We start from the raw sequence: 144,179 nt of genomic DNA, 5'->3' as shown, positions 1-144,179 counted from the left end.
GACGTGTTGACGTTTTGAAGACCATGACACAAGATTATCACCAAGGTAAACACAAAATCCAGATGTGGACCGACGAGTCGTAGGACAGCCATCCCAGTCAGCATCAGTATAAGACACCAAACGATCAATATGGGACGGACGAATAAAGAGACCGTGATCAATGGTACCGTGTAGATAACGCATAATGCGTTTAAGAGCAAGCATGTGAGGTTCACGAGGATCATGCATAAAAAGGCATATCTGCTGAATAGCGTAGGCAATATCGGGACGAGTAAATGTCATATATTGAAGAGCCCCTGCTAAGCTACGATACAAGGTAGGATCAGAAAGCGGATTACCAAAGGAAGAAAGCTTTGGTTTGGTGTCCGTCGGAGTGCTACAAGGATTGCAGGAGGTCATGTCAGCACGATAAAGGATCTCCTTGGCAAACAAAGTTTGTGAAAGAAACAAACCCTGAGCAGAACGAGTAGCACTAATACCAAGAAAAAAAGACAAGGAACCTAAGTCTGTCATAGCAAACTCAGTTGAGAGACGAGAGATCACTTGCGTGATCAGAGACGTGCTGGAGGCAGTGAGAACGATGTCATCAACGTATAAAAGAAGATAGATAGTGTAAGAACCTTGATGAAAGGTGAAGAGAGAGTTATCAGAGCGACTGCTTCGGAAACCGATGGTGGAGATGAAAGAGGCAAAGCGTTGGTACCAGGCACGAGGTGCCTGTTTGAGACCGTAGAGGGCTTTGCGGAGGCGCCACACATAATCCGGATGATTGGGGTGCACATAACCGGGAGGTTGTTTCATGTAAACCTCTTCAGTTAGATCACCATGTAAAAAAGCATTTTTGACGTCAAGTTGATGAATGGGCTAGTTGCGCGAGATGGAAATGCTAAGAACAATGCGAATAGTTGCAGGTTTTACAACTGGACTAAAGGTGTCATCAAAGTCAAGACCAGGTTGTTGGGAGAAACCTTGCGCAACTAAACGACTTTTGTAACGATCAAGTTTGCCAGAAGAATCAAACTTGTGACGATATAGCCAACGGCAACCAACGATGTTGCCATTAGGTGGTTTTGGAACAAGATCCCACATGTGATTATGGTTAAGGGCAGACATTTTGTTGTCCATGGAAGACTTCCAGTTAACATCACACATGGCTTGAGCAGTGGATCGAGGTATAGGAGAGACATCAGTCATGACAGATAGATTGAGAATGCGGCGAGGTCTGAGAGAACTAGTTTGAGAATGGGTGGTCATTGGGTGAGTATTAGAACTGGATGGAGGGTTGGAAGCCGAAGCACCATAGAAAGGTGGAGTTGGTTGAGAATGGATAGATTCATGCATGTTAGTGGAAGAGGATCCGGATGGAGAAAGATCAGAAGTAGTGGTAGTGGTGGTAGGAGGTATGATCATAGGAGTAACTCCGTCTTCAGAGAGAAAGGAATTATATTCGGACGAAGACGGGGAGGGATGAAAATCAGAGTAAGGAAAGTGATTTTCATCGAATATGACATGTCAAGAGATAATGACACGTTGGGTGATGGGGTCAAGACAACGGTATCCTTTGTGATCTGGAGAGGGTCCGAGATACACACATGCAGTAAAACGGGGAGAGAGCTTGTGAGGAGCAGTAGAAGATGTATTAGGGTAGAAAAGACACCCAAAGACACGAAGATGGTCATATGGGGGAAAGAAACCAAACAAAACTTCAAAAGGTGTTTTGAAAGATAGAGTGGTGGTAGGAAGGAGATTTAGAGTGTGAACTGCAGTGAGAAGAGCTTCAGTCCAAAATTTTATGGAGAGAGAAGCTTGAAAAAGAGAAGTGCGAATGATATTATTAATCGTGCGAATGGAGCGCTCCGCTTTTCCATGTTGTTGAGATGTATAAGTACATGAGAAACGAATGGTTATACCATGAGTTATAAGATAGGAAAGGAGAGCATGGCTATTAAACTCACGTCTGTTGTCACATTGAAACGATTTAATATCAGTTTTGAATTGATTTTTAACATACATTCGAAAATTACAAAAGACAGAATACACTTCAGATTTTGCACGTAAAGGAAACACCCACAAAAAATGAGAAAAATCATCAAGAAATAATATATAATACTTGAATCCACTTAAACTAGTAACAGGTCATGTCCATAAGTCGGAATGAACAAGTTCAAAAACACTAGAAGTTTTAGACGTAGAAGTAGAAAAAGATAAGCGACAATGTTTTCCAATTTGGCAAACATGACAAATTGGAATTTTAGTAGTTGTACTAGAAATAAAATTACGAGACTGTAAAAAATTAAGAATAAAAGTGTCAGGATGTCCTAAACGACGATGCCAAGTGGGGAGAGAGACGGTTGTAAGAGCTTTCACGACGATGGAGGAATCATTAAATGGAAGAGTCGGATATAGATCGCCAACACTATCACATCATTGAATAAGAGCACCTGAATTAAGATCCTTTATAGAAAAGCCAAACGGATCAAATGTGAGTGAGACAAAATTATCAGTACTGAATTTACGAACAGAAATTAAGTTTTTATTAATGTGAAGAGACACGTGGCAGGAGAAAAGAAACCGGGCTGCATCGAAGTTGGGCCAGCAGTGGGTGGACTGAAAGAGTAATGGGGCTGCAACTGGGTCATTCCTGGAAGTTGTTGGCTGCCGAGTGATGCTGGAAATTGTTGCTGAGCATGAAAAAAATTTGTATTGCTAGGATTTGTCTCCAAGATACCAGCAAATTGAGTTTGTTGCCTCACTTGAGCACCTGCAAAATTGTTAGTACCACTTGACATACTAGAATGACTCCCCCCTTTAGAAGTACCCCGATTAGTATTACGGTTTTTATTCCATTTATTTTTTGATTTTCTGGATTGAGAAGACACCGAATATAGAGCCGAAGTGACGGAGTTGGAAGAGTCAAGCATAGCATCCGTATTTTCTTCTCGTGTCTCATGGAGTAAGAGCATGTTTTTGGCTTCTAAAAAGGTAGGAAATGGCTTGGTATTTGTAATTACATCAAAAATACTGTGGTAGGATGCGGGAAGTTGCCTTAAGATTTGCATTACAAGCTCGATTTCGGTAATGGGGGATTCCACTTCGGCAAGAGCATCCGCAAGATTTTTCAATGTATGGCAAAACTCGGTGATGGTGGAAGCGCCTTTCTTGGTGTTTCGAATTTGATCTTGAAGTTGAAGCATATGCGACATCTTATTATTTAAAAAAAAAAATCTGCAATTTTTTCCCACATGTCTTTAGCCGTACAATTGTCACTTGAAATTATTTGAAATAGATTGGGATCACACGTTGAGTACATCCATGACTTCACCCGCGAATCAAGAGCTTCCCAATCTTCGTCTTCTGCACCATTTGGCTTGGATTTGCCAGTAATATGGCCACTAACTTTGGCACCTTTACAAATATCAAGAAAAATGTGACGCCATAGTTTGTATTTCGACCCATCAACTGACAACTTGAAGCTAAACTGATTGTAAATGTTAGTGATTGCATAGAAAGTTGATTGGCAGTCGGAATGGTAGAAGATGATCCAGCGGGTATGGTACTCATAGATCTAGAAAACAAAAGAAACAAATGAAATAAAAGAGAACGTAACAGTAATCAAGATACGTACCTTAGGCAGGAGTATTATAGTCTGACAAGCAGGTAAACAATCTTGATGTTGAAGTCGTGAGAGGAACAGCGGAAGGAGAGCAAAACACGGGCTGATCTTACTTCTCCAAGATGAAGATTTGGTAACAAGTGACAGCAACAGGTTGATAGTAAGGTAGCATGTGGTGCTCAACAGTAACAGTAGGAGACAAACAATCACGATGAGGCAATATCAAGAAGTCACTATGTAATAGATGGCAGAGACAGAAAAAAAAAATATACATAAAGGACCCTATACTATACAAATATAATAATTAACACCATCAAATGTAATGTTTTCAAAAATCCTTCACAAATCCATTGGAAATCCATCACAAATTCGTCGGCAATCCATCACAAAGTCTGATAATTGTAAATTTAGTGTAAATTCGTCGGTTTAGTGACGATTTGTGACGGTAACTTTCTTCGGAAACGATTTTTTTCTAGATCCGCCACTCTCCCTCCCTCCCCTTCCTTTGTACCTTGATCCGCCTCTGATTTTGAAGTATTTAAAACTTAACCGATCATTAGGTTAGTTGATAGTTGTCCATATATAACTTTTTGTTTGGCTTGTAGTCGCATGGATCGTGACACAAATTTATACATAAAGTTAGCTAATCATTGTTATTCAAATTGCTCGTGTAAGGTTAGCATATGAATTATGTGAGAAGTTACTATAGTTTTATTACATACACATGCATGCACTCTATATAGCAACCAACTATTATTTCCTTGCCAATTTGGATAACAAACAATTTTTTAAATTAAGTTTCGTAACGACATTATATAGAAGGGTAACTTATCGGCTTTAATGACAGATTTAACGATAAAAGTTGTGGTTGCCCGGGTTAACAAAATAGATAGTTATACTTACTTTATATTTATCGTGTTAGATGTTCAAGATTTATACTTCTAAAACTTAATGTTATATTTACTATTTTACCAAAAGAGGTTAAATTCATTTATTTAAAGATAGGGAGATTACTTACATTGGAACAAATTCATTTAACTGAACTTTCTATATATTGAAATTAATAAATACAACCATTAAATTGTTTAGATGAAAAGGGCAAAAGCGTAGGTCATAGTTGGCTGTAAAGTTGTACTCCACAATGAGATGTTTATATAAACAAGTTACGTAAGCATCATAGGTGATGGTCTTTTCTTTTATAATACTAAAATGAATGCTATACAAGAATATCTTTTTATAGAACCATTTACATACATTATTGAATGTCCGGACCTTGAAATTTTGTTAATTAATAAAAATAATGTTTTATAGATGAACTATATTATCGAATCATCGAGATGCACAAATATTAATATTTAAATACATTGGCCAAATATATATATATATATATATATATATATATATATATATATATATATATATATATATATATATATATATATGAAAAGTTCAATAGGAAACCATAATTATTGGTTCTTCAAGGAACCAAATTTTTTTTTTCAATTTCTACAGCTTATTCTTTATCGAAAAAAAAAATCTAAAAATATCTAAATTCATATATTAACATTGTGAATGTGAAAAATATTTTTCGGATTCACCGTGTGAATCCGGACTCACATTGTGAATTTTCAAAGATTCACATTGTGAATTTGACGTAAAAAAAAATTCGAATTTGATATCATTGGAAAAGGATAAAAAGTTATAAATTTCTGTATTTTTAGTTTTTTTTTTTTTGATAAAAAATAAGTTCTAAAAGTTGAAAAAAAGATTGGTTCCTTGGTTGAGGTTCAATAGAGAACCATAATTAACCAATGAACTAATCTTTTTTTCAACTTTTAGAACTTATTTTTTATCAAAAAAAAAAACTAAAAATACAGAAATTTATAACTTTTTATCTTTTTTCCAATGATATCAAATTCGATTTTTTTTACGTCAAATTCACAATGTGAATCCGGATTCACACGGTGAATCCAAAAAATATTTTTCACATTCACAATGTTAATATATGAATTTAAATATTTTTAGATTTTTTTTTCGATAAAGAATAAGCTCTAGAAATTGAAAAAAAGATTTGGTTCCTTGAAGAACCAATAATTATGGTTTTCTATTAAACTTTTCCCTATATATATATATATATATATATATATATATATATATATATATATATATATATATATATATATATATATATATATATATATATATATATATATATATATATATAGGCTTAAATTATTCTATTCTAACTAATTATTGTGTGGATATCGTATGCTATGAGAATTACTAAGAGAATAAGTTGTTTAGCAATGCGAATACGTTCAATCTTACATAACGATTGTCATTAACACACATTCTCACTAATTAAATCATCTATAAGGTTATTATATACTTATTATTATTATTCTCATTTCTGTCATAATGTTTGTCAGAATGTTTATTGGGTCGTATTCTGTCAGAATGAAAATGAGTGAAAAACGATGTGTGAGAACAAAAATAAATAATAATTAGCGAGAATGCATGAAAATGACGATATTTTTGTAAGGTTGAACGTATTCGCATTGCTAAACAACTTATTCTCTTAGTAATTCTCATAGCATACGCTATCCGCACAATAATTAGTTTGTATACTTGAACCTATATATATATATATATATATATATATATATATATATATATATATATATATATATATATATAACGTGAAATATTGTACAATCAATAAAATTGTATCATTCATGTTCGGACTGCATCTTCCTCAACTAAGTTAGACTTTTAATCGGTGATGGACATTGATTATCATAACAAATTTAAATACTAGAAAAATGGACTATTTCTGAAGGACAAACCCGCAATATTTCATCGAAATGGTGCACGAGTGATTTTTTGTGACATACCTCCAACGCAGTAACAGATCATCGATGGATCATTCCGTCAGACTTACATACGAATTTACAACGGACAATAATGATCTCAACCCCATCAAGAGCACACCAAAACAAATGAAAAGTAATTTAATTTTCAGTGAACAAGAGAACGACTAACAAAATAAAACACAACTCACCAGAACCAACTAGTGTTATACCCGTCCGGTGGACAGGTTGACCGATGTAAAAACATTGATCGCTTTTACTTTTTTTTTAATTATAGAATCATACTTTCATTTGTTCCCATTAAAGCATTGTACTATGATAAATCTACCTGATTATAGTTATATCATTCATGTAAAATCGTTGTACACACAATGTAGGGAGCAATGTACATTCGTTTCGTTGATTTGTTTATTATAGTTGTAGCCCGTGGGTAGGACATGGCCATGCTTCATTAATATGTATATTTTAAACAAATAAAAAGGTATCAATGTTTCCAGGAAAAGCATGTTTTGCCTTGCAAAATATGTACACTAAATTTATTACAACTTATTTACTCTATTAAATATGAGAGTAATACAAACTACCATAGTTAACAATATCTGGTTCCGGTTCCAACAATCCAATACTCACCACTACATTTTTCCTATAGAAAAGAATAGCAAAAAACATCAATCCTCGACATCAACATTCCTGAATGAAATAAATAAACATGTTAACCTACTAATAACAATTGTTCGATCATCGTTCTTTCCAAATTTTTAGTATCGTTTTCACTTCATTCCTGATCCAACATGATTTTCGTTATTGCATATTCATTCCAGCACCAACCTATGAAAAATAATATCAAAATAAGTGCAAATTGTTGTTTAACTCATATCCAAATGAGTACAAGTAATAACGATATACTTTTTTCGTAATGACAATAAACTTATATTTTTACCATAAATGGAAATATCTAGCAACAATGAAACTTGTAAAAAACTGGAAAGTACATTGTTATTTCTTGCAAATAGCCTTTGAGTGGGCTATTGTAAGAAATAGCAATGAATTTTGCAATTTTTCCTTATTATGGCATTGTACATTAACAATAAAAACTAAAAACTATGGTAACCCTAGTTTTACTAACCACAAAACCAAAGGTTACATGTTTTTATTCATATTGCTCCACTTGTGATAAAAATCCTCTATTATAAGTTGCAATAGTATTCATTTAGTTTTTTAGCAAACTAAAATCAGAAAAAAAAATTACAAGCCTTCTAAATTATGTCCCTGTTTTCTCATGCATTTTAAATTATTTGAATAAAAAATACAAGAAAAAAATGGAAAATTGAAAAATTATAAATGAGAGATTATAAGTTCTAGAACCTTTAATGATGTTAGGCATGTAACCAGTTCTTGATCTGGCCCGAACCTGAAAAATCGACCACAAATAGCATAAATAAAGGAACGGAAACCATATTGGAATGAAGAAACCAGTTTCGATACCACTTGTAGGCCAGTTAAATCGGTTATTGGACCGAAATTACTAAATATATCGGAAAAACCGATAAGACTGGGAACCGAGGCTATTTTTGGCAAAAAAAATATATGAAAATAGGGGTTGTTTTTAAGAGTAATTAAATGCAAGGGCTATAATTAGAACTTAAGTTAGTGGGTAATGGAAAATCTTCAGTGCATTGCACCTCCTTTGGCCAACCATAAACAATAATTGATGAAGAGAACACAATCTGAAATATTTTTGAAGAGTTTAACAAAATTGGGTATTTGTTTGGATAAAATATGAATAAAATGTTTAAAAGATTATACCTTTTTGCATCCATGGACATTCATGACTTCTAACAGAGTTAATACATCAATGGCTTTTGAACACTTTCTCCTACAACCTTTAGTCCAACAAAATGTATAATTGCATCAAATATCTGTTCACGACCATTCATGACAACTTATCATTAGTTAAACACGAAAGGGTAGAAAGAAAATGTATACATTTACAATGGTGAGCATTTGATGGCAAATCTTTGACCTTTCCAAACTAAGGAATCTCTTCTTCATCTCAATCAACCAAATCCTCAAGCTCAATTGATGGTGTCAAATGTAATTAATTTTCCTTTTATACTTGTATCCATAGGTTGTATAACACCAGTAGTATTTGGTTGTACAAAGTATTTCTAGGATGAAATAGCTTTGAAAAAAGATTAAGTCATGTCCTATTTATATGTAGAAAAAGGACAAACACCTTAAGATTATTATTGTCACATCACAGCCACCACATGAACAAATGATTTCATACAAATGTTGTAGTGTGTTTGTTAATAATTCACATGACCTTATTGGATTTTCCTTGATGTTTTCTCCTATGAACACCAATGTTGTTGGTAGGATAGTCAGCTGTGGCATACAATGGATTTGCTTAGTGAAGCTTGATGCGGATATATATATATATATATATATATATATATATATATATATATATATATATATATATATATAATGTTCTTGTGGATTAATGGGAGAACTTCGAATTTTCTAAAAAATATCTTATATGCCCTAATGATTTGGGCACCATAATGACTTAAAACGAATCTCAAACAATAAAAGAAGTGATGAGTGTACATGAGAAGATCAACTACAAGGGAAACTTGATTCGAGAAACATAGAAGATTCTTGGGGATGATGAAAGGGAATCTTGATCCTTCAAAGAGAGAGTGGACCACTTTACCCCTGTAATTGGCATGAACTATTAAACCTTGTCATGGTGGCCTCTACCCAATTTGTAAACAATAAAACATTCAATAAATTTATTAGGCAGTGAAAACATATACGTGCAACTCCAAGTAGGAACCTAAAGAGAGGCAAATTAGAGATTGGATGAACAAATTGGAGGATGTGAAGAAATCATAAATAAACTACCACACCCCAAACTGGATGGTGGAAACGTTCGGGGGTGGAACGATGATCGTAGGATCACAATAATTGAATACATTGAAGCATAAGTACATAAACAACCATCATATATATGATTATATCAATTACATGACCCAAATGTTACTTAGTATCAAAATACATTGCAAGGTTCGCATATTATAACTTATAAAAATGTGACTTGTCATGCAATTATTATCCAAAAATCGAGTGTATAAGTAAATAACCATACTTATAAATGTAGCATATAGGTAAATAACCATACTTATAATGTTGTGTATAATTAAATAACCATACTTATAAATGTTGTGTATAAGTAAATAACCATACTTATAAATGTTGTGTATAAGTAAATAACCATACTTATAAATTTTGTGTATAAGTAAATAACCATACTTATATTGTATCTTACACTAGAATTTACTATTCGATGTTATAGTGAGCCCCTATAATAGAGCTATCGACTGTAATGTTGCCCGCCACGACGCTTCTTCGGACACCGTGAAATGTTAAGACAATTGTAACCCCAGACCTACCGGTCTAGCTGTAGCTAGCAGCTTAGGTGGGGGATTGTCAATCCCATATAGATCTATACACAATTCCCCATCTCATTTAAGATTTAATGATTATAAAGCCGAGACTTAGCGTAATGGTTGAAGAAATGTATCACATAACCCCTCGAAAGTATGCAATTTTAGTTGTAAATGATATCAGAGCTTTTCCATGTTTAATGTATTGTCCAAATTTGTGTTGGTTACCCAGTGTGTAATAGTATTACCCAATGGATAATGGTATTATCCAAGGGGTAATGGTTTTATCCAATGTGTAAACACAAAATTTTAATCTTTCAAAACAAGACTTTTAGTAAAAATGTTGGTTTGCGGTTATCCAATGTGTAATAATATTATCCAATGGATAAAGATATTATCCATCATACAATAGATCCAATATTAGAAACTTGTGCATATGAAAGAATGAAACTTGTGTGCTTTCTTCGAAAACATGAATATATGTATATATTTTCATAAATAGAAAATAAACATGCATGATATAGTATTACCGAAAGGTTAAAAGTTTTGTGCATAGTATATTAGATCTAGGACCATTGTGTAAAGTTATTTTCTAAAATGTATTTTGTTTGCATGGCATGTAACCTCCCCTGAAAGTCTAAAATGAGTGAAAACTAGTAGAAAAGGGGGTATGAACTCACCTTTTGTGCTTTCCCCTAGAATATTACAAGAAATGGTGAGAAAGATGAGGTAGGAATCAAGCTTTGGAAGACAACACCTTCTTGAACTTCAAGATCTTGTCTAGGGTTTTTGATTCAAGATTATGAGTAAAATGACCAAAAGATGATGTTAGATGGTGGTAAATCTCAAAAATTAGGAGGAAAACACTTACCAAAAGACTTGAAAAAACACTTGGAATGTTTTAAGGGGAAAATACAACCCTTGTGCCACGTTTTGTGAACATCTCAACGGTTAAAGCACGCAACGAAAGTGAGTTCATGGCCCCACATTTCAACTTTTAATGTTTTAAGGGGAAAATACGTGCAAAATATTTGTTATTATTTTTTATATACGTTTTAATTTACTATCTAAATGTTTATATATATATATATATATATATATATATATATATATATATATATATGTGTGTGTGTGTGTGTGAGTGTGTGTGTTTCCTAAAAACTAGTTATTTAAAATAATATTATACTTGTTTTTCCAAACCATATACTTATATTTGACATTTATTAGTTAAATAAATATTATATATTTATAGAAAATCGTTATATTTATATAGTTTATAATATGATAAATAGTTGTTATATTATTATAAATAGTAATTGTACATCTATTTAGATTTGTACATATATTTGGAAATATGGGTTTTACGTTGGTTAAAATCTTAATTTGTTGGGATTACAGTTCTTACGCTGCCCGATTATCATTAGAACTATATGCACACGCAAAATTTGTGTCTACTAACTTAAGGTTTTAGACACACACACACACACACACTCACTCACTGTTGGAACTGCTAAAACTCGGAAAGTCTACATGAGATATTAAATTCATCAAACTAAGAAAAAAACTTAGTAAATACCAATCTGTCACACCCCCAAACCGGAACGGCGGAAACGTTCGGGGGCGAAGGACGTCATGTACAGTATCATAACAATAGTATAATAGTAATCAAAGCAACAACAACCATTGTATTAATAATATAGTATTTGCATTATATTCGAATCATTGTATATTTGACTCCAAAACTATGCAACAAAAACTAAGACGTGACGCTACTATGCTCCGTCTTCTCGAAACCTGTGTGTATACCTGTCTACTGGTTTCCTGAGAATACAAGTGGTTTTGAAAGAGTATCAACATTTAAGTTGGTGAGTTCATAAGTTTATTTTTGTGATGGAAAGCTTGTCATTGTTCTTTGAAAACGTTAGTACGTTCTTCTAGAAAATCCAATATTTTCTTAGTAAATGAAATGTAAGTAATGTGACATATACCAGTTCCTTCTATGATTACTTAGTGTATACAAGTTATATATAATTCAGATCGAACAGACAGTCGAATGTATGGATGTGTCCTAATCCCACAACCAAACAAGGAACAGGAAATAAAGAGGAAGTCACACATTCCACTGCCTATTGGATATTATTTATATATAATCCTGATGTATAAACTAAGGAATCATAGAATTAGCAATAAGGGTCCTTTATGTCTTACTAGTTTGTAAATGAATAGTGAACCTTTTGTATGTATGTTCCTGGATTCACCAGTTGTACTGTAAGTCTTGTATTGTAGTTTTATTATTAAATAAAACTATGAGAAGTTGTTTATGTATTCATACACAAATCGTATTGTTAATACCAAATTGTGAGTTATCATAACCATGCTTGTTGACCTAGGATGACCTGATACGACGTTCTTTAGGTGTCGAAATCGTTATGACATTTGTCACCCTAGAACTTCCGTTCCAACTGTAGCTAACAGTCAGGGCACGAGATTGCCAATGTCGTATAGATCTATACACAAATTCACGCTCTCCCTCCAAGAGACTATGGTTATAAAATCATGGCTTTTGTTGGTACTTAGATAAGTACTTGAAGGTATGTCTCAAAAAGCTATATTGACGGTTACGTGTAGAATAATGAAAAGCCATTTTGTAATAATAAATTGTATGTATTATCCTTTTCATAGTGAAAACCTAGTGTATGTTCCATAAACTATACCTATTATAGTTTATATGTTTGTTCTTGTATTGTTATCTGACTTAGTAAAATAGTATGTAAGTTTCCTAAACTATACATACTATAGTTTATATGTATGTTATGTATGTAATGAAAACCTTCGTAATATAACATTTTGTATAAACAGTAGTGAAATATTTGAGAAAGATACCATTTTGCTCAACATGTTACAAAAGGATTAAAGTTTTATATAAATAAGTTTTATACTCATATATATATATATATATATATATATATATATATATATATATATATATATATATATATATAATTTAGATTGAAAAGGCAGTCGGACAAGTGATTCTTCCTTAAGCCCACAACCAAATAAGGAACATGAGTTAAGGCGGAAACACCAGTCCTTAGCCTGTTAAATCTTAATTATATATATATATATATATATATATATATATATATATATATATATATATATATATATATATAGTGAAAAACAAAAGTTGAAATAATTGAAGTAGTTTGAAATAGTTTAAAACAGTTTGAATTAGTTGAAAGAGCTTGAAATAATTTGAAACCGTTTGAAATCACTTAAATGTTAACACAAGATTCCTTGTGTTTTACTTGTATTCCCTCCCCCCCCCCCCTCCTAAAAACATTGAAAAATAGTGAAAACGTAGGGGTATGAACTCACCTCAAATGTGTGTTCTTGTTTGTATAGCGTAGCGATAGCAAAAATCCTCGGGTTAGGACACGTGTGAATAGGCGTGTCCTAATAATATTTATACACGATATCGTATTTAAATTAGCGTAATAATAATTTAAAGTGTTAGACAACACTAAATTATGTAAGAAATACTTACAAGAAGTCTTTGGAATTAACTTGATATATTTGATTTCCTGGGAAAACTTGAAGATGTTCTTAAGGAAACTTGAAGATTTGAAGATGATTTGGGTAATTGCTTTGAAAATATGAAGAATTGAATATGGGTTTTGAGAGCAAATGTACAAAACTTAGAAGGGAAGAATTGAAATTGTGATGGTTGATTTCGGTTGGACATATAAATATGGGGGAATTGTGACGTGATATTTACATAGGGAAGTGTATTCTATCACATTGGGAAGGTGAATAACAAATCAAGTGGCATAAATATCTAGATATTTAGGAGGATTTCGGCCAAAAAAAAAGTGATTTCGGTCCTACAAGGCCGAAAACCCCTTGATTTCGGTCCTAAATTGATTCCTAATTGAGATTTTGGTCAAGTCATTTCACAAAGAAGTGATTTCGGTTCTTGGCTTTCATAAAGCATGTGATTTCGGCCACCACTTCCATAAAGGAAGTGATTTCAGTTTTGGTATGGGATTAGATTCCCAAAACCGAAAACCATATATATATATATATATATATATATATATATATATATATATATATATATATATTATGAATTATCATGATTTACTTTAAGAGTTTGACTTTTATTTGAACAAGTGTGACTTTTATTGAATTTTATTGACCCGAAATAACTGGTTGTTACATTATCCCCCGTTAGAGGGAATTTCGTCTCGAAATTATTTCTAAAGTGGTACTCATGAACTAGGGAAAATATGCGGGTACTTTTGTTTCATCTGATCTTCCCATACCCAAGTGAATTCAGGTCCTCGCTTGGCGTTCCAGCGGATCTTCACTATTTCGTCTTCTATTTTGCTCGGTAGGGAGTGTGTGGGTTTGGTTTACTTGTCTACGTTCACTTGAATGGTAGCATGTCCACTTGTAGTCTTGGGCAGCTTTGTCCTGAATTTCATGGTAGGAATCATAATTGGTTCATCTATCATTACCTCTTGTATACAAGTCGTATATAATTAAGATTGAAAAGACAGTCGGATGGGTGACTCTGCCCCAAGTCCACAACCAGACAAGGAACAGGAGGTAGGGCGGAATCGCACATCCTAAGTCCATAGAATCTTAATTATATATCACCCTCTCGTATACACCTAGTAGTGATAGGTTAGCCGCATGGGTCTTTAGTCTCTATGCTTGAACTTGACTTGTTGTACGAGTGGTATTCCCGGGAGGTCTGCTGGGAATACTTTGGGAAGGTTACGGACTTCCGGAACATCCTTGATGTTTTTCGCTACAAGCTTCTTGTCTACGGAGTGGGTTAGGAAGGCGTGGTACCACTCGCATGGGTACTTCTGACTTTTGAAGCGGGAGACGATACGGAGGTTTGTGTCGGGTTTGTCGTTATAGATTGAAACGATTTCGTTAGTCGGTCGGTTAAGGCGAAAGGTCTTTTCGTAGCACATGAAATTGGTATGGTGAGGACCAAGCCAATCCATGTCAAATGATGACGTCAAAACTTCTTATGGTAACAAGTGTTAAGTCGATTTGGAAGGAGGATTGTTTAGAGCGATGGTGTATTCTATGTATATGTCTTTAATGCTTTCCGTTTTATCCTTGTTATTACTACTATGAACATTTTTGTACCGCATTTAACGAGTACAGGCAGTAAGAGTGCTCCGATAAATAGTGATGAAATCTCGTAGTATGATCCCTACCAAGTCCCTCTATAATCGTTTAGTGTATACAAGTCATTTATAATTAAGATTGAGAAGACAGTCGACTGAGTGACTCTGCCCTAAGTCAACAACCAAACAAGGAACAGGAAATAAGGCGGAATCACTCATTCTAAGCTTGTAGACTCTTAATTATATATGACCCTAGTGTTTACACAAAGCCATCATAGCTCACCTGCAAGGATCCTTAGTTTTTATATGAATGATGCGATTTATTCGGATGAGGGAGCAATTTATGATTATGATTTAATTGTCACCAGTTTTAATAAAAATTTAAGCTTTAAATATTTTTATTTGGAAGCGTACCGTTATTCACAGGTGGTTCCGGGAGAGTCTCTCCTGCGGTGATCATCAGTACCCTTCCATCTCCACCAGCATTCCTTGCTATCATACAATCTCTCTTGAAGTGTCCCGTTTCACCACACCCTTAACAAGCCTGGCTTACTCCGATGCCTGGGACCTGGGAGATTGGTTGTGCCGGTGCCCTACAGAAACAGGCAGTGTGCCCCTTCCTGTTTCAATTTTTGCAATGCATCTCCCGACAAACTCCGGTGTGATGGAAGTTACACTTGTTACACTTCGGAAGGGTTCCAACATATCGACTAAAAGGTGCTGGAGCGGCAGGTGTTGTGGCAGCATGAACAACAACAATCTGATGTCTCTTCGAGGGCTCTTGTGTTGGCTATCCCTTTTTCTTGCTCCAAGACTTTCGCTTATAGTCACCCCCCTTTGGTTGGCTTAGGAACGGGGGCCATCACGCCTTGGCGGACTCCATGGTCGATGAGTCTCTGGGCCAAGCGTTTGGCACTATTGAAAGTAATAGGATTCGAATCCAATACATTCCCTTGAATCTTAGGGGATAGTCCCTAGATGTATCTCTCTATCTTTTTACTCTCCGTTCCAAACCCTAAATAACTAAACTAAATATTTAACACACCCCCGTAGTTTGAACTGGGGAATCTCTAATGTTTTAACTATTTCTAAAATCAAGAAATAACTGAGTGAGTAAACCCTTTGTGAATATATATGCATACTGATGAGCCGACGGGACATGTAAAACACGCACATAACCAATCGCAACACGTTCCCTAACAAAATGTAAATCAATTTCCACATGTTTGGTTCGTTGGTGTTGTACCAGGTTAGACGCTAGGTATGTGGCACTGACATTATCACAAAAAACAATAGTGGCACAAGAAAGAGAACAGGATAACTCAAGGAGAAGATTACAAAGCCAAGCAGACTCAGCAACAACATTGGCTACCCCCTGATACTCGGCTTCGGCACTAGAGCGTGAAACGACATGTTGTCGTTTAGAAGACCAAGAAACAAGGTTATCTTCAAGATAAACACAAAAACTCGAGGTAGACCACCAAGTAGTAGGACAGCCTGCTCAATCAGTATCCGAATAGGAGACCAAACGGTAAACAGAAGACGGACGGATAATAAGACCGTGAGTCAAAGTACCCTGAAGGTAATGAAGAATAAGCTTGATAGCATGAAAGTGTGGTACACGCGGGTCATGCATAAAAAGACAGACATGGTGCACAACATACGCAATATCAGGACGAGTGAAAGTCGAGTACTGTAGGGCTCCAGCAAGACTACGATAGAGTGTGGGATCAGAGATCAGATCACCACCAACCGCCAACTTGCTTTTGCTGTCAGCGGGTGTGCTGCAGGTATTGCACCCATTCATATCAGCACGAGCAATGATCTCTTGAGCAAAGGAAGATTGAGATAAGAAAAGTCCAGAAGAGGTACGAGTGGCAGCAATGCCAAGAAAGAATGAGAGAGATCCGAGGTCATACATGGTAAATTCAGAAGAAAGCTGATAAATAACCTTGGAGATGAGAATAGTGGAGGAAGCGGTGAGAATGATGTCATCAACATAGAGAAGAAGATAGACAGTTTCAGAGCTACGATGATAGGTGAAAAGCGAGGAATCAGATTTACTATTGCAGAAACCAAGCGTGGAGAGATAAACATCAAACCGTTGATACCAAGCACGTGGGGCTTGTTTCAGCCCATAAAGTGCTTTGTGTAGGCGACATACATGATCAGGAAATTCAGTGTTTACATAGCCAGGAGGCTGACGCATGTAAACAGTCTCAGCTAAGTCACCATGGAGAAAGGCGTTCTTGACATCAAGCTGATGAATGGGCCAATTGCGGGAAATAGAGATGTTGAGAACAGTACGGATGGTGGCTGGTTTAACAACATGATTGAACGTGTCATCAAAATCCAAGCCAGGCTGCTGAGAGAAACCTTGAGCAACAAGTCGACCCTTGTAACGATCCAAACGACTGTGACTGTCAAATTTGTGACGATAAAGCCAACGACAACCAACAATATTAGCCGAGGAGGGTTTTGGAACAAGATCCCATGTATGATTAGAGAGAAGAGCAGACATTTCAGAATCCATGACAGCACGCCAGTGAGGATCACACATAGCCTGAGCTGTGGAGCGAGGAATGGGAGAGATGTCGGTCACGACCGATTGGTTAAGAATTTGTTTAGGGCAGAGGGATCCAATGCGAGATCTAGTGACCATAAGGTGACTAGGTGGAGGTGGGGGAGGAGGGGACTGTGTGGTAGATGAAGTAGGAGAGTCGTTAGTAGAGTGAGAAGAGGCTCTATTGGGAGAAGGAGGTGAGGTAGACACCGATTGGGTAGCAGGAGCTGGAGTAGGAGTTGGGATGGTAGATAGGAGAGATGGAGAATCATCATGATCAAAAGAGGCATATTCAGTAGGAGAAGAAGTAAGATGAAAGTCAGGATAAGGAAAATGAGATTCATCAAAGATGACATGACGATATAAAATGACTCTTCGAGTGATGAGATCTAAGCAACGATATCCTCTATGATCATCGCAAGGGCCAAGATAGACACAAGCAGATGAGCGAGGTGCTAGTTTGTGAGGAGTGGTGGAAGAAGTTTTTGGGTAACATAGACACCGAAATACACGAAGGTGAGAATAAGAAGGAGAGAACCCGAACAAAACTTCAAATGGAGTTTTGTACTGGAGAGTGGAGGTTGGTAGGAGGTTAAAGGTATGAGTGGCCGAAAGAAGAGCTTCAACCCAAAACTGGAGAGGAAGAGAAGCTTGAAACAATGAGGTGCGAACCATGGTATTGATAGTGCGAATGGTTCGCTCGGCTTTACCTTTTTTGTGAGGTGTAAGGACAAGAGAAGCGAATTTTTATACCATGATTTTTAAAGAAATCAAGAAGTGGTTGATTATTGAATTCACGCCCATTATCACACTGAAAAAGTTGTACATCAGTTTTGAACTGATTTAGAACATAAGCACGAAAGTTTTTAAAAACAGAAAAAACATTAGATTTTACACGTAGAGGAAAAACCCAAAGAAAGTGAGAGAAATCATCTAAAAAAAGAACATAATATTTGTCACACCCCCAAACCAGAACATCGGAAACGTTCGGGGGCGGAGGACGTCATGTTCAGTATCATAACAATGCACAATAGTAAAACAAGCAACAACATCATCCATTGAATTAATAATATAGTTAATACAAGTGTGTTCTGAATGTATTTGTAAGACACCAAAAATATATATATCAAAATAAAAGACGAGTCTTGAACACGCTCCGTCTTCTCAAAACCTGGTCCAGTGTACCTGTCTACTGGTGACCTGAGAATACAAGTTATTTTGAAAGAGTAGATCAGCATTAAAGCTAGTGAGTTCATAAGTATTTTAGTGTCAAAGGTTTGTATAAGTTTGAAGAAAATGTTTGTAATTGTTTGATGTAAAGTTTGTATACTTCCTAGAAAATCCTATATTTTCTACTAAAATGGAGAGTAGTCTCCTACCAAGACCCGACTGTTCTGTATGTTTGTTCTTTTGTAAAAGTGCGTGTTTTCCCAAGTATATGACTATTATTACCAGAAAATAGTTTACATTACCTTTTATGTGAGAAGATCACTATATGAATGTAATGGGAAAATGACAGTGTACAGTAACGTTGTAATAATTAACTACTGAAGCACTAACTATCTTAAAACCAATTTGTTTAATTAAGGTCAAAATGTGATGTGGTTATAACCATACTGATTGACGAGTGTTTAACACGACGAATTGCTGGCGTCGAAACTAATCTGACATTTGTCACCCCTTAGCCTGCCGGCCAAACTGTAGCGAACAGTCGGGATGCAGGATTGTCAGTCCCGTATAGATCTATACACACAATGCCCGCTCTCCCTCCAGGAGACTCTGGTTACAAAACGCGACCTAACAAGTATATTGTTAAGCCGTGAAGTAGTGGTTTCATATTAAAGTTATCTTGTTCTTGTAAAAGGATATATGTTCCTTTCTGTTCTTGTTATTGTATCTTCCTTTCTGTTCTTGTTATTGTATATTCCTTTCTGTTCTAGTTATTGTATGTTCCAATCTGTTCTAGTTATTGTATATTCCTTTCTGTTCTAGTTATTATATGTTCCTTTCTGTTCTAGTTATGGTATGTTTGAACTGACTCATGTATGAATTGATTCATGTATGAACTGACTCTTGTAAGTGTAACGCCCGTGTTTCTGGGCTAGGCATTAATGATCATGTGATAGTCTAGGTTGACCTTTGTAACCTATTTTGAAATAATAGAAGTGTATTATTTGAGTATTGTGTGTTTTGTGCTTAATTGTGTGTATTAAATGAATTAAGAATAAAAATAAGCGTGAAAATGAAATGTTAGATAAACCCAATATTGATACACGAAAACGTAGTGGTCGTGACGAGGTTTCCGAATATATAAAGAATGCCGAAATCCGAGTTATAACGAAGAAGTTATGATCTGTCGAAGTTTCGCGACAGAACCGGCACGACGCTGAATGACATAAAATACGAATTTAAAATAGAGCGAGATTTAGCCTTAGTGATCTAACGAAAGTATTAGAATACGTTAAACCGCGAGCGTGCATAAAAAGAACGTCTAAATCTGACTTCGTATGAGGAAGTTATGATTTTTCGAAGTTTCGACTTAGCGGTATGCAGCCCGAATACTTGAAATAGAGATCGAGTGATATTTAGCCAAAACTTTCTAAATGAGAATTGAAGATCTCATTGATGGTAGTCCATCGATAAAAAGACAGACGAAAACGGAGTTCAGATGAAGGAGTTATGAATTTCGAACGGAGTTTTCCTGTCCCGGCCTACTAAAAATAATATATTAATAATATATTAAAATTAAATTCAAAATTAGCCTACAGAGTCTAAACGAGAGTTGTAGAGCATAATCTCACCTACGCGTGGATATAAAGAACGTCGAAAACGGAGCTCGAATGCGAAAGTTATGAATTTCTGAAGTTCGGGGTGGGAACCCCGATACTGTGTCAGAGTTCACGACGTGAATACAGTGTTCACGACGTGAACTCAGTGATTTGACCTTTCAGAGCCTGTCAGACGCAACATGTGATGACGCATGCAGTGACGACTAAGTACACGAAGTGAGAACTTAAAATTCACGACGTGAGAACTGAAAAATGGCCCTATAAATAGAATTCAAGGGGCAGCCGAGTTTGGTTGCTCTATCCCTTCTCTCTCACTCCCGATACCCTCTCGAAGCCCTATTTTAACCCCCCAAAGCCCTGATGTCATCCCGAGACCCGAAGCGAGTCCCGAAGCCCGAATATCCCGAGAAGTGCAATTCCCGAGCCGAAGCTCTGCCAGCGAGAAGCCAATTTTTGTGAAGATCTTCCAGATCTACCGAAGAATACTACTTCTACAAGCCGTAGTGCTGTCCGATCATCTTCTGATCAAGTGAGTGTGTAGTTACTTTCTTCTAACACATAATTTGAAGTATTTGATACGAAATACGTGTTATGTGTATATGTTTATATGTGTGAATGTATATTCACTTTCTTCTATCTCATAGATATGATTTATTCACTATGAAATACGTGTTATGTGTATGTGTCTCATCTGTTGTTTGGAATATGTATTGAATGAGAATGCTATACAGGTTTTAAACTATGTATAAAAATATATATTTTTATCTACTAATATGTTGGGTCGAACATGAGTAGATAGTTGATGTGTGATAAACAGATGAGAGGCCTCGATGTTGTTGTTGATCTAGTCATCTAGCGGAGTATGGATGACGACCACAGACTCTTTCTAGACAGTCCAGTGGAACGCTAGCAGGCTCATAACCTGTAGGTGTTGTGAACGATGTGTTCACCGGTGTACTCTATCCCCCTCATGGTTGCCTTTAGGACATCTATTGTTGAGGAAACCCCTTGCAGTAATGTCCGTCCCGATGAAAAATCCTAGATTAGGTCCCTTGAAATAGATGTTGTTTTAGGGACGTAAAGTGAGGATAACGGGAATGGGTAATCGGGTTATTGTTGGTTGGTGAAATTAAATATAATTATTTATTGTGGGTTGAAAACCCTATATGCTCACCAGGCTCCCAAGCCTGACCCACTCAGTTTTGTTGTATTACAGGTAGTGGCGCGAGAGCATAAGTTGGATGACTTATCAAGATCTTTTGATATTAGACCAGTTGTTATATGTAACTATTGTATGGTCTATCTTTTGTTGTTTATGCTTTTGGTCTGTTTATCGGAACATGACATCCCGAATATTGTTATATAACGAAAATGCATCTCTTGATGAAATGCTTTGATAAACTTTATTTTATCATATTTTGTTTTGGGAACAAATTCCGCAACTATTTTAAATCAATGGATTTACTCTGAAACTATTTTAAAAGCACAAATGAAACCGGTCTTTTCTGGCCGTGATTTTGGGGATGTCACAGTTGGTATCAGAGCATTAGTTTAAGCGAACTAGGAATTTGTAGGATTTCTAGACTTAAACTTAGAATGCTAAGTGAAGATTGTGAGATGTGTGTCTGTTATATTTTGGACACGAGCACTAGTTTATTTTAGGAAAATTACCTAAAATGCTTTTATGTGCTAAATGTTATATGTTTGCCATATATGATATTATTTGTTCGGATCTATGGTCTGTTGCCGACCGGATCTGGAAACCTTATGTGTTTAGGATTCTAAGCGTATGATTACGGTATTAGAACTAGCATGTAAACGTTTCTGAGTGATAAGGATGATTTGAACGTCTATCGAAATAGAGATCTAAATTCACCTAATTTGGTGTATGGATCGAAATGGAAAACACACTAAGTGGATTGGGAAACGACAACCCGCAGTCTGAGCCACAAATGATTGTGAGTGCACTAGAACTAATAGGTGCACCTAAGCCAATCACGATGGCGAGAGTATACGCAATGGTGCGAATGATGTTGGATCATCAGATGGAAGAAACAAGGCGTTTACTTCAACAAAGTAAGGACGAACTTACTGTGCCAGTACGCCAGACACCTACTCTTGAGATAGCTATCGGGGTTGCTAAGTCAGTACAAGAAGTGATCAACGGTAGTATCGCCAACAAGGTTGAAGTTGGCAAGAAGAGGAAATTTGAGGGGTCTTCAAGGTCTGACAATAACAACATGTTCTCAAAGATTGGAGGAGTAGGTGAAGCAACATGGTGTGACAAGTATGGAAGAATACACAACGGGAGATGCCCTAAGGAAGTGACCTGCTTCAAATGCGGAAAGACTGGTCACTATGCCCACGAATGCCCAACCGAGGAAGAAGTTTGCTTTAAGTGTAGTAAAGAGGGACACTTCAAGCAAGAATGCCCTATGAGAGTTACAAAGCCAAGTGTACCGCTAAAGAACTATGAGAGATGCGACAAAGATGTGACTTGTTACAAATGTGGAAAGACAGGGCATTACGCCAACAAGTGTGTATCCAAAAAGAGGGTGTGCTATGAATGCCGAGGAGAAGGGCATTTATCTAGGGACTGCCCGAAGAAGAATGAGGGAGCAAAACCAAATGCATTGCCACAGCCAAAGGCAGAAGCATTTTAAATGATCCTTGACGAAGCAGATGACAAAGCGATGAATCAAGGATGAAGACTTTGTATCAAGGTATAGCTAGTATCAGGAAGTGTAGCCTATTAGAGGCATAGTATAGGGTGAACTTGAACTTTTGTGTAATAGTTTCAAGAATTAATATAAACCCTGGTTTTGTTATCTGATGTGTTGAATGACACCTATCGAAGGATATCGTAAGAGTGGTATCTTGCCTTTAGAATATGTCTGATAAAATAATGGAACGTTTAGAGGAGTACGATACGTCTGAAGTACACCTGCGATTGGCAGGATGATGGAACGATTGGTGTAATTCTTGAAGTTGTCCCATCGTCTGGAATTTCCATCACCAACCGAGTTGAAGTAGAATTGATGATTGAAGATACGCATGGAAGAAGTCCTAGTAGAGTCTAGGAGAATTTTTATGATTAATTGGACACATTCGTATGTGTTAAATTGTTTTGTGATTTTAGGACTTGGGGACTGCGAGACAATACTTGGGACGAGTATGAGTAGGTGTGAATAGTAGTAGAGATCTATACTACTGGAAGCACAGGACTCATGCTTGGATCAGGGAAAGTCACAAGGTTACCAAGAAGCTAGTGATTGGTCTCGTTTTATTCAAGTATGTCGTTACCATTGTTTCGGTAATGACTAAGAAGATGATTGATATTCTGACCCTAACAGTCATATCAAATTGAGTCCGACTACGATGAGTTTGTTACGTGGTTCATAGAACCAAGTTCGAGGTAGCATCTGACTCAAGTCAGAAGATTGAAATCAATGCGATCGATAGCATCACGCTCGTTGTTAAGGAAGCTTGTAGCTAGAAATGCTACATACAAAAATATGATTAAATCACATTAGAATATGAGGGAAGGTATATTCCATTCTGGAATTTGACTCTAAGAGACTTGAGTCTAAACGTTGCTTCATACGATGAGAGGTCGTTAGAACATGACCCATCGATCTGTTGCAATAGATAAAGGAAAGTACTTATCCTAAGAAGAAGAAGGAGAAGCTGTATGCTAAGTTCTCCAAATGTGATTTTTGGATTCGAGAAGTCCAATTCTTGGGTCACGTGGTCAACCAAGAAGGGATAATGGTTGATCCAGCAAAGATTGAAGCTGTAATGAAGTGGGAACAACCGAAAAGTCCCACGGAGATTCGAAGCTTTTTGGGATTAGCCGGATATTACCAAAGGTTTATCAAAGGCTTTTCTTCGATCTCTACTCCACTAACAGCTTTGACCCATAAAGGAGCGACTTATGCTTGGAGTGATAAGCACAAAGAAGCATTCGGGTTGCTAAAGAAGAAGCTATGTGAAGAACTGATTCTTTCTCTACCCGATGGAGTTGAAGACTTCGCTGTCTATAGCGATGCGTCTGGTGTTGGGTTGGGTTGTGTTTTGACCCAAAGAGATAAGGTGGTCGCGTATGCATCTCGACAGCTGAAAGAGCATGAAAAGAACTACCCCACTCATGATTTGGAGTTGGCAGCGGTAGTTTTCGCTCTGAAAATATGGAGGCATTACCTTTATGGCACGAAGTGCAAACTTTTCACTGATCATAAGAGTCTCCAATATCTCTTTAATCAGAAAGAATTGAATATGAGGCAACGACGCTGGCTAGAACTACTCAAGGACTACGACTGTGAGATACTTTACCACCCTGGTAAAGCAAATGTTGTCGCTTATGCTCTCAGTCGGAAAGTCAATCTTGAAAGGAAAAGGCCAAGAGCGTTGACAATAGAAGTTGTCTCGACCATTGTGGAAAGTATAAAGAAAGCTCAAGAAGAAGCTTCTGAGAAGAATGACCGAAAGGAAGAACGTTTGGGCAAAACGTTGGTGTTCGGTATAAACAGTCATGGACTGAAGGTGTTCCAAGATCGGATTTGGATACCTAAGACAGGAGGAGTCAGAGATCTTCTGATGGAAGAAGCTCAAAAAACCATGTACTCGATTCATCCCGATAGCACTAAAATGTATAGGGACCTGAAACCCTATTACTGGTGGCCGACGATGAAGCTCGACATTGCGAAGTATGTGGCCGAGTGTGTGACCTGTGCAAGAGTTAAGGCACAACATCAGAAACCGTACGGGAGTTTAGAACCTTTGCCTGTGCCTATGGGTAAACAGGAGGACATTGCTATGGATTTTGTCACTAAACTGCCCAGAACAAAGAACGGTCACGACATGATTTGGGTAGTCGTTGATCGCTTCACTAAGAGTGTGCATTTCATAGCGGCCAATGAGAAATGGTCTATGGACAAGCTTGTGAATTCTTACGTGAAGGAAATTGTGAGGCTTCACGGTGTTCCGTTAACGATTGTGTCAGATCGTGACAGCCGTTTCACCTCGCGATTTTGGAGAAGTCTACAAGAGGAATTGGGTACCAAGTTGTGTTTGAGTACAGCTTACCATCCACAGACTGATGGTCAGAGCGAACGGACGATACAAACACTTGAAGATATGCTGAGAGCATGTACCCTGGAATTCCAAGGTAACTGGGATGAACATTTACCTTTGGTAGAATTTTCCTACAATAATAGTTTCCACTCGAGCATTAAGATGACACCTTATCAAGCTATGTACGGACAAAAATGTCGTACGCCGTCTTGTTGGCTTGAGGCTGGGGAAAAGCAGTTTATGGGACCGGAGATAGTCCATCAAACTGCTGAAAAGTTGAAAATAATTAGGGAGAGAATGTTAGCAGCTCAGGATCGTCAAAAGAGCTATGCTGACAAAAAGCGAAGATGGCCCTATAAATAGAATTCAAGGGGCAGCCGAGTTTGGTTGCTCTATCCCTTCTCTCTCACTCCCGATACCCTCTCTAACCCCTATTTTAACCCCCCGAAGCCCCGGCATCATCCCGAGACCCGAAGCGAGTCCCGAAGCCCGAAGATCCCGAGAAGTGCAATTCCCGAGCCGAAGCTCTGCCAGCGAGAAGCCAGTTTTTGTGAAGATCTTCCAGATCTACCGAAGAATACTACTTCTACAAGCCGTAGTGCTGTCCGATCATCTTCTGATCAAGTGAGTGTGTAGTTATTTTCTTTTAACACATAATTTGAAGTATTTGATACGAAATACATGTTATGTGTATATGTTTATATGTGTGAATGTATATTCACTTTCTTCTATCTCATAGATATGATTTATTCTCTATGAAATACGTGTTATGTGTATGTGTCTCATCTATTGTTTGGAATATGTATTGAATGAGAATGCTATACAGGTTTTAAACTATGTATAAAAATATATATTTTTATCTACTAATATGTTGGGTAGAACATGGGTAGATAGTTGATGTGTGATAAACAGATGAGAGGTCTCGATGTTGTTGTTGATCTAGTCATCTAGCGGAGTATGGATGACGACCACAGACTCTTTCTAGACAGTCCAGTGGAACGCTAGCAGGCTTATAACCTGTTGGTGTTGTGAACGATGTGTTCACCGGTGTACTCTATCCCCCTCATGGTTGCCTTTAGGACATCTATTGTTGAGGAAACCCCTTGCAGTAATGTCCGTCCCGATGAAAAATCCTAGATTAGGTCCCTTGAGATAGATGTTGTTTTAGGGACGTAAAGTGAGGATAACGGGAATGGGTAATCAGGTTATTGTTGGTTGGTGAAATTAAATATAATTATTTATTGTGGGTTGAAAACCCTATATGCTCACCAGGCTCCCAAGCCTGACCCACTCAGTTTTGTTGTATTACAGGTAGTGGCGCGAGAGCATAAGTTGGATGACTTATCAAGATCTTTTGATATTAGACCAGTTGTTATATGTAACTGTTGTATGGTCTATCTTTTGTTGTTTATGCTTTTTGTCTGTTTATCGGAACATGACATCCCGAATATTGTTATATAACGAAAATGCATCTCTTGATGAAATGCTTTGATAAACTTTATTTTATCATATTTTGTTTTGGGAACAAATTCCGCAACTCTTTTAAATCAATGGATTTACTCTGAAACTATTTTAAAAGCATAAATGAAACCGGTCTTTTCTGACCGTGATTTTGGGGATGTCACAGTAAGTTTCATTGTTCTAGAATTAGTAAGTAGTAATCCTCTAAACTATACCTATTATAGTTTACTAGTAATGTTGTTTGAATGACTGATCATGTTTATACACCTTTGCTACCCAAAGGTATTGAACTGATGAAAGAACTTTTATATCTACATACATATACATAATATATATCTAAGATTCAAACGACACTCGGACAAACAACCGATACCCTACGTCCACAACCAAACAAGGAACAGGAAATAAAGCGAGTTATCAGTCATAAGCCCTTTCAACCTTATTTATATAACTATATCTATATAGACATGATTTTGACAATATATAAGTTTAAAAGAGTTTGATAAAGAGTTTAGCATATAAAAAAGTTTTAACCATTTGAATGGTTATTGATGACTTGATGTCAGTTTATAAAATGTTTTGAAATAGTTTGTTTGATAACACAGTTTTGAAGTATAAGAAATCCACTTGTTTGATAGTTATTAATCACATGTGATTGATACAATAACTATAATGTTTTCTACTTGTATTCCCCCCATAAAAGCATTTAAAATCATTTAAAAGATAAGTTTAGGGGTATGAACTCACTTGGTAAGAGTGACGGTTTGATGAAGACGATGTTTAACTCGGGCAGCACTTCGACTAAAAAGAAGCAAGTTTCTCGGGAACTTCGGGACTTCGGGCTTTCGTCAGGGCTTGGACACGTAACCGGGGCATCGAGGTAGTCTCGGGATGCTTAACACAGATTAAAAGTAGGAGAGAGGGGATAGAAATAAGCAGCCAATACCGAAGCCCTCAGTTTCTATTTATAGGGTGGATTTTTGGAGTTCACGTCGTGAACTTTGGGTGGTTCACGTCCTGAACTTTGATCTTATCCCTTCTATAGACTCGATGTCTGATATCTCGTCTCTGGCACACATCAGTCACTAGCTCACGTCGTGAGCTTCTAGCTCACGTCGTGAGTTTCCTGACAGTGTTAGGTTTCGTGTCCCGAACTTCAGAAATTCATATCTCTCGCATACGAGTTCCAATTTTGACGTTCTTTATATCCACGCGTAGGTGAGATTATGCTCTACAACTTTCTTTTAGACTCCGTTGCCTAATTTTGACTTTATTTTTAATATTATATTTTTAACAAGCCGAGACTGGAAAAGTCCGTTAAAAAGCCATAACTTCTTCATCCGACGTCCGTTTTCGTCTATCTTTTTTACCATTGCACTACTATTGTCGAGATCTTCGATTCTCGTTTAGGTTGTGTTGGCTAAAAGTCGCTCGATCTCTATTTTGAGTTTTTAGTTGTCTACTTCTATATCCGAAACTTAGAAAAATCATAACTTTCTCATACGAAGTCAGATTTGGACGTTCTTTTTATGTACGTTTACGGTTTAATGATATCTACGACTTTCATTTAGATACCTAAGGCTAAAAAGTATTTTATTGAAATTTCGCGTTTTGCGCTTCACAGTGTTTTACCGGTTTTGTTGCGGATCTTTAATTGGTCATAATTTCTTCGTTATAACTCGGATTTTAGTGTTCTTTATGTTTTTGAAAGCCTTGTTACCATATCTATCACTTAGTACATTCCAATTGAGATTTTTGAACATTTCATTTTTGACGCTATTCTTATTATCTCAAAAACAATAGGTTACAATACTTGACTTTAGATCATTATATTGACTTGAAAAATATCGGGTTGTTACAATATTTAAATGCACTAATGCTCGAAATTGGAGAAGTCCAAAGATCAGAATGTATAAGTTCAAACACACGAGACGTGGTAGTGCATGAAGATGTAAAAGGCAAACGACAATGTTGTCCGAACTGACAAGCATGACATAACAAAGACTCTTTATTTGAACATGAAATAAAATGACGAGTCTTAAGAAACTGAAAAATAGATGAGCCGGGATGTCCAAGACGTCGGTGCCACGTATCGTAAGAAACAACAACATGAGCAGACTCAGAGGAGGGCTTGATAGGCGAAGGAAGAACATGATACAGGTCATGGTGGTCACTGTTGCATCTTTGGATGGTTGTATCTGTTTTAAGATCCTTCACAGTGAAACCAAACGGATCAAACTCGACAGCAACAGAACTATCAGTAGTGAAACGACGAAAAGAGATGAGATTTTTAGCGATTTTATTGCACTCATGAAGTGCAAGTGTTCTTCCCTCAATTTATTCCAATTGTTGGTGGTGTTGTGTGATTCCATTTGAGGTGCAACACTTGGGGCACTAAGTTATTAAAGGTCCAAGGCTTCCAACTACAAGAAAAGGTATGTTATCTAACTTGTTTTATTACCCATATATAAACTTTTGTATGCTAGTTAGGGTAATACCTTGGAAAGCTCAAACTTTTGTATGCTAGTTAGGGTAATACCTTGGAAACTTTCGTTTGTGGTAGTGTCGAGTATTTGCCAAATAAGGAAAGATTCTCATCACCCAAGTTTCAATTGGACAGAAACTTGGAATCATGCAAGTTGTATTGTATGATGAATGAGAATTTTCATCTTTGGTAAATTAAGACTAATTCCTTGTTCACATGTCTATGTGAGTCAAGTGAAGGACTAGGGGATCGGGTACACTGGGTGTGCGCTGGTCAAGATCCACCACAAAGATCAATAAGACTATTCGTCATGATTTACTAAAGTTAAGTAAACATGGTTATGGTTACAAGTTTAAGTATAATTCTGAAACATTGGAAAAGGTTTAATGTATGGCAGAACGAATGAGGAGAATAAAATTAGGCAGAAGGATAAAAGTTTCTCCAATCTGAAAAGATGGGAGAGTACTTTAGTATCGTGTTTTATGATCATCTTAATGTTTATGGAAAACCAATATCACAATTGAACCTCTAAAGACATCTTAGTGCATTTGTATGGCTAAGAAGAGGAATCGTGAATTATTGAAATAGTTTAAATCAAGAAGATGAATCATACTTCGTTCCCAAAACAAGTCTTAGAGTCATACTCCAAGATTGTAACCTTGAGTGACATGATCTTAAGAAAGGTTTAAAACACTTATCGAATGTAGAGTAAAAGCTTTCTACTCTTGTATATTTGAAATTGGTAAGTTTTGATGTTTTGGATAAAACAAAGACCAACTAAGGCCAATTGTGTGAAGTGTTTGTCTTGATTAGAATCTGCACTAACTCTTGAATATTTGTTTGTCAAGTAATGTTCCTTGACAAAGTGAATCATATATGTAAAGAGGTCAGTGGGAGTCTTAAAGATCTTGACAAGTTTCAAGAACTAATCAAGAATAAACCTAATGTTAAACACTAGCACGCGACTTGAGGTTTGTGACCTATCGTGTTGACATATTCTTGTTTCTGTGCCCATTCCAGTTAAAGTTGACTATGCATATGAGTTCTTAGAGTTCTCAATTGGTTGCATAACAACCTAGAAGCAATGGTAGGCTCTTGTGCTACCAAGTGGCAAGAAATTAAGATTGAACAAGTTCAGTCCATATGAGTTTGGATTTGTCACTAACCATGTCTTGTGATTATGGTCATGACAAATTCACATGGATAGGAACACATATACCATAAAATCTAAGTGTCATAAGGTTTTTCTCCGCTTCATGAAAATGATTGTGAGGAAACGCTTTCACTAAGTAGATTTTAAGGAGATAGAATTGTGATATTTGCATTCTCAAATTCAATTATGATTACGGCATCCCTCTTCATAATTCGAATTGTGAGAAATGCAAAAAGGGTCTAAACATTTGGAGCTTATTGTCGTAAGTTCTGAATAGTTTAGACACACATGTGAGCTATCTAAGGAAAGGTGTATGAGTTTGAGAAGCCTAGATAAAGTCTTATCGAAGCATCTCATATCAGAAATCTGAACTTTGGTAATGAGAGTCAATAAGTATTGATTTCTAGAAGTCCAGCTGATTTCTGAATACATGTCAAAGGTAATGGGAGCATAAGTGTTATGCTAATAAAGATAATAATTATTATGCTAGTGGGAGCATAATTATTATGGAAAATGTTGCAAGTTGGCAATGTTAATTATAGAAAACAAAAGTTTTTGAAAAATTGTTTTGCTATAATTAAGGGAGAGGAAATTATACTTCATTTCAAATCTAAAAGCTTAGATTATGAGATTTTAATCAAATTTAGTCAAATATATATATATATATATATATATATATATATATATGTGTGTGTGTGTGTTATGTTGGAATGGTTCAACATAAAGAAATTCTAAATATGGAAATGTTAATTGCGTTCTCAAAATTTGATTATGATTACGACATCCATCTTCATAATCAAAATTATGAGAACATGGTGAATAGAAATATTGTAGCAAAAGACTGATCAAGTATCATGTCTGTATGTTAGACATTATGAATCGTGTCCCATATGCTTCGGATATAGGATCAATTGCATATGCTATAATATTCTCGTGTTCTAATTTTCCAAATACCTAGGGCATTTAGAAGGAAAAGTATAGAACCAGATTTGACTAAAGTGGTTAAACAACTGTTAAGGACAATCTAAGGTTCGCGAAAGATTGGTCGCTTAAGGATAGTTGGAAGTATAATAATGGAAGAACCATATTGACATTATTATGAATAGAAAAGAGTTTATTAATAATGAATTGTCGTATGGAAAATACGGAATGTTTCCATATTGGGAGTTGAAGAATAGATGGAAAAGTTAGAAACTTTTATGCAAGAAGGATGTTCAAAGGAATGTACTTTAAATTTGAGACTTCATTTCCACGGAATTGTCTTGTAACAATCTCCAAATGAATATTTTGTAATATCATTGGTCAAGTCTCTGTGACTTTTGGTACCTAAACATTACAAAAGAATCATTGCATGATAGTTTATAATCTAACACTTCCTAGAAGTGACAAGAATTTGGAATTCTTACACTTGCAATAAGGATTTGGAATTTTGAAATGAGCATCATTGAAATGTTTTTCAATTGATCTATTTCACAAATTAATGACCATAGACAAACATAGTGTGCATGCTTGGTGCATGGCATAACTATTTTTTAGACAAACATAGTGTGCATGCTTGGAGCATGGCATAACTATTGTTTTAATTCAAGTATTAAGTTGATTATTCGAAACATCATACAATGAAAATGAGTAATCAATATGACTTAAAAGTTTTTGGGCCATATAGGATTAGTATTATTCTTGTGTTTCAATTCGCATGTTTTGACTTCCCGAATACCTAGGTTATTCAAACCACCCACAGTCAATCATACTTTGGAAGTAGGTATTGAGGCAAGACTGTCATGAATGGGTCTGTAGTTTGTCTAGGACAAAGTGGCTGCAGTGTTCATGAGTACTCCTGGAATAAGATTCGAGTTTTGGATTCGACTCACGCTCATTTAAATCACTTCATGGATTTTATCACGACTGATCATGAGACGATAATATCTTATATTCTTGAAACGGAGACATGTGAGTTGTAGTTACGAGTCGGTTACACATTGACATATGTAAACACACCAGTAACTTGGATGATATAAAACATATCGTTGTATGTAATTCGATGAGTAAGTACAAGCGAGCATTTGGGTCGAAGTTTATCCGTTCCTTTTACCCCATGTGGATAAAAGCGATATATGTGGGCCCCTCGATGATTTAGTGATGACATCAGGCATGGACTGATTTGATTCGTTTAATTAGTCAGTCGTCATAAATCGGAAATCGGAAAACAACAGATGGACAGAGGGAATGATTATAATCCATGTCTCAGTCCATATGATATCTAGAATGGAGGAATATATGATCCCTTATCTAATGGACATGTTATTGACTAGATCAGAGTTCGACAGCGGCTTTTAAGAGCTACGATTGCTAGTCGGGTTGAAGTCATGCTTGCAATAATAGTTATTATACTTATCTAAGTGGGAGACTGTTGGATTAGGTGTCTAAGCCCATAACTATTATTGGTATGTACTTGACCCGAGAGTAGCATGGTCCATTTGGGTTGCATGGCATCGGAACAATTTGGATAGACTTTTGTGAGAAGAGGATATTTATGATTTATTAATATATTATAAGTTCTAATATATTAATATGAAATCATATTATTTAATTAGTATTGATCAATAATTAATTTGGAATTAATTTTGTGATCAAAAGAGACTAATTAAATAAATGGGGATTGATTTGGTAAATCATTCATTCTTATAAAGTGGGCTTATGATCCATAGTTCTTCATGTTGGGCTAAACCCATGTGGTGACCCATGGATACTCCATGGAAGTTAAAACCCATGGATCATGAGGAATGTGGAAAGTCATGAGTTACATGGTGTAACCCTAATGTGCACACTATATAAGAAGCCTCATAGCTCATGAAATGTTACCTATAGTCTTGGCAAGGAGGGCTAGCTGATTTCATGAAGTGCAAGTGTTCTTCTCTCAAGTTATTCCAATTGTTGGTGGTGTTGTGTGATTCCATTTGAGGTGCAACACTTGGGGCACTAAGTTCTTAAAGGTCCAAGGCTTCAAACTACAAGAAAATGTATGTTATCTAACTTGTTTTATTACCCATGTATAAACTTTTGTATGCTGGTTAGGGTAATACCTTGGATAGTTCAAGCTTGCATGTATAATAGAGAAAACATAGATCCAAGGTATTTAGGGTTGCATGTACACCTTAGGAGTGTTAGAATGCTCAAAACCTAACAAAAACGTCCATTATTTTTACCCATATTAAACTTATTTTTCGATTTCCCACTGGTGGTTGCAGATGAGTACAAGGCAGCGGACGATGTAAGTGTAGAATCACCAGTTGGATCAATTGCTTCTTCACGAGATTCATACAGGAGGAGCATGTTTTTGGCCTCGAGGAATGAGGGAAACGACTTAGTGTTTGTAATCACATCAACAATGCTATGATAGAATGGCGGAAGCTGGCGGAGAATTTACATAACAAGCTCAATTTCATCAATTTTGGAATCACAATCAGCTAGTGCTTCAGCCAAGTTCTTCAAAGTGTGGCAAAATTCTGTGATTGATGAAGACCCTTTCTTGGTATTTCGAAATTGCTCTTGAAGTTGGAGCATATGGGACATCTTGTTATTGAGGAAGAATTCAGTGAGCTTATCCCAAAGGTCTTTGGCTGTGCAGTCATCACTAGAAATAATCTGCAAAAGATTAGCATCACAGGTAGTATAAAACCAAGATTTGATCCGAGAATCAATGGCCTCCCAATCTTCATCATCATCACCTTTTAGGAGGGATTTTCCAGTAATATGACTATGCACCTTAGCTCCTTTGCACATGTCTATGAAAATACGCTTCCACAGTTTGTATTTGGACCCATCAACCAATAGTTTAAAGCTAAACTGGTTGTAGACATTAGTTAGTGCAAAGACAAGTTATGTAGCAGTAGGAGAGGTGGTGGAGCTCGATGTGGGTACAGTGGACATGGCAGGTAAAGGAAATCGAGAAACTAAATCTAACAAGAATAGTAAATAATAAACATAAAGCTAAACTAAAGGAATAAAGAAGTTTAAATGTACCAGTAGTTTAACTCAATAGAGATTAGCAGAACACGGGTAGTGAACCAGGAAGTGATATGCGATTAGTGAAGATTGCTTGGAAGGGGTTGTGATCGAGATGACACAGAAGGCAGCAGGAAATCACAGGGGAGAAAAAAAACACACGGGCAATGGCTTCAATCGACAATGGCAGACAATGAAGAACTGGAGGCAGCGCCAGAAAAAAAAACACGTCTGATGCTTGTACGATTGATTCAGAAGGCAATCATAGGAAGGCTCGATAACATGTTGAATGATGTGAAAACCTGTCAATTAGGGTTGCGTGTATTGAATACATATATGTAGAATACATATTACACAAAGGGACCCTATACTATGAGAGAATATAAAAAGAAATAACTAAACTAAATACTTAACACTTTTTAATTAAATGTTGTGTTTTTTATTAATTTAAAAATTATAAATTATAAAAATGAATTAAATTTATTTAAAAAAATAAAAAAACAAATAGTGAGTAAAGCTTCTCACCCATTTCTTGGGTTTAGGTGAGGGAAATGAAAGTGATGGAAATAGTGTTGTGGCCCACAAAAAGTAAGAGAAGTTTCCCACCCACACCCTCCGGTCTAATGAGGAACCATTTATTACTTTTATATGAGTTTTTAACTAAAACATGGCAATTAGAAAAAGAATTTACCAAACAATGATAGTTTCAAATTTATTTACTAAATAATGGTAAAAACTAAAAAGATGGTGGGTCCCGTATTTTCATAATAAATAAAATGATTAGAATAATTTGATCCACCACCACAGGCTGGGTATTTTTTTCCCCTCTTCTTCAGTTCTTATTCGCTGGAAATGATGAACACTCCGAAAAAATTCAATGGCTTGAAACAAACGCGGGATTAGGGAGCTTCAATGGACTTATGTGGAACAAATTAGTTTCAGCGTATTCGTTGGAAAGGGTAACAACTTTTTTTTCACGGGAAAAATTGAACAACTTCGAAAGTTTCATCCCGAATTTTGCTTCACGGCCTGTTGCAATAGATGCTTTTCTTTCATCTTATTTTTTATCTCTTTTTTCCTCCGTGTTATAGTTCTCCTCTCCATTTCATCTTCCTTTCCTCTGCAACCTTGCAATTACGTTGGCATTTGTTCATTGAACAACTCTCATCCACTTCTATCTTTTCCGCTGAATGGAGTGGCTAAAAGACTCCCGGTTTCCATGGTTTCTCTCATGTGATCTTCTTCTTTATCGGTGTCCGTCGGGCTTTCTTCCACTGATTTTAGTCATGCTAATGTTTGTTGTCGAGTTTACGTTCCGTGTTGTTCTTTTGTGTTACAAGGGCATATGTATTTATATTTTGTAGTTTGAACCCCAATAGAAACAAAGAAGAGCTTACGTATATAAGCATACACCGAACACCCTAAAAATAACTTTAACTAAATTGAATTTGTTTTTAGGACTTCCAGAGTAGGTTTGCTTTATCATACTTCTCTTTTATTTTGATTTTTGTTTACAGTTTTAGGTTTATTTTTTGATTTTCCTAAAGTCGTATGTTTTAATTTGTAGAAGAATTGTTGCAGTAAAAATGAATTGGTTGGTAGGGGAGAATGGTGATGGCCAGAAACATTGATGTGATGCAGTGACGGTGATAAAATTTAAAATTAATTAGAAATCTCTAAAAAGAAATAACAAAACCGATAATATACTAATTCATTATCTTTTGGTAATTAATTTTTAAAGTACCATGATGTAGTAAATATTTTTCAAAAATACAACACCTCGGTACAAAACTCCTTTTATATATAGGAAAATATACAATCGATATTTATCTCTATCGATCAAAACTTAATTAATAGGATAACATTAAGTTCATGTCCTTTTCTAATAATTTCATTCAAAATTACCATAATAAAGTAATATGTGAATCCCGTTATATCATAAACCATTTATTCAATTTTAATATAAAAAAATCAATTAATCATCCTTCCTAATAATCAACCGATGTTTCGTTTTTCTTTTTTTTTCTTTAAGAAATTAAAGAAATTAATTTTCAAGATTTGAATGATTTTGTAATTTGGAAACAAATCGTTAAGGATTTTATTCCTCAATCTCATCCTTTTAGAAATTACATAAATGGATTTTATTCTTCAATCTCATCCTTTTACAAATTATAAATGCCATCCTCATCCTAAAAAGGAAATCTAACATTTCTCATTTTCCTTTATAATTAATGTCTCATATTACTTAAAAAAATCACAAATTATTTAAAACAACCAAAGTGACATAACAATCACATAACTTGTTACTTAATAATTTTCTGAAAATAATTGATTAATAATTATGATTTTTAAGTATCAAAATTTGTTTAATTTTATAACCGTGATTCCCACACGGTTTATAACCCAGTTTACTTTAATATTTATGTATTAGCCGGGGAAAAAACAATCTCGGAAGATGGAAAGCAATGTTCGTTACCATTTAAGTTACTTCCGCCGGATGTGGTGAGCAATTCATGTATCACTTGAACTTGATACAGACAGGAATAGACTCCCTCGTTACAAGTAACAAAAGTGAACGAAAAGCAAAAGCAAAACACGGTGTTCAACAGATACTTTAGAGGTACATCCGTTTCACTATAAAGAGAATTAGCCTACAAAACTAATACAGTAATAGGTATCCACCAAAACGAAAATTCTACTTTTGAAATGTTTAACTAATTAAACCATGTTTGTATCCATACAGCCTCATTTAAATTCATATAAGTTAACAACTATAAATACAATATTATGATCCAAGAATTTATTTATCGAAATGGAGAAAATGCAACATGCCTTTTTAACAATATTTCAACTAAAATGCTCATTTTCCAAAATCTTCATTTTGTAATTAAAAGGAATGTATTTGTCGTTCAATTTGGTGTCTTCATAAAAGGTCCCTTGATACTTGATGATGGTGCAAATAGCGGTAGAGCGACTCGACCTTCATCAATGGGTATATCTGCGCTTGGTTCTGGTGTTGGTGCAACCACAGGTGGAGGAGAAGCCACCGATGGTTTTTGAGGATTTGGGACCCAATAACGGAAACAATACAGTTTAAGTTGTATGGGAAAATACGGATTGAAAGGAAATAATGCTGGCCAACACCCAGCATTCATGCGTTCCCCAGCTCTGCAACAAGTTGGTCCAATGCCGGTATCAATTCTGAAATTTTGTGCAGCCCGTAAAAATTCAGTATAACATGCCTCAAGATCATATAACGCTGCCCAACACTGTAGGTACGAGGCCTTTGAAGGTTTGGGAGGATGAAGGTATGATGCCTTTGAAGGTTTGGGAGGATGAATGGATGTTGATCTCCGGGCTAGCCCTTGTGAGATAATAGATGCCAAGCAAAATGAAAGGAATATAACGCTATAGTTCATAGCCATGGTGTCTTGAGTGTTTGACTATGTAATGGTTGATTTATAGATGAACTTTAAGTAATTAATTTGTTTGAAAACATTGTAGTTGACTTCTTGTTAAAAAGAAATAATTGTTGTAAACCATTAGTTGACTTCTTTTTAAAAAGAAATACTGTAATGTTTTAGACCATATAGTTATGCGTACCTTTATTCTTGCCTTTCTATATTTTATTTTAAATCGTGGGTTACTACGCAATATAATATTTTCTTATATATTCTAAACATTAATGGTCAAAAAAGTTGATAGGAATTAGGAAGTGTTGAATGAAATAAATGCATGCATTTACTGTTAGATAGGGGATCAATACCATTAAACATATTAAATAAATTGTGTAGTTGGAAAAGGACAAAAGTGAGTCAATTGTAGGAATAAAAACATTTACAACATTAAGAAACAAAAAATGATAATTTATAAGTTTTCTTGGAGAGTTATGTTCATGAATAGAAACCTCATTTTACAACCAACAAAAAGTGAAAGCAGTTCAAAGTGCAAATGAAAGCAAAACATAGTGTTTAAAACACAATTTGAGATATGAATCAGTTTTATTATTCCGTAATTAGCCTCTCAAACTTATAGTAATGCTTCATTACGATGGACGATCTGGATATGTACGACTAAAAAATATATTCTTAAATACCTATCATATAATATAATGATGACCAACGATTCATATCGATGTCTTGTCCTCTTGAAATTTATTGTGAAATTTAGGCTTTCTTTGTGAGGTTTTAGAGCCATAAGGGTTTTAAGTGAAATGAATTATCTTTATGTGGTTTTATCAAAATTTACGGAGGTTCTCGAAGTTAAATTTTGTCCCCGTGGTTTACAATTTTAATGTGTTTTCTTTAATGTCTATAGAAAATGACGAGTTAAATTATAATTTTTTGGTTTCTATAGTTTATTGTTTTTTATACGGTCCAAAAAGCTTCACAATTGTATCATCTGGTCCAAAACAAGTTTTTTTTTTGATCTCCAGGACGATGAGAATGTTTAATGCTTCACAAAAAAACGATTATTTTGCATCCAAATCTCCTCAGTTCTTTCTCATCGTGATATTAGGATCAGGGCCCCGATTACCACCAAACACCATTCTCTTTTTAGATAGATAAAAGTTTCAGAATGTGGAAACAAAGTATAGGAATTCCATAGAATAAACACCAAACACATATAATCGTTGTTGAAAGTCTCGCTACCTTCGAACTCTTACACATCAAAACCAAACTTGTAATTGACTTTGATGTTTATTAATCAACCAACTGATATTGACCGACAACCTATATATATTGCTCAAATTGAAAAATAAGGAAGAAATGAGGTTCACGGTTACGAGGGTGGTGGTTTGAATGAGATGACATTTCTTTTTCTCGATAATAATCTCATTCGTAGAGTGAAATCCCTAGAAAAAGAAATACAGTATCATCTTTGTAAAGAAGAAATAGATTGAATTTGAGAATACCTTATTGATTGATACTATATAAGGAGACATATATATATATATATATATATATATATATATATATATATATATATATAAGAGAGAGAGAGAGAGAGAGAGAGAGAGAGAGAGAGAGAAAAGGGGGAGGGAGAGAGAAAGGGAGAGGTAGGAACCCTAGATATAGGAAATCTCACGAACCCATGGGCTAACTCGGGAAGCTAATAAGTACAATATTTATATTCTAATACTTCCCTTCAAGTTGGAGCATAATCATACCCACCATTTTACAAATAGCATAGATCCAAGAACCATGTAAAGCCTTGATGAAGACATCAACTAGTTTTGGCTTTCTATTCGAACATAGGGAGTAGGATGGTTCCATCTTCTAGATTTTGAAGAATAAAATGGCAATCTTCGATATGTTAAGTCCTTTCATAAGACATGGGATTGTTTGCAATATAGATAGCCTCTTTATTGCCACATACATGATCATTGGTTTAGACTAAGCAAACCTAATTTCACCCAAGATATTATATACCCATATTAGCTTGCATGAGGTCCGAGCCAAACGCCTTATATTTATATTCAAAAGTTGACCAAGAAACAACATTCAGTTTCTTACTTTTCCATGAAACTATATTCCCTACGACAAACCTAAAATACCATGTAGCATATTGCACGTTTGTAGAGTCATTATTGTATTCGACATCTATAAACCCTTCGATGACATGATTATCTTGTTTCTCATATAGGATTCCATGACTAGGATAACCCTTTAGGTACTTCGGAATATGACTAACATCCTAATTTGAGGTTTATTGAAATGACACAAACTGACTTGCAACACTTACCGAGAAAGCAACACGTGGGTATACCAAAATGTATTTTAAAGGACTTGAGTTGTTTGTTTCAAAGTAATATGCAAGATACGAGTGACCTTAATTCCTAATATGTATTTTAAATGACCTAACTCTTTTTGTTTGACATCGAGATGCACTAAAACATTTAACATCTTGATCCCAATTCAAATCACTCCCGGTAAAAATAATATCATCAACATACACCACTATTAGAATTTATTAAGAAGAAAATGAAGTAAATAACACAAAGTGAAAATAAGAGCTTCTCTATAAGCTAAACTCTATTACCATGATATTTAATAGTTTAAACCAAGCACGGGGTGGGGGATCCATTTAATCCATAGAATGAGTTACGTTATTTAAAAACGCTACCATACTCCCAGAGCAACAAATGTTTGTTCTGTATAAACTTCCTCATGTAAATCATCATGCCAAATAAGTAGCACCTAGTGAAATGAAATAGGTAGATGGAGGTAGGGGTGTTCAAAACCAGACATCCAAAAATTCGAATATCCGAATTTCGGATAGCAAATTTTTATATTCGGATATTCGTAAAGTCTTATATTTTTTGTCAACTTAAATAAGCAATCGCAAATATGAAGCTACGTTGACCAAAAAACTATGTTCATCGTTTTATTATATTCAAAACAATAAGAAAACCAAATGATCCAGGATTAATTGATGTTTTCATCTAAATTCATGGTATTTTGAGGTAGATATCTTATTTTCACAGTTGGTATGAAATAATATATATGTGTAAATTATGTTATGATATATATATGTATATATATATATATATATATATATATATATATATATATATAGAGAGAGAGAGAGAGAGGGAGAGAGTGAGAGAGAGAAAGAGAGAGAGTGAGAGGTTCTGTTGATATATATATATATATATATATATATATATATATATATATATATATATATATATATATACACACACACACTAGGTTATAACTCGTGTACCACATGGGTGATAATTTAAAATAACATTAATAATAACGAAAATATAATGATTAACTATAAATTTGCTACACTTCTTTATAAGTCTAAATTATCAATTTATAAAGAATTACTTATATAAGTTTTTCTAAGTTAAGTGCTAGCTTTAGTTAACGGTGTATTTCAAGATATGTGTGGACAATAAAGTCTATAAAAACTTTTATACTTTGCTTTTCATTCCATTAGAAATCTACCACATAATCATTCCATTAGAAATCTACAACATCACCAAAATCCATATTAAAAATACACTAAAAGCCACCTAAACACTCATAAATAGCTTGTTATTTTCAATTACACACTAAAAAAATTAATTTTTGTCCAGTTGGATACAACTAAAATGAGAAATAGGTACAAAACTTATATTAAAAACTTCAAGTCATTTACATCAAGTCCGCAAAGGAAAAAAAGATAGCTCCTTGTTAGGGAAAAAAAGATACTTCAGGCCATTTTGTTGTTATTTAATGTAATTTTTAATTTAAATTAAAAAAAACATAAACTATACATACATATTACTTGTGATGGATGTGGAAAGCTAGGTCGGTAACATGTGATTCTAAGAGGTATAAAGTTTAACACATGACATGATTTTTTCAAAAATTCGATACGTTTTTGAAAACTAATAAAATGATAAAATTTCACAAAGAAGTTAAAAATCTAAGAGGCCTAAATTTTATGTATAAATAATAGACATAAATGAAAATCAATAAGTAGTAAGCACCATCAAAATCAATAGTCCTAGTGATTGAAACAAATTTTAAGATTTTGTTTCTATGTATTTTATCTCAATACTGATGTTGTTGGAATTATTCTAAAGAGAAGATGATGGTAGATTCTTGTGTGGAAATTAAAATACAGTCTCATTTTAGGAACTGATTTGGACGACTTTGCCCTTGATAATGCAACCCATGTTCATCAATGTTGATTTTGGGTTTTTTTGATGAAAGACATGACTTTGGAGTGGAAATTGAATTTGTATTTTCAGTTTTTTTCTTATGTTGGTTGATTTTGCCCTTGCCATGTACATCAATGGGCAAAAATGAATCAACTGTCCTAAATGCCTATCAGGTTATAAGGTAGCATTTGGCACACCCACTTTCCGATTACAACTCCTCTTTCCCGTCAACACCTACATCAAATTGTTTATAAGCCACAAAAATTACAACAAAATCGAATAAAACATGAGCAAATGAGTGGTTTACTTTAAATAAACATGTAGTACACCATAGTTTTATGAGATTTCTGGGAAAATTCAACATATAAACATGTTTTAACTAACTAAACACACCAAATAATCAGACCTGAGGTAAATTGGGACAAAAAATAGGATGTTATAATTAACACAAAATCAAACGTTTTCGAAATAAAGGTCATAAAAAGGGACATCTGCAAACCTGTTGTAAAGGAGGGACATATAAGCAAGATGTTGTAAGGTTTACATCAAGTTATTATTCACTTTTGACCTCATCTGATGGGTTATTTAACTCATTCTTTTTCACTTTTTGGACAATCACCACTAGTTCATCATATTTCATGATACTTTTTACCTACTCATAGGATGTAATAACAAATAAAAAATGGAAGAGGGTAGTTATAACAAACAAAATTTGAAAGTATGTTTCCATTTATTGCATTTAGCCCAAATTTAAAAGGGTTAAATACAAGAAATAAAAAAAATACCTTAAGTGATTTAGATATCCTATCAAGGTCAGACATAAGTACTTCCATGAACTTTTTTGGATTGGACAGATTACTCATACAAAAAGCCACTAAAGAAAAAACAAAAAACAAAAAACAATTAAATTAATACGACGTGATTAAGCCATGATAAAACAATTTTCATTAGCTCTAATTCTTTTACAATGAAGATGCTGGTAGATAGAGCCTGCTAAATTCATAATGCTTTTTGAGAGACCAATATTATCCTTGATCTGTTGCAGATGTAAGTCAGATGGATACATGTACAAAGTTTAAGTTTGAAAAGGGCAAACTATAAAATATTGTTGCACGATTGTTTTTGAAAAAATATTAGACTATGGTAGAATGTGTAAAATAATATCATAACACAATCATTTATCTAGAAATTTGAAGTTAGGGAAATTATAAAATACGACCGCTTATTTAGGGAAATAAATAATACCTTAATACGGTGGCATATATATGTATATATGGACATAAAAACCATGTAAAATAAGAAAAATATTATTTTATATTTTAGGGTTCACAAATGCACCTTCCACACACAACCCAAGTCCGGAAACAACACTCGTGGATGCTCCAAGCCCCTTTCTTGGACACATTATTATCTGCAATGACAAATTGTTGTTACCAAGTGACATTATTATACCTTAACTTGGATTTATCAGCAAAGCCACTCGGCTAACTTCCTACAGTTTTCATTATAGCAACCTATAACTTGCAAAAAAAAAAAACTGATTAGTCTCCAAAGTGTGGTGCAATTAGCTTATACTGACCTTTGTACTTCGAAGACCATTATAAAATGTACATCAGGAGATTATTCAATGTTAAACATAATACATATATACATATTTCATGAGAGGTAAAGAAAGATGAATGTACAGATGTTTCTTTAGACAGACATGTAAAAACAGAAACTTGGAAAAACCTTATAACCCCTAGCGTAGCCTCCCCCTAAATTGCTTCATACTGGTGGGTATATGGCTTGGACGGTTCAATCTCTCACTTGAAAAAAAACATATCAAACATGGAATCAAGATTTAAGAAGTTAAAAAAAACAATCTTTGAGTTTTGAAGTCAAACAATCTGTACCAAAGATCTAGGGTTTCTAAATCTAGCACCAATAGTGCAATGGTGGTTGTTGTTAAGGGCGCTGACAGTGAGACTGTGGTGTCTCTAGATGGCGGCAATTGGTGGTGAGTTCATGGTGGTCGTGGTGAAGGATAGTGGTGGTGGATGAGATTAGCGCTTTTCTTAGAGACAGAGAGAAGGAGAGTTGTAGACGGTCAATCTATAAGCCATTGGAGGGCTGGAAAATAAAGGACAGATTTAAAGTGTCGTCGTTGGATCTTTAAACCGATCACAGGGCTGGGAAGGTGGCCGAATAATTGACTGTAATTGGCGTACGGAGGCAGACCATCGAGGGGCCAAAAACATGGAACCCTTGCATATAGGTATAGGCATATGAGAATCAATATGAGAGATAAATTATTCAGCAGGATTTTATGAAGAAGGGGAATTTGAACTGAAAATATTAAATCCCAAAATTCAGGGGATCTATAAGGAAATGGGGGAATAAGTCGTGTAATCATGCTACAATCACGGATATGCAAAATCAATTTCAAAGTTGAGGGATGGATCTGGGTGAAATAATAGGCAGGAAAATAAGTGATAAGATACCTTATAGAGTGACACGTGTCAATTGGCTTGTGTATAAGATGGACACGTGGCGTTTAAGAGAGGTTTTTATTAAGTATGGATATATATATATATATATATATATATATATATATATATATATATATACATATATATATATATATAGGGAGAGAGTGAGAGAGAGAGAGAGAGGTAGGTTCCGTTGAGATTAAAAATAAAACAGAGATCTTGAGATTCAACCTCAGCCATATATTTCACATCTGTTGTTCTAACCCTCTGGCGCACCGGTGCGACATGTCTGTTATAATCATAAATGATTATATAGTGTCGCCCATTCCTTTCTCCTCCACCACCACAATCGCCACCGGCACCACCACTACCACCACCTCTGACATCAGCTGACCCCATCACTGTCACCTCCGTCGCTTATATCACCGACACCTCTGTCACCACCTCTTCTGTCACCAACTGTCATAATCATTTATGATTACTCAGTCTGTGAACAGACATATATGTATAATCATTTATGATTAGGCATATATGTATAAGCATGCATAATCATATAGATTATACATTTCTGTCATATAATCATTTATGATTAGGCATACCCTGTTGTTGCCGATACACTGGAACGTTAGAGCTGCAAATGAAAAATATGTGGTTGAGATTGAAATCTAAAGATCTCTATTTTTTTTAATCTGAAGTGAACCGTCACACACACACACACATATATATATATATATATATATATATATATATATATATATACACACACACTAGGTGTGAGACCTGTGTACTACACGGGTTGATTAAAATAAAAGTTAAATATTAAAACATCAACAGTGGATTTTTAACTCAAGATTAATGATACAATCATCATGTCATACTATAAAATATAAATTTGAATATAAAAACATTATACTCATACATAGTAATACCAATATTTTATTTAAAATATTTCTAATGAAATAATTTAGTTTGCTAATAACTTCTATTATTTTATTATTCTCAAAAAGATGTTTAAACAAATTTTATTTGGAAAATAAGAAAACAAAAACAAAAAATCTAAGAAAAAAAAAGTATGTTAGTAGCAAAAATTTTCATATATAGATACACCGGAAAGTTTTTGAAAAAATGGAATATATGTGAATTTAAATGCGAAATAGTAGCATAATATTAGGTAAATAATATCAAATAAAAAAATAAACGGAAAATTGATTTAAATGGGCTTAAATGTAGGAATTGAAATTTAGAAGGAATGTGTATTCTTAAATCCTCATAAATACATAATTTGGTAGCATTTTTAAATAAAGTTGATAAATACAAGAAAATGACATGTGAATTTTAATAAATTCAAAAACACCATAAAATGCCAAGTGTCATAATTCATGACAAAGTGACATATGACCAAAAAAATTATTTATTTATTTGAGGGGATATATATATATATATATATATATATATATATATATATATATATATAGGTTTGCTAAATAGACACCCTAATTTAATTTTAAGATATTTTTATTGGTTGATATTGGATTGTTTTCCAAAAAAGCTGATTATAAGTAGTTAATTATAGGTTGACTTTTTATAAAGTGGTCAACGGGGTGTCTAAAGGGGTGTCTTATTAGACTATAAATAAGCATTTATAGTTTATAATTCTATGAAACTATATTTGTCATTTTATAAACATCAACTCTATATAAATATTATAAAGGAGATCATCCAAATCAATGTAATTCAAGATAGACAATTAGTTTGAATCATATTCATTTGAAACTACCAAGACTTTTCAACTTATCATATTTAATTGCTTGGTTAATTGAAAAGTTTTGTCTATATAAGAACATTATTTTCATGTTTTTATTATTAATATTTTCCTCTATTCTTTTTTCGTTATTGTTATCAAGAATGCATGAAATTAAAATGAATTTTATATAGACAAACATGTTCAATAAAAAATATATCACTAGAAGAGATAAGGAGAATAAGAAAGTAAAGTGTGTGTAGGTGTATTCTATTATATATACATCGAGCCAAGATCTCAAGATTGTTGGTCAAGAAAAAGATTCATGGTAGTCGTACAATCTCTAAAAAATGAGTTGAATGATGAAATATGTCAAGAAGAACTAAAGGTTGGTATGATTAATCTGTATTTTGAAAGACTGTAGGCAATTTGGGTTCCTTTCTTTATTTCAATTTATGTCCTGTTTTTCCTTTCCTTTTCTTTAAATTTAAAGGGAAAAAAATCATGGTTGTACATGTAGAGTTTTATCAATCAAACGTTCAATATTTGATTTTTTAAATTAATCAAATAGGTAACTCACAACAATTGAAAAATGAGTGTTTGAAGAACGATACGATGGAAAACACCATAAAGGTTTTTAAAGCACTCCACAACAAACAATGTAATATGTCTATATTATTTAAATTCCAATAGATAAAACTAATCATGAGCGTCTTTAACACTTTATATTCTTTTAATCATGTTTGAAAATTTTCTTTCATATGGTTTTAGTTTTCTAATTGCCTAATTTGTAAGCTTAGCCCGTTAACTTAATGTAATCTAACAAATTTATTTTTATTTTTATCATTTCCATATTCAAAAGCCTAAAATCTTAATTACACAACCAAATCCAAGTTTAACTCTCAAAATAAAAATTACAATTAATCAAAAACCAAACCAAAAGATAGACCACATAAAACTATGTGATTATATAACTATTTTTCAATCAAAATTCTTATTTGCAATTTTATATGAACATTAAATATCGATAACAAAATGATTTAATGATAATTAAAACAAAAAAACATGTGTTGTGTAAGCCATCAATTTGGTAATTCAATTGAAAATTTGAAATCACGCCATATTGGATTTAAATACATATCATAGAAAAATCATAATATATTAATAACCCTTACCAACAAAACTTAAAGAATCACATTTTATATTGAAACTTATAATCTTGTATAATTTATTTTATATAAATAATATACGTAAAATTTAATAAAATATTAGAAGTTTATAATAAAGTTTTTAATAGTAAGTTTGTAGTTTTTTGACATAGTCATTTAGCTGTATGCTTAGTTTAAATGATATAATATTAAAAAAAATGTTAGATTTATTATATATTAATGAATGAAATATAAACAGATTTTCTATAATAAAATACGTTAAACACTCACTAATTATGTATCGTCAAATAATTATTTATCATCACATTAGATAATATTTTTCCATAACACATGTAGAGTATATGGTTTTAAACTTCACTTTAAAACAAACACAAAATAAATTAGTTATAATGTAAAATTTTAAAGGATGGAAATATCATATTATTATTTTTATTATCATAAGAGAAAGGTTCCAATATAATATAATCTTAGACAATTAAGTTTTTCATATTACTTGTTTAATTAAGTAAAATCAATTTAAGTATTTTTAATATTATATAATTAAGTATTATAAATAACCATTAAGTATCATAAATATAAAAACCAATAAGATGTAGTGATTTAATGCTAATTAACTTTAATTGAAATAGGAAGAGTTGAACTGTTCAACTAAAGTTACAATCAGTTTAAATAGTTTTTATTATATTAATTAACGTGATTTATGGTATCTATGTATCTTTAACAATAAGACAATATTTTATTTTTTACTAATGAGAAAAAAAAAATCATCAAGGAAACTACTTTCTACAAAGAGAAACTAAGGAAATCATGAAATTGATTGAGAAATAAATTTTTACTAATAATAAATTTGTTAAAAACATATTAATATATTTTACTAAAAAGACAAACTGTATAAAAAATTAAATTATATATTATTAAATATTTATCATTTAAAAAATTTTATATAAAATTTTGTTTATATTTTGTGTTGGGTCTGGTGTTGCGTCTTTGGGCTCGGTCATAAGTCCATTTAGTTTATCCGGTTTGGGCCTGTCCAACCGTGGATAATCATTAGGGTTAGCATATAAATATTGCATGCATGTATAGCCTTTAGATTGATCGTTCTCATTAATTACTTGCATTGTAACCCTAGCACACCTCTACAGTTGAAGTTCTTCATCGAGCTCTTCTGAGGTGTGAGTTATTAATCATTCGACACCATTGATCCATTCTCGTGTTCTTTGCTTGATTAAATATTGTTTTTCTGTTTGGAATCTATCGATCTACAACTCTTTTATTCCAACAATTGGTATCAGAGCAGGAGACTGTGTAATTCGTACGCATCTCTTCTGTTTGAAGAATCCTTTAGGGTTTCCGCTTTTATCAATATAAAGACGCTGTCTTCCTCCTGTCGACGGTATCTCTAGTGTTTGATAAAACCCTAAGTTTAAATTTACAAGTCTGATTCTAACAGAAAAAGTTCATCATGTCTCACGATGACTCGCAAATCAATCCAATCAACATCTCCAACAGCATAGGATCAACTACAACGATTCCCATTCTCTACACTCAAGATTATGAAGTGTGGGCGCATCACTTCGAAGATTATGTAGTTGGATCTGAAGACAATGACTACTTGATCTGGGAGGCAATAACATTGGGTCCTTTTGTTCACTCTGGAACAAACCGAACAGTCAAGACTCAAAAAGAGTATAACCAACTCCTGGCGGACGTAGATAAGATGCCTCAAGATGAAAAAGACAAGGTGTTATGCAACGTTAAAGCCTTGAGGATGATCCGATTCGCATTGCAATCCGATACTTTTCGTCTGGTGAGTTCATGCACAACAGCTAAAGAAATATGGGATAGGTTGAAAGAATTATATTTAACAGATGAAGATCTAGAGCACTCGATCCAAACCCTTCTGCTCTCTGAGTTTGGTGCTTTTGAACAAAAACCTGAAGAAAAGCTTGTTCAGACATTCGAGCGATTCAATCATCTGCTCAGTAAGATGATGAAGCATGGCATTGAAAGGAAGGTGATTTAACAAAAGGTTACCTTCATGAATGGATTAAGGCCCGAATGGATGGCGGTGGTCTCGACTGTGAAGGCTCATGAGCAATTTAAATCATATTCACTGGCGAAACTAATGGGTATTCTAAAATCTCATGAAAGCGTGGTAACAAAGGAAGCGAATGTAGTTTCAGGTGTGGGTTCACTGGCCCTCGTTTCTAAAAGCAAGAATGTAGCAAATGAGGAGGAGGAATCTGATTTGTCTGAGTGTGATCTATCCAACGAAGAATATGTTATGATGGTCACTAACCCAAAGAAGTTTGCTCGCAGAAAGTTCCCGATCAACAAGAACCGAAACTGGCAGGGAAGCTATAGTTCTGAAAAGGTGAAAGAAGAACCGAAGATCGCCACTCAAAAGGATGATGAAAAGAAGGAGAGTAAGCTTGTGGGAGACTCTGGGTACGATTGCAACTACTGTCATGGCAAGAACCACTTTGCCAAGGATTGCATGCTAAGGAAGATAGCTGAGAAGAAGGATGGTGAAGATGACGAAACTTACTACATGAGAAGCTGGAGGAGATAAAGAAGAAGAAAACTACTAACGTTTCCATGAATGCTTTGATTGTGAAGGAAAACGTTGTTGATGATGAGTTCGGTGGAGTGGAAGTTTGGTCTACAGATTCTGAGGATGAAGAGGTACGCAGACCCTCGCATGGAAGAGCATATGTGGCGAGAGAAGGAGTCGCTGAGTCGGCTGGGAAATGCTTAATGGTTACAACCGAAAGTAAGCATGTGGAAGCGAAGGTCATAGAAGACAAATGCTTCGCTGCCAAGCCCATGAGTGAAAAGATCAGCGACTGCAATCAGTTGATCAAAAAGGTACAAACTATCCTAGAATCTCATAAAGTACCAATAACAAACTATGAAAAAGACTTAAATGATTTAAAATCCAAGTTTTCCAATTTAAGTGGTAGTCTTATGCAAACTCGCTTAGCCAATTCTAACCTAACTGACCAACTCAGCAGGGAGTCTTCCAAGAGTGAGGAGAGAAGAATATGGATTTAGCAGAAGGAGTTAGAGTTAAGTAGGGCTAGGGATGAACTTATTTATTTGCAAAGAGACAATTTGAAAATTTTGAAACAACGAAATGTTTTCTGTTTGATTGCTAAACGTCTATATACTAATATCACCCAGTTACATTTAGATTGTGAGATAGGAAAACAAATTCATAAAATGATTTTGCCTTTCCTTGAATTTAAGGAGGACGAAATCATTGCTGAATGTGAATCTATAATGTCCTCGGATGAAATCTCTGTCACTTACAAATATGGACTGGACAAAATTGAATATTTCATTGAGTCTAAAGAACATAAGTGTATGCTTAAGAATTTGCTAGACGAAAATGATAAATTAAAGATAAAGACCGAAATTATACAGAAGTTTGACTCATCCAACGCCAAATTGAGTTCAGAAAATAAAATAATTTTGGAAACCACTTCTGAATTTGATGAGGAAAGTGAGTTGAGTGAAATTTTTGTAGAAGACATTGTCGATTGTTAAGAATTCATTAAAAGCGAACCCGAACCAACAAAACCCCTCATATCTGAAAATTTTGTTGAATACGCTCGGGTGTCAAAGGACAAATCAAAGAAGCTCAAAGAAAAGGTTGTTGTCTATCAGAAGGTTCAAACGACTCCAAACCAAGTGTATGCAGTGACTGGTGTAACTAAGAAGCAAACGGCGGACTTAACGTCAATGGTTGACAAAGATAATGTTGAAGGTTGTGATAACTTCTTCTGGTCGGCTCCCATCGATAATGCATACGAAACAGTCGGTCTGTCAGAGCAAACCTCATGCAGAGTTAAGGGACGATACATACCCGAACCCCTCAACAAGCCCTCAAGCTTCGATAAACCCAGCACAAGTGGTACAAAAGATATACCAGAGGAACCACTGAAAGCTACCAGCGATTCATCAACTACAACCAGTGCTCATGAGAAGAAAGCGAAGCCTAAGGCCAACATTTACTTGACTCAAGAGCAAATTGCTGAACAGAAACGACAGAGGAACAAAAGATACATGAAAAATCTCAATGAGAGAAAGCAGTTTTGGCACTCACAAAACCCCTCTTATGTTCGCTCTGAAAAAGCTTCTACTCTAAAAAAGGAAGCACAGGCCAAGTCTCATTCCAGCAATCAACATCAATCGTACCGTCAGGCGAACCGAACGACCCATTTCGGCCCTAATACTTGTGGTCACGAGAACCAAAAGCCAAGTTTTGGTCCCAGCTCCTACTACGCCAAAAACCGAAGGTCCATTTTCGGTCCCAACACAAGATCTCAGAACCGAAAGTCAAGTTTCGGTCCCAAATCCCATCCTCCTCACTCTCATCCTAAACCCAACTCCGTGAAGGATGTCAAAGGAAAAGGAAAGCTGTACTCAGATACTGAAGTTCAAAACACCAAAAAGTCAGCTACCCCTAGAACTTCCAAGAAAACCTCTACTGAGAAATCTACCAACAATAACACACACCGGATAAAACAAAATAAAAATAAAATCAAAGTTTACACCATCAAACGAAAAGATGAAACCACTTTAATAAAAAGAACATATATGGTTGATCTTTCGGTTGCAATTCCCTATTCTGTAAAAGACTCACAAGGGCCCAAGAGACTTTGGGTTCCTAAATTTGCTTAATTTCTGCAGGTAATAAGTGACGAGCAGTTTGACGAAGAATGGTATATTGATAGTGGCTGCTCTCGTCACATGACAGGAAGAAGGGAAGAACTTAGGGAGTTTCGGTCCCTTAGGGATGGTGGATGTGTGAAATACGGAAACAACTCTTACGGCACGATCAAAGGGTATGGGATGATCACCAACGGAGAATTCTCAATACGAAGGGTAGCCTATGTGGAAGGATTGCAGCATAACCTCATCAGCGTTTCTCAACTCGTTGCAGGAACCGGTTTGAAAGTCTCATTTGGCGATGAGGGCTCTGAAATAATTGAAAAACAAACGAAGAAAATTCTGTTAAAATCTGAGCGAAAAGGGGAGATGTTTCCTCTAAATCTCAACCCGATAAAAGGAAAACCAACAATATGTTTGCTATCAAAGGCGAACTCAGATGAAAGTTGGTTGTGGCACAGAAGGCTATCCCATCTGAACTTCAAAGATATTAATAAGCTGGTGCTTGGTGATCACGTGCGTGGTCTTCCTGTTCTCAAATTTGACAAGGAACATATGTGCGCAGCATGCGAAATGGGCAAGCAAAGCCGAAAAAGTCACCCTACTCGCATCAATACAAAGATCATCTAATCCCTCGAACTACTGCACATCGACTTATGTGGTCCTTCGGCTATTGAGAGCTTCGGTGGTAGTAAGTTTATACTAGTAATTGTAGATGATTTTTCTCGCTTCACCTGGGTTTTCTTTCTTAAACAGAAATCAGAGGCGACACCCAAGCTGAAGGTTTTTATCAAACAAGTGGAAGTCCAGTTGCGAAAGGTGGTACGAAATATAAGAAGCGACAATGGTCTTGAGTTCAAGAATAAAGATTTTGAAGATTTTCTGGCTGAAAAAGGAGTAACTCACAACTTCTCTGGTCCCTATACTCCACAGCAGAATGGGATCGTTGAAAGGCGAAACCGTTCTTTATGTGAAGCGGCCCGAACCATGCTTCGCTTCGCTTCTCTTCCACTATAATTTTGGGTTGATACAATTGCTGTTGCATGCTACACTCAGAACCGATCCTTCCTGAACAAGAGATTCGCCATCACTCCATATGAAATCTTGAATGGTCGAAAGCCAAATGTAAAGTTTTTCCACGTGTTCGGTTCAAGATGCTTCATTTTCAACTCCAAAGAGAACCAAAACAAGTTTGATGTTAAGGCAGACGAAGGAATTTTTCTCGGTTATTCAATCACTTCAAAAGCATATAGGGTTCTAAATAAATGCTCAAAGAAGATTGAAGAAACCTATTACGTTACTTTTGAGGACAATTACGTGAAGAAAATGCAAACAACCGAAAGTCCAACGGAGGAAATCTTTCCAAAATCTGGTCAGGTCTCGGTTCCTATTACCAACCTGTTTGATGAGTACATGCTGCTCTTTGATGAACCAGAAAAGGCGATCCACTTAGAAGCGAAAGCAGCAGATAACAAAATCGATAACTTGAAGAAAATCATTGATGAAGCTGCTAAAGTCATGGAAAAAGAACCTCACCAACCAACCGAGAGGTAGACACAAAGCGAACCTACTATAGCAAGTGATCATACAGCTACTAATGAACCTCCAAGAGAAAGCTCAATAATCCAGGGGGAGGGTTCGTCCACTCCAAAACCAAACGACATGCCTTTCCAGGGGGAGAATCCTTCAATGGCCCCAACCCATGAAGATCCATCTGAGGGGGAGAGCACTGAATCTGACATAGGATTTGGCTCGCCATTTGAGGGGGAGAATTAAAATGCAAATGACGAAGGCGATATGTCAGAAATGGAAGAAGAAGTCAATGCTGAACTGGATCCTGCCTATGATCCCAATTACCCTCCTTTCGTAAAATGGACAAAGGATCATCCTAAAACACAGATTATTGGTGAATCATCTGAGGGTGTTCTCACACGCTCACAAATGAAATCGAAGCAAACTGCTTTATTCTCTCAAGTAGAATTCTGCATGTTTAATTCATTTGTCTCTAAAGTAGAACCGAAGACGGTAAATGCTGCTCTTGATCACTCTGATTGGGTGCAAGCTATGCAAGACGAACTCCACAAGTTTGAACGAAATCGGGTTTGGAGACTGATTCCCACACCAAAGGATGCATCTGTAGTCGGCTTAAAGTGGGTATTTAGAAATAAATTGGATAAAGAGGGAAATGTTATTTGCAACAAAGCGAGGCTGGTGGTGAAAGGATATTGCCAAGAAGCACTATGAAGAGACCTTCGCTCCAGTAGCAAGGTTGGAATCTGTAAGAATCTTTTTGGCATATGCTGCACATAAAAACTTTGAAGTTTTCCAAATGGACGTAAAATGCGCTTTATTAAATGGAGAACTAGAAGAAACGGTATATGTTGAGCAACCACCCGGATTTGTGAACGAGAAGTATCCTAATCACTGCTACATTCTGGATAAAGCAGTCTATGGATTGAAGCAAGCCCCGAGAGCCTGGTTTGAAACTCTTACTCGTTTTCTCAAAATGTCAAAATTCAAGCAAGGTTCGGTTGACCCAACCTTCTTTCGCAAGAAAGAAGGCGAACACTTAATGATAGTTCAGATTTATGTCGATGACATCATCTTCGGCTCCACGAATCCTAGCTTAACAGCTGAATTTAGGAAGTTGATGGAGACTAAATTTGAAATGAGCGCAATGGGTCCGATTAACTTTTTCCTTGGATTGAATATAAGACAGGGTCCAGAGGGCATCTTCATTAATCAGGAAGCGTACACGAAGACTCTATTAACGAAGTTCGGCATGACGGGTGATTCCAAAGTAAAGGTTCCAATGGAATTTGGCACGAAGTTGAATTCATCTCTTGAAAAACCGGCTGTTGATATGACTTTTTATCGTCAAATGATAGGGTCACTAATGTATCTAACGGCTAGTAGGCCAGATATAATGTTTTCTGTCTGTTATTGTGTCAGGTTTCAAGCTAATCCAAGAGAACCTCACATGATAGCAGTGAAAAATATCTTCCGGTATTTAAAGCGAACCTCGTCTCTCGGTCTTTGGTATCCTGCAAAACCTGGCTTCTTCGTTCAAGCCTTCTCTGACGCTGATCTTGGTGGATGTGGATTGGATCGAAAAAGCACAACCGGTGGATGCCAGTTCCTTGATGGCAAACTTGTCAGCTGACAGTCAAAGAAACAAACTTGTGTGTCCCTCTCCACAGCCAAAGCTGAGTACATTGCTGCAGCGTCCTGCACATCACAAGTCATATGGATACAAAGCCAACTTAGAGATTATGGCTTGAGCATGAAGAAAATCCCTCTATACTGTGACTCTGAAAGTGCAATACGAATATGTCACAATCCAGTGCAACACTCCAAGACAAAGCATATCGCACTGAGATATCACTTCATCAAGGACCACGTTGAAGATGGAAATGTTGAAATTCACTTCGTTCGGTCCTCAGATCAACTGGCTGACATCTCCACTAAGGCCTTACCAGAAGCAACCTTTAACAAAATACTCCAAGGCTTAGGAATAATGGAAGTTGAGTCAGCACCGAAACCTCCTTCTACTCACTAACATTGAACAAGCGAAATAGAGCGCATGCTCGGTCTATTTCGGCTCCTGAATTTTCGGGAACCGAAATGAACCGAACGCTCGGTCTATTTCGGCTCTTAAATTTTTGGGAACCGAAATGAACCGCACGCTCGGTCTATTTCGGCTCTTAAATTTTTGGGAACCGAAATGAACCGAACGCTCGGTCTATTTCGGCTCTTAAATTTTTGGGAACCGAAATGAACCGAATGCTCGGTCTATTTCGGCTCTTAAATTTTTGGGAACCGAAATGAACCGAACGCTCGGTCTATTTCGCTTCATCTTTTCTAAGGAATGGTTTCGACTGTATAATTTTATAAAACCTGTGTTATTCTTTCGTGTGTATATATTTAGTTTCTTTTCTGTTTTTATTATTTTTCAGAAAATCCAAAAATATTTTCTTATTTTTCAGAAAATCCAAAAAACCAAAAATATTTTCTTATTTTTCAGAAAATCCAAAAATATTTTCTTATTTTTCAGAAAATCCAAAAGCTTCAAAAATATTTCTAAGTTTCTTTTTGTTTTTGTCTAATTGCTCTATTCTAAACATCAATTCAAGTTCACAAATGCGAAACACGATGATAATGGGGCAGGTATAATCTTCTTCTCTTTGTACTAGTTAATTGTCCCTAGAAGCATGCTGCTGCATGTAGACTGAAGCCTCCATGACTCTGAGTAAAGCCTTAATGATTTGATAAACACAAATCGTTTCTTCCCAATCAGGCTGTTAAAATCACTCAAGTCACGAGCTACCTTACTCTTCTCACAATGAGTTAAGAGTTTTCTGCTTTGTCCTTCTAATATAGCAGAGGTACTATCGGCTCCTTAACCACCTCACATTTCTCCATTTAAGTTTCGCTTCACATTCGTAACCCTTGAGACTCTCAGACATTTCCACTGAGGTTTATGGTTACACAATCTCTGTGTTGATGATCTTAGTTTCGTCTACCACGAGCTAAGTGAAACCCAAAATCCAACACCTTGAACGAATTGACGGTGAACACTCTAATGTTCAAGCTATTACTTGTCACCTCATGAAATCTCTTTTTTCTTTTTGCGTGGTCTTTATGGAACTGTCTAACACCTGGACGTTTCTTCCCATTAGATCCAAATTTTTTTTTTGAGATTTCTTACTATTTTCCAGTTACTTATTATATTTTCAAACCAACTTGTTCAACAAACCACATCGGTTTCACAACTCCTTCACCCGACTTTTGGTCTTATTTCAAGTATCAAGGTTCAGTTGAAGGTAAGCTACCCTAAAAAGCCTATGATTGAAAAGATGGCTTTCAATGTTTCTTTACAGACATTTGATCGTATTTCACGGGACACCACACAGACACTTCTCAGTCTCTCTAGACTTTGAAGGAAGAGATTCGTGCCCGGGATCATCAGTTTCATGTCTAAATAGACATCACTTAAATCCCACAAATATCTCGCTTTATTTCTTTTTAATTGGCACACTCTTGCACGAAGATCTTTATGATTTTCCAAATTCTTGTTAGCTGTTCTAATAGCAATTTTCAGATTTGTGCTTTCGGTTCTACCAGATATGGTGATCTCCTTAATTATGGAGAAGCGACGGTTGATTTCTACAACGCGAAAGGATGTGTCTCGTTTATGGTGAAGCTGATTTATTTTTATAATAAAAATCAAATGAGGGTGAGTCAGCATGAAGTTGAAACAGTTTGAAATTTGAATAGGAGATAAGGTCGAGAAGGCGCGTGAATTTGAAACGGTTTATACCCACGCCTGCTGACGCATTTCTAGGGATACCAAGCTGTCACATCGTGCTTTTTCAGGCGACGTTTCAGAGATCGAGTCATCATCACAATCGGATTTTTCTCTCTCCTAGATATGGTATAAAAGATTTTCTCGAACCTCTTGGACTCCTTTACCAACTCTTCACTCTCTCTCACGAACTCATCGGCGATTATACACTGTTCATCTTCTTCTTCCTCACTTCAACAATGGCGGAATCATCCTCTGTCCAAGATCAAACTGTGTCATCATCGTTGCTCACGATCAAACCCAATCAGAACCTCATCATTCAGCTGGATCCTTTTCTCTACGATTCCTACATGCTCCATGTTGTCGAGTGCCTCAAGTATTCTCCATTGGTGATTGCACTCACACAGGTCGAATCAGTTCTGATGTCTCTTCTATCCCAGGTGTATTTTACTACTTCATACGACAAGCGCAAGGAACGCATCTTCTTCGATATCTTCAATCAAAAGACATCCGTTTCCAAGGCAAGATTTTGTTCGCTGCTAAGGCTTGCAGCTAATGCCTCTGTCATCTCACCGGACTTTATCACTACGACCCAGTTATTTCAAATGCTCTATGATATGGGTTACACAGACATTCTAACGACGGTAACGAAGTTCAAGAAGTCTTGTTTGCCACCTCAGTGGAATGGTCTGCTTACCCTTCTCTACAAGGGTTTAGCAGAACGTGTGGCAGGGTCGGATGGGGCGAGCAAAGGGTTCCTGACCATTCTCTATGGTCTCGATAACGGGATCAATCTAGATTATGGAACACTTCTTTGGGCCAACTGGTGCAGAGTCTCAACTCCTCAACGAAACATTCAGAGATCTCATGCGGCCGTTTCTGGACTTTGATCACTAACAGAGCTATTCAGACTTTTCAGATTCCTGTAATGGAAGGTGCTCTGCGGTCTTCAATTGCGACCTTTCACACAGTCAAAATTATTGTCACTGATCCAACGAAGTTCATATTTATTGGTTCAATTCCAGAATCGATGTACCGATGTGTCTCCAATGAAAGTAAAATAATGGCTGATTACAGGAAGTTGACTCCTTCAGGTCCACGCCAACTCACTCCCGAGATGCAGGGTTCATTGGATGTTGCGGACAAGCCAACAAAACGAGGGAAGAAGGCTGATACCAAAGGAGACAGAGTGGGTCAATCCTCCACGGTTTCAACCCCTAAGAAACGCAAGACAGAACAAGCTGTGCCTACTGCTTCAAAGAAACGAAAGGTCAAAAAGCAAGCTCGACGACTGAAGTCTCCTTCCCTTTCTACAAGTGACCCTGAGTATGTTCCTTCTGATGGCCAGCCAGATCCTCAGTCCACTGATGACGAAGCTACTGAAACCGATAGTTCATCTAGAGGTAATTTGCCTCCTCCCTCACCCACTAATGATAGCAACCGAACCTCGCCTCCACGTTCTGTTCCACTTTCGGTTCATATTACTATAGCTCCTTGTCCTCCACCTATCACATCTACAATCGCTTCATTCATCCCCATTCCAACCCCTCTGTTCTCTACAGCTACAACTACCACAACCACTACTACACTCGAACCAACAGTTCACGTCAACGTATCTGATACGGGGGCAAGTCCATTTGGTTCTGATCCACCTGTTACCTCAACTCCTTTAACCCCACCTACATCACCTGAACCTGTTCTTGGCGGTGAAGACATGGAATTCGATTCAACCTATTTCAGTCCTTATCGCGTACAAAGCGATGAAGATGATGACGCCCCGATTACCAAAAAGCATCTCAAGGCTATCACGGAAAAGCTTGATCAATTGCTTTCGTCGTCTTCTACTGGTGCATATTCAGAGGTTGCTCTACAAGCTCTGTTCTCCTCAGTTGTCAAAGATTATGAGGCCTCCATCTCCAATGCTGCCAAAGCCATTGACGCTTCAACCTCAACATGCCAGAAAGCTTCTCTTGCCGTTGAAGCTTCCACCAAAGATTGCAAGGAAGCGACGGTAAAAGTCGAAAAACTAGTTTCAGAGGCTCTTCTGGATTCTCTACAAGCGGCAGCTCAGAAAAATGCTCAAACAGTGAACGCCTCCGTTGATAATCTTACGCGTTCACTGGAGGCAGAGAAGAAAAATTTTGAAGCAGCTCGTAACGCAATTGAGGCTGCTAACCAAGAGCTTCATACTTCGATTAATGATCGGCTAACTCAACTTGATGCCGAGCTTGCTGTTGAAAATAAAATTATGGATGAGCTGGATAAGCGAACTTCTCAGCTTAAAATTCAGAATCTCAAGCTGAAATCTGCTACCAAAGAGATTGAAGATTTAAAATCTGAGAGAGATGTGATTAAAAGCTCAGTTGGAGATGTGCATTCCATTCTCTTACATCTACTGGAAGCTCACGACTCCATTCTGACCATCTCCATCCGACGCCACTTGGCTGAAAAGCTAAGACCTGCATTGGATGTATTGAGTCGCATTGAAGGTGTTCCGGCGACTGGTGTCCATCCGAAACAAGGGGGAGATAAGGTTTCTCAATCTCAACCCCCTCCAAAACCGAAAGTCACTACTGAGCCGAAGGTTAATGAAGCTTCGGGCAGTATGAAGGACAAGAAAAAGAAGAAGATTGGAGATGATGATGTGGATGAAAATAATGATGACGATGATACAGGAGGGAATGCTTCGAAAAAGGAAAGTTTGAAAGTCAAGCCCACTGATCAAGAGATTCGGGAAAGACTTCAGAAAGATATGGAACTTCTTGAGAAGGAGTTGAAAGCGAATGAACTGCTAGAGCAGAAGAAGTCCATGTTTCCTAAATGGACTATGGAATCGCTTCTCAGGGAGGTTATTGATGCAACGAGCACTCATTGGCTCGAACCTGTTTTTTCGTTCGGGCTTGAGAACTCGAAGGACTCACAGTTTGACATGCCAATAACCCGAAAGGCATTTATTTTTCACTGTTTTGAGTCGACGGCTGGCATTCCTTCTCCAGACCCGAAGGTAGATTAGGATTTGCTCGAGTATTATCTCGAGTTTGCTCAGCCACAATACCTGACCTGGAGCACTCAGAAAATCACAACGGTCAAGGTGTTGAAGCCCACTTCGGCAGGGAAATTCATCAACATTAAATTTAAAGTGACCCGAGGCTCTGATAGCTCGGTCCATATGATTTCCCTGGCTGACCTGCCGAACTTGAAGCCACACGACTGGATACTCCTTAATAATATTTTGCTGACCAATCCACAGGAGTATCAGCAAATCATCGATCACATCAAGCGAATGCTCGTTTGTTATATTCATGAGGTCGCAAAGATGGATCAGGAGATCGCTTCTACCATTCACAAGAAGACCACTATGAAGCCGGTGGGGAGGGCAGGTGATATGAATGCAATGGTTAGGGGAAAGATTGATCCCAAATTTCACACTGTTATGTTCATGAGAAACGAAGGTTAAAAATGCTTGTTTGCTCTGATTGACAAACACCTATTTTCTACTTCCTGTTTGGAGCACATTTTGGAGATCATACATAGGTGTAATCAGAACAGTGAAGCTGATAAGAAGTTGTTCACTGATATGCTTCGATGGTATATTCAGTTTCGACAAACGCTTCTTGCGATCATCCCTCGGCTGTTCAAGGTGGTGAAGAAGACCAATGTTACTCAACCGAAGTAGTCTCTCGCCTCAATTGACGCAAAGGGGGAGATTGTTGGGTCTGGTGTTGCGTCTTTGGGCTCGGTCATAAGTCCATTTAGTTTACCCGGTTTGGGCCTGTCCAACCATGGATAATCATTAGGGTTAGCATATAAATATTGCATGCATGTATAGCCTTTAGATTGATCGTTCTCATTAATTACTTGCATTGTAACCCTAGCACACCTCTACAGTCGAAGTTCTTCATCGAGCTCTTCTGAGGTGTGAATTATTAATCATTCGACACCATTGATCCATTCTCGTGTACTTTGCTTGATTAAATATTGTTTTTCTGTTTGGAATCTATCGATCTACAACTCTTTTATTCCAACATTTTGTAACTTATTTTTAGTTTTTATATTAACTTTACTAAAATTTCAATAGGCAATTAATTATTTTTAAATTTAAAGATAAAAATATTATATATGTTAATTGGACTGAAGTAATATTTTAATAATATAACTTTTAACTCCTAATTAATAATTACTTATTGATTATAAGTTTATTTCATGTAATCATAAATTGTATTTTTTTTATTTCAGTATGTCTTATTAATAAAAAGATCCATAACAATACATTTAAAAGAAACTAAACTGTTGCATTTTTATTAATATGTTCTTTTATTTTAAAGTTTAAGATATTCAATCACACATGTATAATTATGTTTTAGTATTAGATGGACTATAGATATTTACTTTAAAAAGGTGATTATGGTAGTCTATATATATATATATATATATATATATATATATATATATATATATATATATAAAAGTTTTTAGATATCTAGATTAGATCTAAAGTTTCGAAGTATATGTTATTCGTCAATATTTTTTACAATTTATTTTATGCGTAGATACACATATAGTATATTTAAATTGAGTATATATATATATATATATATATATATATATATATATATATATATATATATATATATATATATATATATATATTTGTTGATTAAATGTGATGTGGCTGTGGAGGCGCGGAAAAGGATCTTAAATTGGTGTGGAATTCCTAACACTCAATTTAATGATGTTAACGAGTTTCTTAACTTTGCAGCAACATGGGGTAACTGCCAAGAAAGAGAGTTAAGGTAATTGTGGTGTTATATGGACTCCTATGGTTCATATGGATATCCAGAAACAACAAGAGGTTTAAAGTGATTCACACTAACCCTGCAAAGATTGCTGACGAGGTGATCTCACAGACCTTTTCATGGTTTAAGTTCAGATCTAAGGAGGTGATCCATATGTGGATTGAATGGAGTATATCTCCCTTTTGTTAAGTTTTGTTATTTTATCTCTATTACAGACTCCTCTCTTTGTACTTGTGCCCTCGTTTTAGTTACTTGCTAATCGAGTGGCTTTTATTAATATACTTATTTGCCGTTTCCAAAATATATATATATATATATATATATATATATATATATATATATATATATATATATATATATATATATAGGATAATGTTGTTCATTTTATCAAACTTATAAATAACAACATTTTATAATTATATAAACTTTTAAACTATCATTTTAGCGTTTATATAAAAATAATAATAGGTAATGCTTGTACTCTCCTATAAAAACATTAAAGAGTTTAAAATGGGGTCGTGAAACTCATTTTCATTGCGTGCTTTTAATCTTTGTGAAGTTTGGATGGGAAACCGAGCTTCGAACTGCAACACAGGGTTTTACGAATGACACTTTTTTTTAAACAAAACGACACCCAAGGGTTGTAGATTAGGCAAAAGAGAGTCGGAAAAACTACTCGAAATCGCCAAAAAATTGGTCGTAGGCTTTCCGGAAAATTCCAAAAAATTTTCATCATTTAATAAAAATATGGACAAAAAAATGATTTTTTGGCGTTGGATCTAGGTGGGAGCTATTTTCGTTGGTCAAGGAGGAGGAAGAGGGGAATCAGTGGGTCAATTTTAGTGGTGGCTGATGGCGGTGGGCAGCGGTTGGTGGATGCAGCAGCTGTCGGAGCTGATTCTTCGCCGGAGGAGGGTGATTGTTGGTAGGGGAGCTGCTGGAGGGGTAGTTGGAGCAGTAGGGGTGGCTGGAGGTGGTCAGGTGGCAGTGGTGTGTCTGTGGTGGTTCTTGGTCGGAAAAGTTAGAGAGAAAGAGGGCTAGAGAGATAGGGAGTAAAGATGTGAGGAGATAGATCCCCCTCCCTCTTATATATAGAAATCCATATCCTACAAAATCGCAAAACTTGTCGAGTTCTAAACGCGCCAACACATAACACCACAAACGTGACACGTGTCACGTTCTCGAACCACGTGCAAAAACCCAACGAAAAACGACTTTGTTCAAAATTTTAGAATATACTAGTCAGATGTTCCGAACGTGGTGATTCCAAAATGAAAACGAAATTTTCTAACGAAAGACGAAACTATGTTAAAAGCACGTTTTGTGGTTTTATTTATGTTATATTTATAGTTTTCGCGATTGACAGTTTTCGTAAAATGAATATAACTTCATGATAAGAATATTACGAGAATAATATGAAATAATAGATTATATTCTGAGTCCAAATATATGATTAGTAATACTTAACGAAATGTGTAGCTATCCAAACGAATCGTTTTACAGTTTGTCTACGGAAAACTCAGTTATATTACTGATTTTTGTTTCCTTAAAAAGGTCGTAACTTTTGCGTACAATTTTCTGTTTTCGACGTTCTTTATATCCACGAAATCGTGTTAACATGTGTTGTGTTTTTAGGTTATTATTTGTTTGTGAAAATACTTAATACATAAATCTTACTTTTAAGGGAAAATGACACTCTATCCCTACAATGTTTTGGGTTTTGGTTGATTCAGTCCCTTAACTTAATTTATTGCTTTTTAAGGGATTAAAGTCCATTTTGTCGGATCTATTTGGCAATTTTGTAAGAAATGACGGGGTAATCCGATGACATTTTTGCCACCTCATTAAATTAGGCCATGTGTGCTTGCTGGATGGGTTATTTACTTTATTAATTAGACCAAAAAAAAAACTCTTAGTCTATTTCCTTTGTACAAAATCCTATTCATTCGATTGAAAACCCTTAGTCGATTTCCTCTCTTCAAAATCCAAACATGGTTGTGTACATCATTGTCGATTTGCACTCCCAAGGCATGTTGGCACACTCCAAAATGCAGGAGCTTTCTAGTCAACTTCAAGAGCTTCTCGACAAAGGCTTCATTAAACCAAGCTTCTGACCTTGGTGAGCCACAATATTATTCATCAATAAGAAGGATGGATCCTTCCGAGTATGCATCGACTATAAGGAGCTAAACAAACTGACAATCAAGAATCGGTACTCGCTTCCAAGGATCCATGACCTATTCGACCAATTGCAAGCATCCAATTATTACTCGAAGATTGAATTGAGGTCAAGGTACCATCAACTTCGAGTACTGGGGGAAGATATTCCGAAAACGGCATTCAGAACTTGCTACAAACATTACGAGTTTCTGGTCACGCCATTCAGATTGACCAATGCCCCCAACAGTTTTCATGGACCTTATGAACCGAGTCTGCAAACCTGACTTGGATAAATTTGTGATCGTATTCATCGACGACATATTAATATACTCAGAAACCAAGGAGGAACACGGGTAACATTTGAAACTCATCTAGGAACTATTTAGGAAGGAAAAGTTGTATGCCAATTTCTTAAAATGTGAATTTTGGATCAGAGAAGTATAATTTTTAGGACATGTGATCAGTAGCAAGGGTATTCACGTTGACCTTGCTAAGATTGAGGCAATCAAGAATTAGGAAGCACCAAAGACCCCAACGGAAGTGCACCAATTCTTACGTCTCGTGGGGTATTTTGAGAGATTTATTGAAAATTACTCCAAGATAGCTAAGCCACTGACGCATAAAGACACTGGGTTTGATTGGAGAGGAAAACAAGAATATGTGTTTCAGATCTGAAGCAAATGATGTGTAGTGCACCAATCCTATCCCTCCCAAATGGAATAGACAATTTTGTCGTATACTATGACCCATCACACTAAGGACTAGGATGTTTATTGATGTAAAGGCATAAAAATATTGCATACGCTTCTCACCAACTCAAATTGCATGAGAAGAACTACACTACACATGATTTAGAAATGGGATCTATAGCTTTTTCCCTGAAAATTTGTCAACATTACCTTTATGGTATGAAGTGTACCGTTTACACTGATCATAAGAGTCTTCAGCACATCTTCGACCAGAAGGAACTCAATATGAGACAATGGAGTTGGATTGAGCTACTGAACAACGATGAATGTAAAATTTGTTACCATCCAGGCAAGGAAAACATTATAGCAGATGCATTAAGCACGAACGAGAGAACAAAACCTTGCAGAGTCAAGGGACTGATAATAATGATCCAATCGAATAGCCGCTCAGGCAAGAGAGACCCAGCTAGAGGCTCTTAAGGAAAGAAACATAACAGATGAGTGCCTGCGGGGGATGGATAAACTGTTCGAACACGGGGAGGATAGAACACGATACTTCATGGATAGGATATGGATACCAAAATTTGGTGACATCAGAAGCTTAGGAATAAACGAAGCTCATAAGATAAGATATTTCGTTCAACTACGCTCCAACAAGATGTATGTCAATCTGAAGAAACAATATTGGTGGCCTAATATGAAAGTGGAGAATTGAACATACGTAAACAAATGCTTGATTTGAGCTAAGGTCAAAGTCGAGTACCAAAAGCCCTCAATATTATTTCAGCAGCGAAAAATACCCGAGTGGAAGTGGGAGTATATCACTATAGAATTTATAACCAAACTACCCAATACACACCGTGGATACGACATAATTTGAGTAGTGGTTGACCGTTTGACTAATTCTGCCTACTTCCTCCCAATCAAAGAAAATGGTACGATGGATAAACTAACTCAAACCTATCTAAAGGAGATTTTCAGATTGCATGAAGTGCTGATTTCTATCTTCTCTGATAGAGACAACAAATTTGTTGGATTAGGCGTCTAAGCCTATAACTATAATTGGTATGTAATTGACCCGATAGTAGCATGGTCCTTTTGGGTTGCCTTCACCATAGCAATTCGATAGGATGAATTATGGAGAAAGAGGTTAATTAATGATTTATTAATATATTATAATAATAATAATAATATACTAATTGATAAATCATATTATTTAATTTGTATTGATCAGAAATTAATTTGAAATTAATTTGGTGATCAAAAGAGACTGATTAAATGTATGGGGACTGATATTGCAAATTACTAGTAGTTGCAAGTTGGGCTGTGAACTCCTAATAGAAGGGGTGGACGAATTCTATGGGAAGCCCATAAGAGAATTGGTCCAAGGGGCCTTCTAGAAGGGTTCCATAGATTACTTAAGGCCTAAGCAGAGAATTAGGGTTTCAGTCTAAAACCCTAGCAACACAACTATATAAGGACCCCTTGGCTAGTTGAAATCGGCCCCTATGCATTCATAGAGAACCCTAGCCGATTTTAGTAGCCTTCCTCCTCTCTCTCTTGTTCATCCATTGCTAGTTGGTTTTTGTGACTCCATTAGAGGTGCAACAATTGAGGCACTAAGCTCTTGAAGGTCAAGATCAAGTATTCAACAAGAAAGGTATTCTTCTAACTCTTGTTTTATTCATTGAATATGTATGCTAGATTAGGGTTTTGCTTTGGAAAATTATTATGCATGTATAACTTGAGAAAAACCTAGATCCAAAACAATTAGGGTTGCATGTGCACCATAGGAATGTTGTAATGCTTAAAACCTATCAATGGTACCAGAGCTTATGGTGTTTTTCTAGTTATATGATGCAATTGTAATGTTTTCAAAGCTAGAAAATTTTCGATTTTGGTCTCTGATTGGTGAACTCGACGAGTCCTATGAAGGAATTCGACGAGTTGGACCAACTCGATGAGTCCATGCCCTGACTTGACGAGTTAGTTCGTCAGATTGCAGTTTTTTCGAATTTCATGCCTAAATTAGATTAGGATCACTACCTTAAATTGTTTTAACTGTTAAAATTCGATTTTTCTGTTATGGTAATGCTTATCCTCATCTGATTGAAAGATAATTGTCAAATCTTAAGATAATTACAAGATTATGTGATAAATCAATTATTTGTAAAATTTAATTTGAATTTTCTTACCATATAAATGGATTAGGTCAAATTTCATGATAAGGATAAAATTATATGATTAATTTGATTATTTTAAAATTTGATCTAGAAGTTTTGAAAAATTTCAAAATTTGCCCTCAAGTTTTGGAATTTAAGATTGGATTAAAAGTTTTAATTTTGAAATATTAAATTCTAAAACCCTAGTGTTTTAAAAGTTTAAAATACAACCCTTATACTATTTTAATATTAAAAGCTTAATTTATATATATGTATAAGATGAGTCAGCCTTACCGTTAGTAGGCCTCATTCACGAAGCCGATGTACAAGGGGTATAAGGAAACTGCCTATAAAATGGCGGTTGAATGGGTGTCCACTCTCACCCACCGATTCATTGATTAGTGGAGGGTCGTTAGCCGAACGGGTAGGATAGGACATTAATTCTTCACTAATAAGTATAATGAATATTATAAAGTAACTAAATGTTTTTATAAATCCCCAATCTTAGTTACTTTAGGAAAATGTGAAAAATGATGCTATTCCATGAAATTGCACTTTGCACCTTGTCAAGTCGTTAGTGGAGCGTGTGTGGTTAACCGACACACTAACTTGGACTAACAAGGGTGGCAAAGGGTAGCTCGAGAATTATCATAGATCAATGGAGCGTGTGCGGTTAACCGGCATATTGATTAGGTGGTAAATGACTCGAGAGTGCCAAGCTAATTTGCATGGTTATTCACACCTTGTTTGTGATCCTCAGTATCCCAGTCACAAACTTGAAGGACATAATCGAGATTAAACATGCCATTGAAAAGTTCAATGAATCTCAAAAGAATCTAGGAATTTCATTTCATTTAAAACCTAATTCCTTATTTTGTTTTTCGTGGAGGAATTGGTAAATCGTCATTTACCTACCTTCAAATAATTTGCAATTTGATTATGGCATCCCTCTTCCAAATTGTGAATTATTGTGTTGGGTCCTAGCCTTAATATTTCATTTGGGTGTTATATTAAAGATTATTTATCTTAATCAAGACTTTGTTCCTTTTCTTTTTCAGATGTATGGCTCAAACAACGCTTCTGGTTCGAACTCCAACTCCTCAAGCTCTGGTGATGTGAAGACTTAGTCAAATCTAAGTGGGGGAGAATCGCTTAGGTATGTAGGATCAGAAGTAGGTGTGAAACTATGGTGATTTTTGCATCCCCATCGGGGATGAGGACAACTCAAGTGGTTGTTTGGATTGAGAATTGCGTGAGTTGGGAGTTCGGGAAGCTTCCTAACATTGGGTTCGCGTCTTCTTGGTGTCATCTAGCAGACTTCGGGAGGGGAGACCCAGGGTGGGGTTTCATTCATGATTCAAGTTTGATTGGGGAGTTTGGTTGGGTATGTGTTTGAATCCGGACGACGTTCGGATTGATAGATTAGCGATAAGGCTTTGGGTGGCGGTAGTGGCAGCGAAGAGTGTTGTAAGACTGCGGGGTAGCCTATAACATTCACTAGTTAGCGGTTAGTGTAGAAGTTTCGTAAGACTGCGAGGCGGCCCGTAGCATTCACTAGCTAGCAGTTAGTGTGGGGGTGTTGTAAGACTGCAAGGTGGCCTGTAGCATTCATCAATGGTCAGTTAGTGTGGGAGTGTTGTAAGACTGTGGGGTGACCCGTAGCATTCACCGGTCCCTGTTCAGCAATGAGATTGCGGTAGATTTGTGACTTGCTCATGGATTCCTTCAGATGGTTTAGGCCAAGGCGGGTCTGTTCGCAAGGCTGTGAGAGGGCCATAGTGTGGTTGGAATCTGGAGTTGGTAGGTTGCGGGAGACCAGGTATGAGATAGGACTACAGCTGGTCCGGTAGCGTTCAGCTTAGCACCGAGTTTGGTGTTGAGATGGTTCAGGTAGCTTTTGCCTGTTGAAGTTTTCTTTCAGAAGTTGCATGGGGAGACTGTGAGGGTGTGCTATGGCTCAGCAAACGGGTTAGAATTTGGTATTCCCGATAGTTGGCAGATAATTTGGGACCAGGGAGGTTTCGCTCGACTCATTTGGAGGTAGATAAGAGGCAACATGATGTTTCGGGCAAAAGTAGTGATTTGAGGATTCGTGTGTGTGGAGTAGCTTGTTGGTCGAAAGTGCTAAGTCACTTGTAGTGGGATTAAATAATCTCAGAGTAATTGATTTGACCCTGTTGCGCAGCTCTCATTTGAGTCTAACTGTTGCAGGGATGAATCTTCTACTCGAAGGATTATCTGAGCCTTCTTACAAGTATTAGTATTCTGCAGCTGGTTATGGTTAGTGGCTTTGTTTTCATAGGTTGCATCAGGATAATCGGGGTTGGAAGTATTGTGGTTAGTCAGTTATTCGACGAGGTTTTCGCATGGTAATATTTCAGCGTGGGCGGTCTGTCGGGGAGATAGACCATTATAGATTTTAAATGTCGGATAAGCAGAAGTGGTTTTGCAGGAGCTTAAGGTTTATTTTCTTCGGGATGGAATTTTGGTTATCTCGGGAAGGTTGTCTTATGCGCTGAATCTTCGGTTGCATTCCTCATATTGTATGTTTTGATTTGGATGTTAGTAAGGAGCGATTTCGAGGACGAAAGCTAATTTAAATGGGGGAAAGTTGTAACACTCGGTTTCGGATTTGCTTCGTTGCTTGGGGTTGCGGCCCACTCATAAGTTGTTATGAGGTTTAGGGCCTTGGGAAAGGAAAGATTTGGCCCAATTCGGGTGTCGGTGTCATAATATAAGTGATCCAAGTGTTTGATTGTGTCTTCGGAGGCCAAGGGTATAATATTAATTGGATATCTTGATCTTTTATGGTTTTGGGTTTTGTTCGGGAGGTTTTAAGGTCTGGACATGTTGTTAGGAGCGTAGGGATTCTCGCCACCTTTTCGTGGATATAAGGTTCGTTGGAAACGGACCTATGATGAGGAAGTTATGGCATTTTGAAGTTATTAACAGTTTTAGCCCTAATGGAAATATTTGGCAAATTAGTCTCATGCATGCAAGGTTGCATGCGTGTGAGTACGCCCAACGTAAGCTGGGTTACGCCCAACGTAGTTATGGATAATGGAAGCTAAGGTACGCCTAACGTAGCTATGGATAATGTAAGCGCCAGGTTTCAAATAAGAGAGCTCGGGACGATCGCAGTGCATACACCCGTGTTTTCTGCAATATGTGATCTTTGGGATTAGACTCTGATATTTGTTTTAATTATGATTTTCAATGACTTGAACAAAGTTACAATAGTGTTCTGGTTATAATAAAAATGAAATTTTTATCCTTGATTTTTGGGTCGTTACAAAGGAACTTCTTGAAGAGTCATTGATTGACTTGGAGCTTTTGGATCCAGGTTTTGTGCACCTAGATCTATCTTCTTGAGGTATAAAGTCTTAACCTTGACAACTCTTTCATGTAGATCTAGCTAAGTGGTATTTTGTTATGAATTTGGTCGATTTGAGGTGGTTCTTGTGAGTAGAAGTTACTCCAGAACCTTTGAGCTTCATATTTGGTCCTTGTTAGGGTGATGGAGTCATAAAGTTTGGATCTTGTTGGGTAAAAACTTTCCATGCATGATTTGGTAGTCATTTGATGAAGTTTGGGGACTTAGGGTTTTGATTTGGGTCCCATTGGGTTATGCTAAGTCATAAAGTTGGAAACTTTATGACTTAAGAAGTCCCTTGAAATCAGATCTGGAAGTTTGGATTAAGGTCTTAAGGTATTAAGAGTTTTTAAGACATTTTGGAGTGATCTGGACCCTTGAAATTCATTTTTGGTGATTGGGCTTCATTAAGTCATGCAAAGGCTTAAAGCCTTCGACTTTATGGGTTAAGTCGCTGTTATGGACTATTCTGGGGTTTTAGACGTTAGACTTAATGGATTAAGTCCTTAGAATGAGAATTTGGAACTTAGTCGCGAACGCCGTACGTAGCTCATGGGAACGCAGCGCATTCCGTCTTGAGTCCCCGTTAATTTGTTCGGCGACGAACGTCGTGCGTTCAGCCCTTGGACATCGTGCGTTCGTATGATCATTGGAGTTTTTGGTTATTGGGCCTGGACTTAACTTTGGATGTGGGTCTTGATGATTTGGGCCTTATTCCTTGTGGTGTAATTTTGGTTTTGGGCTACCTATTTGGGCTTTGTTGCTTTGGGCCTTTTGGGTCATCTGAGATCAACTATTGGACTAAGATAAGTTTTGGGCTTTAGGATATGGCCCATATGGTTTGGGCCCAATTTGGAAAATTGGGCCATTAGTGAGCCTTTATGGAACTTTTGGTTTTGGGCCTTTATGGTTTTTGGACTTGGGCCTCAGTTTTGGTTAAAGTTAGGTTAGAGGTAAAATGGTCATTTTACCCCAAGTATGGTTTATGGATCATAGTTTGGAACCCAAATTGCTAATTGGGTGTTATCTTGGTATTGATAGCCCGGAGGAATCATCAGGGCAGCAGCTAGGGATTTTTTTCAGTGAACTTCTGCATTCGAGGTGAGTCTCCTCACCGTTCTATGGGTCGAAGACCCCAATGCTGGCCCATTTGGTTTATGTATTGTAGGACGACCCAGGGGTAACCCTTGACATTTTGTATGAAAGACCAGGAGGCGGCTCCTGGCAAACTGTATGCAAGACCAGAGTCTGAACTCTGACAGTTAATTAATTAAGTAGTGTAGATTGTATGCTAGTTGTATTTGTGATGCTTGCATGGAAGACCCGGAGGTGGCTCCTGGCACTTTTCTGTAAGACCCAGGGTTGTGGCCCCCGGCCTGACAAGGAAGACCACGAGGTGGCTCGTGGCATAATGGCAAGACTATGGTTGGCACATAACACTTTTCTTGATTGATTGGATATGTATGATATGTTTGGCTCATGGTTATGTATGGTATGTGGTATTTTGGGAAACTCACTAAGCTTTGTGCTTACAGTTTGTAGTTTGTGGTTTCAGGTACTTCCAATTCAGAAGGGAAGGACCCGACTTGATCGCAGTACATACACCCGTGTTTTCTGCAATACGTGATCGTGGGAATGAGCTCTGATAATTGTTTTATTTTGAAATACTACTTCTAAATGTTTGAGTAAAGGTTTAATGAATGTTTGATTATAATAAAAATGGAATTTTTACCCTATGATTTTCGGGACGTTACATTGCTGCTTTGGGCTTTAGTGGACCATCTGAAATCAAGTTTTTGGACTATGTATATGCTTGAGCTTTAGGGTAAAGCCCATTAGAGTAGTTTGGGCCCAATTTGGAAAATTGGGCCATAAGTGGGCCACTGGTGGACTTTAGAAGATTATCTAGTGATGTACCTTTTATGTTATGGTTTTGGGCCTTAGTCATTAACCAAATTAGACCAGGGGTAAAATGGTCATTTTACCCTGAGATGGATTATTAGATTTTGATTGGATGTTATGTTGCACTGATAGCTTGGGGAGTCGTCAGGGCAGCAACTAGAGACTTCTTTCTGAGAGATTCAGCTTTTCGATGTGAGTTTCCTTACTGGGTTTAACGGGTCGAAGGCACCAATGCTGGCCATGTTTATGTTTTGTCAGTATACTAGCTGTCTTCGTGACTCTTGCATGTGTATGTGTTTATATGCTTTCTAGGCTAAAGTCCGATGTCGGGCGGGGCCCAATGACTATTTGTATGCTATGTATCTATGTGATTATTGCATGTGTATGTGTTTATTTGATATATGTTATATGTATGCTAGGCGGGGCCCGAACTATTACCAGGCTCATCTCGATGCCGGGTGGGGCCCGATGCCGGATGGGGTTCGATGTCGGGCGGGGCCCGACGACAGGGCGGGGCCCACTATATGTTTATTGTATGTATGGTATGTGGTAGTTTGGGGGAACTCACTAAACTTTGTGCTTACGGTTTCTAGCTGTTGTTTCAGGTACTTCCGGTTCCAAGGGGAAGAGCTCGAGTTGACTGCATCGCACACACCATTGGACTTCCGCATTTGATATTCACTCTGATTTTTGATAACACTTGATACATTGGTTTTGCTGTGATGAATGTTTGATATTTGAAAATACTATATTATTCATTATAAGAAAATGAAATTTTTGGTACAATATTTTTGGATGTTACAACTGCCTTTTCATTTGGTGACAGAAATTATGCCAAACTCTAGCTTTGAAGGTCGTCGAATCTTGGTCGTCGCCCGTCGCTGGATCCTACGACACATCTAGCCATGCTTGCGCTAGTGCCGTCTCTTCATCATCTGTCCACCATTTGCATTGAGCCTTCCCTTTGCTTGGAGTATTCCCTTTTCCCTTTGCTTGGAGCTCTTGAAATGACTCTTCAACAGGCTCTTCAACGGGTCCTTCATCGGATGAATCAGTTGACTCGTCAAGTAGGCAGCGTGGTTGACATTGAAAATTACTTTGGGGTTGAGATTGTGAAAAGAATTGAGTTTCTTGAACCGTCTCAAACGGATCAAGATCCAAATTTGGATGAGATATTGGTTGGGATTGGTTTTGATAAAAGTGCATGGGTTGAGAAGTATACATATTGAATTGATACATTTGTGGAGCCATAGATGGAAAGTAGTAGCTAGCGGGTGAGTGAATGAGTTGATTAAATGAATGTCGATAACATTGTTGTGATGGAAGGATTGGGGATGAAAAGTTTGATAATTAAGTGTTTGGAGATGGAAGGTTTAGTGATGGAATGTTGAAGATTTCTTTTTGTTGTTTCTTGGGGTTTTGTTTGGGTGAGATGAATACATTTTTCTTTGATGATTTGAGATAGAATGTGAGGGAGATAATGTTTTGGGTGTGTGTAATATTGATTGTCTGATTTAATTTATGGTATTTGAATATTATGAGTTTTATTAAAAACGTTTTTTGTAATTAAATAAGAAGTAGGTGAAAAATTAAATTGGAAATTTAATTTTGGGGGTTGAATACATTAAAACCGTAATTAAATTTGGTTGAAAACATTAAAGTGTGAAGTTGGTGAGATTTATTTGCAATTTAATTTTTGAATATTATTAATTTAACAACGTTTTTTTTTGTTTATCTAATAGTGAAGAAGAAGTTTGGTGAATTTATGTTTGGAAATTAAATATGGTCAAAAAAAGATAAGCAATCCGTTTTTTTCATTTAATTGTGAAGTATAAAATTTATTATATTTGGAAAGAAGTTGGTGAATTTATTATGTTTGGAAATTAAATATGGTCAAAGATATAAGCAATCCGTCCAAAGTCTATTCCACCAATGATATTGCTTCATGCCTTTCTCAATCTTCTCGCCAAACTCAAGACGAGGATACTTTAACAAGCCCCCTAACTCGCTAGGGGGCGGTGTTTCGATGGCCTTAGCGACCTTAACGACTTTGTTTGGCGAATCCACTCCTTTTGGCCTAATTAATTCTCTCCGCCTCTCTGTCAACCTTCTCTTCCATAACTTTGTCTTGCATAAAGAACTCGATTTGCCGTTTCCTTTTGCAATTTTTTCACTCAGCTTTCAAATTTTTTCACCATCATCGCCATCACAGCTGAAGCAATACAGATTAGTTTTCTTCCTAATCGTCTGAAATTAGTCCTTCATTTGAGTTTTAACTGATTTTTGGTTATATCTGTTTCGAGTTGTGATACCTGTCTCGATCCAGGGAAACTACATGACCATGGAGTATGAAGTTGTTGGATGCGGATATCGAACAACAGCGAGCTGGTGTAGCCGCACATCTCAGCCCAGAAACTACAAACTGTGTTGATGTAAATTTCTTTTTCCGTAAGAACTGTTTGGGAATTTTAGGTCTTGTTAATTGTTATTGAATGCGATTTATAATTTGGTTTTATAAATGCAGGGTTCTTGAGCTCATGAGCTGAATGCTAGTGATGAGTGTGGAATCAATGTATACAATATCTAAAATTAAGAATTTTGGTGCAGTTGGTGTTGGTTCTGGGCATCAAGGGTATACAATATCTACCTCAAAGATACTTTACTTTTTTTTTTTTAATTACTTTCTAAATACCCCTCTCATATGAGCTTTATTTGACTTTTATTCTCTCATATCATAGCCACAGTTTGATTAATATTGTAGCTTGTGTGATCAGGGGTTATGGTTATCCTTGCCCATCTTTTAAGATTATCATCCTTGATGATGCAGATTCAATGACTGAAGATGCACAACTCTCTCTCTCTCTCTCTCTCATATTTTATAATTATTTGGCAGTGATATACAATCTCTCTCTCTCTCTCTCTCTCATTTTATAATTATTTGGCAGTGATATACAAGTAGTAATATAAATATGTTGTTTTTGTATTGCAGAATGCCTTACTTCGTACAATGGAAACCTACTCCAAAGTAAAAAGATTCCTTTTTATATGCAAATTAATCAGCAGGTTTATGTTGTGTTCAAAATTACTCACCATTGTGTTTCCTAATAATATAGTTATAATATGTTCTCTTCAAGTTATGTGGATTTAAGCTTGTTTTATACTTCATCTTTTGTTTTTATATATTAATTTTTCCATTTTTTTACCTGATGATGCAGGATCATAGAACTTCTTGGTTCTAGATGTGCCAAGTTCAGGTTCAAGCCACTTTTGGAAGAAAATATGAGCACTCGTGTACTACATATCTGCAATGAGGAAGGCCTTAACTTGGACTTAGAGGTTCACTTTCTTTTGCTTTCTAATGTTGTTAAAGTAGCTTCTTGAATTAGTATTATGTATATGTTGTAATCTGTATTTGTTGTGTGATTGGTTACATTATAGGCTCTCTCTCTCTTAATCTTAAGTTGCATATCTCAAGGAGATCTTCGTGGTGCTATCATCTTGTTGCAGGTAATAAGGATTACTACTTTTTTATGCTTCCCTTTACTTGTCATAATTTTATGTTATTGAAAACTATATTTTTATTGCTAAAACCAACTAATCACATATTATACAAATCTAACACCTCATACTTATACTATATTGTTTACATCTCTTAGAAGTATAAATGATTTTGAATATCTAAATAAACGATAAATACATCTCTTATAAGTATAAATGATTTTGAATCTACTCTAATAAATAAAAATCTTTTTGCCAAATGTCACACTCTTATTAATTTGACCACATGTCATTTTGTGGTTATTTACAATTAAAATTTTTCCACATGGCATTTTGTGGTTTTTTCCATTTTTATTAAATTTCACATAATATTTAAATGTAATAATTGCAATAAATATAATAATAAATACATATCAATTTCAATAATTGACTTTCTTTCTAATTTCAACATATCTAAATTAAAACTTCATTAGTTTCCTTTGTTTATTTATCTAAATTATTTGTTTAAATTAAAAAAAAAACATTTTAATTTTAATAATTCAATATTTTTTTAATTTTTCTTATAAATTCAAACTTTTTTAAATGTTTAGAATTTTCATATTTTTTTTAAATGAACCCATGAAATACATGAGTTTTACACCTAATATCTAAATAAACGATAAAATATAAAATAAATATAACTTACTATTTTTATTAACCTGGGCAACCATAAATAGGAGTGTTCGTTTGGATGAATCGATTTGATCCGATCCAATCAAGTAATCCAAATGGATTTTGGTTTTTAAAACATGGATTCAAATAGTCCAAACTAAATTGAAATCCGATCCGATCCAACCAAATTACAGTTCGGTTGGATCGGTTTTTACAATTCGGTTTTTAAGAGGCAAGACATTTTAAATAACGTATAACTTAAATATTAGCTAACTCTTTAAAAGTAACTAAATAAAACTTTTTAGCTATAAATTATAATTTATAAACAACTATTAAGAAAAATTAGTTATAGTTTAATAGTCCAAATAGTCCAATCCAAATTGTCCGATTGGACAATTCGGTTTTAACCAAATAGTAAACAGCCCTAGCCATAAATTTTATCGTTAAATTTGCCATTAAAGATAATATACCCTTATATATATATATATATATATATATATATATATATATATATATGTAACGGAAGTTAATTTAAAAAATAGTTAATTTGTTAACCAAATTGGCAAGGATAATAGCTGGTTGGTATATAGAGTGTATGCATGTGTATATAATAAATTTATTTTATATTGTATTTTTTTTCTTGAGAAAATGGTTACTTATTAGGCATCAATATGCAATTAATATATGTTCTTTCTGGTTAAATCAAAATGCAGTGGACATATAATGAACATATTATTTTTAAAAAAATGTTATTTATTAGGCTTTTTATTCAATTTACACAGTTTCAAGTATAATTTGACCAACCTCAACGTTGACGATTTAATCGTATCTGAAAATATGTGTTCTCTGTCGTCAGTTTTGGTCATACTCGTTCTCTTATCGGTTGTAGCTGCAACCATAACTAATGAGAAGTATGAAGTCGCGTGTGTAGAATGAGCTAGACATAAACTGCATAATATCTTCGTGATAAGCAATCAATGTGCTTTGAAAGCCTATGAGGCTTTTATTTTATCAGATTTAGCAGTCCCTCTTGAACGAGTATGCTGCTATGATCTTGTAGATGTAGCAAGAGAATGTTGGTCTCTGTTGTTGCCTTAGACAGGAGACACCTTTCCTGTCTTGGTTGAAAATTTTTGTGATAATCTTGTTATTTGATGGCCGTTATATACTATAGAAATAGAATATTTACTATGGAGTGTGTCCACTCATTAAAATAAGTTATTATAATAAAACATGGTATGGTTTCATAGTTTAGGCTACGATTTCCTGACATTTTTTCTTCAACCAAAAGAAATATATTTTGGTAGGATTTGTTTATTACTTTGGTTTTTATTTTTATTTTTACTAAATTCAAAATCGGTTTATGAGTTTGTTTGACATCTATATAAGATTCTAGGGTTATTATAGTTTTTTGGTTCTGACATATTGTTCTTGCTTAAAATGTTAAACAAGTTTCATATAATTACAATGCATAAACAAATAATGCCAAGAAGAAAAATAAACCATCCATCTTTAACCTAAAGGCTTTGATTAAAATCCCACAATACTTAGAACAATAAGCACATTCAATGATATATATATATATATATATATATATATATATATATATATATAAATTTCATTATTTAGAAAAAAAAACCCAATTGAACAACCTTAAACAAAAATAAGAACTCTAATCATATATACAACCAACGCAAAATCTATAAGGATAAAACATAGTTCCATTTAACAAAATACTAGTCTGGATACAAATGACACTAGTAGAGCAAACATAAAACCATTTATATAATCTCTTTTATTTTAACTTTAGGAGCAAAAAAACCACCACACATAATTAAAAGGTAGCCAAATAATTCAAGAACAAGAACAGAGAGATTGCGATAAGTCTACAAATTAATAAAGTGAAATAACTTTAGATGCCTTCAAAATGCTAACTAAGCTTTCATATATTATATGAAACTTGTTTGTCAGTTTGAGCAAGAACAAGATGTCAAAACAAAAAGCTGTAACAACCATAGAATCTTGGGTAAATTACACTAATGGTCCTATGGTTTCGGGTAGTCTGCGTGGTTAGTCCCTATAAAGAATTTTTAACTCGGACTGTCCCTCATGTTTGTGTTTGTTTCAACTTTGGTCCCTGAACCGGTTGAAATGACTATTATGCCCTTGATTCTATTTTTTATTTTTATTTTAATCTTATTTTCATTATTATATAGAATTAACTATTAAATAAACAAAATTACTTCTCCTTATCCTTATAGAATGACCTCAGCTAATTACCCCCAAATTCCTTCCACCCCCCATTGTCGTTCCCTGTCCTCATCAGAATCTGTCACCACCTTGCACATCCCCTGGAATTACCTCCAATGGCATCTATGCCTCCATTTCAGCTCTTCCCTTTTTATTCCAAACCCACAAATCAATTTTACATAACTAAATCGAAGAAGGGGTAGATACCACTGATAAACCACCACCTAACCACAATTCCAAACCAATCTGCTAGTGTTTGCACATCTTATTCAAGTTTTTGGAGCAATTAATTTCTCGTTATCTTTCTGAGCAAAAAGACCGACGTTTTCTCAACTCATTTGAAGAATCCACCATCAAGACTAACTGCATTGGGGTCGGAGCTCGATGGGTAAATTAAACCAAAAGTCGAATTTCATAAATCTATTTTGTGGTTCCTGTAAGAAATGGACTTTCATTAAAATCCTACAATCCGTGAGATGTAATAAATCCAATCAAAATGCAGAAATCGACTTCCTGAGTGTTTCTGATGAGTAAAGGACGAAGAAGTATAATCAGATAGGATTGGGGAGATAAGGAGGCTTCCGACAAAACCCATTTGTGAGAGGGGCATGGGAGAAGAAGCATGAGCATGTCAATTTTGTTTTGACTTAGGCATGATTTTGATGATCTTCTATTTGTGAAAGACGACAGGGCATCGAGAAGAGGTGGTAGGTTGAAGATGAAGTCTTGATATTTTGAAGGGAAAAAGGTGAATGTCAGGAGTAGAACCCAAGTTATTTATTAAAATTTTTAATATAAATAAATAAAATAAACAATAAAGAAATTAAAAATAAATAAATAAGGGTAATATTGTCTTTTTAGGTCTGGTAAGGACCAAACGCTCAACAAAATTATATAATAGGGGATTGTCCGAGTTAATAATCATGCCCAGGGGCTAAACGTGCAGATTCCCCTAAATCACATGGACCATTCGTGTAATCTTGAATTACATAAAAATAAAAAGTAAAGTAAGCAAACCAATCTTACCAATAGTATACTTACTTTTGGTTGAAGAACGAAGATCAGGAAATTGTAGCCTAAAGTGTGAAACCATATAGTACTGATGATGAGGCCATGTGGCACTAGTTCCTAAATATTTTATTTCTATAGTATATAACGACCATCAACTAACAAGTTGTCACAAAACTTTTCAACCAGGAAATGTGTCTCCTGTCTGAGGGAACAATGGAGACCAACATTCTCGTTCAACATACTCGTTCAAGAGGGATTGTTAAATCTGATAAAATGAAAGCCTCGTAGGCTTTGAAAGCAAATTGATTACTTATCACGAAGATATCACACAACTTATTTCTACCTCCTTCGGCACATGCGACTTCCGACTTTTCATTAGTTGGGGTTTCGGTTGCAGCTGCAACCGATAAGAGAATGAGTATGATCAGAACTGATGGCGATAGAGAATGCATTTTTTCAGATACAATTGAATCGTCAAAGGTGAGGTTGGTCAATTTATACTTGAAACCGTATAAATTGAATAAAAAAACCTAATAAATAACATTTTTTAAAAATAATATAGAATAATATGTTCATTAATAGTCGAATGCATTTTAATTTAACCAGAAAAAGGAACATATATTAATTGCATACCGATGCCTAATAAGTAACCTTTTTTTAAATAAAAAAACAGCATTAAAATAAATTTATTAAATACACATGCATGAATTATACATAGCAACCAACTATTATCTTTGCCAATTTGGTTAACAAATTAACTATTTTTTAACTTAAGTATCGTTACAAGAATACATAGAAGGTTACATTATCTTGAATGACATATTTAAAGATAAAATTTGTGGTTGCCAAGTTACTAAAAATAGAAAGTTATATTTATTTTATATTTATGGTTTATTTAGATGTTCAAAATCATTATACTTGTAAGACCTAATGTTCGATTAATTATTTTACCAAAAGAAGGGTTAAATTCATTAATTTAAGATGGAGAGATTACTTACACCAGAATGAAATTAAAAAAAATCATTTAACTGAATTCATTAATTTAAGATAGAGAGAATATTTACACCGGAATGAAATTAAAAAATTCATTTAAATTGTTTAGTGAAAATGGCAAAAGCGTAAGTCACAGTTGGTTATACACTTGTACTAATTTGTACTCCATAATGAGATGTTTATATAAACAAGTTACGTAACCTATTGGAAATGGAAGCATCAACGGTGATGGCATGTTTTCTTTTACAATACTAAAATGAATGCTATACCTGAAATGGAAATAGATTACTACCAAATGTCAATTATCCGTATCTGAGTTTTTCCATGTTTGCTTCTAATATTAAACCAAAGAAAAGAGGTACTTAAGACCTTTGAAGCCAAAGTAGGGATAGTTTTTACTTTGCTTCAAAAGCAGATATCATTCTCATTACACCGGAAGGCTCAAATGATAACTAGAACTTTTACTTGGAGATCTTGACATATAGTCTATCTTTCCTCAACACTCCTAGTAACTCTCGTAGGTGCTCCTCATGCTGATCCCTAGTCCTGGAGTAGACCAAAATATTATCAATGAAAACAACGACCGATCGATCGAGCATCGGCCTGCATACTCGATTCATCAAATCCATAAATGTTACAGGTGCATTTTTGACCCCAAGCAGTTCCTAGGCCGGTCCCTTTCGGATTTTTATATGGGTTTTATTATATGATATGCTTATTGACTTACATCCTGACAATTAGGATGGTGATATGCTTAGTGACCTGGTAGGTCGGTATCCTGGTTATAGGATGATTCTATGTTAGTGACCGGTTAGGTCGGTATCCTGGTTATAGGATGTTGCTATGCTATTTGATCTGTTAGAACGGTTTGACTGTTATATATGCTAGCGTATGATATTTATGTGCACATGATTGTATGATTGAGGTCAGGTTGAGGCGGTCCTGCTTTGTGCTGAAGGCCAACATACCCAGGGCGGTCCGGATAGACTACATGCCCAGGAGGGCATGCTAGTCAGACCGAAGGCCCGACGAGCGGTCCGGATAGGCTGAAGGCCCTGAGAGGCGGTCTAGATCTGCCGAAGGCTCGGAGAGCGGTCCAGATAGACTGAAGGCCTACGAGGTGGTCCAGTCAGGATGAAGGCTCATTATGCATGCTGTTATGTGTTAGTTTACATGATATGATTATGGTTGTATGAGGTTGGTATTTTGGGGGAAACTCACTAAGCCTTCGAGCTTACATTTATCGATTATTGTTTCAGGTATTTCTAGTGACCGCGGGAAGGCGAAGGCGTGATCGTACAACTCCTTACTTTTCATGATTTTGTTTATGGGATACTCTAATATGAAAACATTTTGTAACAACTAATGGTTTTGGATTGTTTTAAAAGTTTAAAATTGGCATGATTTTTATGGATGTTACAAGTTGGTATAGAGTCTTGGTTTGAGTGAATTGGAGGAACACTTGTGTAAATCCAGTCTCAAACTAAGGAAAAGATTTTCAAAATGATTTTTCAAAAAGGTTTTCAAAATATAAAAAGGAGGATGTAGGGTGTACGATCAGCTGGAGCCAGTAAGTAGACACCAAAATACCGTATGATTATTTGATAATGTGATATGTTAGAACAACATGCTAGTGCTAGGCTAGGGATCTTCAGAAATTGCAAGATAGAATTGCCTGATTATATGATGCCTGATAGCCTAGGGTTTTCTTTATATGAAATTGACATCATTACTATAGTTGCTTAGTGTATGCATCACGACCGTACATAATTAAGATCTTATAGCCTGAGAATGTTTGGTTTGACCTTATTTCCTGTTCTTGTTTGATGAAGGGCTCAGGTATTCGAAAGTCTATAGGGTCCAACGTTATGTTTGGTTAGCATACACGAGTGTTGCAGGGTTGGTGGAAGTGTCATGGGTGGGTTGTGTGGCAGTTATGAGACATTTAGCATTCCTCAAGGAGTGAGGATTGAGCGCTTGCCATGATCATGTATATTGTAAGGGCGTTGTGATGATACTTGAGACAAATATGGGTAGGTGTGGAAGGTAGTATGGGCCCGTACTACTGAAAGAATAGGACCCATACGCGTATCAAGGAAGTCACAACCCCTAGGGTTTAGTTGGGAGTGGGTCCCCCGTTATTATGCAGATTATCTGATATCTTTTTGGTATGTTTTCAGAATGGTGGTTACGAGACGCTTTGTGGCTGGATCAGGATCAGGAGATGGCGGCCAGGAGGGGCCGGCAGCACCCGAGGTTGTGGTGTAGATGGGGGCAGATGAGCTAGACGTTAGGATTCGAAAGATCCTGCACGACGAGGTTGCCGCTTTATTCCGGGCGCATCTACCGGAGATGTTTGGGTCTATTAAGACCGTTATGGTCGAGTATTTTGACGAGCGTTACACAGCCCTTGAAGAGACGGCTGCCGCTGCAGCTGCATCGGCTGTAACAGCGGCAGGGGGAGGAGCCAATCGAGTTTTTCAGTACAGGGACTTCGATAACACGAAGCCCCCTACTTTTGATGGGACTCAGGACCCCATCAAGGCCATGAGATGGATTTCTAACGTAGAGGAATGTTTCTTTACATGCTCGTGTCCTACTGACCAGAAGGTAAGATGTGCCCTGAACTTGCTGAGGTCTGGGGCCAAGGACTGGTGGAGACTGACGACTGGGTCGTACACTGATGATCAAAGAGGTGTTGTTACTTGGGAGCAGTTCAGGGATATGTTCCACACTCGTTACATTCCACGGGTTGAGCGAGAACGATTGGCTCAGGAGTTTTTAGGATTGAGACATGATAGGCAGTCGGTGACGGAGATCACCCGCATGTTCACAGAGAGGACGATGTTCTGCCCGGAGTTTGCTTCTGAGCAGGCTCAGATGACACGTTATCTGAGCATGCTCAAGACTGACATCCGTCAGTTTGTGTCTACTCACCGATGTGATACCCTACTAGAGTTGCAGGAGGCCGCTAGGCGGCGTGAGTTGGAGATTGAGCTGCAGTTGAGGGAGCAGCGGCAGGCCCCGACACAGTCACAGCCAGCGCCGAAGCGGTCTAAGACCGTTGATACTAGGACCGCGAGTCAGTAGAGCCGCACTTGTGGAAAGTGCGGCAAGGGTCATACTGGGGTTTGTCGAGCTAGTAACGGGTGCCACAGGTATGGCAAGTAGGCTCATGTGCATGCCTTCCAGCTCACCGCAGAGGAGGCCATGGCAGCATCAGATGTGGTTGCTGGTACGTTTCTATCTCTTATCTCACTAATTTTATATGTTTTGTGCATATCTGTTTGTACCGGTGATTAGGTACGTTCTTAGTGAACTCCTTGCCTGCATTGGTTTTGTTTGACTCGGGGGTGAGTCGGTCGTTTGTATCTCAGACATTTAGTAGGGAGTTTAGTGTGCCAGTGGGAGAGCTAGAGTGTCCGTTGCGAGTCTCTATCGCCAACGAACACGGGGTTTCTACTTCTATGGTCTACCGGGGGTGTGAGTTAGAGATCTTCGGGGTATCTTTTCCGATCGATTTGATCCCGATTCCCATGAGGGATGTGTGTGTGATTGTGATGATGGACTGGCTTAGTCGATTCGGTGCCATGATCGACTGTGAGGGTCAGCGGGTAGTGGTTCGAACCACAAGTGGGGGAGAGTGTATTGTCAATGGCGAGGGTACCAGAGTGGGATCAGAGTTTTGCTCAGCCGCCAGGGCTCGGCAGTATATTCAGCACGGGTGTGTGGGTTATTTAGCGTATGTGGTGGATGCGCGAGTCAGGGATTAGATTCCAGTTTCAGAGGTTCCAGTGGTCAGGGAGTTTGCTGACGTGTTCCCGATGGAGTTATCAGGGATACCTCCGGAGAGGCAGGTCGAGTTTCGAATCGACCTGGTGCCAGGTGCGGCCCCTATCGCCAAGGCGCCGTACCGATTGGCGCCACCCGTGATGCAGGAGTTGTCATCACAGCTGCAAGAATTGCTGGGCAAGCAGTTCATTCGTCCGAGCAGTTCCCCATGGGGAGCACCGATTCTCTTCGTCAGGAAGAAGGATGGTTCACACTGGATGTGCATTGATTACCGGGAGTTGAACAAGTTGACGGTGAAGAACCGTTATCCACTCCGATGATAGATGATCTTTTCAATCAGTTACATGGGGCATCTTGGTTCACCAAGATAGACATGAGGTCCAAGTACCATCAGGTCAGAGTTAGGGAGGAGGATGTGGAGAAGATCGCATTCCGGACTCGTTATGGACAATACGAGTTCGTGGTGATGCCGTTTGGGCTCACCAACGCCCCAACAATATTTATGGACCTGACGAATCGGGTCTGCAGGCCGATGCTCGATCGCTCGATTATCGTGTTCATAGACGATATCTTGGTGTATTTCAAGACCTGAGAGCAGCATGAGGAGCATCTTCGGGATTTATTGGGAGTTCTAGGGCGGGAACGACTTTATGCCAAGTTCTCGAAGTGTGAGTTTTGGTTATGAGAGGTTCAGTTCCTTGGACATCTCGTTAACCAGGAGGGGATTTTGGTCGATTCGGCCAAAATCGAGGTGATTATGCAGTGGGAGGTTCCGAGATCTCCCTCGGATATCAGGAGTTTTCTGGGGTTGGCTGAGTATTACCGGAGATTCATACGAGATTTCTCCAAAATTGCAGTACCCCTCACTCGTCTGACGAGGAAGGGGTGGATTTCCGGTGGGGCCCCGAGCAGCAGAGGGCATTTGAGACCCTCCGACAGCGACTATGCGAGGCTCCAGTCTTGACTCTCCAGGAGGGATTGAGGATTTTGTGGTATTCTGTGATGCATCCATCACAGGGCTGAGAGCGGTCCTCATGCAGAGAGGACGGGTGATAGCCTACGCGTCGCGGAAGCTGAAGCCGCATGGGATGAGATACCTTACTCATGATCTGAAGTTGGGAGCGGTGGTGTCCGCTCTCAAGATATGGAGACATTATCTCTTTGGTGTCCGTTGTACAATCTACACGGACCACAAGAGCTTGAGACACATCATGGATCAGTCGAACCTGAACATGAGACAGCGCAGGTGGCTAGATGTAGTCAAGGACTACGACTGTGAGATCCTTTACCACCCAGGTAAAGCGAATGTAATTGCGGACGCTCTGAGCCGCAAGTCTGTTGGGTCTTCCACACCAACGACATGTATGAGGATATCGGTGGATCCTCCACTCGTGAGTTTGATTAGAGATGCTCAGGCTGAGGGCATGCTACCAGAGAATTGGAAACTTGAGAGGATCAGGGGCGAGAACGCCCAATTTGTGCAGGATAGCTGAGGATTGTTGACACATTGCGGTCGGGTATGGGTTCCGATGACCGGTGGGGTCAGATAGACGGATAGGGAGGAGGCTCACAAGTCTCACTTCTCTATTCACCCAGGAGCCACTAAAATGTATCGGGACTTGAGTTTGAGCTACTGGTGGCCGTACATGATGCGAGAAATCGCTTGGTATGTCGAGAGGTGCTTGACCTGTAGGATGGCAAAGGCCGAGCATTAGAGGCCGCATGGCAAGCTGCAGCCTCTATAGATTCCCATGTGGAAATGGGAACAGATCACGATGGACTTCATTACCAAGTTGTCGAGGACGACAAAGGGATTTGATGCTATATGGGTCATCGTGAATCGATTGACCAAGAGTGCCATTTCCTGGCCATTTGGGAGAGTTCGTCGGCCGAGAAGTTGGCCGACATGTATGTTTGTGAAATCGTTGCTCGCCACGGAGTTCCGGTCTCTATTGTTTCCGACCGAGACGTTAGATTCACCTCCCGCTTCTGGCAGAAGTTCCGTGAGGAACTGGGCACGTGACTGCATTTTAGCACGGCTTATCATCCGCAGACCGACGGCCAGAGTGAGCGGACTATACAGACCCTCGAGGACATGTTGAGGGCTTGTGTCATCGACTTCGGTGGGAGCTGGGATTCCCACCTACCCCTTGCAGAGTTCCTGTCACACCCCAAAACCAGAATGGCGGAAACGTTCTGGGGTGGAGGACGTCATGTATAGCATCACAACCAATGTATAATAGCAACCATAGCAACGCAACCATTACATTGAATACTTAAATAAAAATGTTTAAATCAATTTGGAAATCGTCTGAAACTTGTTTGGATTACATCATAAATATAAACATAAACTCTTATTGTTTCAACTCCTCCAAGAGTCCAGCAGGTACCTGTCTACTGATTTCCTGAGAATACAAGCAGTTTGAAAAATATCAGCATAAAGCTGGTGAGTTCATAAGCAGTAGCTTGAAATGAAAACTTGTTAATGAGCTAGTAGAAATGTTTGTATAGTTTCAAGAAAATCCGATATTTTCTTTAGTGAAAATGTAGCGTTATCGATTCCGTACAAAACCATGAATGTTTGTTACTGAAAACTGTAGTGATATGCGAAAATACTACCTCATGTGACTAGCTAAAACTAATCATGAAGTATAAGTATTATTGTATGTGAAACCATTGCATAATCAGTTCTATTTGAAAACCCTGGCTTTAGCCAGTATGCATATTGTATTTTAGTTCTATTTAGCATAAATAAAACCATTGAAGAGTGCCAGGTTGTAAACTAAGGGTGATTTATACATAATGTGAGTCGTATAACCATGCTTGATATGACTAGAGACCTTTCCAACGTTCTTCAGGCGTCGAGTTAAATGACATTTGTCATCCTAGGCATGCCTGCCTAACTGTAGCTAGCAGTTCGGGTGTGGGATTGTCAATCCCGAATAGATCTATTCACAAATCTCACGCTCTCCCTCCAGGAGACTCTGGTTATACTATGATAGGATTTATCCCTGTACACCTAAGGGTACAGTATTGAAGTAGCGCCTCACTATATCGTACAATCTAGTTTACATGTAGTGTAGTAGCTTTCAACCGTAGTGTAAATCCGTATGTATACCGTATGTAGTGATAAGTACAGTTATGAATACCATGATAAAGTACTGATGTAAACTGTAAACTATTTTTGTTTTAGTGCATATGTTTAGTAGTGAAAGTTTCTGTACTTGTTATGTTTAGAAAATCCCAAACTATACCGATTATAGTTTGCATGTATAACGTAGTGAATAGCGAGTCCGGAAAACTATGCAATTTTAGTGAAAACGTCCCTTATGCTCAACACAGTACAAAAGGGTTAAAGTATGAGAATTGCATGAGTTTTGAAAACATTTATGTTTAGCTTGTATTCCCCCCTGAAAACATTAAAAACACGGAAAATGTAGGGGTATGAACTCACCTCGGGTAAGTGGTTTGATTGAAGGATCGATACGAAGAGCCGGGTGTTCAAGTGAAGCCTTGAACACGATTCGATCCTAATAGCATGTAATGACACTTAAACGAGTCAAATGAAGATGTTTCACCACTATAAGTGATGTAAAACCATTCTAAGGACTTGAAACTATTTGCACAAAGTGATAGGACCTTGTAGGATGGAGTGTAGGGGGTGTATGGCCACCTAGAGCGTGTGTGCGGCCATGAGTGTGCGGCCCAACGGGTGTGCGGCCGTACACTCATGAAATGAGGTGTCTTCGGAGTGTTCTCAAGGTCCATACTCACATTCACGAAGTGTTCAAGGTCTATACTCAATTGTAGTGCAAGATAAGGGTCCTAGAGGTGGGTTTATAGTCCTAGAATGAGTGTATGGTCGCACACTTGGGTGTGCTGCCGCACAGGGGTGTGTGCGGCCGTACACAGGTGTGTGCGGTCGTACACCCCTCAAAATGATGCCCAAATCGTCCATTCCAAGGTGCAACAAGGCTAGGAGCATGTCTACATCGATTATGGAAGCTAAACTCTCACTTTGGAGGGTGTTTTTGAGGGTGTGCGGCCACCCTAAGTGGGTGTGCGGCCGCACTCACTTCCAAACACGAAGGACATGTCGTTTTTGCACACTTAGAGCTTGGGTAGAGTGGTCTTTCCTGGATTGCAAGATAGAGAATGAAGTACTTACGTTCTTGAAGCTTTGGAAGGTTCAAAGTTGGAGAAACTTGAGAGGAAATGATGTTGTGTGCTGCCAAGGTGCTAAAGGAATGAAATAAAGGGGGGCTACCCTTTATATAGGGGTAAGGGTGCTGCCCAAAAGTGAGTGTGCTGCCAAGGGAGTGGGTGTGCGGCCGCACACCCATATGTACGGCCGTACACTCCTCCAAGAGGTGTGTATGGCTCGATTTTTTCACTATTCAACACTCTGACTCATTCCTAAACTCAACCTTGGTTATATACAAGCTTAGAACACTTAAATGAACCCTTAAATAGCATCAGAAATCAACAAAACAAGTTGAATATTGATTGAATTGACTAAGTGTACAAAATTGAAGTTTCCGGGTTGTCACATCATCCCCCCGTTAGAGGGAATTTCGTCTCGAAATTCAAGAATAAAGCACAATCATGAACTTGGAAAGAGATAGGGATACTTCTGCTTCATTGAATCCTCGCGCTCCCAAGTGAATTCTGGACCCCGCTTGGCATTCCAGCGGACCTTCACTATCGGGATGCGACTCTGTTTCGTACGCTTGACTTCCCGATCCATGATTTCGACAGGTTCTTCAACGAAGTGTAGACCCTCGTCCAATTCGATCTCGTCCAGAGGAATCACAAGTGTCTCGTCGGACAGACACTTCTTTAGGTTCGACACGTGGAAAGCAAGATGGATGTTGCTGAGTTCTCGCGGTAACTGTAATTTGTATGCTACGGGACCGATCCTAGCAAGGATCTCAAATGGTCCAATGTACCTTGGGTTAAGCTTTCCACGTTTTCCGAAACGTATCATGCCTTTCCATGGTGAGCCCTTCAGGAGGACGCGGTCACCAACCTGGAATTCCAAGGGTTTTCATCTCTTATCGGCGTAGCTCTTTTGTCTATCCCGAGAGGCTTTCCGTCGCTCTTGGATTTGTACGATCTTTTCTGTTGTTTCTCGGATGATTTCGGGTCCAGTGAGAGTGTACTGTCGGGGACTTGACCCCTGGCTAGCTGCGTGTCACCCACTTTAGCCCAACACAAAGGGGATCTGCACTTGCGGCCATAGAAGGCTTCAAACGGCGCAGCCTTGATGCTGGTATGATAACTGTTGTTATAGGAAAATTCGACCAAAGGAAGATGAGTGTCCCATGACATACCGAAGTCGATGACACATGCCCTCAACATATCTTCCAATGTCTGGATTGTCCTCTCACTCTGACCGTCTGTTTGAGGATGATAAGCTGTGCTCATATCCAACTTAGTTCCAAGCGCCTTCTGAAGTGATTGCCAGAACCTTGAGGTGAACCTGCTATCTCTGTCGGAGATAATGGATACAGGTACCCCGTGAAGGCGAACTATCTCTCGAAGGTAGATCTGCGTGAGTCTCTCCATTTTGAAGTTTTCTTTCATTGGTAGGAAGTGGGCGGACTTCGTCAACCGATCGACAATTATCCAGATGGCGTCGTGCCCACTCGGTGATCTAGGTAACTTAGTGATAAAATCCATTGTTATCCTTTCCCACTTCTACTCAGGTATTTTTGGCTGCTGAAGTAAACCTGAGGGCTTCTGATACTCCACCTTCACCTTGGCGCAAGTCAAGCACTTGCTCACGAAGGTTGCAATTTCTGCTTTCATGTTTGGCCACCAATAAAGCTACTTGATATCCAAATACATCTTATCGGAGCCTGGGTGAACGGAGTATTTCGTCTTGTGAGCCTCATTTATAACAACCTCTCTGTACCCGCCAAACTTCGGGGTCCAGATCCGGTTCATGAAATAGTACACTCCGTCTCCTTTGACCTCCAAGTTCTTGTCTATCCCCCTCAAGGCTTCATCTGACATGTTCTCGGGTCTTAAGGCTTCCAGCTGAGCCTCTCTGATCTGTGCGGACAGATGGGAATGGATGGTCATTGTTAGTGCCTTCACCTTACGCCCTGAATACTCCTTTCGGCTGAGGGCATCTGCTACCACATTGGCCTTGCCGGGATGGTAACGAATTTCGCATTCGTAGTCACTGAGTAGCTCTACCCATCGTCGCTGTGATATTTGCATATTTAGCCATATATTTAGTATAGATTTTTATCAATTATCAGCTAATTATTTGCATATTATTGACAAAAGGTACTTAATATTGTTCAAATTATATTTTCAGTCCAAAAAAGAAGCTCGGAAGCAAAAGGAAGCAGGAGACATGAACGAAAGCTCGGGAACGACTTGGAGGATGTTTAAGTAGGAATTTGTTTTCTTTTATCACTTGTGGCTGTTTTCTTTTCAGATTGAAGGAGTGGATGCATGCAAGTGCCTCAATTGTCAAGGTTAGAGTGAGGATCGGGTCTAGATGAGAATGTGCATGAGTTTAGGGTCGAGTATGTTCTCAAGGAAGGTCTTAGAGTGTTATTTGTTGAAGAAAAATGAAGAAAACACACTGAGTTATCATACCCAGCCATATCAGAAACGGAACCCAAAAGCAGAATATATATATTTCTCACTCAGCGATGGACTCGCCGAGTGCACATTATCTACTCGACGAGTCCGAGTTCAATTCCACGATTTTTCTACTTGATACGTTGCTACTCGTCGAGTTGCCGTATAGACTTGACGAGTTTATCACTTTTCGTTCTCAAGGCTTATATTCTGCTCATATTCACTACGGGTCTCGCTCATATGCCTTAGAGTTTGATTCCTGAAGATTTCCGAGTATCTTTCCTGCATTTTTGGAGCTTTCCCACACAAGATATGACCCCAAGGCATGGATGAGCTGTTCCCATGTCTAAAGTCAGTTGAAGATGGAGCTAAATTGAAGAATATCAACCTCGCGACTACTATCCCAGGGGAGTTTGTTCCAATTCCTTCTTTATTTTATTGTTCTTTATCATGCATAATATGCAATGGGGACATTGCATAAATTAAGTGTGGGGTAGGGGGTTGGTTATATTAGTTAAATTAGTAAGATTAGAATCCTAATTCTAGGTATAATTTTAAAATTGCTAGGGGTTAATTTAGAAAATTTTGGTAAAAACAATTAGGATTCCATGCTAGTGTTATGTTTGATGATTCTATGAAGACCCAAATGTTTAGTTAATCCAATATACGTTATAGTGCATTTGTGGCCTCCCTTATTATAGTGAAATCATGGGACAAAAGCACAACCTCGCTTAGTTTGAGGGATTCAATATGTTTAGCATCGTGTACCAGCAATGTATCTCAGGAAAATTTTTATCTTTAATCAATAAAGGTTGAAGTTGAGCGCCCTTGCTTAAGCATGTAGGAATTGAGTGAAGAAAAAGTGAGATACATGTAAAAAAAAAGAGAGAATTACAAGAAAAGTAGTAATAATTTTGGAGCAGTTAAAGTGAAGATCAAAAGATCAAAGTTCTAAAGAAATTCAAAAAGTTGAAGATACCAAAAATAAAAAAGGTGGCAAATTTGAAGAATTCAAAGAAATCAAAGTTCAAATTATCAAGAAAGTGAAGAATTCTAAAAAGCTCCACAGTGGTATCGAAGAATTGTAATTTTTAGATTATGTATGCTTGGGTTGCTCAACCAAAAACACCTTGAGACTAGGAGGTTTTATGCGGATGGATTCGGAGGGATGCATAAAATGAGCATTGTTCAAAAGAAGTGGGCGAGTGTTTATGAGGATTGTGAGTATTTAGGATGAGGGGGGTCGTTTAGGAAAAATTTAGACAAAATGCATGCGTTGCGGTCTTGGCATAATGGCTGGGTTTGATTGGGAGTGTCTTATGTGGTATTAGTGTGCTAAGATTCAGTTTTGCTTGAGGGCAAAGCAAAAGTCAAGTGTGGGTTATTTTGATATTTGCATATTTAGCCATATATTTAGTATAGATTTTTATCAATTATTAGCTAATTATTTACATATTATGGACAAAAGGTACTTAATATTGTTCAAATTATATTTTCAGTCCAAAAAAGAAGCTCAGAAGCAAAAGGAAGCAAGAGACATGAACGAAAGCTCGGGAACGAAAGAAAGAAGAAAAAGGCTTAATTCTGAAGCTACTCGGCGAGTAGGGTCGTCTACTCGACGAGTAGACACGAAGGTTCGCGAAGAAATACGAGAAGTCCTTGCCGCATACGGATTCAAAGAAATCAAAGTTCAAATTATCAAGAAAGTGAAGAATTCCAAAAAGCTCCACAGTGGTATCGAAGAATTGTAATTTTTAGATTATGTATGCTTGGGTTGGTCAACCAAAAACACCTTGAGACTAGGAGGTTTTCTACGGATGGATTCGGAGGGATGCATAAAATGAGCATTGTTCAAAAGAAGTGGGCGAGTGTTTATGAGGATTGTGAGTATTTAGGATGATGGGGGTCGTTTAGGAAAAATTTAGACACAAATGCATGCGTTGCGGTCTAGGCATAATGGTTGGGTTTGATTGGGATTGTCTTATGTGGTATTAGTGTGCTAAGATTCAGTTTTGCTTGAGGGCAAGCAAAAGTCAAGTGTGGGGTATTTTGATATTTGCATATTTAGCCATATATTTAGTATAGATTTTTATCAATTATCAGCTAATTATTTGTATATTATGGACAAAAGGTACTTAATATTGTTCAAATTATATTTTCAGTCCAAAAAAGAAGCTCGGAAGCAAAAGGAAGCATGAGACATGAACGAAAGCTCGGGAACGAAAGAAAGAAGAAAAAGGCTTAATTCTGAAGCTACTCGGCGAGTAGGGTCGTCTACTCGACGAGTAGACACGAAGGTTCGCGAAGAAATACGAGAAGTCCTTGCCGCATACGGATTCAACAAAGGGACTCGTCGAGTCAGTTATCTACTCGACGAATAGCCCCTGTTTTGAGAAAACTATAAATAGACTTCACAAACCCGAATTGAGGACTCTCTGGATTTTTGGTGGAAACACTTGGCGATCAAGGAAGCCCTTGGAGCTCTGGAAAACGTTGAAGAACCCTAATCCTTCATTATTAAGAGATTAAGGCACTTTAGATTTAATTTTCCACTTTACCTTTGAGTAGAATTATGTTAGGTTTATTTGAGTTCGTTTTTAAGCTTTCATACACTGAAATCATGAACTAATTTCGTTAGTTTCTGTTTGGGGAAGACAATTTTGCTCCTATGGTTTAATTTACTCTTTTGATTAATTGTTAGTTGGTGATATTGTTAAATTAAGCTTGTTAAAGACCCTTATGCATTAACCATAACTATCTTCTGTTAATTGCTAAGTGATTAAGTTGCATGAACATCTCTTAATTGCTTATCTCATATAATTTATGTGAACACAATACTATATGCCTAGGAATAATGAACATGAAACTAGGATTAATTAGAGAATGGGTAAATTAATGTGTGAGCTTGTGTGATACACCATCAACAAGAGGTTAATTGAATCACCAAATTTAATTAGCTAGCTACAAGTCTTATTTAACCCGAATAATTAACCTAGGAAATCTATTAGTTTAATCAACTGGCCATTGCTTGAATTGGTATGTTTTATAAGGATTAGTAATAGCGAATGCGAATCTAATCACCCGAGTCGGTAACCAATAACAATTAATCTATTATATTATCATAAAAATTAACCATAGGAGTAAATGATTCAAACCTAAACAGAAGTCTCCTTAATTATTAAATTTAGTTGATTTTTATTTGCTTAGCTCTTAGTTGCTTAGTTTAAGTTTTACTTAAATTAGTAAGATTAGAATCCTAATTCTAGGTATAATTAGTTGCTTAGGATTCTAATCTTACTAATTCTAGCATGCTTACAAGATTCGTAGCCGCATCCAAGAAACGACACAATGATACCGATGCTACACTTAAAGATCAACAAAATATGATGAGAGAACACCAACTTATGATGAAAGATCAACAAGGTTTGATTAGGAATCAGCAAGCAGCTATACTCAACATAGAAAAGCAGCTGGGGCAACTTGCACAACAAGTGAATGAGAGAAGACCGGGTGGACTTCCGAGCAATACCGAAAGTAACTCGAAAGGCGCACATATAAACATTGTCGCAACTAGGAGTGGGAAGATTATAACCCCTCTGACTCCTATTCAGCATGAAGATCCTACACTGATACAAGAGGATAAGGAAGAACATGCAGAAACACAGATTCCCGACTCGACTCGCCGAGTCGACGGTATGGACTCGACGAGTCCACCAGCTGAACAGAAAATCCAGCCTCCGGTCAAGCCATATCAGCCTCCACTTCCCTTTTCGGCTCGAGCCAGACAAGAAAAAAATGAAGTAGACTACCAGAAGTTTCTGGAACACATAAAGGCTCTTCAGATCAATATGCCATTCATAGAAGCGGTTGCACAAATGCCAAAATATACAAAATTCCTCAAAGAGCTGCTAACCAATAGGAAAAAGATGGAAGAAGTAAAGAAGGTGGTCCTGAATGAAAAGTGTTCAGCTGCTATGCTGAACAAACTTCCTAAGAAGAAAGGTGATCCAGGAAGTTTAACATTGCCCTGCCAATTTGGAAACTTAGCTACCATTTACGCATTGGCTGATTCAGGGGCAAGTGTAAATCTCATGCCTTACTCGTTTTTCAAAAAGTTAGACCTTCCAGAGCCAAGGCCCATTCGTATGGCAATTCATCTAGCAAACAAGACGGTTACATTCCCTAGGGGAATATGTGAAGATCTCTTGGTGAAAGTGGACAAGTTCGTATTCCCCGCGGACTTTATAGTTTTAGACATGGAAGCGGATCCCCAAGTCCCGATCATACTCGGAAGACCTTTTCTTAATACGGCAAGTGCTATCGTCGACATGCGAGATTCTAAACTTACCCTTCGGGTAGGAGATGAATCAGTCACATTTGGAGTTGATCAAGCCATGAAGCATGCAAGGAGTAGTGACGACACGACATTTTCAATTGACATGTTGGAAGAATTATTGGAAGATTGGAATGAAGATGAGCCAAACAAGTCCACCGTCACATTTGAAGAAGAGTTTGATGCTGAAAGGGACCTGCTGGAATTAGAAAGACTGCTCGAGGAAGCTGATTATAACGATCTAATCAGAAGTGCAGAAAGCTCAACTCGCCGAGTAGCCTCGAACGACTCGACGAGTCCATTCAAAGAACCCCGAACAGTCGCGAATATTACACCGGACTCGACGAGTCCCCTTACTGGACTCGACGTGTTCAACATTCAGAACACAAAAACTGAGCTCAAGGCACTACCAGATCACTTGGAGTATGCATTTCTTGAAGATGGCTAACATGAGAAGGAGAGCCTTGTGTTGGGTCACAAGATCTCTAAGAAGGGGATAGAGGTGGATAGAGCAAAGGTTGATACGATAGCCAATTTACCACCTCCAACAAATGTCAAGGGGGTAAGAAGCTTTCTAGGCCATGCAGGATTTTATCGCCGATTTATTAAAGATTTTTCAAGGATTGCTAGGCCCTTGACTCAATTACTCTTGAAGGACGCCCCATTTGATTTTTCCAAGGAGTGTCATGAGGCATTTCATTTGCTAAAGGAAAAATTAACCACTACTCCTATCATGATAGCACCAAATTGGAATTTTCCTTTCGAGCTAATGTGTGATGCTAGTGATTATGCTGTGGGTGTTGTTTTAGGGCAAAGGGTTGATAAACATTTTCAACCAATCTACTACGCAAGCAAGACATTGAATCCTACCCAAGAAAACTACACTACTACCGAGAAGGAGCTGTTAGCAGTGGTATACGCTTTTGACAAGTTCCAGCCATACTTAGTTTTATCCAAGACAATCGTTTTTACCGATCACTCTGCGTTGAAGTATCTATTTGCCAAACAAGATGCGAAGCCTAGATTGATACGTTGGGTTATACTTCTACAAGAGTTTGACATCGAAATACGCGATAAAAAGGGGATGGAAAACGTAGCTGCCGATCACTTATCAAGACTAGAGAACCCACTTTTGGAGAAATTAGAAGAAGATAAAATTGGGGATGATTTTCCCGATGAGTATATCTTGGTAGTAGCCGGAGAAGTGCCATGGTTTGCGGATATAGCAAATTATTTAGCAACCAAATACATACCAAAAGATTTGACTCGCCAACAAAAGAAGAAATTCTTTTCGGAAATTAAATACTACTTTTGGGACGAGCCATACCTTTTCCGAAGCTGCGCGAACGGAATGATAAGAAGATGTGTATTCGGGAAGGAAAGTCAAGAAATTTTGGCACACTGCCATAGTGGACCCGCCGGAGGACATCATGGAGCACATTACACTGCGAAGAAGATTTTTGATATTGGATTCTATTGGCCTACAATTTTTAAGGATGCTGCTCAATATGTCAAGAAATGTGACTCATGCCAAAGAGCGGGGAATATATCATCCCGAAATGAAAGCGTCCAAGTGTGTGAAATATTTGATGTGTGGGGGATTGACTTCATGGGACCCTTTCCCATGTCTAAAGGAAATAAATATATCTTGGTGGCGGTTGATTACGTGTCTAAGTGGGCGGAGGCACAAGCATTACCCACTAATGATGCTCGGGTGGTGGTACGATTTTTAAAGAAATTATTCTCAAGATTTGGAGTTCCTAAAGCTCTCATTAGTGACCGGAGCACTCATTTTGCAAATGATCAATTGGCCAAAGTATTAAAAAGATATGGGGTGCAACATAGGTTCTCAACATCATATCATCCACAAACAAGTGGCCAAACCGAAGTAACAAATAGGGCGTTAAAAAGAATTTTAGAGAGATCGGTTGGAGGTAATCGGAAGGAATGGTCGGAAAAATTAGATGATGCACTTTGGGCTTTCCGAACGGCTTTTAAGACACCTATTGGTACTACACCATATAGGCTAGTCTATGGAAAAAATTGTCACTTACCGGTTGAAATAGAGCACAAGGCTTATTGGGCATTAAAGGTGTGCAACTTTGATTTGGCTGAACTTAGAACTAACCGGTTAATGCAAATGAATGCCTTGGAAGAGCTTAGGAATGAAGCTTACACTAGTTTCTTAATTTACAAAGAAAAGACCAAGAGTTGGCATGATAGAAGATTGAAAGGTAATAAAGACTTTAAAGAGGGACAAAAGGTGTTACTCTTCAATTCAAGGCTCAAACTATTTCTGGGCAAGCTTAAGACACGATGGGATGATCCATTTATAGTAAAGAAAATCTTTCCACATGGAGCTATTGAGCTAATATCAAGAGATGAAACTCCTTTCAAGGTCAATGGTCATAGGGTGAAAAGATATGAAGAAGGAATTCCGAGGAATGAAGAACTTGAAGAAGGGCTGCTGATGGAAGGGATTACAGAAACGTAAGCGGGAAGGAGTCCAGCTAATGACTCCTTAAAAAGAAGCGCTTCCAGGAGGCAACCCGCGTTTAGAGTTTGCTTTCTTTTTCTTCTCTTTTTCGTTTTTTTTTATTTTCATTTTGCTTAGGATTTGTTTTTATCAGTCTTCTTCTGTGTTTAAAATGATTGCTTGAGGGCAAGCAATGCTCAAGTGTGGGGTGGCATACATTTTATTTTGCAAACTAAAATTTTTCACAGAATGAAAAACTCGACGAGTCTTTAAGTTTACTCGGCGAGTCCATTTCAGAAAACCCGAAAAATCACTGAATCAGGCATCTACTCGCCGAGTAGGTCCGCCTACTCGACGAGTCCATATATTACCCGAAAAAAAAAACTTTATTTTACATTCTGTAAAAGAGGGGTTTATACCCTAAATTGCAAACACTTTCAGCCATTCATACGAGCCGCCACCCTCATACTCGACGTGCACTCTCTCAAGCCTTCATCTTGAATCTTCTCTTCTTTTGCGAATTCAACCAACAAGGTAACAACTTTAGCTCTTAATCCTTTACAAGTTTCGATCTTTGGTGAAATATCACCCTTAATTTCTGGAAAATCTCGATTTTGGGAAGACATGGATTTTAGGGTTTTGATTTTTGACAAATTAGGACGTTTTAGACGTAATTTTTTACAATCATATGCTCCTAGAACATTCCGAAGCAAACCCCTGTAATAATTTATGGATTTGGCTTGTTAATTTCATCAGAACAGATTTGGACTCTCGCAGTTCGTCCTACTCGCCGAGCAGTTCGTGGACTCGGCGAGTCCATGCTGCTGATGCCTAGTATTCTGCCATTTTTAATATTTTCGGTATTTTGCTTGTGGTTTCCTTGTTTCTCTGCTGTGCAGGAACCATGTCTAGGAGAGGTCAAAGCTCACGAGGAGGCGGTTATGGGGACATCCCATGGTTGACTTTTCCAAGCATCACCAACAACTCTTCACTCACACAAACAAAAAGCAATCTGGAGGCTTTGAAGCGGAAGGAAATATATGTTCCTAATGAGTTGGACTGGTCCTGGATAGGGCAAACTGGGTTGGAAGAAGCGCTGAACCATTATTTGGTCAAGTCTTGTGAAGTTAATGGGGTACAAATAATCTGTGACGGGTGGAGTCGGTTGTTCAAGCTTCAAGAACCCGTGTATCAAGAGCTTTGCTGGGAGTTCTTTGCCACCATCTCTTTCCGGGGTGGTGATGAATACTATAATCCGAATATTATTTCATTCTGCCTTGGAGGAGAGTTTCGCCAGTGCAGCATTGCAGAGCTGGCATGGAGGCTTGGTATTTATGATCAAAATGAGATCATGTCCGAGGCTTTCGAGTCATTTTTGGAGCAGTGCCACAAAGACCTGCCCGAGGGTGTGGTTGCCTCTACTTGGTGGACCACCATTGCCAACCGGGTTTACATTCCTTCATCCGCCCAAGAGGGGAGCATCCGTTCCCCGATTCATCGCTTAATACATCGTCTGATCGCGAGCTCTATAAACATGCGAAAGGATGACGATAAAGTCCCCACTCTCGACATCTTCTATATGTGGAGTATTATCACTCCTAATGTATTTTGCAATTTGCCATATTGAATGGAAAAATACTTGGCAGAGGGGGCAGTGAAAGAGCGGGTGACTTCAAAAATCAATGGTGGCATGTTTGTTACAAGGATTGCGAGAACTTATGGTATTTTGGACCGACAAGAGGCACGGGCATTGACTATGATTCCTAGTCCTCCCTTCAGCACAACATTATTCAGGAGGGCTAGGATCATTGAGGATTATGGAGGGGGGCATGTTAGTATTCCAAATGATGATGAACCGTTAGTGCCGGAAGAACCAGTAAGGAGGGTAAGACAAAGGAGAGAGCGGGTGCCACAAGACCCACCGGTTATTCCGGTGGATGAGGAGCTACCTATGGATTGGTATAATGTTGAGCTGCGAAGGTACCAAGACGACCTCGGGCGGGGCGTGAACTATGTCAATGAGTCATTTGCTTATTTATTTGAGCAAATGCATTTTGCGCCAAGGCCCGGATTCCCGTATGTGTCCAGTTGGGATGAAAGGGTGCAAGCGAGAAGAAACCAAGCGGGCGGAAGTGGAGCCGGAGGAGATGAAGACGAGGAGGAGGATTGATGCTTTATTGTGTTTTTGATGTTTAAGACTATTTACTTTCCTTTGTTTTGGGTGTTGAACTTGTAGGATGTTTAAGTAGGAATTTGTTTTCTTTTATCACTTGTGGTTGTTTTCTTTTCAGATTGAAGGATTGGATGCATGCAAGAGTCTCAATTGTCAAGGTTAGAGTGAGGATCGGGTCTAGATGAGAATGTGCATGAGTTTAGGGTCGAGTCCGTTCTCAAGGAAGGTCTTAGAGTGTTATTTGTTGAAGAAAAATGAAGAAAACACACTGAGTTATCATACCCAGCCTTATCAGAAACGGAACCCAAAAGCAGAATATTTATATTTCTCACTCAGCGATGGACTCGACGAGTCCGAGTTCAATTCCACGATTTTTCTGCTTGATATGTTGCTACTCGTCGAGTTGCCGTATAGACTCGACGAGTTTATCACTTTTCGTTCTCAAGGCTTATATTCTGCTCATATTCACTACAGGTCTCGCTCATATGCCTTAGAGTTTGATTCCTGAAGATTTCCGAGTATCTTTCCTGCATTTTTGGAGCTTTCCCACACAAGATATGACCCCAAGGCATGGATGAGCTGTTCCCATGTCTAAAGTCAGTTGAAGATGGAGCTAAATTGAAGAATATCAACCTCGCGACTACTATCCCAGGGGAGTTTGTTCCAATTCCTTCTTTATTTTATTGTTCTTTATCATGCATAATATGCAATGGGGACATTGCATAAATTAAGTGTGGGGTAGGGGGTTGGTTATATTAGTTAAATTAGTAAGATTAGAATCCTAATTCTAGGTATAATTTTAAAATTGCTAGGGGTTAATTTAGAAAATTTTGGTAAAAACAATTAGGATTCCATGCTAGTGTTATGTTTGATGATTCTATGAAGACCCAAATGTTTAGTTGATCCAATATACGCTATAGTGCATTTGTGGCCTCCCTTATTCTAGTGAAATCATGGGACAAAAACACAACCTCGCTTAGTTTGAGGGATTCAATATGTTTAGCATCGTGTACCAGAAATGTATCCAGGAAATTTTTTATCTTTAATCAATAAAGGTTGAAGTTGAGCGCCCTTGCTTAAGCATGTAGGAATTGAGTAAAAAAATTGAGATACATGTAAAAAAAAGAGAGAGAATTACAAGAAAAGTTGTAAGAATTTTGGAGCAGTTAAAGTGAAGATCAAAAGATCAAAGTTCTAAAGAAATTCAAAAAGTTGAAGATACCAAAAATCAAAAAGGTGGCAAATTTGAAGAATTCAAAGAAATCAAAGTTCAAATTATCAAGAAAGTGAAGAATATCAAAAAGCTCCATAGTGGTATCGAAGAATTGTAATTTTTAGATTATGTATGCTTGGGTTGGTCAACCAAAAACACCTTGAGACTAGGAGGTTTTCTACGGATGGATTCGGAGGGATGCATAAAATGAGCATTGTTCAAAAGAAGTGGGCGAGTGTTTATGAGGATTGTGAGTATTTAGGATGATGGGGGTCGTTTAGGAAAAATTTAGACACAAATGCATGCGTTGCGGTCTAGGCATAATGGTTGGGTTTGATTGGGATTGTCTTATGTGGTATTAGTGTGCTAAGATTCAGTTTTGCTTGAGGGCAAGCAAAAGTCAAGTGTGGGGTATTTTGATATTTGCATATTTAGCCATATATTTAGTATAGATTTTTATCAATTATCAGCTAATTATTTGTATATTATGGACAAAAGGTACTTAATATTGTTCAAATTATATTTTCAGTCCAAAAAAGAAGCTCGGAAGCAAAAGGAAGCATGAGACATGAACGAAAGCTCGGGAACGAAAGAAAGAAGAAAAAGGCTTAATTCTGAAGCTACTCGGCGAGTAGGGTCGTCTACTCGACGAGTAGACACGAAGGTTCGCGAAGAAATACGAGAAGTCCTTGCCGCATACGGATTCAACAAAGGGACTCGTCGAGTCAGTTATCTACTCGACGAATAGCCCCTGTTTTGAGAAAACTATAAATAGACTTCACAAACCCGAATTGAGGACTCTCTGGATTTTTGGTGGAAACACTTGGCGATCAAGGAAGCCCTTGGAGCTCTGGAAAACGTTGAAGAACCCTAATCCTTCATTATTAAGAGATTAAGGCACTTTAGGTTTAATTTTCCACTTTACCTTTGAGTAGAATTATGTTAGGTTTATTTGAGTTCGTTTTTAAGCTTTCATACACTGAAATCATGAACTAATTTCGTTAGTTTCTGTTTGGGGAAGACAATTTTGCTCCTATGGTTTAATTTACTCTTTTGATTAATTGTTAGTTGGTGATATTGTTAAATTAAGCTTGTTAAAGACCCTTATGCATTAACCATAACTATCTTCTGTTAATTGCTAAGTGATTAAGTTGCATGAACATCTCTTAATTGCTTATCTCATATAATTTATGTGAACACAATACTATATGCCTAGGAATAATGAACATGAAACTAGGATTAATTAGAGAATGGGTAAATTAATGTGTGAGCTTGTGTGATACACCATCAACAAGAGGTTAATTGAATCACCAAATTTAATTAGCTAGCTACAAGTCTTATTTAACCCGAATAATTAACCTAGGAAATCTATTAGTTTAATCAACTGGCCATTGCTTGAATTGGTATGTTTTATAAGGATTAGTAATAGCGAATGCGAATCTAATCACCCGAGTCGGTAACCAATAACAATTAATCTATTATATTATCATAAAAATTAACCATAGGAGTAAATAAGTTGAACCTAAACAAAAACCCTTTTTGATCATTGAATTTAGTTTGTTTTTACGTGTTTTCAGCTTTTAGTTGAGTAGTTAAGTTTCAGTTAAGTTTCTAGTCTTGCAAAACTAGAGAAACCCCTATTTTCTATTACTTGTTTTAGTTAATTCTAGTTTTTAGTTTTAATTTTCCGTTCCCTGAGTTCGATACCCTACTTATTTAGCTACACCACAATTGATAGGTCCACTGCCTTTGTGTGTCAATTTTATAATTAAAAGTAGGATTAAAACTAGTTGAGTTTACACACATCACGCTGCCTCATGTTTAACTCTTTCTGATCAAAGATATGCTGCAAGCTCTTATGGTCGGTGAAGATAGTGCACTTGATTCCATAAAGATAGTGTCTCCAGATTTTCAATGCAAAGACCACTGCTCCCAACTCTAGATCGTGAGTTGTGTAATTGAACTCGTGTGTTTTCAACTGTCTCGAGGCATAGGCGATGACCTTTCCTCGTTGCATGAGCACACAGCCTAGGCCCTGATTGGATGCATCACAATAGACCACGAAGTCTTCCGTCCCTTCGGGCAGGGACAAGATAGGTGCGCTGCACAGGGCCTGCTTCAATGTTTGGAATGCAGTGTCTTGCTTGACTCCCCAACCAGAGGTTACACCTTTCTGTGTCAGGGTAGTTAAGGGCTTAGCGATTCTGGATAAGTTCTGGATGAACCTGCGATAATAGCCCGCGAGGCCCAAGAATTGCCGGATTTCGGTGGGTTTCTTAGGTGCAGACCAATTCTCTATCGCTTTGATCTTGGAAGGGTCTACGTGTATACCTTCCTTGCTAACCACGTGCCCAATGAAATTTACCTTCCTGATCCAGAACTCACACTTTGAAAATTTTGCATATAGCTTTTCCGCCCTTAATGTTTCCAGCACCTGCCTCAAGTGCTGTTTATGATCGTTCTCACTCCGAGAATAGACAAGTATATCGTCGATGAACACGATTACGAACTTGTCCAGGAAAGGGCGGCACACCCGATTCATCAGATCCATGAATACTGTCGGTGCGTTGGTCAGACCAAAGGGCATCACTACAAATTCGTAGTGTCCATAGCGAGTTCGGAATGCTGTCTTGGGCACATCATTCTCGTGAACTCGCAACTGATGGTACCCTGACCTTAGATCTATCTTTGAGAAATAACTGGCTCCCTGAAGTTGGTCAAAGAGATCATCGATTCTGGGTAAGGGGTATCGGTTCTTGATGGTCAGCTTATTCAGCTCTCGGTAATCAATGCACATCTGAAAGGATCCCTCCTTCTTTTTCACAAACAAGATCGGAGCTCCCCAGGGTGAGGAACTCGGCCTTATGAACCCTTTGCTGATAAGCTCATTGAGCTGGCTGGATAACTCTTGCATTTCTGCCAGCGCTAAACGATAAGGAGATTTAGCTACAGGAGTAGCTCCAGGGATTAAGTCGATACGAAACTCGACTTGACGCTCAGGAGGAATTCTTGGGAGGTCTTCAGGGAAGACATCAGGAAAGTTGCAGACTTCGGGGATACTCTCGAGGTCTTTACCCTTTCGAGTCTCATCAACAACATGAGCTAGGAACGCATGACATTCCTTCCGCAGGTACTTCTGAGCTTTGATGCACGAGATGATACGAAGGTTCGAGCTAAGCTTATCTCCGTAAATCATGAGGGTTTCACCAGAGGGAAGATTGAGACGGATAGCTTTCTCGAAACAAAGAATATCGGCACGATTGGAGCTCAGCCAGTCCATGCCGATGATGACATCAAAGCTCTTGATGGATACCAGCATAAGATCGATGGGAAAGGAGTGATTGTCTAGGGTAAGAGTACAGCCTATGAATATGTCGTTAGCGCTCTCTTTCTTTCCGTTAGCCATTTCGACGGTGAACGTTTCGGTTAAAGTTTGGGATTTACATTTGATTAGATGCTTGAATGCATGACTAACAAAACTTCTCTCCGCACCAGAATCGAAAAGAATGCATGCATAAGAGTTGTCAAGGAGGAACGTACCCGTAACAATGGTAGGATCAGCGATCGCTTCATCCTGGCCCATCGCCAAAACTCTTCCTGTATTGACACCAGTTGTTGCCTTGGGGCAGTTTCTCCTGAAATGCCCAACCTCTCCACATCCATAACAAGCTTAACCCGCACCTGCTCCCGCAACCTGGTTGGTTGGTTGGGCTGGCACCTTGCAGTATCGAGCTGTGTGACCCTTCTTCCCACAGCTGTTGCAACTCAACTCATGGCAGGGTCCGTGATGATGGAAGTTACACTTGTTGCACAAAGGTAGTTTTGATGGGTTTTGAGCATTCTAACACTTCCTAAGTGTACATGCAACCCTAATAACCTTGGATCTATGTTTGTCTAATAATCATGCAAAGTTGAATTCCAAGGTTATATTCCTATCTAACATACATGGGGAACATTTTTTAACTTGAATGAAAGATAGAATAACTTACCTTGTTGTTGATTATGATCCTTGAAACCTTATGAGCCTAGCACCCCAAGTGTGATGCCTCAAATGCTTCACACAACACCAAATGCAAAGGAGTAAACTTTGAGAGAATCTTACACTTGCAAAATCGGCTCTAGCCCTCTTGTTCTTAGTGTATCCGATTTTGGTGGAGAATGGGTTTCTTATATAGTGTTGACACATCTAGGGTTACACCATGTAAACCCTAATGTGTCATGACTCTTCATTTCCATGACCCATGGGTTTGTAACTCCCATGGAGCATCCATGGAGCATCCTATGGGTGGAACCCAACTTGATAATCCATGGAGCCTCTTAGCCCACTATATAAGATATGGAAGATTTACATAATCTACCCATATATTTAATTAGTTATCTTTTGATCACTTAATTAACTCTAAATTAATTCTTGATCAAACTAATTAAATAATATTATTAATATATTAGAACTTATAATATATTAATAAACCATAAGTGTTATTTCTCTCATTTTAGTTTATCCAATTGCATGGTGCCATGCAACCCAAATGGACCATGCCGGGTCGGGTCAAGTACATACCAGAAATAGTTATGGACTTATACACCTTATCCAACAGTCTCCCACTTGGATAAGTCTAATAACTATAACAGCAATACTTCAGGAACCGATCGGCAATCGTAGCTCTTTCAAGGTCTCTCGGAACTGAGAAGATGATGATACGCCATTTAAGATAAGTGATCATATAATCCTTTGTTCTAGATATCAGTCGGACAAATACATGGAACAGTGTCTTACTTTGTGTCCAGCAGTTTGTTTCCCGATTTCCGATTTGTTTGACAAAGAACTTAATTGAACACATCAACTTAGTTCTGACCGGGCCCGGTACATAGGTCAAAACAAAATCATCGAGGGGCCCAGATATCCGCTTCTAATCCAAGAAGGAACAGATAAACTTCGACTCATATGTTTGTTCTACCACTCATTGAATTATACACAAAAGCACGTTTTATAACATCGAGTTACCAATGCGTTAACGTACAATCAATGCATAACCAACTCATAAGTAACAAATCATATCTCTAGGTTTGAAGACTTATATGATATTACCGTCTCACGATCACTCGCGATAAATTCCATGAAGTGATTCCAGTGAGCGTGGGTTGAGTCCAATGCTCAGAACTTATGAGCACTCATGAGTGTTGTAGCCATGTCCAACAACTTAGACCTCTGCAACCAATCATGACAGTCTTGATTCATACCTACTTCCGACATATGACCGACTGTGGAGGTTCGAATAATATGATATACCAAACATAATTATTCTGGAAGTCAAAACATGCAAAAGAAATATAGTAAACGATCGACAAGAGATAGCAACACTTTACTCATAAATAAAACACCTTTTATTCATCATCTAATGTCAATTACACTTTACAAATTTCAAGGTTATCTAACTACTAAATCTAATATCATCCTTCAGCCCTATGCTCCGAGCATGCTGGAGATGCTTAACCCGAGTCAGTCCCTTCGTGAGGGGATCTGCTGGATTCTCATCCGATGATACCCTCTTTGCCACGAGGAGTCCTTCTTCTATTCGATGTCTGATGAAATGGTATTTTCTGTCGATCCGTCTGGATCTCCCGTGATCCCTTGGTTCCTTGGCTAAGGCAACTGCACTTTCACTATCACAGAAAATTTCCATTGGCTCTTTAATAGCTGGTACAACTCCAAGGTCTCCAATGAAGTTCTTCAGCCATATCGCCTCCTTTGTTGCCTCGCTAGCTGCTATATACTCTGATTCGCAAGTTGAATCAGCCACTGTCTCTTGCTTGGAACTCTTCCAAGAAATTGCTCCTCCGTTTAAGGTAAAGACCCAGCCTGACTGAGAGCGGAAATTATCCCTATCAGTCTGAAAGCTAGCATCACTATACCCTACAACTCTCAAGTCTTCACTCCCACCGAGGGTAAGGACCCAGTCCTTAGTCCTCCGTAGGTACTTGAGGATATTCTTTATCGCAGTCCAGTGTGCCTTGCCAGGGTTCCCCTGATACCTGCTAACCATGCTCAAAGCAAAGGCTACATCAGGTCGAGTACACATCATAGCATACATGATCGATCCTACAGCCGAAGCATAAGGTATTCGACTCATTTCTGCTATCTCAGCCTCAGTACTAGGGCTTTGTGTCTTACTCAATCTGGCGTTACTCTGGATGGGTAACTCTCCTTTCTTGGAGTCCTGTATGCCGAATCTCTTCAGCACCTTATCCAAGTAGGTACTCTGACTAAGTCCAATTAGTCTTTTACTCCGGTCTCTCAAGATCCTTATCCCTAGAATATAGGCAGCTTCTCCTAGGTCCTTCATAGAGAAACACTTCCCAAGCCAGGACTTAACTTCCTGCAGAGTTGGGATGTCATTTCCTATGAGTAGTATGTCATCCACATACAATACCAAAAAGCTAACTATACTCCCACTAGCCTTGACATATACACAAGATTCATCTTCACTCCTAGAAAAGCCAAATTCCTTGACTTTCTCATCAAAGCAAAGATTCCATCTGCGAGGTGCTTGCTTTAACCCATAAATGGATTTCTCAAGCTTACACACTCTATTAGGGTACTCTGTGTTGACAAAACCCTCTGGCTGACTCATGTAAACATCCTCAACCAACTTTCCATTAAGGAAAGCGGTTTTGACATCCATTTGCCATATTTCATAGTCATGAAATGCGGCTATGGCTAACAGAACCCTAATAGACTTAATCTTGGCCACTGGAGAAAAGGTCTCATCATAATCAACTCCCGGAGTTTGTGAGAAACCCTTTGCAACCAGTCGTGCCTTATAAGTGTGTACATTACCATCCATGTCGGTCTTCTTCTTGAAGATCCATTTGCACCCTATAGTCTTACGACCTGGTACATTCTCAACCAAGTTCCAAACTTGATTGTCATACATGGACTGTATCTCGATGTCCATTGCCTCTTTCCACTTGGCTGACTCAGGGCCTGCCATGGCTTCCGCGTAACTGTTAGGTTCATCCAGACCTATCAGTGTCTCATCACTGATAAGTGTATCACCTTCCGCAGTAATATGGAATCCATAGTAATGCTCAAGTGCATTCCTAACCCTTGTGGAACGCCTCAGAGGTACAGACTTGTCAATTGGCTCAACAGAAGTTTCCTCCTCAAGTTGAGTGCTAGGGTTTGAAGTTCCTTCACCACTTGACTCTTGAATTTCTTCAAGGTCAACTTGCCTCCCACTGTCTCCTTGGCTTATGAACTCTCTCTCTCTCGAAAGAAAGCCCTCCTAGCTACAAAGACCACATTCTCACTAGGTCTGTAGAAGAGGTAACCAAAGGATTTCTGTGGGTAGCCGATGAAAATACACCTCTCACTTCGAGGTTCGAGCTTATCATGAGTCTCGCGTCTCACGAAAGCCTCGCAACCCCAAATCTTAATGTGGTCTAGTTTGGGTACTTTACCAGTCCACATCTCATGAGGAGTTTTGGCAACTTTCTTTGTGGGAACTAGATTAAGGATATGGGCGGCAGTCTCTAAGGCATACCCCCAAAATGAGATTGGTAGCGAAGCTCGACTCATCATGGAACGAACCATATCCAACAAGGTTCGATTACGCCTCTCAGCTACACCATTCAACTGCGGTGTCCTGGGAGGTGTCAATTGTGAGACAATCCCACATTCCCTAAGATAGTCGAGGAACTCTGAACTAAGATACTCACCACCTCGATCGGATCGAAGCATCTTAATGTTCCTGCCCAATTGATTCTCGACTTCCTGTTTAAACTCTTTAAACCTCTCAAAAGTCTCTGACTTATGCTTGATTAAGTAGACATATCCATATCTACTGTAATCATCAGTAAAAGTCAAATAATAACGATTAGCATCCCTTGTGGCATGTTTGAAGGGCCCACACACATCTGTGTGTATAAGATCCAACAAACCTTCACCCCTCTCACAAGAACCTGTGAAGGGTGACTTTGTCATTTTTCCAAGTAAGCATGATTCGAAACTATCATCTGACTTTAGGTCAAATGACTCCAATACTCCATCCTTTTGGAGTTGGCCTATGCGTTTCTTGCTTATATGTCCAAGACGACAATGCCATAATGATGCTTTATCCAAGTTATTATTATTAACAGAATCAATACACAATTCATTATTTCCTAAGTTATCAACCACAGATACAGTTTCATACACGCCATCACAAGGTAATGCTTTAAAATAAAGAACATTATTAAAGAAAGCATTAATCGAACCAACTTCATTATCAAATGAAAAGGTGAAACCTTGTTTATACAATGCATGAAAGGAAATAATGTTTCTTGCCATTTCTGGCGAATAACAACACTTATTCAAATCTAAACTAAACCCACTACTTAGCAATAAAGTATAAACTCCAATCTTGGTGACAGGTAAAGCTTTCCTATTCCCCATGATTAAGTTTATTCTTCCATGCTCCACATTCTCACTTCTTCTTAGTCCCTGCAAATCAGAACAGATATGAATACCACAACCGGTATCAAGGACCCAAGAGTTAGAATGGGGTGAGTTATTAGATAAGATAGTGTAAATACCTGCATGGTTGGGTTTAACTTCCCCATCCTTCACATCTTGCTGGTATTTTGGGCAGTTCCGCTTCCAATGTGACTTTTCATGGCAATAGAAGCATTCAGCCTCTTTTGGGTCAGAAGAAAGAGTGACGAAACCTTTCTTGGTTCCACTTGAAGAAGAGCCATCAAGGGTCCTAGCCTTGGTACCCTTCGAAGAGCTCTTCCTCTTCTTCCCTCTACCTTTCCCGATTGCCAAAACCGGGGCGGAGTTTGGAGTAGGAGTGTTAACAACCGACTTACCCTTAAGACCTGTTTCTGCGGTCTTGAGGAGTCCCTGAAGTTTGCTGAGTGTGACCTCTTCCTTATTCATGTGATATGTCATGCAGAATTGATCATAGCACGATGGTAAGGAGTGCAAAATGATATCTATTGCAAGCTCCTCAGGGAAGTTCACATTAAGCTTCAACAACCGATCCACATACCTTTGCATTTTCTGCATGTGGCTCGTGACGGATTCCCCGTCCTTCATCATGGTTGTTATGATAGAGCATATGATTTCATACCTATCTTGTCGTGCACTTTGATGGTATCTTTCCATCAGATCTTGGTGCATTTCAAAAGGGTAGAAGTCCTCATAGGACTTTTGGAGTTCCGCTGTCATGGTGGCCAACATGATGCATGCCACTTTTGTAGCATCCCTTTCATGTGCCCGGAAGTCAGCGATCTCCTGGGGAGTTGCAGTGGTCTCATCAATCTCCTTAAGCTCCTTGTCAAGGACATATTCTTTGTCCTCGTAGCGGGTAATCATCCTGATGTTTCTGATCCATTCATTGAAGTTGGATCCATCAAAAGTGACTTTCCCACACAAGTTCATAAGGGTAAAGGAGCCATTAGGATTAGAGCCAGAAGCAGCATTGTTTGAAGACATCTGAAAGAAGAGAACAAGATTAGTTTAGATATTAAGAGAGTCCTTAATAAAACACTCAAATGTAATATTAAGGCTAGGATCCAATCACAATATATTATAACTTAGAAGAGGTATGCCGTAATCCAAGCTATAACATATTTGAAAGGTAGGTGAATGACGATTCACCAATTTCCACCATGAAAAACGAAATATAAATATTAGGTTTTTAATTGGTTCTTAGAAATTCCTAGATTCTTTTGAGATTCAATGAACTTTTCAAAGGCATGTTTCAATCTCGAGTGTGCCCTCCAAGTTTTGTGACTGGGATATCGAGGATCACAAAACGAGGTGTGAAGTAACCATGCAAATCACTTGGTACCCTCAAGGTTTATCACTCAATCGATGTGCCGGTAAACCACACACGCTCCACCGATGCTATGGTAAACCTTAAGTCACCCTTTACCTACCTTGTTAAGTCCAAGTTAGTGTGCCGGTTAACCACACACGCTCCACCAACGACTTAAACAAAGTGTAAAGTGTAATTTCATGGATTAGCACCTTATTCACATTTTCCTAAAGTAACTAAGATTGGGAATTTAATAAAAGCATTTAGTTACTTTATAATATTCATCATACTTTTAATGAGAATTTATAAGTCCTTGTCTTACCCGTTCGGCTAACGACCCTCCACCGATCAAGGAAGCGGTGGGTGAGAGTGGACACCCATTAAGTTGCCATTTTATAGGCAACAACCTTATACCCCCCTTATAGGCCGGCTTCGTGAATGAGGCGTACTAGCGGTAAGACGACTTGTTGTTATACATATATATATTAGTAACTTATAATATTATAAAGTATAAGGGTTGAATTTTAACTTTTAAAATTCTAAGGGTTGGAACTAAAGTTTTAATCAAGACTTTACATGTTCCAAAACTTGAGGGCAAGTTTTGTAAACTTCCAAAACTTTTCATTTCTTATAACTTATGAATTAATTGAGTAATAAAAATGAAGACTCTTCATTTTTATAACTCTTGTGTTCTTTTAATGACTTTAATAAAAGTGAGACTTTTGGTTTTCCATAACTTGAGGACAAGTTATGGACTCCATTAAAACACATTATGATCATGAATTAAACTACCATGAAGGTTACAAACAATTCCTATGATCATCTAATCTTCATAAGTTCAAGAACATGAATATGAACACTTTCAAGAATCAAAAATTACACTTAAAAAAAAACTTGTAATTTTAATAATTGCCATTGTAAATGGACTAGCATAAACATTACACCATCTAAAACAAGCTTTAAAACATCAAAACAGTTTAGGGTAATGTTTCTAGTCCATTTCCAGCAATAAATGTGCAAACTTTCATACGAGCAGAAAACAGAAAAAAGATTTTTTTTTTCAAGTTGTTTGCACAAAAAAAAAAAAAACAAACAAACCTAGTCTCTGATACCACTGATGGGTTTTGAGCATTCTAACACTTCCTAAGTGTACATGCAACCCTAATAACCTTGGATCTATGTTTGTCTAATAATCATGCAAAGTTGAATTCCAAGGTTATATTCCTATCTAGCATACATGGGGAACATTTTTTAACTTGAATGAAAGATAGAATAACTTACCTTGTTGTTGATTATGATCCTTGAAACCTTGTGAGCCTAGCACCCCAAGTGTGATGCCTCAAATGCTTCACACAACACCAAATGCAAAGGAGTAAACTTTGAGAGAATCTTACACTTGCAAAATCGGCTCTAGCCCTCTTCTTCTTAGTGTATCTGATTTTGGTGGAGAATGGGTTTCTTATATAGTGTTGACACATCTAGGGTTACACCATGTAAACCCTAATGTGTCATGACTCTTCATTTCCATGACCCATGGGTTTGTAACTCCCATGGAGCATCCATGGAGCATCCTATGGGTGGAACCCAACTTGATAATCCATGGAGCCTCTTAGCCCACTATATAAGATATGGAAGATTTACATAATCTACCAATATATTTAATTAGTTATCTTTTGATCACTTAATTAATTCTAAATTAATTCTTGATCAAACTAATTAAATAATATTATTAATATATTAGAACTTATAATATATTAATAAACCATAAGTGTTATTTCTCTCATTTTAGTTTATCCAATTGCATGGTGCCATGCAACCCAAATGGACCATGCCGGGTCGGGTCAAGTACATACCAGAAATAGTTATGGACTTATACACCTTATCCAACAAGTTTCCCTGCATAGACACCGGTAGGAGCTTGGGTGGTTGGAACAGTAGCTGGGGAAGCAGCAGGAGCAGTAACAACATGAACTGCCACTGTTTGTAGTTTCTTGGAGGGCTCCTGCGAAGACTGACCCTTCCGCTTGTTCCATGATTTCTTCTTCTTCCCATCACTTTCCTTCTGTGGCTCGGAAACAACTGTCACCTCATCTAGGTCAACCCCATTATCGATCAGAATCTGTGCCAGATCCTTGGCGCTCTCAAATGTAGTCGGTCTAGCAGCCAAGCCCTTTCCTTTGGTTGGTTGCGTCAGTCCCCAGATGTACCTCTCGATTTTCTTGCTTTCTGGGGTGACCATTCCCGGACAGAGAAGCGCCAGATCACAGAATCTAGCAGTGTAGGCAACAATGTCAGAACCCTTCATCTTCAAGTTCCAAAGTTCGTGTTCCAACTTTTGCACCTCGCCCCTCGGGCAGTATTCAGCCAGCATGAGTTCCTTCAGTCTTTCCCAACCCATGGCGTTAGCCACTGGCAGGGTTAGGGTTTTGACTCGACCATTCCACCAGGTCAAGGCTCTGTCGGTGAAGGTGCAGGCGGCGAACTTCACCTTGTTTGCGTCGGAACAGGCGTAAATTTCGAAGATGGATTCGATCTTCTCGAACCATCGAGTCAGAGCGATGACTCCTCCGTTTCCATCAAAGGACTTGGGTTTTGCGGTCATGAAGTCCTTGTAGGAACACTCCTTTTGTTGTCCCTGACTTCCGTCCTGTCTTTGTGGGTCGGTTCCACCTCCAGCCCCACCAGAGTTCACTTGTGCCATTGCTGCGGTTACATCGGCTGTAACTGCTGCCTAGAACATGACGGGGTCGAACTGGGGTGGTGGTGGTGGCGGTGGAGTGTCGTTCCTTCTGTTGGGTCTTGGTCGAGGAGGCATCTTCTTCTAGAAACAATAAGGAAGAAGAGGATGGTAAGTCCTCAAGATATATAAAACATGATATATCTCATCCTGATAATGAAAGCATTCTACCAAGCGATAAGCACAGGAAGGTTACTAATGCAAAAAGGTTATCACTACGAAATAGACAGGTAGCAATGCTAAGAATGAATCTCTTCATTGAATTTGGCTCTAGCAAAATACTCCTATAGTATTTTATGATGAAAGTTTTTGGTAAGTTTTAGGCCTGCTGTAACACCATCGTCACTCCCAAGCACATGTTGGTCATGTTTTGACTGAATATAGCTGATCAGACTATATTCGCCCGAAACATGATTACATAACTGCCTACGTTTGACCGCAGTGTCCCAACATCCAAATACTTTTTGCGTTGTTCCATTAATGACACAAATTCTGTTACGTATGCATGCTCGTATACTTTTTATAAAAATACTTATATTTTTGAAAGTATACTTTTAGTGTAGAGCACTTAGGCCCCTTTAGTGTTTATAGTTGTATACCATGTAAGGTTCGGTATACTAGTTCGCTATAAACAAGGGCTCTAATACCAATCTGTCACACCCCAAAACCAGAATGGCGGAAACGTTCTGGGGTGGAGGACGTCATGTATAGCATCACAACCAATGTATAATAGCAACCATAGCAATGCAACCATTACATTGAATACTTAAATAAAAATGTTTAAATCAATTTGGAAATCGTCTGAAACTTGTTTGGATTACATCATAAATATAAACATAAACTCTTATTGTTTCAACTCCTCCAAGAGTCCAGTAGGTACCTGTCTACTGATTTCCTGAGAATACAAGCAGTTTGAAAAATATCAGCATAAAGCTGGTGAGTTCATAAGCAGTAGCTTGAAATGAAAACTTGTTAATGAGCTAGCAGAAATGTTTGTATAGTTTCAAGAAAATCCGATATTTTCTTTAGTGAAAATGTAACGTTATCGATTCCGTACAAAACCATGAATGTTCGTTACTGAAAACTGTAGTGATATGCGAAAATACTACCTCATGTGACTAGCTAAAACTAATCATGAAGTATAAGTATTATTGTATGTGAAACCATTGCATAATCAGTTCTATTTGAAAACCCTGGCTTTAGCCAGTATGCATATTGTATTTTAGTTCTATTTAGCATAAATAAAACCATTGAAGAGTGCCAGGTTGTAAACTAAGGGTGATTTATACATAATGTGAGTCGTATAACCATGCTTGATATGACTAGAGACCTTTCCAACGTTCTTCAGGCGTCGAGTTAAATGACATTTGTCATCCTAGGCATGCCTGCCTAACTGTAGCTAGCAGTTCGGGTGTGGGATTGTCAATCCCGAATAGATCTATTCACAAATCTCACGCTCTCCCTCCAGGAGACTCTGGTTATACTATGATAGGATTTATCCCTGTACACCTAAGGGTACAGTATTGAAGTAGCGCCTCACTGTATCGTACAATCTAGTTTACATGTAGTGTAGTAGCTTTCAACCATAGTGTAAATCCGTATGTATACCGTATGTAGTGATAATTACAGTTATGAATACCATGATAAAGTACTGATGTAAACTGTAAACTATTTTTGTTTTAGTGCATATGTTTAGTAGTGAAAGTTTCTGTACTTGTTATGTTTAGAAAATCCCAAACTATACCGATTATAGTTTGCATGTATAACGTAGTGAATAGCGAGTCCGGAAAACTATGCAATTTTAGTGAAAACGTCCCTTATGCTCAACACAGTACAAAAGGGTTAAAGTATGAGAATTGCATGAGTTTTGAAAACATTTATGTTTAGCTTGTATTCCCCCCCCTGAAAACATTAAAAACACGGAAAATGTAGGGGTATGAACTCACCTCGGGTAAGTGGTTTGATTGAAGGATCGATACGAAGAGCCGGGTGTTCAAGTGAAGCCTTGAACACGATTCGATCCTAATAGCATGTAATGACACTTAAACGAGTCAAATGAAGATGTTTCACCACTATAAGTGATGTAAAACCATTCTAGGGACTTGAAACTATTTGCACAAAGTGATAGGACCTTGTAGGATGGAGTGTAGGGGGTTGCAAACCGCACAGTGTAGACAGAAGAGCTACGCCGACCGGTGTCGATCAGAATTAGAGTTCCAGGTCGGAGATATGATACTCCTGAAGGTCTCGCCCTGGAAGGGCGTGATCCGCTTCTGGAAGAGGGGGAAACTGGGTCCCCGCTACATTGGTCCATTCAGATCATTTCCAGGGTTGGCAAGGTGGCGTATAGACTAGAGCTACCGGAGGAGCTTCGTCAGATCCACAACACCTTCCATGTGTCACAATTGCAGAAGTGCGTATTAGATGAGGCAGCAGTAGTGTCCTTGGAGGACATACAGGTCAACGAGCGCCTGAATTACATAGAGAGACCCGTGGCCGTACTGGAGAGGAATGTGAAGGTTCTACGGATCAAGGAAGTACCTTTGGTAAAGGTACAATGTGTGACAACCCGAAACTTTTTCCGTTACCTTTAACCGATTTCCGTTAATAAAATTTGAATTTTATTGGATTTCCGTCAAATTCCTTGGTTTGGAAAATTATTACGTTTTTATATAATTAAAATTTTATACGAGTCGGAACCAAAAATCGCGCGAAAAACCCTAATTTTCTCGAAAAACAACTAGTTTTCGGCATGAGCGAGTTTACGGCCGTAAACCCGTTTGCGGTTGGTTCCGGGTGGACCCCCACCACCGACCATACCCCTGGCCTATAAATACAGGACCCCCACCTTCATTTGAAGCTTCTTGGCCAAAAACTCTCTCATTCTCTCTCAAAACACCCTCTTTTCTTCCGAAAATCATCGGGAAACACCTTTGGGAGTCGATTTGGAGCATCTAGAACACGTTTTTCATCGAATCCCACACCCTTGTTCTTGAGTGTACGACCGTACACCCTTCAAATCTGCAAATCTTCATTGACCGTAAACCAGTTAACGGCCGTACACAATTCAAACCTCCAAAGGTCGTAAACCCTTCAAGAGGAAGTTCACGGCCGTAAACTCCCTTCACGACCGTAAACCCCATTCACGGCTGTAAACTCTTCCTAAGTGGTGCATTAGACTGAAAATTCGTTTTCCCCGATTGAATCAAGTCCCGGTAACATTCCTTAACCAAAAGCAAGTGTTTTTCTAACACTTTATCTAACGAAATCGCTAATTTAGATACACATATGTATTTAATTGCTATTAGGATTCCGTTAAGTGCCACATACAACAACTCGAGGGTCTTCATTTTCAGTTCGTTGATTCGACGCTTGCACACAACAAACAGTGAGTTCATACCCCTATGCTTTTACTAGTTTTTTTAAACGTTTTCAGTGGGGATACAAGCCAAACACAAATGATTTTGTGAACTTATATACAAAAGAATTTCAACATGTTTAAAACTTATGCAATTGATACAACCAAAAGATTTCCATGTTTTATAAAATATTTAGATATTCTATCCCTTTTGTAACATGCTGAGCATAAGGGACATTTTCAACATACAACCATAATTGCATAGTTTTCAGACCAATACACGAATCAAGTACACTACATTCATGCAAACTATCGTAGGTATAGTTTGGGGTTTTCAATACACAGTTTTACAGATTCAAAGCTATACATTGCAAAATATAAAAACTATGACAGATTTAGTTTATGATATTCATTACTACATTCGGTCTTCAACAATACAACGATAAATAATTATTTAAGTATAATTATTACTCTACAAAGTATAAACACGGATTCAAATACAAAGGAACACTACAGAACCACACGTAAACTAGTTAATACAGGATTGTGAGACAACACTTCAATTGTACCTAATGGGGTATAGACTAAATCCTACCATAGTATAACCAGAGTCTCCTGGAGGGAGAGCGTGAGATTTGTGAATAGATCTATTCGGGACTGACAATCCCACACCTAAACTGCTAGCAACAGTTAGGCAGGCATGCCTGGGTTGACAAATGTCATTTATACGACACTTGAAGAACGTCGTAAAGGTCACTAGGTCATATCAAGTATGGTTATACGACTCACAATAGTATAAACTAATCTTATTGTTTACAATATTTCATTCTTCTTAAGTTTTATTTTCATTAATAAAACTAGTTCATACTATACATACCGGTGATAACCAGGGTTTTCAAACACAACATTCTCTACATTACTGGTGATAGCCAGAGTTTTCATACAAAGGGATTTTCATTCGAAACAATGTGATACAATACAGCTGGTGGTAATCAGACATACAAACTAATGCATTACACACTACTACAGAATACAGTAACAATCACTCATGTTAGAAAATATTGGATTTTCTTGGAAAACATACAAACATTTTCATATAGATTCAAAGACAGGTTTTCATTACAAAAGCATGTTTATGAACTCACCAGCTTTATGCTGATACACTTTTCAAAACTGCTTGTATTCTCAGGAAATCCGTAGACAGGTACCTCGGCAGACTTTTGAGAAGACGGGGCGTATAGAGCCTTGTCTTTATTTTGCTACTTTTGATGTTGATGTGTATAAAAATGCACTGGTTTTATCCTACTTTTAATTATGAATTTGATACACAAAAGGCAGTGGACCTGTCAATTGGTGGTATAAATTAGCAAACAGGGTATCGAACTCAGGGAATGGAAATTAATCTAACTACTAGAATTATCTTAAACAATTAGTAAAATAGAAGGGTTTTCTCTAGTTTTGCAAGACTAGAAACTTAACTGAAACTTAACTAACAGCTAAAAGCAAGTAAAAATCAACTAAATTCAATAATCAAAAGGGTTTCTGTTTAGGTTCGATTCATTTACTCCTATGGTTAATTTTATGGCAATGCAATGAATTAATTGTTATTGGTTACCGACTAAAGTGATTAGATTCACAACCGCTATTACCAATCCTTAGAAAACAAATTAATTTAAGCAGTGATCAAGTGACTAAACTAATGAATTTCCTAGTTTAATTATTCGGATTAAATAAGACTTGTAATTAGCTAATTAAATTAGTAATTCAATTAACCTCTTGTTGATGGTTTATCAAACAAGCTCACACATTAATTTACCCATTCTCTAGTTAATCCTAGTTTCACATTCACTATTCCTAGGCACATAACAATGTGTTCACATAAATCACATGAGATAAGCAATTAAGAGATGTTCATGCAGCTTAATTACTTAGCAATTAATAGAAAATAGTTATGGTTAATGCATAAGGGTCTTTAACAAGCTTAATTTAACAAAAATTCACCAAATAACAATCAATCCAAACATAAATTAATCCATAGGAGCAAACTTATCTACCCTAAACAGAAACTAACGAAATTAGTTCATAATTACATCAGATAAACACCTAAAAACGAATTCAATCAATCCAAAATGGTTCTATTCAAAGATAAAGTGGAAAAGTAAACTTATGTTGCCTTAATCTTCTTAGAATTGAGGATTAGGGTTCTTCTCACGTTCCTCAGGTCTCCAGCAGTCTCCTTAGTCGCCAAGTAATCTTCCAAAAATCCAGAGGGAGTTTTGGACTCGGAATTCACATCTATTTATAGTTTTCAGAAAGCAGAGGCTACTCGTCGAGTAGCCAACCGACTTGCCGAGTCCCCTCGAAGAATCCGTGTACGGCAAGGACTTCGTGTTTTACTTCGCGATCATTCGTGCCTACTCGTCGAGTAGACATCCCTACTCGCCGAGTACTTCAGGATTTTGGCTCTTTTTCTTCTTTCTTCAATTCCCAAGCTTCCGAATACATCTCCTGCATCCTTTTGCTTCCGAGCATATCTTTTGGACTGAAAATACAATTTAAACACAATTAAACACCTTTTGTCCATAAATTGCAAATAATTAGCCAATAAATAATAAAAATCTATACTAAATATATAGCTAAATATGCACATATCAAAATACCCCACACTTGACTTTTGCTTGCCCCCAAGCAAAACTGAATTTTAGCACACTAATATTACATAAGACAATCCCAATTAAACCTAGCCATTATGCCAAGACCGCAACGCATGCATTTGTGTCTAAAATTTTCCTAAGGACCCCCCTCAATTCTAAATACTCACAATCCTCATAAACATTCGTCCGTTTCTTTTGAACAATGCTCATTTTATGCATCCCTCCGAATCCATCTGCAGAAAACTTCCTAACCTCAAGGTATTTTTGGTCAAGCAACCCGAGCATACATAATCTAGAAAATTACAATTTTTCGATACCACTATGGAGCTCTTTTGGAATTCTTCACTTCTTGGATATTTGATCTTGATTTCTTGAAATTCACCACCTTTATGATTTTTGGTATCTTCAACTTTTGAACTTTTTAGAATTTTGATCTTCAAATTTACACTTTAATAGCTCCAAAAGTCTTTCAACTTTTTCTTGTAATTCTCTCTTTTTTTCACATGTAACTCACTTTTTTTTCTCACTCAAAACCTACATGCTTAAGCAAGGGTGCTCCACTTCAACCTTTATTAGTTAAAGTATTAGTTTTCCTAGATAAATTTCTGGTACACGATGCTAAACATATTGCGTCCCTCAAACTAAGCGAGGTTGTGTTTTTGTCCCATGAGTTCACTAGAATAAAGGGGGCCACAAATGCACTATAACGTATATAGGCTCAACTAAACATTTGGGTCCTCATAAAATTATCAAACACAATACTAGCATGATGCCTAATTGCTTTTTCCCAAATTTTCTAAATTAAGTCCTAGCAATTTTAATGCAAAATTTTAAAAAGTAAGCCTAAAATTAGGATTCTAAATAACTAACATAACCAACCCCTACCCCACACTTAATTCATGCAATGTCCCCATTGCATGTTATGCATGATAAAGAACATAAAAGTAAAGAGAGAATTGGAACAAACTCCCCTGGGATAGCAGTCGCGAGGTTGATTTTCTTCATTGAAAGCTCCATCTTCAATTGACTTTAGACATGGGAACAGATCATCCATGTCTTGGGTGTCAAATCTCGTGTGGTACAGCTCCAAATATGCAGGAAAATAGTCTCGAAAATCTTCAGGAATTAATCTTCAAAGAATATGAGCAAAGCCCGTATCATATGTGGTCAAAATCCAAGTTTTGGTAGTGGAATATTGAGTGACTCGCCGAGTCACTACGGCTGCTCGGCGAGCAGAAGGGCTTTTAGCAGAAAATTCGTGGTATCGCAAGAGGACTCGCCGAGCCCAACTTATGTACTCGGCGAGTACAACGCTGAGTGATAAATAAATCTTCTACTTTTGAGTCCGTTTCTGATCTGATTGGGTATGGCAATTTAGTGTCTCTCCTTCATTTTTCTTCAATAAATAACACTCTTAAACCCTCTTTGATAACTGACTCGACCTTAAACTCAAAACTTGCACATTCTCATCTAGACCCGACCCTTACTCTAGCCCTGACATTTGAGACTCTTGCATGCATCCTAGCTTCAATCTGAAAAAATAAGAGCAAAAACAAGTGATAAAAAAAACAAACTCCTACTTTAACGTCCTAAAAGTTCAAAACCCACAAAACAAATAAAAACAGTTTTTAAACATCCAAATTAAAAACAAAACAAAACATCAATCTTCATCCTCCTCTTCGTTTCCTCCAGTTCCACTTCCACCAGCTTGGTTCCTTCTTGCTTGCACTCTCTCCTCCCAACTTGGCACATAGGGAAATCCGGGTCCGGGCCTTGGTGCGATATTCATTTGTTCAAATAAATAAACAAATGATTTGTTGTTCTAGTTCATGCTTCTTCCAAGGTCGTCCTGGTACCTTCTTGCCTCCATGTTGTACCAGTCCATGGATAACTCTTCATCCACCAGAACGACCGGTGGGTCTTCTCGGACGGGCTCTCTTCTTTTCCTTACCCTTCTTCCTGGCTCCTCGGGCTCTAACATTGCATCTGCATTCGGGATTCCAAAATGTCCCCCACTATAATCCTCAATGATCCTTTGCCTCCTGAATAATGTGGTGCTAAACGGAGGAGAAGGAATCATTGTCAATACCCTTGCTGCACCTTGATCCAAGATCCCATACGACCTCGCCAGCTTCGTAACAAACATGCCCCCGTTGATTTTGGAAGTGATCCACTCCTTAACCGCCCCCTCTGCTAAATATTTTTCTAAACAATATGGCAAATTACAGAAAACATCGGGAGTGATAATGCTCCACATGTAGAAAATGTCAAGAGTAGGGACCTTATCATCATCCTTTCGAATGTTAATAGTACTTGCGATTAGACGATGTATTAGGCAATGAATTGGGGAACAGATACTCCCCTCTTGAGCAGACGATGGAATGTAGACCCGGTTGGCAATTGTGTTCCACCAAGTAGATGCAACCACCTCTTCGGGCAAGTTCTTGTAACAATGTTCCAAGAATGTTTCAAAGTTTTCAGACATGATCACATTTTGATCATAAATTCCCAATCTACATGCGAGCTCCGCCATGCTGCACTGGCGCACTTCTCCTTGAAGACAAAATGTAATAACATTTGGACTATAATAATCATCACCGCCTCGGAAGGAGATGGTAGCAAAGAATTCCCAGCAGATTTCTTGGTAAACTGGCTCTTGAATCTTGAACAATCGACTCCAACCGTCACAAACTCTTGTCATCCCATCATTTTCGAAAGACTTGACCAAATAAGGACTCAACTCTTCCTCCAACCCGGCTTGACCCATCCAATGCCAGTCGATTGCGTTGGGGACATAAATCTCCTTTCGTTTTAGTGTTTCCAGCTTGTTTTTCGTACGTGCGAGTGAAGATTTGGAGGTTATTTGAGGAAAATTCAGCCATGGGATGTCCCCATAACCGCCTCCCCTTGAACTTTGTCCACGCCTAGACATATTCTCTGCAAAATAAAACCAAGAACACCACAACTTAGTCCAGGGACTCGCCGAGTAGAAGTCCTGCTCGACGAGCAGGATGAACTGTGCGAGTCGGTCCGTGTTTTAATTCTGATTCAGGTGAAATCAACCATCCAAACACACAAATTAGTCCAGGGGTTTGTCTTGGTATGTCTATTAAGCATAAATTTGCAAGAAATTTCATCTAAAACAACCTAATTCATCCTAAAAATCAAAACCCTAGGATTGGAGTAAACCCCAAAATCGGATTTTTCATGGATTACAGCCACAAATCTACCCAAGACATGAACTTTAAACAAGATTAAGTGGGAAAAACGTTACCTTTTTGGTTGAAGATGCAAGGAACACAAGAAATTGAAGATGAAGACTTGAGAGAAGAAATGCCCATCGAGCGGCTGGTGGCTGCTTGTGAAATGGTGTTTTACCAATTAGGGTTAAAATCCCTTATTTATAGAATGTAAATTAAATATTTTTTTCGGGTAAATACATGTACTCGCCGAGTAGAAGTTCCTACTCGCCGAGCAGATACGCGAATCTGCATTTTTCGGGAATTTCCAAATGGACTCGCCGAGCAGCTATAGGGACTCGACGAGTTTTTCATCCTGTTTGATAAAATTTTGAGTTTTTCAATTATATGCCACCAACCCCACACCTGAACATTGCTTGCCCTCAAGCAATCATTTTAATCACGGAAGAAGATTGAAAATAGCAGTTCTAAAGAAAAAATGAAGGTAAAAAGAAAAAGAAAGGTAAAAAGAAAGCAAACTCTAAACTCGGGTTGCCTCCCGGAAGCGCTTCTTTTTAAGGAGTTATTAGCCGGACTCCTTCCCGCTTTAAGTTTCTGTAGTTCCTCCCAGAAGCAGCCCTTCTTAAAGTCCTTCATCTTTTGTGATTCCTTCTTCATATCTCTTCACTCTATGACCATTAACCTTGAAAGGGATTCCATCTTTTGATATAAGCTCAATAGCTCCATGTGGAAAAACTTGCTTCACTACAAATGGACCATCCCATCGTGTCCTTAGCTTGACCGGAAAAAGTTTTAACCTTGAATTGAAAAGTAACACCTTTTGTCCTTCATGAAGGTCCTAATTACCCTTTAATCTTTTGTCATGCCAATTCTTGGTCTTCTCTTTGCATATCAAGGAATTTGTGTAGGCCTCATTTCTAAGCTCTTCACGGGCATTCATTTGCAACAACCGGTTGGTACGAAGTTTAGCCAACTCAAAATTACACAGCTTTAAAGCCCAATAGGCTTTGTGTTCTATTTCAACCGGTAAATGACAATTCTTTCCATAAACTAGCATATATGGTGTAGTACCAATAGGTGTTTTGAAAGCTATTCGAAAGGCCCAAAGTGCATCAGTGCAGCATGGCGGAGCTCGCATGGAGATTGGGAATTTATGATCAAAATGTGATCATGTCTGAAAACTTTGAAACATTCTTGGAACATTGTCACAAGGACTTGCCCGAAGAGGTGATTGCATCTACTTGGTGGAACACAATAGCCAACCGGGTCTAAATTCCATCGTCTGCTCAAGAGGGGAGTATCTGTTCCCCAATCATCGCCTGATACATCGTCTAATCGCAAGTACTATTAACATGCGAAAGGGTGATGATAAGGTCCCTACTCTTGACATTTTCTACATGTGGAGCATTATCACTCCCGATGTTTTCTGTAATTTGCCATATTCTTTGGTAAAATATTTAGCAGAGGGGGCGGTTAAGGAGCGGATCACTTCCAGAATTAACGGGGGCATGTTTGTTACGAAGCTGGCGAGGTCGTATGGGATCTTGGATCAAGGTGCAGCAAGGGTATTGACAATGATTCCTTCTCCTCCGTTTAGCACCACATTATTCAGGAGGGAAAGGATCATTGAGGATTATGGTGGGGGACATTTTGGAATCCCGAATGCAGATGTAGTGTTAGACCCCGAGGAGCCAGGAAGAAGGGTAAGGCAAAGAAGAGAGCCCGTCCGAGAAGACCCACCGGTCATTCCAGTGGATGGAGAGTTACCCATGGACTGGTACAACATGGAGGCAAGAAGGTACCAGGACAACCTTGGAAGAAGCATGAACTAGAACAACAAATCATTTGTTTATTTATTTGAACAAATGAATATCGCACCAAGGCCCGGACCCAGATTTCCCTATGTGCCAAGTTGGGAGGAGAGAGTGCAAGCAAGAAGGAACCAAGCTGGTGGAAGTGGAACTGGAGGAAACGAAGAGGAAACGAAGAGGAGGATGAAGATTGATGTTTTGTTTTGTTTTTAATTTGGATGTTTGAAAACTGTTTTTATTTGTTTTGTGGGTTTTGAACTTTTAGGACGTTAAAGTAGGAGTTTGTTTTTTTTATCACTTGTGTTTGCTCTTATTTTTTCAGATTTAAGCTAGGATGCATGCAAGAGTCTCAAATGTCAAGGCTAGAGTAAGGGTCGGGTCTAGATGAGAATGTGCAAGTTTTTTGAGTTTAAGGTCGAGTCCGTTATCAAAGAGGGTTTAAGAGTGTTATTTATTGAAGAAAAATGAAGGAGAGACACTAAATTGTCATACCCAATCACATCAGAAACGGACTCAAAAGCAGAAGATTTATTTATCACTCAGCGTTGCACTCGCCGAGTGCATAAGTTGGGCTTGGCGAGTCCTCTTGCGATACCACAAATTTTCTGCTAAAAGCCCTTCTGCTCGCCGAGCAGCCGTAGTGAATCGGCGAGTCACTCAATATTCCACTACCAAAACTTGGATTTTGACCACATATGATACGGGCTTTGCTCATATTCTTTGAAGATTAATTCCTGAAGATTTTCGAGACTATTTTCCTACATATTTGGAGCTGTACCACACGAGATTTGACACCCAAGACATGGGTGAGCTGTTCCCATGTCTAAAGTCAATTGAAGATGGAGCTTTCAATGAAGAAAATTAACCTCATGACTGCTATCCCGGGGGAGTTTGTTCCAATTCACTCTTTACTTTTATGTTCTTTATCATGCATAACATGCAATGGGGACATTGCATGAATTAAGTGTGGGGTAGGGGGTTGGTTATGTTAGTTATTTAGAATCCTAATTTTAGGCTTACTTTTCAAAATTTTGCATTAAAATTGCAAGGACTTAATTTAGAAAATTTGGTAAAAAGCAATTAGTCATCATGCTAGTATTGTGTTTGATAATTTTATGAGGACCCAAATGTTTAGTTGAGCCTATATACGTTATAGTGCATTTGTGGCCCCCTTTATTCTAGTGAAATCATGGGACAAAAACACAACCTCGCTTAGTTTGAGGGACGCAATATGTTTAGCATCGTGTACCAGAAATTTTTGACAACCGTCAAATTCAAGTCAAAGTCAAAGTCAAAGTCAACAAGTCAAACCAGTCAAACTTTACTTGTACTCGTGTGTTAGAAAGTTATTCTATGTATAAAAATGTGCATCTTTATGTCAAAAATTCAAGTGTCTCGAAGAATCTATGTGTTAACAATGTAAAAACCCTAAAAAGGGAGTTAAACGCATCAAAACACGACTAAGGACCCTTTCGGGGACTTAAAACGATCATTAACGAAGCATAACGGGGTTCGCGAACCTTGCATTTGCGAGATTATGCGATAATAATGGCTAAGGTTAAATCTCTCCCAAATCTCTCTAAGTATGTGAAATCTCTCAAAGTATGTGAAATCTCTCCCAAATCTCTCCAAGTATGTGAAATCTCTCCCAAATCTCTGCAAGCATGTGAAATCTCTCCCAAATCTCTCTAAGTATGTGAAATCTCTCCCAAATATCTCCAAGTATGTGAAATCTCTCCCAAATCTCTCCAAGCAAGTGAAATCTCTCCCAAATCTCTCTAAGTATGTGAAATCTCTCCAAGTATGTGAAATCTCTCCCAAATCTCTCCAAGTATGTGAAATCTCTCCCAAATCTCTCTAAGTATGTGAAATCTCTCCAAGTATGTGAAATCTCTCCCAAATCTCTCCAAGTATGTGAAATCTCTCTAAGTATGTGAAATCTCTCCAAGTATGTGAAATCTCTCCCAAATCTCTCCAAGTATGTGAAATCTCTCCCAAATCTCTCCCAAAATCTCTCTCAAACTTTTTATAGTCATCCGGGTCATCCCGACCCTTAACTTGGTCAAAAATCACGCAAAACGGAAAGATTTCTCGAAAAACAGCCATATAGAACCGAAACTCCTCTTAGGAACCGAAACTCCTCTTAGGAACAGAAACCCCTTTTAGGAACCGAAACTCCTCTTAGGAACAGAAACCCCTCTTAGGAACCGAAACTCCTCTTAGGAGCCGAAAGTGTCAGAACCGAAAGTGTCAGAAGCTCCTCGGACCGAAGCCAGCAGCGAGGACCGAAGTTCGGCCCCCATGCGAGACCTCGGACCCTTGCACCCTCACTTCGGACCTTCGGCCTACTCTCGGTTCTTCCTTTCCCTACTCTCGGTTCTTCCTTTCCCTACTCTCGGTTCTTAGCTCCTTAGAGCCGAACCTCGCAGGTTCGGTCCCTAATGCCGGTTTTTGACTACTTTCGCCTCCTAAACCCGTTTTTGACGGGATTTTTTTCACCTAATTCATATTTTTATCATTTTTAACCCCCAGAACTATTATTTTAATTATTTTTCAAGGATTTATTAATTAAAAATCATTATTTTATAATAAGAAGAATATTCTACACCACAAGTGGGTCAAGTGTGCCCACTTGCCTCCTATGTGTCACTTTCTCACTGGTTCAACCTTATCCACATCACACAAACCAAGGCAAACATCCCTTCACTCTAGCCAGTTGCTCCAGCAACCCTCCATATAAGGAAATGCCTGAGATTTCCTTGATCATTTGCTTCACCATCAAACATTATACACTTTTAAACCATCAAGAGGGCCTCTTTTCTCTCAACTTTCAGCCACACTTTTGATGTATTCTCGAGTCATTTATTTACTTATTGGTAAGTATTTCCTTCTAACTCAAGTGTTATTATATGTTTTCATAACACTCTTGGATCAACGACTCATATCTTCACACAAAAAAAAAAATCGTTCTTAGGATCATCCAAAACTTCGTGTGTTCATCAAATGATCTAGACTTGAAACTCATCATCTTCAACCTTCCACTCTTCAAGAAATCACTCAAGGTGAGTTCATACCCCTACATTTTCTAGTTTTCTTCAGTTTTCAGAGGGGGGGGGGGGGGAATACAAGTTAAAACACCAAAACATATTCAAAACTTAACTTGACAGATTACAACAGAAAAGTTGTGACCTGTTCACGAACTGTTTTACCCAACTTAAACTTAATATCTTTCAAAACTGTTTAATATGCAACTAGTTCAGGTTTATACCTTTAAAATGACTACTTTCACATCTCCATATGATTTTTCTACGATTTATGGTGATTTTTACAAAACTGCCTATCATTTCAGAAACGAATTCGGACCACTCTGTGATTATGAACACTTTCACATAAGTTAGAGACTTCTAAAAATCATAATAAAAATTATGAGTAAACTAGACACATTTTCTAAACTCTCAGAGTTTACGGAGTTAGTTTTCGACTTCGTATGATTTTTCTATGATGATTTCAAAACCGTGCAGAAAGGATAAAAACTAGTTACATAGTTTACCATATTAACAACACTTTGTAGTATGTTGAGCAAAGTGAATAACGATAAGTTTCTCAATGTTTTGATGCATTCTTGTTAGTTTATCATCATGAACAGAAATTAGTCACTCATGTTAAGGTTTTTCCTCCATTCATTTCGAACACATATAATAAACTACATTAAGTATAGTTTATGAATTTTCGATAAAAGCATACTACATGGAAAAGGTTTTACTCTCAAAACAAATGGGTTTTTCATATACTACTTGATAAACTATAATAGTAATAGTTTATGGATTTATATCACAAATGTATTTTCATAAAAGGTGATTTCACTTCCTCCACGGAAGAGGTTTTATACTCAAAACTATATGTAAACTAGTTAACGTAAGTTGTGAGACATTCTCCTTCGGGGTACTCTTAAGTACCACAGAAAATCCTGAATTAGTTATAACCAGAGTCTCTTGTAAGGAGAGCATGATAATTGTGTATAGATCTATATTGGGATTGACAACCCACATCCATGCTGCTTGCATAAGTTCGATCGGCCGATCGGGGGTGACAAATGTCATTTCGTTTCCGACGCCTGAAGAACGTCGCAGCAGGTTATTCTGTCGTAGTATGGTTATAGCGACTCACATAGGGAGTTAACAATCTTTCAAGTTTACAGGAAAAATTCTAAAATGAAAAGGGATTTTACTTCTAAATTAAACGAGTTTATGCCGATTTAAACTCGCATGTATTACTTTAAGTATGGAAAAATACTTGTATATTTTCGGTCTTGACGTTTAAGACTATATGACTTTTTATAAGGAAAATATTGGATTTTCTTTGGAAATACATTACCATTATGAACATTATAAGTACAAAACACACACATATTCTCTGTCTTGACGTTTAAGACTACATGACTTTTTATAAGGAAAATATTAGATTTTCTTTGGAAACATATTTCTATCAAAACTACATTTCATCTAGAATTGTTAGACTTCAGCTATAATTGCTAAGTGTATATGCTAGAGTTATATAAGAGTCTAGTCGCAATCGACCTAGAATTGGTGGGCCCGCCTTACTTCCTGTTCCTTGTTTGGTTGTGGACCTAGGGCAGACCCATTATATTCGACAGTTTATTTAACTTAAATTTTATATAACTTATATACACTGGGTGATTGTAGAAGGAATTTGCAGGTCCTTCTAGGGTACATTATTGCATGACATAGGAGAGTTCATCTAGCGTTTAATAAAGAAAATATTGAATTTTCTGAAATCATACTCTATCGCTTTTTACAAGGAAAACGACTTCTTTCTCAAATAAAACTCTTATGAACTCACCAACTTAATTGTTGACACTTTTTCAAACTACTTGTATTCTCAGGAATTCAGTGAAACAGGAAATCAACCGCTTTTGAGGATGGGACGTTAAATCGTCAAACATTTCATTTTTGTCATCATAAGTGTAATTGATTGGAAACATGTAACACAAACTATTGTATAACTTTTTCAATTATATTTATGATGGTTGTATTTACTTTGGGCACTATTATACTCGTTGTTGTGATACTATACATGACGTCCTCCACCCCCCGACGTTTCCGCCATCCTTGGTTTGGGGGTGTGACAAAATTTATCCAGGAAAACTAATACTTTAACTAATAAAGGTTGAAGTGGAGCACCCTTGCTTAAGCATGTAGGTTTTGAGTGAGAAAAAAAAGTGTGTTACATGTGAAAAAAAGAGAGAATTACAAGAAAAAGTTGAAAGAGTTTTGGAGCTATTAAAGTGTAAATTTGAAGATCAAAATTCTAAAAAGTTCAAAAGTAGAAGATACCAAAAATCATAAAGGTGGTGAATTTCAAGAAATCAAGATCAAATATCCAAGAAGTGAAGAATTCCAAAAGAGCTCCATAGTGGTATCGAAAAATTGTAATTTTCTAGATTATGTATGCTCGGGTTGCTTGACCAAAAATACCTTGAGGTTAGGAAGTTTTCTGCGGATGGATTCGGAGGGATGCATAAAATGAGCATTGTTCAAAAGAAACGGGCGAATGTTTATGAGGATTGTGAGTATTTAGAATTGAGGGGGTCCTTAGGAAAATTTTTGACACAAATGCATGCGTTGCGGTCTTGGCATAATGGCTAGGTTTAATTGGGATTGTCTTATGTAATATATTAGTGTGCTAAAATTCAGTTTTGCTTGAGGGCAAGCAAAAGTCAAGTGTGGGGTATTTTGATATGTGCATATTTAGCTATATATTTAGTATAGATTTTTATTATTTATTGGCTAATTATTTTCAATTTATGGACAAAAGGTGCTTAATTGTGTTTAAATTGTATTTTCAGTCCAAAAGATATGCTCGGAAGCAAAAGGATGCAGGAGATGTATTTGGAAGCTCGTGAATTAAAGAAAGAAGAAAAAGAGCCAAAATCCTGAAGTACTCGGCGAGTAGGGACGTCTACTCGACGAGTAGGCACGAATGTTCGCGAAGTAAAACACGAAGTCCTTGCCGTACACGGATTCTTCGAGGGGACTCGGCAAGTCGGTTGGTTACTCGACAAGTAGCCTCTGTTTTCTGAAAACTATAAATAGAGGTGAATTCTGAGTCCAAAACTCCCTCTGGCTTTTTGGAAGATTACTTGGCGACTAAGGCAACATAAGTTTACTTTTCCACTTTATCTTTGAATAGAAGCATGTTTGGATTGATTGAATTCGTTTTTAGGTGTTTATCTGATGTAATTATGAACTAATTTCATTAGTTTCTATTTAGGGTAGATAAGTTTGCTCCTATGGATTAATTTATGTTTGGATTGATTGTTATTTGGTGAATTTTTGTTAAATTAAGCTTGTTAAAGACCCTTATGCATTAACCATAACTATTTGTGTTAATTGCTAAGTAATTAAGCTGCATGAACATCTCTTAATTGCTTATCTCATGTGATTTATGTGAACACATTGTTATGTGCCTAGGAATAGTGAATGTGAAACTAGGATTAACTAGAGAATGGGTAAATTAATGTGTGAGTTTGTTTGATAAACCATCAACAAGGGGTTAATTGAATTACTAATTTAATTAGCTAATTACAAGTCTTATTTAATATGAATAATTAAACTAGGAAATTCATTAGTTTAGTCACTTGATCACTGCTTAAATTAATTTGTTTTCTAAGGATTGGTAATAGCGGATGTGAATCTAATCACTTTAGTCGGTAGCCAATAACAATTAATCCATTGCATTGCCATAAAATTAACCATAGGATTAAATGAATCGAACCTTTCAGAAACCCTTTTGATTATTGAATTTAGTTGATTTTTACTTGCTTTTAGCTGTTAGTTATGTGTTAGTTAAGTTTCTAGTCTTGCAAAACTAGAGAAAACCCTTCTATTTTACTAATTGTTTTAGATAATTCTAGTAGTTAGATTAATTTCCGTTCCCTGAGTTCGACACCCTGCTTGCTAGTTTATACCACCAATTGACAGGTCCACTGCCTTTTGTGTATCAAATTCATAATTAAAAGTAGGATAAAACCAGTGCATTTTTATACACATCAAGTAGGATAAAACCAGTGAGGGGACTCGTCGAGTCCTGGGTAAAATTCGCCACTGATCGGGCTTCTTCGAATGGACTCGTCGAGTTGGTCGAGGATACTCGACGAGTAGGGTGTTCTGCACTTCTGATCAGATCATTATATTCAGCTTCCTCGAGCAGTCTCTCTATTTCCAGCAGGTCTCTTTCAGCATCAAATTCTTCTTCAAATGTGACGGTGGACTTGTTTGGCTTATCTTTATTCCATTCCTCCATTAGCTCTTCCAACATATCAACCGAGAATGTCGTATCATCACTATTCCTTGCATGCTTCATGGCTTGATCAACTCCAAAAGTCACTGATTCGTCTCCCACCCGAAGAGTAAGTTTAGAATCTCGCATGTCAACTATAGCACTCGCGGTGTTTAGGAAAGGTTTTCCAAGTATGATCGGGACTTGAGGGTCTGCTTCCATATCTAATACTATGAAGTCCGCGGGGAAAACGAACTTATCAACCTTCACCAATAGATCTTCGCATATTCCCCTTGGGAATGTGACCGTTTTATTTGCTAGGTGAATTGCCATCCGAATGGGCCTTGGCTTCGGAAGATCTAACTTCTTGAAGAATGAGTACGACATGAGATTTACACTTGCCCCCGAATCCGCTAATGCATAAATGGTAGTTAAGTTCCCGAATTGACAATGCAAGGTTAAGCTTCCTGGATCACCCTTCTTCTTATGTAGTTTATTCAACATGGCAGCTGAATAGTTCTCATTTAGGACCACTTTCTTCACTTCTTCCATCTTTTTTCTATTCGTTAGAAGCTCCTTGAGAAATTGTGCGTATTTGGGCATTTGTGCAACCGCCTCTATGAATTGCATATTAATTTGAAGAGCCTTTATGTGTTCCAGAAACTTCTGGTAGTCAACTTCATTCTTTTCTTGTCTAGCTCGGGCTGGATATGGCAGTGGAGGCTGATATGGCTTCACAGGAGGGTTTTTGTTCAGTTCAGGTGGGGGACTCGTCGAGTCTGTAAGGTCGAATCGGCGAGTCGGATCGGGAATTTGTGATTCTTCATTTTCTGCTTCTTCCTCTTGCACCAGCTTAGGATCTTCTTGCTGAATAGGGGCCAGAGGAGTTATAATCTTCCCACTCCTAGTCGTCACGATATTTATATGTGCACCTTTTGTATTACTTTCGGTATTACTAGGAAGTCCACCCGGTCGTCTCTCATTCACTTGTTGTGCAAGTTGGCCCAACTACTTTTCTATGTTGAGAATAGATGCTTGCTGATTCCTAAGCATAGCTTGTTGATCTTTCATCATAATTTGGTGTTCTCTCAACATATTTTGTTGATCTTTGATTGCAGCATCGGTATTACTATGTCTTTTCTCGGACGCGGCTACGAATCTTGTAAGCATATCTTCCAAATCTGATTTCTTTTCATACGCCGGTTCCTCCTTTTGATAAAAGCCTCTATTTTTTTGCTTATATTTTTCCTCCCTTGTCTTTTTATACTCTTCATATGGTAGCCATTCTTTCTTGGGTTTTCGCCAATTGTCATCATACCTATCACCACTTGAATAGCACACTTGCACTTTCCGGTTCCCGTTTTCATCAAGGTCACAATCTTTAGTAAGGTGGGGCCCTCTACAATTTTCACATCCCACTCTAATGGCATGGATGGATTGGTCCATCTTAGTCATTCTTCGGTCCATGCTTTCCAATTTTGCCATCATTTCCGCCATGTCATCGGTAATAGAATTCACCGCCCCTCGAGTTAAGTCATTCCTTGGGTTGTGACATTCTCTAGAGTGTTTAGAGAATTCTTCAATTAGAGCCTTTATCACTGGGGGTACTTTCTTTGTGAGTGGTCCTTGCGAATCAAGGAGTTGCCTGGTTGTCACATTTACTCCATCATAGAAAATGGAGACTTCTTGTTGGCTGTTTAGATCGTGATGTGGGCAATTTCTCAGTAAACCCTTGTATCTTTCCCATGCTTCATAAAGTGACTCTCCAGCTTGTTGTTCAAAATTGGCAATAGCTTTCTTCAATTTGGCTATCTTTGAGGGAGGGCAAAATTGGTCTATAAATTCTTCTTTCATTTTAGTCCAAGTAGTGACGGATCCTGGAGGGAGTGATTTCAGCCAATCTTTCGCGGCTCCCTTGAATGTGACTGGTAGCATACGTAGCAAAATAGTGTCACGAGCCATGATAGTTTATTTTATTTACTTCTTTTTATAGTTTATTTTAACATATTTCATTCATAATTTAGATAATTTCCATGCATATTTTCCTTTTGTTATTTTATGGCCAATTTCGGGTACTTTCTAGTTTTGTGAGCTTTATTGCAGAATTCATGGAGACTAGTGGAGCGGGAATGTTCGGGACGTATGGAAAGCAATTGGAATAAGAGGACGTCGAGGATTTTGGGCTTGATGGGTAGTGGAGATGATGCATGGAGTGAGCTTGATGATTATTTGAAGGCTTGGAGAGAAATAAACTTTAAATTTGCAAGATGCGGGGGAATATTCAAGCGTGCGTAGATTATTAATCAGGCAAGTTCACGAGCTTTGGAGGATTTGGAGAAGTCAAATTGGGCTTAAAATGAAGAAAACTTGAAGAAAAATGGGCTAGGAGCTGATTGGACTCGAACTAGGCCAAGTGGGCTAAGCTATGGATGCCCAAACCTCAAAGATGCTACATCCAGGGACCACCTGCGCAACCCACCCGCGCAACAGCACGCGGGTCGCGCAACCCTCTGTAGGGGCAATTCCGGAAATTCTTGTTTTGATCTATATGAGGAAGTTTGGTGTGCCACTTTTCTCAACTCTTAGACATCCGATTTTTGAGCATTCTCTCTGGAGTTTTGAAGATTTTTGAAGGCCAAGAACACCTCAAGAACATCATCTTTTCACCTCTTGATTCTTGTTTAATGTTTGGTACAATCTTCTCTAACTTTGTTTCTTTGAGTTTAGCCATGCTTGGCTAAACTAATCTTGGTTGACTTTTGTTGAATCCTTTGAACTTTTGTTGAATGTTGAAGAATCCATGAACATGTTCTTAAATCTTTATGGGAATGTTTTGTGTTTTAACATCTTATCACTACTTGTATGTTTTTATTCATGAGTTTAAATGTGTTTGTGGTGATTAGTTGGCTAATTTCTTGATTAAGTAAAGGATCCTCAAATTAACAAGCAACAAATGATTTTTGTATTGTTTTTGCTTCACACAATCATAAAAACATTTTCTCCAACATGGTAGTGAAAGCATTTGACTCCTCTTGGATTTGGTGACTTTTTGGTTCTTAATGCTAGTTGACTTTCACTAATTACATGCTTAATGGAAATTGTGACTTTGTCTAAGGAAATTGTTATGAGCTTCTCTAACCATTTCAACAACTAAGAAAAGTCTAGGTAATCTCAAGCTCCTTGGATTACTATAGCCAAATTAAGGGTTTAAATCAAGTATTGCACCATTGGATTCTAATGATATGTTCATCAAAAGTCAAAGTGAGGAAACCTTAAGTCAACCATCTTTCTCTTATTGATTTCACATCAAATTCTTATTTTTGCCAAATTGTTCATTTAAGTTCTAGTTTAATTCTAGTTTTAATTAAAGTATTTCAAAAAGATCAAAACCCCCATTTTTATTTTATTGTCATTTTACAAGTACTTTTGCAAAGAGATTTCCCATAGAGTTATAAATTGAACCAATCTCCGTGGATCGACCCCTTTACCACTATACACTATTTTAGTGTAAAAGATTTAGGGTTATTTAGTTTTGTTGGCCTCGACAACCACCAAATTTTGGCGCCGTTGTCGGGGATTGGTTTATTTTTAATCAGTTTGTTTCTCTATGCCTAGATCTCATTGTGCAGGTACTCTAGTTTAATACTCAAAAATTAAAAAAAAAAAAGTATGGTTCGAAAATGAACACTCCTTGCATTCAAGATAAACTTACTGAGCTAGCTCAGTTAGTTATGATGATTGAACGTGACCAAAGTGTGCAACACATGCCTCTTATTTGTGATTTTTGCACGGTAAATGGACATCATTCCGACATGTGTCCATATTTACATGGAGAATGGGAAGAAGTGCAAGATAAGGGAAGCTACTACCGGTCAAACCAATGGAGTTATGATCAACCTCAACATGATCAATGGTGGGACAACAACCAAGTTTGGGGAAATAACCAATACCAAAACCCATACCAAACATGGGGAAATAACCAATACCAACCAACTCCACAGTTCCAAGAACCCTATCCTTACCCTCCTCAACAAACTGAAACGCCAAGCATGTCCTTAGAGGACATTGTGAAAAGCATTGCCACTTCTACCCAAATTTTCCAGGAAAGAACCCAAGTTAGTCTTAAAAGCTTAGAGCAAAAAATAACACAAATTGCTCAATCAATGAGTATAATGGAAGCTCAATACAATGTACCAACTGAAGAGAGCCCATCGCATAGCGCATGTTCCATTCCATTGAAAGATGATAAAAGTTTTGATGGCCCAAGAGTGTTATATGAAGAAGAGGAAGAAGGAGAAGTGGAAGAGGCTGTCAAAGAGGAGGAAGAAATTGAGAATGTTGTCAATGAAACTGTAAAGGAAGTAATAGAGGTTAACAAAAGAGAGGTTGAGCCACCCACTACCATTGAGAAACTAACTCCAGTGGTAGAACAACCACAAGATCCAAAAACGATAAATATGTCGGACCGTTCGAAGGATACGTATCTCGAGAAAGAAGACGCCCAACCGGTCACCTACTCACCACCATGTCAAATAGGGAAGAGTTGGTCACCTTAATGAGCAAGAACAAGAAAGAATATGGTTGGATGATTGTAATTATCAAAGGTCTAAGTCCGGTATGGTTCTCCCGTAAAAAGAAAGTCAAATACAAGAAAAGAGTCCCAATGGAGGTGTGGAAATTAAAAAATGTCGACACAGGGAAAATTTGCAAGGTTAATGGACATCGATTGAAGCCATTCAATGAAGTTTTTGATTCAAATGTCCAAGATGTCGTCCATTTGGACGCCCCAAAGTGTTAAAGTGAAGTTTGGAGGCGTCTCGCCAAAGACGTTAAAGAAGGGCATTTTTGGAAAGCATTGTGCTTTCGTTTCTTTAAATTCGAATAAATATGTTTTGAAGATGTTTTGATGTTTCTTTTGGAGTTATCTTTGAGGAATTAAGTGTTTCCATATGTTCGGGGCCTTCCAATCCAAGAAAATGCGAAGAAACGAAGAAAAAGAAGCAAAAATGAAGATCAGGATCAGGAGGTTGCGCGACCCGCGTGCTGTTGCGCGGGTGGTCTGCGCGGCCAGACTCAAGCATGCAACATTGGCCGAAGCCTTAACTGCATGGTCTGCGCGACCCGCATGCATCTCTGCGCGACCCGCGCACCGAGCTGGGCCATTTTTGACGATTGTTGACCATCTTTGACCAGATCTTTAAGTGGGTTGACTTGTTGACTTCCGTTGACCATATGACTTATGAATGCAACCTTCTCCTTCATTTATCCCTTGTGTTCATCAAGTTCTTGACCTCCCACTCCATTCCTCTCAAGAACATAACCTTCCAATACCCACCTCGCCGAAAAAATCAAGATTGTCGGAGTTCTACCGGTCGGAATTTCACGAAACCACCGCTACAGACACTTTCCGCCTCCTGATCCTCCGATTTAGGTCATTTCTACCCTTACCTTAAGCATTGAGGACAATGTTTGTTCTTAAGCTTGGGGTGGGGCATTTCCTTTTCCTTTTACTTTTTCATGCATTTTTTTTAATTAGGTTGCATAACATTTTAGTTTTATGCTAATTTGCATTCATTTTTTTTATTTTATAAATTCCAAAAAGATTTTATTTTCATCTTTTCTACTTTTTATTGCATAACATTTAGCTTAGGGCATTAGCATTAATGCATTTTTGTTATCTGTTTATTCTCACCCCCCTTGGATACCATGGAACATGTTCACAGTTATTGTATCATTATTGGTCCAGGATCTTGTTGTAATCTCACCCATCGAACCGGGACCACTAGCTGCAGTTTGGGACTTCATACTTGGGATCAGATGCTGGAAGCTTAAAGGGGTAAGTGATCATGGTCAGGTAGTTTCATGAAGAATTATGCATGCAATACTAACAACTGTAGGATATACTATAGCAATGGATGTTTTTAGCCTTGCGGTCAATACCGCCGAGAGGATCACACTTGATCATGTTTGAACCGTTAGGATGAAGCACTGGTGCTTGTCCCCGAGTAGAATCCATATCCGGTCTCTTTACATCACCATATCTTTTTCGCGATTTTTTAGGATTTTAGAGAGTCTTTTAGCCCACATTAGGGCATTTTCTTTATTTATGGAAAATCAAAAGTTTGAAAAGGAGCTTGCACATTTACGCTCCACACATGGTCATTTTCACACTTAGACCATTCGGATTATTATTTTTACCCCCCTCGGTTCCACTTACATAATTTTGGGAACCAAATTTTGAGTCAAAAGTTTTCTTGATAAAAGCAAAAATTCAATATGTTAGTTTAAAAAAAAATCAAACAAAGAAATCTCAAAAAAAAAAAAATCTTAGATAGGTGACTGGTTCAATTATTGAACAAATTTCCCTACATTTTGGTCACCCGGCGTTTGATATTCTTTTATTTAGGATTGTCTTATTGTATATAGATCGAGTTGTTGTTTTTCGCAAATTGGTGATGTTAGAGAGACTGTTGAGTCGGATACTACGGGAGGTTTGGGTCAACACTAAGTGAACTGATTCCTACAACGGTGCCCGAGCGACTAAAACCAATCACACTTGAGAGTGGCCGACAAACGTGAGGTCAGAGTGTACACTTAAAGAAGAGCTCCACACGAGCCCATCCAGCTGCTTTCTCCCTACTACAGATGTTCTTCATTGTATGCATGTTCCATTGGGGCTGCGACTGACCATCCCTCCTTACTCACCTAGAGGAGTTGTCATAACTGTGGTTTATGGTTCCATTGTCATCGGATGAAAAATTCATGAGATAACAGCGAGATCAATTCTGACCATGTTGACTAATGGTGATCAGGTTCTATGGTTCTATCCATTCTTTTTATTTCCCTTAGGATAGTTCATCCCAAGTTCATTTTAGTCTTGTCTTACTTGAGGACAAGTAAGGTTTAAGCTTGGGGTGATTTGATAGTTTATTTTATTTACTTCTTTTTATAGTTTATTTTAACATATTTCATTCATAATTTAGATAATTTCCATGCATATTTTCCTTTTTGTTATTTTATGGCCAATTTCGGGTACTTTCTAGTTTTGTGAGCTTTATTGCAGAATTCATGGAGACTAGTGGAGCGGGAATGTTCGGGATGTATGGAAAGCAATTGGAATAAGAGGAAGTCGAGGATTTTGGGCTTGATGGGTAGTGGATATGATGCATGGAGTGAGCTTGATGATTATTTGAAGGCTTGGAGAGAAATAAACTTTAAATTTGCAAGATGCGGGGGAATATTCAAGCGTGCGTAGATTATTAATCGGGCGAGTTCACGAGCTTTGGAGGATTTGGAGAAGTCAAATTGGGCTTAAAATGAAGAAAACTTGAAGAAAAATGGGCTAGGAGCTGATTGGACTCGAACTGGGCCAAGTGGGCTAAGCTATGGATGCCCAAACCTCAAAGATGCTACATCCAGGGACCACCTGCGCAACCCACCCGCGCAACAGCACGCGGGTCGCGCAACCCTCTGTAGGGGCAATTCCGGAAATTCTTGTTTTGATCTATATGAGGAAGTTTGGTGTGCCACTTTTCTCAACTCTTAGACATCCGATTTTTGAGCATTCTCTCTGGAGTTTTGAAGATTTTTGAAGGCCAAGAACACCTCAAGAACATCATCTTTTCACCTCTTGATTCTTGTTTAATGTTTGGTACAATCTTCTCTAACTTTGTTTCTTTGAGTTTAGCCATGCTTGGCTAAACTAATCTTGGTTGACTTTTGTTGAATCCTTTGAACTTTTGTTGAATGTTGAAGAATCCATGAACATGTTCTTAAATCTTTATGGGAATGTTTTGTGTTTTAACATCTTATCACTACTTGTATGTTTTTATTCATGAGTTTAAATGTGTTTGTGGTGATTAGTTGGCTAATTTCTTGATTAAGTAAAGGATCCTCAAATTAACAAGCAACAAATGATTTTTGTATTGTTTTTGCTTCACACAATCATAAAAACATTTTCTCCAACATGGTAGTGAAAGCATTTGACTCCTCTTGGATTTGGTGACTTTTTGGTTCTTAATGCTAGTTGACTTTCTCTAATTACATGCTTAATGGAAATTGTGACTTTGACTAAGGAAATTGTTATGAGCTTCTCTAACCATTTCAACAACTAAGAAAAGTCTATGTAATCTCAAGCTCCTTGGATTACTATAGCCAAATTAAGGGTTTAAATCAAGTATTGCACCATTGGATTCTAATGATATGTTCATCAAAAGTCAAAGTGAGGAAACCTTAAGTCAATCATCTTTCTCTTATTGATTTCACATCAAATTCTTATTTTTGCCAAATTGTTCATTTAAGTTCTAGTTTAATTCTAGTTTTAATTAAAGTATTTCAAAAAGATCAAAACCCCCATTTTTATTTTATTGTCATTTTACAAGTACTTTTGCAAAGAGATTTCCCATAGAGTTATAAATTGAACCAATCTCCGTGGATCGACCCCTTTACCACTATACACTATTTTAGTGTAAAAGATTTAGGGTTATTTAGTTTTGTTGGCCTCGACAACCACCAAATTTTGGCGCCGTTGTCGGGGATTGGTTTATTTTTAATCAGTTTGTTTCTCTATGCCTAGATCGCATTAGGGACATTGAAGTAGTCGGCTATGTCATTGACCTCGTCAAGATGCTTGTATGCGTCTTCATGATCCTTCCCGTAGAATGGCATTTCCTTAAGTTGAGCAAGTATGTGGCCCTTAAGTTCAAAGGTGGCAGTTGCGGGAATCGCAGGTTGCACAAGTCCCGGGCCGGTGTCATCACACATCCTTTTCTTCCATTCACCCATGGGAACTTCATCGATGTTGGCCATGGTGTTAGCTAGTTCACCCTCTATGTCGCTTCCTTCTCCAAATTCGCTTTCTTCCTTTTCGGATTCGTACACGATATCCTCCTTCTTCGGGTCTTCGTCCGCCTCTGAAAAGATGTTGGATTCTCCCACTTTCTTGCCCTTTTTCTTACTAAAAACAGATTTGAGATTCTTCAACGACGAATTTTTCGATGTTGCGGTTTCTCCTACGTTTTTGCCTTTGTTCTTCCTCAAAGTTGCTTTCGGGTCTTCAAGTGGTGGAATCAAAGGTGTACCTCCTACTCTGGTCATAAACGACTGCAATAAAAACAGAAAACACGCGTAAAAAGAACAAAAATGAAATAAAAACGAACTTCTATTTCAGCGATGGACTCGTCGAGTAGGTCCGACTGCACTCGGCGAGTACAGAGCTAAAACATAAATTATTTAAACAAAAGTTCTAAAAACAGAAAAACTTAAAACTTAACCTAATAACTAAATTATTAAAGCAGTAACTTTGTGCAAGGTGGATCTCACACAAAGGATCGATAATACTAGGAATTAGATTTAATTTTTGAACCGTTCCTCGGCAACGGCGCCAAAAACTTGATGTGTATAAAAATGCACTGGTTTTATCCTACTTTTAATTATGAATTTGATACACAAAAGGCAGTGGGCCTGTCAATTAGTGGTATAAACTAGCAAGCAGGGTATCGAACTCAGGGAACGGAAATTAATCTAACTACTAGAATTATCTAAAACAATTAGTAAAATAGAAGGGTTTTCTCTAGTTTTGCAAGACTAGAAACTTAACTGAAACTTAACTAACACTTAACTAGCAGCTAAAAGCAAGTAAAAATCAACAAAATTCAATAATCAAAAGGGTTTCTGTTTAGGTTCGATTCATTTACTCCTATGGTTAATTTTATGGCAATGCAATGGATTAATTGTTATTGACTACCGACTAAAGTGATTAGATTCACATCCGCTATTACCAATCCTTAGAAAACAAATTAATTTAAGCAGTGATCAAGTGACTAAACTAATGAATTTCCTAGTTTAATTATTCATATTAAATAAGACTTGTGATAAGCTAATTAAATTACTAATTCAATTAACCCCTTGTTGATGGTTTATCAAACAAGCTCACACATTAATTTACCCATTCTCTAGTTAATCCTAGTTTCACATTCACTATTCCTAGGCACATAACAATGTGTTCACATAAATCACATGAGATAAGAAATTAAGAGATGTTAATGCAGCTTAATTACTTAGTAATTAACAGAAAACAGTTATGGTTAATGCATAAGGGTCTTTACCAAGCTTAATTTAACAAAAATTCACCAAATAACAATCAATCCAAACATAAATTAATCCATAGGAGCAAACTTATCTACCCTAAACAGAAACTAACAAAATTAGTTCATAATTACAGCAGATAAACACCTAAAAACAAATTCAATCAATCCAAACATGGTTCTATTCAAAGATAAAGTGGAAAAGTAAACTTATGTTGCCTTAATCTTCTTAGAATTGAGGATTAGGGTTCTTCTCACGTTCCTCAGGTCTCCAGCAGTCTCCTTAGTCGCCAAGTAATCTTCCAAAAAGCCAGAGGGAGTTTTGGACTCGGAATTCACCTCTATTTATAGTTTTCAGAAAACAGAGGCTACTCGTCGAGTACCCAACCGACTCGCCGAGTCCCCTCGAAGAATCCTTGTACGGCAAGGACTTCGTGTTTTACTTCGCGAACATTCGTGCCTACTCGTCGAGTAGACGTCCCTACTCGCCGAGTACTTCAGGATTTTGTCTCTTTTTCTTCTTTCTTCAATTCCCGAGCTTCCGAATACATCTCCTGCGTCCTTTTGCTTCCGAGCATATCTTTTGGATTGAAAAAACAATTTAAACACAATTAAGCACCTTTTGTCCATAAATTGCAAATAATTAGCCAATAAATAATAAAAATCTATACTAAATATATAGCTAAATATGCACATATCAGATGTATATAAATATGAAGCAAACAGATGTAAATACCTTAACATATATATTCAATGTAATGGTTGTGTTTACTTTGATTACTATGATGCAATTGTTGTTATACTACATATGACGTCCTCCACCACCAAACGTTTCCGCCGTTCCGGTTTGGGGTGTAACACAATGGGAGCACCGAAGAGGGTCTGAGTGGACTTGGGAGCCGAAGGCTGAGATGCGAGAGCATTATCCGGAGTTGTTCACCATAGCGGACTTCGAGGACGAAGTCTAGTTCAAGTGGGGGAGAATTGTAACGCCCCGACTCTCAGGTATTAACTTTAAAGCTTTGTTTTCCGCATTTGAAAGGTCAACTCGACGAGTTGGATGCCCTGACTCGTCGAGTAGGAATGTTTTCGGCCACGTGTTTAAGTGACCAACTCACCGAGTCGGAGACATGACTCGGCGAGTTGGAGCTGGAGGATGAAACCATAATTTCAGGGGTGTTGCACCGTATTTAAAGGGTCATTAGCCTCCCTTGCAGCCCCTTGTGAGTCCAGAAACCCTAAATCGTTGGTTTCCTCTCTTTTTGTGTGATAATAAGCCTTGAGGTGGATTGTGGAAGGAATATTAGGGGTTTTACGTGATATACATGCCTTGGGAAGTTGGATCTGCAATATGGAAGCTTGGGATGGCTTAAAAGCATCTGTATGGGTAAAGGACTGAAGGGACTTGACGATTTGCATAGCCAACTCGGCGAGTCCGATGAAGATTTTCATGAAGGGTTATGCATGAACTCGGCGAGTCAGTAGGACGACTCGGCGAGTCGGTTAGGGTTTTCCCGATGTCT

General features: G+C 37.6%; 3 protein-coding genes, 1 long non-coding RNA gene and 1 other non-coding gene across 26 annotated transcripts; 3 read left to right on the top strand and 2 right to left on the bottom strand.

Annotated features, from left to right (window-relative positions):
• Window positions 1-34,032: 34,032 nt before the first annotated feature.
• On the bottom strand, window positions 34,033-34,392 carry LOC145112846 (uncharacterized). Its single transcript, XM_079048971.1, has one exon. The coding sequence runs from the start codon at window positions 34,390-34,392 to the stop codon at window positions 34,033-34,035; it is 360 nt and encodes a 119-aa protein (XP_078905097.1).
• A 40,249-nt stretch (window positions 34,393-74,641) lies between these two features.
• On the top strand, window positions 74,642-131,493 carry LOC145114409 (replication factor C subunit 4-like). Of its 22 annotated transcripts, none has more exons than XR_013710995.1 (10): window positions 74,642-75,151; window positions 75,244-75,351; window positions 75,709-75,782; window positions 75,935-76,055; window positions 76,158-76,226; window positions 82,053-82,278; window positions 82,382-83,155; window positions 83,303-84,357; window positions 91,243-93,558; window positions 93,677-94,232. XR_013710995.1 is itself a non-coding variant. In XM_079050403.1 (9 exons), exons 3-8 carry the CDS (start codon window positions 75,552-75,554, stop codon window positions 91,283-91,285), a joined length of 486 nt encoding a protein of 161 aa, XP_078906529.1. In that variant the 5' UTR covers window positions 74,642-75,151; window positions 75,244-75,351; window positions 75,547-75,551; the 3' UTR covers window positions 91,286-91,319; window positions 93,677-94,232. The 22 variants fall into 22 exon arrangements, 11 of the variants coding, with proteins under 11 accessions (XP_078906529.1, XP_078906526.1, XP_078906525.1 ...); XR_013710989.1 differs by lacking the exons at window positions 82,053-82,278; window positions 82,382-83,155; window positions 83,303-84,357 and adding exons at window positions 75,547-75,611; window positions 81,644-81,762 and having other exon boundaries at window positions 91,243-91,319; window positions 93,014-93,558; XR_013710986.1 differs by lacking the exons at window positions 82,382-83,155; window positions 83,303-84,357 and adding exons at window positions 75,547-75,611; window positions 81,644-81,762 and having other exon boundaries at window positions 82,053-82,319; window positions 93,014-93,558.
• Window positions 97,742-102,734, top strand: LOC145117336 (uncharacterized). The gene is made up of 2 exons (XR_013712606.1): window positions 97,742-102,120; window positions 102,239-102,734. It is a non-coding gene; the product is annotated as an uncharacterized LOC145117336 (long non-coding RNA).
• Window positions 131,494-132,249: 756 nt separating the features above from the next.
• LOC145112845 (uncharacterized) lies at window positions 132,250-134,533 on the bottom strand. The gene is made up of 4 exons (XM_079048970.1): window positions 134,334-134,533; window positions 133,584-134,216; window positions 132,443-133,475; window positions 132,250-132,282 (listed from the first exon to the last, which is right to left on the bottom strand). Exons 1-4 carry the CDS (start codon window positions 134,531-134,533, stop codon window positions 132,250-132,252), a joined length of 1,899 nt encoding a protein of 632 aa, XP_078905096.1.
• On the top strand, window positions 134,271-134,377 carry LOC145118340 (small nucleolar RNA R71). Its single transcript, XR_013713295.1, has one exon. It is a non-coding gene; the product is annotated as a small nucleolar RNA R71 (small nucleolar RNA).
• Window positions 134,534-144,179: the final 9,646 nt, after the last annotated feature.

The sequence above is a fragment of the Lactuca virosa genome, chromosome 5, assembly GCF_052849685.1.
Source record: "Lactuca virosa cultivar CGN04683 chromosome 5, Lactuca_virosa_CGN04683_v6, whole genome shotgun sequence".
Lineage (NCBI taxonomy): Eukaryota > Viridiplantae > Streptophyta > Magnoliopsida > Asterales > Asteraceae > Lactuca > Lactuca virosa.
This window is presented reverse-complemented; position numbering and strand designations above follow the sequence as displayed.

Coding starts and splice junctions, on each gene's coding strand:
- LOC145112846 (XM_079048971.1), bottom strand. CDS start 34,392: ATGTGCAAAGGAGCTAAGGTGCATAGTCATATTACTGGAAAATCCCTC.
- LOC145114409 (XM_079050399.1), top strand. CDS start 75,552: ATGACTGAAGATGCACAACTCTCTCTCTCTCTCTCTCTCATATTTTAT. Junction 75,783..75,934: donor ATATGCAAATTAATCAGCAG/GTTTATGTTGTG, acceptor CTGATGATGCAG/GATCATAGAACTTCTTGGTT. Junction 93,249..93,676: donor TTCCAAAAAGCTCCACAGTG/GTATCGAAGAAT, acceptor TTATATTTTCAG/TCCAAAAAAGAAGCTCGGAA.
- LOC145112845 (XM_079048970.1), bottom strand. CDS start 134,533: ATGGCTCGTGACACTATTTTGCTACGTATGCTACCAGTCACATTCAAG. Junction 134,217..134,333: donor TTTGAACAACAAGCTGGAGA/GTCACTTTATGA, acceptor TGTGACAACCAG/GCAACTCCTTGATTCGCAAG. Junction 133,476..133,583: donor TCTATTCTCAACATAGAAAA/GTAGTTGGGCCA, acceptor CGTGACGACTAG/GAGTGGGAAGATTATAACTC.